Genomic DNA, 144,179 nt, shown 5'->3' on the forward strand with positions numbered 1-144,179 from the left:
TTAGCATTCCCTCAATGACAAATGTAGGTGACATGCCACAACAGCATCAGCAGCACCTGTGACTTTGTCACCAGTAATAATCACAGACATTATCATATCACATTACAGTTGCAGAACTCTAAAAATAGCATTTCTGCTTATCCCTGCATCCACGTTGTAGACAATATGAGTTGGCTGCCAGATCCTGTATTTAATGCATGAATTAAGAAGCTCACATATTACTGTTTCACACATCTGTTTATTAAAATATGTTTACAGTTGTATTTTGATGTCATAGGCTTCCTTTGTGATCCTATACACATTGTTTGGCGCATTGAAAAACATGACTCTGAGGAACCCGTGGAGGAGGAGAGATTCTGAACCTCTGCCCTGAATCGATGTTTTTCGAACTGCAGGAGTGATCCAAGTAGCCATGGGTCATCAAATCAATTTAGTGGGTTGTGACTGCCATTTTTCTTTAAGAAAAAATGAATGAAAGAAAATATCAGAGTACACTATGTGTACTAAATATGCAGCAGAATTTTACTATTGTGTGCCATGTGTGTACTGGTTGAAATGTTTGAAAGCCATGGGCCTGGACAGCTAGGCTGGTGAGGACAGGAATCGTGTCTATATTTCACTCAACATTGCTCATCTCTCTAGTACTTAGAAAAATGCTTGAAGTTAACATGTGTATTAGTCAGGCTTCTACAGAAAGACAGAACCAATAGAAGATATCTATATATAGATATATATATATAGATATCTCTCATAGATAGGTATATGAGAGAAGATTTATTAGGGGAATTGGCTAATGTCATTATGGAGGCTGAGAAGTAACACAACAGGCCATCTGCAAGCTGGAGACCCAGGGATGCCGGTAGCTTGGCTCCATCCAGGTCCAAAGGCTTCGGAACCAGGGAAGTTGACAGTGTAACTCTCAGTCTGAGCCCAAAGGCCTTAGAATCCAGGGAGCCATGGGTGCAAGTCCCAAAGCCCGAAAGCCCAAGAGCCTAGAGTTTTGATGTCCCAGAGCAAGAGAAGAAGGGTGCCCTAGCGCCAGGAGACAGAGTGATTTCACCTTTCCTATGTCTCTTTGCTCTACCTGGGGGTCCCCAGTGATTGGGTGGAGTCCAGGCACATTGAGGGTGGGTCTTCCCCACTCAGTCCACTGGCCCGCACTCCAATCTCCCCCAGAAACACCCTCACAGACACCCTAGAAACAATGCCTCACCAGTTTAGGCATTCCCTAATCCAATTAAAACGGACCGTTGTGATGATAGGTTCTCTTCAAATATCGATAGAATGGAGAAGTGCAAAGCCAAAGGGTAAGACCCATATGATTCACATCCCCATCAGAAATGGTTACAAAGCCGTTCAAAACCATTTATTGAGTACTTCCTATGGGCTGGTGGCTGCACCTGGCAGTGGAATCCTAACAGTGAACAGTCACAATTTATCCTCTTGAAGCTTTTAGTCTAGCAGAATGAACAACTTTGTTGTTTTGGCCAAAAAAAAAAAAAAATGTGAGCCTAAGATGTTATTTTCTGGGTATGTGCTGTTTACAAAGACACTGAGGAAGGCTTGAAGATGCAGCTCATGTGGCCTCCATGGAGAGCCCAGTGGGCCCCGGTGGAAGGGCAAACAAGTCCCCACGAGCCCAGGACGCCGCAGGGCAGCGTGTGCCAGGAGCCGCAAGGGAAGTCCCACAGGAAGTGGCATTCTATGGTCACTGGAGAAATTCCAACATTCACCTGCCTTACATGGGTCATAACCTTCTCAAACAACACAAGAATGGCTGACGCTTTAGCAGCGGTCATGCCCTGCCGAGCTCCATGTTGTCGTCATCTGGCCGTATAGCTCCAGCTTTGCTCACATGTTAAACATCTCTTAATTTTTATACATTTCATTAACTCATCATTTCTTTTTATATCTCAGATCTTCCTTCTGGGGGTTCCTTCCTTCTTCTTGAAAGATGTCTATTTGAAGTGGAGATCTTTTGGAGGTAACAGGGCCGGGACTAGAGTGAGGCACCCAGGAGGTAAAATGCAAGGGAATGTCCTAACCCTAAACTTCATGTCCCCAAGAGTGATGCCCCCTTGAATTTTATGTGCCAGGCACCTCACTCGCCTTACCTAACCCTAGCCCTGGGTGGTAAACTTTCTGTTTTTACTTATCTAAATGTGTTTATTTCATTCTTACTATTAAAAGGGAGTTTCACTGGCCATACAAGGCTAACAATTATTTTCTTTTATTTATCCAAAGGTATTATTGCACTGTCTTTGGTTTCCATTGTTACTGTTGAGAAATCTGCTCCTGACATAACCTTTTCTTCTTTTGTGAGTAACTCATCTCTCCCCTCAGGCTGCTTTCAGCCATTCCATTTGTCTTTGGTGTTGCTATTTAACCGCATGTATCCAGATGTGGATTCTTTTTAGCTGATGAGCTAGTCCCCCCCACCCTGCCCCAGAGATGGGGTCTCACTCTGTCACCCAGGCTGGAGTGCAGTGGTGCAATCAGCTCACTGCAGCCTCCAACCCCTGGGCTTAAGTGATTCTCCTGCACCAGCCTCCCGAGTATCCGGGACTACAGGTGCCACCATGCCCAGCTAGGACCAGCTTAGTGATAAACTGCTTACTGAATCTCAAGAGCTTTTCCTCCCATCATCTGAGAAAAATTCTTAGCAGTCATCTCACCGAGCGTCATCTTTTCCCCGACCTGTCCACTGTCTCCTGGAACCGGCCTTAATCTACCTCTGTACATCTCAATTCCCCTTCCTAGCTTTCATCTCTTTTTGTCTCTGTGATGGTTCCTGGGTAAATTCTTCAGCCCTATCTTCCAGTTCACCGTGATCTCTTCTGCTGTGTCAATCCTCATCTTAAAGTCTTCCATTATGATCCTAATTTCTGTTACTATATTTTCAATTTTCAAAACTTATTCTTGCTCTGGTCAGTTTGGACAGTCTCTTGCGCCTCACTCGTGCTGACAGCTCCCTCTGTACATGCCTACTGCGTGTTCTGGCATTGATCATCCCATTGTTCAAAGGTCTGTTCTTTCATTTGCTGTTTCGTCTGGCTCTAGCTCAGAGAGCTTGTTACCGTATGCATTTTGTCATTTTTTTTTTAACTGGGGGCCCATACTTATTGGCACTCTCTTTCTGGGCATTCTGAGCAACTGCAGTGTGTCCCTCCAGGGAGGATTTGTGTTTGCTTCTGCTAGGTTCCCAGGGGGCACGAAGGACCCCTTTAAAGGTCCATTTTAAAGGAAATATTCTTCCTTAGGTCTCTTGAATTACACCAGTGATATAATTTCTAGTTCCAAGGGTCAGCTTATGGTAACAATATTTTAGGGAAGGATTTTTTTTTTTTTCAAAATACTCCCTCTTTGAGCCAAGTATGAGGTAGAAAGATTTCCATAGTATCACTACTGTGGGGCAGGTTTTCTTCTAGTTCACAGTTTATCTCAGAGTGTGGCCATCCTGCACCCGGTCTTCATGCAGGCACATTTCGGTCTGAGCCCCTGCCCTGCACAGAGCTGGGAAGCGCTGGGCCACCGGGGGCAGTGGGTGGCCCCGGGGAAGTGGCCGCAGCGATGCTGTGCTCTTCCATCTGCCTGGTCTCCGGCTCCCGCCTCGTCCCTGGCCTCAGAAGCTTCCTTTTACTTTCTTGGGAACTGTCTAGTCATCTGGAAAGGATTTCCTGTGTGTGGCATACTTAGCAGTGTTGTAGCTGGAGGCTCTCAGGGCCCAAGCCCGTCGCACGCTGCCGGAATCTGAAGGTGAGGAGAGCACACCTGGCTGGCAGGAAACCCACTCCCTCAGCAGCGCCTCCTCCTGCTTCCACTGCTCTCTGCCACAACACGTTCAGGAACTTTGAAATTCAGTCGGGGACACAAATAAGACTAACATATCAGCCGTGCCTGCATCTTTGGGCACAATTTATTTCATAAAAATCTATTAAGTACCTGCAATATACAGTCACATGTTCTAGACACAAATGAACCTATCAGTGAGCAAACCTGAAAAAAACCCTGTTTTTTATAGGGCTCACTTTCCAGAAGGAAGAGAAAGACAAAATAAATAGAGAAAGTACATAGGAGGTTATAAGGCTAGAAATTCTTAGAAAAAAATAAAGCAGGGAAGGGGCTCGAGATTGCTGGGGGAAGGACACAGGTTTCAATAGGTGTCTAGGAAAGACCTCACTAAAAAGCTGTCATTTGAGCAAAATTGTGGTGAGGCACTGTGCCACGCTGATACCTGGGAAGCCGGAGCTGCAGGTGCAAAGGCCCTGGGGTGGAAGTGGGTTCAGCATCCTCCAGGTGGAGCACGGGAGGGAGGGAGCACGGTGTGAGGGCAGGAAGCTGGAGAGGTCAGAGGAGGCCAGACCATGATGTCCCTGAGGACCACAGCAAGACCCCTGGCTTTTACCCTGCATGAGATGGGATTCGCTAAAGGGTTTGGGGTAGAAGAATGACAAAGTGCGACTTAGATTTAAGAGGATTCCTCTGACTGTGGGGCTGAAATAGATTGAAGTAGGCTGGAAGCAGGGAGAGAGGTCAGGTGGCAGCCACAGTCCTGATTGGTGACGAGGGAGTCTCAGAGCAAGGTGGCATTTATCGGTCAGACTCTGTGTCTGTCTGGAGAGTAGCACCATGGGGGGAGCTGAAGAATTGGTTGGGGTATGAAAGGAAGAGGCGGAGCAAGTAGAACGGCGCCAGGGTTTTAGCCACAGCAGCCAGAGAGATGGAATTTCCACCCATGTGGGGAAACTGTAGGAGGAGCAGAGCGGGCGAGGGGAGATCAGGGCTCAGCTCGTGCAGTCTGAGGTTCCTGAAGGATGTCCAAGTGGGCGCGCCCAGTGGACAGCTGGATGGACAGGTCTGAGGTCAGAGCACAGGCACAAATTTTGGAGTGGTCACTGTGGTGGGATGGAGGACAGTTAGGGAGGAGAAGGCGTCTCAGACCTGACCCCTCCCCTCCCACTTGTAACATTAAGAGCTTGCCGTGCCTCATGCGGTCATGGTGCCTGGACGTTGGTTTACTCTTTTAAAATAATTCAAAGATCTTTCACATCTACTATCTTGGCAGACAGCAGATGGATACTTGCCATGTGGCTGATTATAAGAAGCTCCAGAATCCAGTTCTATCCTACTGGTCCCAGCCTAGCCAAGCCAACTTCTGGCGATTTGCTCAGGCCATGGCCACGTGTACCCCTTTCTCTCCTGCCTCTCTTGGAAGAGCTCTTCTCCCTGTCACCAATTGGCAAGTGCCACCTTTTTGAGGAACCAGGTCATAAGGTACCTCCTGGATTAGCTGAATTATAGGGGCTACAAGTAACAGGAAACAAACCCAACCTAGGCTAGGACACGGAGGTGTTATTATCTTAAGTAACCAAATCACAGGTGGGGAGGAGAGGTGCCAGGCCAGGTGACAGATCACACAGCCACCAACTCGGACCTGGGGGTGGGCTCTGTGGGAAAGTGGATGTCCCACACGCTGCATGGTTAGAAGGAGCCGGCCGTGGCAGAAAGGGAGCTAAGCAGGGCTTTCGAAACAGTGCAAGGCTTTCCTGAGCCCCTGGGGCACAGCGGTGGCTCTATTCTTTGCACTTTACAGCGCTCTGTGGCATTCAGTGCCTTGGGCTCCAATTCCTGGTCGACTTGGCCGCCTCCTTACATAAACTGTGAGCTTCTTACCAAAAAGGACTGCATCTTACTCAGCAGCGTGTGGACTAGTGCCCGGCAAGGAAGAGGTGCTCAGTATAGAGGTTTTCAGTGAAACAGCAGAAATAGATTCCTAGACAGCGAATGTATGCTGCAGACGTTCATGCTGGAACACACAGATACCTCCCGGTTTTGGCCTCTCCTCCTTCCAGCATCAGGAGACATGCCCTGCCCCTGTGACAGCACTAAGCCCGGCTCCAGGAGACCGAGGTCACAGCTCCCACCTTTGCCTCTGCAGCAGACCAAGCACTTGCACCCAGGCCATTCAGAGTCACATAACTGGAGCGGCGATGCGGTCCAGCCGCGGGGCTCACAGGTTAGCAAAGGCCAGCCACCAAGTCGCCCAGCCAGCCTTCAACAGCAAGGCCCATTCATAGGAGGATTTGTGTCCAGCAAGCCTGAACATTTCTCCTGTGTCATCCCAGGCACTTGTGATGGCTTTTCGCTGTGATTCCGGGAGTACACTGTCTCTCCTAGGAGAGGACCAATTGTGCATCTGTGTGTCTATGATGTCAGGCCTCTAACATACATGCCTGTACACATGCACTGTCACTGTAAACCACAGAAGAGGCCCTGTCTGTCCCCTGACTGCAAAAGGGAAGGCATCAGGCCTTGGAAGCTCAGTCTGTCTCCTTCCTAGTCTCCATGGAAACATTTAAAGCAGACAGGACTAGGCCAAGCTGAGTTATCTGTCTCCTAAATGAGGAGCTACAACAGAGTCCAGTCCCTGGGGCTACGAGTTAATAAGACAACAACTTTCAAATAGACACACACAGCACTTCTCCGCCTTTAAATGCTAGGGCCACCGAGACTGGGGACAGTCTCCTCTCATAGAAGCAAATGTACTCATCTGTAAATATAGCCAGTGCTGGACCAAATATGGGCTAAGGTCTGCTGAACATCTATTAATGTTATATAGCCACTCTTTGGTAATAACAATAAAAAATACAATAATAGCTATTGATAAGTGAACACTTACTGTGTGCCAGGCACTGGGTGAAAGACTTCACCAAAAATCCTGCCGTTTAATCTACACATACTAGTAACCTTTCTGCAGTTGTGTAAACATTCTCAGATTCCCACAAGTGCTCACTTCTTCTCTCTGCTGAGAGTCCCCTGTGGTCTGGTTGCACTGGGGCTGTTGCTCTGGTTTCTTCTCTGCTCTGCACCCATTTGCCCTTCTGGTAACTGCACATTGATTTTCCTCTGGAAACGGCTCTTCCCTACTCACTGTCAGGGCGGTGCTATTTGGGAGCTGACTCCATCTCGGCTCCAGGGCCGGATGTATGAGCAAGGCCTGTCTGACAGGTACCTTCCTTGATCATGGTCAGACTAGTTCCCAGAGGGACACTTGGCCCAAGTCAATCCTGTAAAGAGCGACCCCAGATGTTGGCAGGAAATACTTGTAAACAGGCTTTGTTTTACACCAGAGTCACTAAGCTCATAGAATGTAGGTTTGGAACTGCTAGGAACTTATTTGGCTATTAGTCTATAATAAGAAACCCCAAAACTTAGTGGCTTCAAGCAATAACTGTACTATTCTCTCTCATGATTTTGTGGCTTGGCTGAGATCAGTTGGAAGGTTCATCTGCTCCATGTGATGAAGGTCAGGCTGCAGCACGTGGGTGCTCACTGGGCTGGACCGTCCAGGTGGCAGGTGATGCGGGCTGTCGGCTGGGAGCTCAGGTGGGGCTGTTGACCAGAGGGTCTCTGTCCTCTGTGTGGTCTCTCCATGTGGGTTGGGCTTCACAGTGTGGCCACTGAGCCAAGACCAAAAGGACAAGCCCCAGTGTGTACGCACTTACCAAGCCTCTGCTTGCCAACTCATGAATGGCATATAAATGAAATCATACAGTGCGTGACTTTTTGAGCTTGGCTTTTTTCACTCACACAATGACCTTGAGGTCCACCCAGGCTGTTGTATGTATCAGTAGTTCATTCTCTTTCATTACTGAGCGGTATTCCATGGTATGGATGGACCACAGTTTTGTTTATCCATCCCCTTGTTGAGGAACCTTTGGGTTTTTTTCCAGCTTGGGGTTATTACAAACAAAGCCTCCAATGACCATTCATTCACGTAAACGTCTTTGTATGAACACGTGCTTTCCTTTCTCTCGGATAAATATCTATGAGTGGAATTGTTGGGTTACTTAGTAGGTCTGTGTTTAACTTCTGAGAAAGTTACCAAACTCCAAACTGTCTTCCAAAGTCATTATGCCATTTTACATTCCCACTAGCAGTTATGTGAGAATTCTCCACATCCTCCCCAATACTTGGTATGCTAAATTAAAAAAAATATATTAGTCATTCTCATAGATGTGTTGTAGCATCTCATTGTGATTTTAGTTTGCATTTTCCTAATGACTGGTCATGTTGGTTGTATTTTCACAGGGTTATTTGCCTGCATATGTCTTCTTTGGTCAAGCTTATTCAAATTGTTTGCCTATTCTTTAATTGGGCTGTTTGTTTTCTTCTGACTGAGTTCTGAGAGGTCTTTATACAGTCTGAATACAAGTTCTTTATCCCATATATCCTTTGCAAAGATTTTCTCCCAGGAATAGATCACAGGCCTAAATATAAAATCTAAAACCATAACACTTGTAGAAGTCGACAGAGGAGAAAATATTTGTGACCTCAGGTTAAGCAAATATTTCTTAGACATAAAACCAAAGGCGTGATCCATTAAACAACAGTTGATAAACTGGACTTCATCAAAATTAAAAACGGCTCTCCAGAGGATAGTTTTAAGAGAATAAAAGTTGAAACTGTTTTTATGTCATTTTATAGAGCATGTTGAATCTCACAGAGATGAAGCAATTTGCCTAACTTATCCAGGGAACTCGAACTCAGGCCTTGGGCGGGGTCTGGACCATCGAAATTCTCCTGCACAGTGGTCCGCTAGCGTCTCCCGAGACTGCACTAAGGCCTCCAATTCCCTTTAGAAAATGGGAACAGCCCTGGAAGCCCTTTCCAGTAACTCAGAGACAGTGAAACGCTCCGAAATATTCACAAAATCCAAAAAGAGAAACCAAGAGACACATTTTGAGGGGGAGGGGAACCCCCTCCACACACAACTTAAATACTCAGAAAAATTTCAATATACCCAAAATTCTATCATCAAAAGTCTGTGAAATGATAGCCTCTTCAGCCTCGTAGGAGGAAATGGTGAGGTCTCCTTTGGAAAAATGGGTCCCGGCCAAGCCCTCCAAAGCAGGGTGCGTCTCCCACAGACACCCAGGCCCCCACTGTGTTTGCTGGTGGAGACGCCACAGCTCCCAGGCTGGCCCAAGAGTAACTGTCGGGCAAGACTTGATGGGTAAAGTTTGCGACTCCCTGAGGGCACCGTAGCAGGGTCCCTGGGCATGTGTGCAAAGTCCACGCTGAAGGGGACTCCTGTGGGGTCCCACCTTCTAGGTCAGCCTAACCCGTGGGGATCAGGCCAGGATAAATAACACACCTGGTGCCCCCTGCAGCCCCTCCACTCCGCTCCTGCCCGGGGGAAATGAGGTTGAAATAAGCGCCAAAGGCAGGTCTGCCAGGAAAGGAGGGCGCAGGTGGGGGCGCCCCTGGAAGAGCTAGTGGAAGGGAAGGAGCGTAACAGTTTCTTAGCCAGGAAGCCTCGAGAGAGACCGGTGGACAAACACGAGCTCCAACAGTGGTGAAGTGGCGAAGGAGCCTTTGTGTGTACGCACCCCTGCCTTAACGGACACAGTGTTCTCATCAGTATTGCACTGGGGCTGACGGACTTTCTGCAGAGATTTTTCTCAGAAAAGAATTCATGTGGTTAATAAGTTTTGTGTCAAGCACTTTATAAGCATTGTTATTCTTAATCTTTTTTTCAGCCCTGAAATGCTGATGTTATTATCCCCATTTAAGAGATTAAAACGCTTAGGCCCATAGAGAGAGATTAGGGTCTCGGACTTACTAAGTATTAAATCCGGATTCAGATTCAACCACTCCATGGTACTCAGGGAGGTTTCTGCCACAAAGCGGGATCGCACAGACACAGCCCTAGGTGACACCGGGGGTCGCACAGACACAGCCCTGGGTGACACTGAAGGAGACGTAACTCAATGTGGGAGGCTGCACAGAGCAGAGGACGCAAGTGAGGGCCGGCTGAGAGTGGGGGAGGGTCAGGAAGCGGGAAGCAGAAATTCGGGGGTACATCAGAGGGTACCTAGGTCTCTGATCATGCTGCTGGCGTGCTGCTGCCCTGAAGGGCTGGCAATACCGCGCCTTAGCTGTGGGCTGACCCGCTCCTGTAGGCACAGCCCGCCAGCCTGGGGCACGGCGGTGTCCTCTGGGTGCTCGGCAAGAGCAGACTCTCCTGCTCAGGTCTGTTGGCTCCTGGGAAGTCTGGCCCAGCAAGCTGACACCTCTGGCATCCTCTGCCCGACCTCCCCGGCCTGGGCTCTTCGTTGAAAACAAACACCCAGTTTGGTGCCCAGACTGTCTTCTGTCACCAAAAACTGCCAGAGCCTCAGGCTCACTTGGGACCAGCAAAGGTAACAACAGAACAGCCCCAGGATCTCTGACTCCAGGCATTTCTGAACACGGCCGAGACATTCCCGTGGGGATCATGAAAACCCGTGTTCCTAGTGCCTGAGCCGGAGTCCAGCTTTGGTCGTGTTCAGGGTCAGGTGATAAGAAGAGACATCGGCAGGTGGACAGAGGAGGACAGAATGACCTGCTCCCCATTCATGACTTTGCTTTATCCCTCACTAGATCCTCAAGCGAAGGCCCCATTTAGACCCTCCAGCACCCCAACCCAGAGCTAGAGTCATCTTGACATTGCAAAGCACAGTTTTACACACAAATTCTTGATTAAAAAAGAAAACCCGCAGCCTAAATGCACCATTACATGGTCAAGGGTTTCTTCTCGTCCTCTCATCTCACACACCGGCTCAGAAAGGACACTCGACCAGCAATGAAAAGGCTCAGGAATAGATTGGCGGGATTTGGAAAATACAAGCAAACTAGGAGCATCTGTGAGCGGAAGTCATGAGCAAAACCAGAGAAATATGTCATCTGCACTCAGTCCCCTCACATCTGGCAGTCCCCAAGTTCCCGCTGCCCCCTCCCCCCAAAACAGCATTTCCTTTAGGGCCTTTCAGTGTCTAAGGAGAAAGGATCTTCCCAGGTCACAGGGGCCAGCACAGATATGCCCCCCACACACATGGGGTAAAGGCATGGGGGCTGCACCCATCAGGGAGGGAGACAAATTGCTCTGCGGGGCTGTAAAATTGCATTAATCAGACTCAAAGGCTTAGTGCTTAAAGGGAACACAGAGGCCCAGTTATGTAAGGTGGTTTTATCTGGATCTGTCACGAGAACTCGATGCAGCGAGGACCGGATCATGGTGTTCCTGCTCCCAGTCAAGTGCACTGTCAACAGAGCGCACACTCATTCGACCACGTGGTGCAGCGACACAGCAGTCAGCAAAACAGCAAGAATCCCTGTCTTCACCGGGCTTATCTGCTGCCTTTGCAGTCCAGCAATCATCTTTTTCTGGGACCAGCACCCCAATTTCCATTGGTAGAACCACTCTCATTCCCATTCTCCTCCATCCATATTCTTAGATGGGCATAAATTCCTTCTCCCAACCACAGAAGTGGACCCTGGCCTGGCTACTTAGAATACTGCAATCCCTATGCCAAAGAAACTGGGTCACAGATGGGCATGAGAATGGGTTTAAAGAATCCTGGTCAGCTCAAAGTCTTCCTTAGAATTACTGGGGAAGAGGTGCTCTCCTTTGCTGGTCTTGTTAAGATGGTGGGATAAAAGTCTGGGGCTACTAGGACTTACCTCTAACACGATGTTTGAGACCCACTATGAGGCAACTTCAGAGGAAACCCAAGACCAGGTATGGAGAGAGGTTCCCAATGATGTCATCTCTGCCCAGATCCAGCCATGCCTGATGTCCACACCCCCTGCAAGTTTCAGTCACATTAGTCAATGAATGCCCTTGTGGGGTGACCCTGTTTCAGTTGCTTTTCTGTCACTCGAAATTGAAAGAACTCTAACTTCTGTCATAAGGGTGACCCTTGTGTACCCTCTTCCAGTGGAGTCACTCTTGACAAGCACAGTCAAGGCACAAATCCCATCCCTCCCATCCACTGTGCCCGTCTTCCACTGACACTTAGCCCATCCCAGCTGTCAGCTCCCACGCCTTCCCCACCCCATGCCCAACTATTCTCCTCCCCCACCAGCACCTCACCTCAGCTCCCAATACCCCAGGTCTCTCTGCTGTGCCTCCCCCACTGGGGGTAGCTGTCCCCACCCCTGTCCCTTTCCATCAGAATCATTTTGGGGCAGATACCACAACTCTGGGAAGGGCCCCTCTCCTACTCCCCCCAGGACCCAGGGCCCTGCCCACCCAGCCTCCCTGGCAGGAGAGGAGAGTCAAGCAGAAGCTACACACAGCCTCTTCATAGCTTTTCTAGGACAGAAGTGTAAAACAAAACAAATCAAAACAACAACAACAAAAAAATCCCAAATCCCAAGAAATGCAGAATACAGCTTTTCCTACCGAGAATTGATAAACAAAAGAAGTTATAAAAAATTTGAGCACAAAAGATCCTTTATTTGAATTGCTTTGAGACAAATATGACTTGTTCCCTCAAAGATTAAGTTTAAAAAATCATCAGAAAGGTGATCTTCGTAATCTAATCTAAGAAAGCTCATATTTCCCAGTGACATTTTTGGGCCTGGCTTAAGCTATAATTGGGTTAAAATGCTTTGAAAAGATTGTATCACAAAAGTTTAAATAAAGATGCCCCTTGTTTTCCAGACTTATGGGCATGATTTTGGAGGTGAGGTTACATGCATTAGTTGTCTGGGGGTGGAGAGGAGAAAAGGAAAGAAAAGAAAACATTAAGAGTTTCTTCTAATCAGAGGTGATGAGCCCACGGCCACAAACCAAATCTGGCCTCAGAAATTATATTTATTTGAATTAGCGGCCAACCTATAACTCGCCCCAAAATCCCGATTTCTGGCTTTTCTTGAGAAGCCAACAGCCCTGGTAACCCTGGACTGCATTTTGTGTAACACTCGGTGACTCGGCAGTTCTGGAAATTTGCTCCTGTTCTCGCCAGGCACGCCTGTGTGCCCCGGTTTTATTGATTGGTTGTACTTCCTGGAGATCAGCATGGCGTTTTTCTATACATCGGAAATGGATTCAAAGCCGTGCCCTTTCCTGCGTCTCGGTTTGCATGAAAGCACCTGCCCTCATGAAGTCACCGCGTGGCCTGGGAAACCAGTCAGTTGGCTCAGATAGGTCCTACGAGGAGTGACCACAGCCTGGGTAAGAGAAGTGTGGCAGGGCGGAAAGGGAGCTGTCCCAGCAGGGCCGGCCTCCCCTGGAGGGACCCCCTGGCCTCCCCACAGACGCACAGACAACGGGAACTCTGCCCCGGGCCAGGGGGTCCACTGTTGCCTCCACCTCCTCCCCTCCGTGCATGGGGCCGGAGCTCCCGCACACTCAGGCCACCTGCGTGGGCTCATCCGACCACAGCCCTCAGGGAACAGAGTCCTGGGCTGTCTCAGCTACCACTTTGCCTGAAGAAAGATTTCCTTTAGAATATGGGGACTGGGAAGTCCTTATTCAAATCATTCCTACAAATCTTAAGGAAAGAAGTTCCATGACCCTCTGAAACAACCTACAAAGGAAGGTCTGAAGACAGCATTTCTGCCTGTTGCTAAGTAGCCCACCCCTTCCCTGCCTGGAAACCCCCCTGCACCTCTGCCCTGCAGGCTCAGCCTGAAGAAAAGCAAGATGGCGCCTCCTCTGACCACCCCCAGCCTGGCCTGGGAACCAGTAGGGCAGGCAGGTGACTCACCCTCCAGCCGTGCATAGCAGATGACAATCCCTGACCCGGCCTCCCACTAACACCTAGTCCTCTAGGGGCTTTGGGCTTCAGGACGGCAGCTCCTCAAGGTGTGGCGGCTGGGAACCGGGCCAGTGATGCCCACGGAAGGATGCCCCTAGAAAGAACCTCACATTGCTCTCGATTATTTTTCTATCGCCTGATAAATGTTAAATACAAAACTCGTGTGAGGAAGCAGAGAACAAATCAGCCTCTGGCATTCATGCTGAGTGGGATGATTGATAATCACTTAAACGTGTAATCTGGTCCTGTTAATTTTTCAGTGCATTGACGCTTCCCCGGGAGAACACAGGACACGGCCACCGTCAACAACTGTTTTCTTTCCCACAGAAGGTACATTTCTGTTCCAGAAGGGTATTAGTCCCTTTGTGTAGGAATCAATACATGACACACGGGATGTAGATATTTGAACAGGCAAGAACTATAACACTCACCTGTTCTCTGGGTGGTTATACCGCATAGGCCAAACTCGCTGTACTGCTGATCCTGAGAAGCATCGCTTGGAAAAACTGGCACACCTCTGAGTCCATTCCCAATGTACAGAAAAATACCACGCCTACCTCCAGGAAATAGAGCCAATTAGTAAAATGGGAGCACATGTTCCTTTTCTGAGCAAACAATGACTTATGTTCCCTTCCCATCAATACAAGGAGGTAGAGGGGTTGTTTTTTTGTTTGTTTGTTTGTTTGTTTTGCTGAAGACTTCTAGAGTAGAAGAGACCCCTGCCTAAAGATGGGTTTTTAGAATGTCATAACAGAGCCCTGGTTTGTTTGGGTAAAGCCAATGGATTTCATCAGCTCAGCTCAAAGAAATATGGCCCCGAATGTGGGTGGGATGGACAGAGAAGACCCCTGGCAGCCTGGCTGATTCCACGGTCTTCAAGAAGCATGGCCTGGACCTCAGTCCTACCTCATGAGGGGAACAGACCAGCAGGGACACACTAGAGGCCACATCTAGCTTCAACATTTTATCAGCACCAACTGGGTGAGTTACACATGTTAGACTTGAGACCTGAGATTGCCACTGGAACCTGCAGCATAGAACCCCTTCGATTAAGCCCTAGAATGGTATATTGCCATCCCCTGGGACTGCTGCTCTATTCTAGAACTTTCTCATCTCTCACCTGGTGTAGGAGCTTCCAAAGGGCTCCTCCCTCCCCAGTCTTTCCCTGCCGACTCCAACCTTCCTGCTGCTGCCAAAGCCTCCTTCCTAAAACACAGAACACATGAGTTGGAGAAAGACCACTCACCCTTGGCTCTGTAGCATCTCTTGGTGTTGCTAAACCACATACGCATGTTTGTAGAGGTGGATTTAGCCAGGAGTTAGGTGTGAACACATGAACAACAGATCCCAGCCTAGCCAGACCTCATGGGGCAGGTGTACTTTTCCCCCAGGACATCTCACTCCCTTGCAGTGAGAGGCCCCCCCATCTCCCAACCCCACCATCCTGGACCCATCGGGAAGGCCTGAGGTTTACCCCAGCCCCGTATCTCCGTCCAGGAAACCATTTTCTTGCGTGGAGATGTTTAAGTCCTGCGTATCTTTCTCCATGTATCCTTCCTGCATGACTTCCACCTGCAAAGTAGCAGAGCCCATCACTACCTTGACAAGGATAAGCCTCACCTGATTCTCTCCACCTGCAATCCCACTGTTCCCTCTCCTACACATCCACAGCAAGCCCACCAGGACAGAACAACCAGGAAAACTCTAAGAACTCGAAAATGCCATTTTGGTGAGGACAGAGACATTTCCTGTTTCCTTCTCTGTTCTATCTCCTGAGCCTAACACAACACCAGGTATACAGTAGGTGTTCTATAAACACTAGTTAAATGAATGAATCAAAGTGCTCACGTCAACCTTTAGTCCACTTCCTGCCCTCCCATTACCAGTGGTCCAGGATCCCTTATAACCAACCAACAGTGCACTGGGGAGAGATGGGGGGAGAAATTCCTGGGGTCTGCCCGGATCCTGGTGTTGAAATGGTGAATTCCTAACATCTCCTGCTCAGTTGTCCCATGCATGGGTCGTTTTCCAGGACCCACCTTTCACATATGCCTTGCTTGGTGCTGCAGATGCCTGTGGGGACCAGCACAGTGTCCCCAGGTCCACCTCAGGTCTCAGATCCACACCCACCTCCTGCCAGCAGCATCCACCCGAGCCCCCTGAGTTGCTCGCCTTCCACGGCAGGCCCTTCTTGGGCACCCAGGAGCCCACCAGGCCTCACACAAGTGTAGCCTGAAAGTGCAGGGGCTGAACAAGCTGGGGACAAGCCTTGACCACTGGGAAGGGAGCAGGGGACAAAGCAAGAGGCTCCTGCCCTGCACGTGGGCCGTAGTGGGAGGCCTTCCATGTGCTCCTCACTGCCCGCAGCAACGACCTTATCTTGGTTTCCCCTGCCCGGGTCACTTTCTCCGCTCCCTCACTCCTACTCCCTGGAACCACACCCCAAATTAACTCCCTGCACCCAAGTTCTTGTTTCAGACTTGACTTTTGGGGACCCCAAACCAATGCACACAGTCAACAAAATGTCCCAATGTAGATATCTTTCTGCTCCAAATTCCCATTCTGCAAACTTTTCCATCTCTATCCTTTCACAAGTGCTAGTCTCTCTCTCAAAACTTCTGCTTCTTGATAATCAGAAAAGAGCTTAGGCGAGTTCCTGGCCATCCCAGGCCTCGCTTCCCCAACAGTAAGGTGGAAATAATGACACGTCTCTCCGGTCTCAGTGCTTGGCTCCCTGGGCAAGCTAATGTGTGGGAAACGGTTACAAAGCTACCAGAGTTGCCAAATTTAGGTTTGCAATTAAATCCTGAGGCTTGTCCTGCAGTTGCTTGATTTTTTTTTTAAATAGCCCATTTCTCCTCCTTTCTTAAGAACTGAACAATTTTTCCACTCCATTTATTAAAAGAAAGCTCTTTAACATACATATTTTTAGACTGAAGTAACCGCTCTCTGAAATGGCCCATTACTTTCCAGCAAGAAGCTGCTCCCTGCTCCCTTTGTACTTCCTGGAACTGCACGTGGGGCCTTCGCTGAGTGCTCCGTGGGCCTGGGGCACCCACAGGGTGAGCTGGAAACCTACTCCAGCACCCGGGCCCTGCACAAGCTCGCCCTGCCTTCCTCTCTGGCATCTTCTGCCTTTCCCCTCTCGGCCACTGCACGGACTGTCCCCTCTCCCTGAAGAGGCCGGCCAGCTCTGTCCCCTCCCCGCCCCGCCCCAGTCTGCCAGGTGCACTCTGGTTATCTTTCACATCCAGGTGAAGGGTCACCTTTCCTGCCTGTGACCACTGACAGGGCCTGATCCCAGCTTCTGCTCCGTGCAGCTCCCCAAGTGCCCGTCGACGTAAGCGCAGGCAGCGTTAGAAAGGGCCGTGCCGCCACCCACCTGGGACTCACGTGGGACAGTAAAAGTCACAAATACGGGGCGGACTCTGCTAGAAGGAGCAGTATGGTGTTAGTTGATTTTATCCTATAGAAAAACATCCAAAACAAACAGTCTCTCCATCTTTTAGACATGTTTCCACTCAATCGAGTGTAAGAATTTACTAAGAAAAGTGAAGACACTTGCGGAGGTAAAGAGACATTAAATAAATTCAAATTACAGATTTTCATTTTCTGAAGTCACGTTTCTTAACTTGTAAAGGAATCTGAAAAACAAGGCACCCGTGGCAGGAGGCTGGTTCGGTTCGAATTGAATTGATCGAGTGTCCGCTGTGGGCGAGAAGCAGCCCTGCAGGAGGGAAACTAAGGCAGGCACTGCCCCTGCCCTCCGGGAGCGTCCACACCGACCGCAGGGAGAACCTGAGGTAAGGGCCCCCTTGAGAGGCCTTGGGGCTCTGCAGGTTGGTTCAAAGGCATGAGAAATCACCATGGCCCTGAGACATAGGAAGGCTTCCTGGAAGAGGTGGCATTTGAGGCACGTGGAGGGAGGAGCAGGAAGGTTTTCAGCCGTGGGGAGGGACAGTGTATGCAAGGCCCGAGCTGAGCCTCCAGAGAGACCCAGGAGGGAAACTGTGGCTAAGAATCAGGTAGGAGAGAGGTTCCAGCGGCTGTGACCAGGAAGGTGGCATGCACGGGCTGGAAGGTCCCAGGCAGAGCTGCTGTGGTGTGGAGGGGCCGAGAAGCAACTCCAACAGAACAGAGCTTTAGGAACACAGCACGTTGACTCTCTGCCAGAATCAGCGGCCACCACAGCCAGTCTGACCTTTACAGTCTACCGAGCCCAAGGGCTTCACTTTGCAGGAGCAGGTGAGAGATCAGAGAGGCTGCCTGACACGAGGCCAGACACCAAAGGGCCCTGGCCAGCCCTGGGGTGCAGAGTTCCTGCCTGCGAGCCCAAGGCACCGTTAATGGGCTCAGACTGTGGCAGGCTCTGCGGAGAGGGCCAAGGATCGCGTGAGTGTGGTAGACCGTATGACAGCCCGGCAAGCCAGGGACCTGACAAATCCACAATCCCCCAAGCATATGTGGAACCCTTCTGAACTACAGAGTGGTCTATACTTTTAAATGCTTTATCACATCATCTCCCCTATAGAATGCTGGGAGGGTGAGATTTCCCATGATGGGCTTAGTTGAGAGCTGCGGGGGTCCAATAGGTAGCCCCCAGCCACAACTGGCTATTGAAAGTTAAATTTAAATTGATTAAAATGATACAATACAAGCAATCCAGTGTCTAAGTTACACTAGCCACTGTTCAGGTACTCAACAGCCACATGTGAGATGGCACAGAATAGAACATTTCCATCATGATAGAAAGTTCTATCAGACAACACTGGCTTATAGCTGAGTCACCTATGTCCTAGCCTGCAGGCCAAGTCCAGCCGCCTCCTGTTTTGTAAATAGTTTTACTGGAATAGAGCCACGCCCATTCACGTAGGCATTGTGTCTGCTTTTGCACTGCAATAGCGGAGCTGAGTAGTTACCATAGGGACGGTACAGCTTGCAACGCCTAAGGCATTTACTGACCCTTTATAAGAAAAGTTTGCTGACCCTGGGTGTAGACTGCCAAAAAGTTGCATGAGGATCTTTTCTCTAAAGATGCTTATTGGCATCTCCAAGGGTCACTCTCGGGTCACAAGGACATGTCTCTCCTAGGCAGGAGGCAGGGGACACAGAGCTGTCAGCATCAGTGCTGAGCTCCTGGGGACCCAGCATGCCCACCCCCACACAGGCGCCTCCTCTAGGGCGACCGACCTCAGAGAGAGGTAATGGGGGTACGACATTTGGGCGGCTGCAAGTCTACCCCAAACCCCCACACACTAGAAGGATTTTACCATTTGCTTTCTTTATTTTTTTCATTCTTCCCAGGTCAATGAGGCAGCAACATTAATAAAATGTGAGACACAACTTTTTTTCTTGCATGATAATTCAATAACCCCTCTCAAACTGACGTTCCACAGAGAATCCTTAGAGTTTTTCATCAACTTTAGTCTAATTTGGAAAATCTGGCAGTCCACACATCACAAATAACCCCCATACTGATGTGAGGCCCACTCAGGAGCGCAATTCCATAAAGGGGCAATCCCTCAAGCACAGAGAGGGCTGCAGGCCAGCTCTCTTCTGGTTCATTCCAAGTTCTAGCAGGCCAGCGAGGAGATCCAGGCTAAATTCTCTGGTGCCTCAGGAAAGCTGGCAGCTCTGGCCCTCCCTGCCTAGGGTGCCCCACCCCAGGGATACCGGGTCTGCAGGGCATTTGCGGGATTCTTTGTGCACCCAGTGTGGGTACAGCAAGCCCCATGCCCGCTGCCCAACAATCTCTCTTGAGTGATCTCAACTTCTCTCCTTTTATGAACACAATCCTTTGTTGAAAAGGAAAACTGAACTGATACAAGAGGCTTACTGATGCTCCCTTGGTAATGTCTCTATTGTCAACACAATGCAGAATGTATCTGTAGCAGCTTGGAATGTCCCAGGGCCAGAGAGGGCGGATTCTCTTAGGATGCCCGTGAGCATCTCAAACGGCAACCTCTGAGACAGCCGGGCTCCAGGAATGCTGCAATGTTAGCTGTGCAAATCGCAAATGCACGTGGAACTCTTGCTGTCACACAGAGGGAAGCATCGGTGTCCCTCCCTATGCGTCCCAGGGGCCTGGAATGGGCAGCTCCCCGCTCTCTCAGACTCCCAGGCTGACCTGCCGACTTCTCTCACTCCCACCAGCCTTTCTCTGCTGCTCTGTCCAAGTTATTTGGATAAATGGGAACAAAAACAGGAAAACATCCTAAGCCTCAGCCCCCTGCTCTGGGACCAGCCTTGCAATGCACACACTCTCCCAGGTGCCTCTCGAATTACAGAGAAAACAACAATGAGCGAGGCAGCTATGGAGCTACTACTGGGTTGGTTTAATTTGTGCGGGTCTGGGATGTGTCTCAAGGGTCCTGGAGGGTCACCCGCGCTGTCGTCTCTTCCTCCCCCGCAGCTTCAGCCGCCTGGCGGGCAGGTTAACAGGCTGCTTCCCAAACTTCTCCATGATCTCTCTGATCCTGGCCAGGTTGGTTTTGCTGAGCGTGAAGTCACACCGAGTGGCCCCCATGTCGTAGCCAACCATACAGTTCTTGGTGGACGCGGTGAAGCCGTCTGCCTTTGCTGTGACCACGTACTCTCCAGGGTTCAGCAGGCGCCAGTAATCTCCATCGCTGGCTGTGAAAAGAAAACCGGGGAAAACTCAAGGCAGTTTTTTCCTAACGCAGATACCCCCAGCCCCCTTCCATGACCAGCCCCCAGGGCCAGAGCGAGACGCGGAGGCAGCATGCGTGGAGTTGGGGCTCCTGCGGATGCAAATTCTTAATGTCCTCTTTGGAAACTGCCTTAATGGTTTTAACAGGAAGGGTGCCTGGAGGTGGGCTCCCTGCAGTGTTAATACACATGAGCAGAGGGGCAGACACATCACGATCACTCACACTCCTTGCTTGGTGGCAACAGGAGCCATTCATTATGAACTTGAACTTCCAAATGCTATGCCCTCACCACAAAATGCCATCTTGAAAAGCCATCAGTGTATGGCCTCCTGGCTTCCCCTAGCATGGCTGCAACATAGAATAACAATTTCTACAAGGGGTGTGGCTCTCCACTCCTGACACGAGAAGGAAAGGACTGTACGGGCTGAGGCCAAATGACCCACGGAAGGCCTTGGCATCTGCACCTCATTCTATGGCCGGGGCCTAGAGAGCCCTGGAGCTGCAGGAGCGTCCCCACAGGGAAGCTGAAGGCACAGAGGGCCTTGCGACCTTCGAGACCCCAGCTAGGGCTGAGGCAGAACCCCCTGGCTCCCAGGTACACCACCGGCCAGCTACCCAGCAAGCACCCAATGTGACTCGGGTTCGTCCTTAGCCCTAGGATGGATCCCTGTTGCATAACGATGGGTTTAGGCCGAGGTCACTCCTCCCAGGGGGCCTACGGCCTGGTGCGAACACTCAGATCCATGACACGTTAGAGATATGAGACAGCAAAGGAGACACCAGAGACCCTTGGGGAACATAGCACACAGAAGGACAAGGCTAGCCCTGATTCACGGGACCCTCTGAGCAACTCCATGATGTGGGCTGCTCCCTTTTCTATGTGACTAATTGTATGCCCAGAGAGGTATACTACCCTGCACAAGGTCACAGCTAGTCATTAGCAAGTCTCTCAATGTCCTGCCCAGTCTAGAGCTTTGGTGCCAGGCAAAAAGAGAAAGGCTGGATTTGATCAAGTGCTAAGTAGGCCTTGGCTTAGGTTTACTTGTCTAAGCAAGTCCTGGAGTCTTCCAAGGGATGGACGAAAACTGTGTGTGTGTGTGTGTGTGTGTGTGTGTATGTGCAAACATACATCGCCCATGTATACAGATACAACACTTTGAAGCATCACGTTTAACTTCACATTATAGCCCTGATTCATTTGAGACACCCGTGCAATGCAGTGAGCTCCTAGGAGTGCAAGCAGCCACTGAAAAGGAATAAGGAGGCAGCTATTCGCCACGCGTGCACAGTCAGCTAATGCAGACAGGACTTCACCTGCGAGGCCAGGTGCACACACGCAGGTAGACGGCTCCCTGGTTTTTCTCAGCCCTGTGTCCTGTGTCTTCCTTTAGTGAAAGTGCAAGGTTTTCAACGAAATAAAATGCCACTCCATGCCATTTCAGAAGGCAAGAGGCACATCAAGTAGTCTTGGTCATGAAACCAGACGGTCTGAGCCCCACAATGCAGTCGGCCTTTCGAGACATCCCTGTGGGCTCCCGCATGGGTGGACCGGCCTGCACGAGTCGCCGCCTCCACGGGTCCTCCCTGTCCCCCTCCCTCCCTCCTACCAGACCCTGCATCCTCGAGCGGAACCTGCCTCCTTTTCCCATCTTGGTCCCTGAGTTAAGTTGTAGTTTACTTCTCAGCACTGAACAGTGTGTCACACGATACATCCTCAGCTCAATGCCGAGCGGTTCTCATTCTCTCTGCTTCCACGGCTGACCACCGGGAAATCCCAGGATCATCCACGTTATGAAAGGCAGGGGACACCATGTTGGGTTAGCATCCCACGGAGTGGCCAGATCTGTGCTCAGCAGTCAGCATTCCAGGGCACCGCAGTGGAGGCTGCCAGACAGCAGGACTCGCTCGGCACGGGTGGACAGAGGGGTAACCCAGGCCCAAAGAATGCCCATGCGTTAGCGGGTCAACTCAGTGCCCACCAAGCAAGGGACAGTCGGGTGGGATCTGGGCCAAGTGTATGGCCAGCATGTTTCCATGCATCTAAAGCTTCCCTCCCTGCGGAACTCCATTTAACACTTCTGTTTATTTTATGCAAAATCCTTCTAGAAATAAAACTTGTCAGGTCACATAAGCCTCAGACGGAAATCAAGGCAAATTCAGAGCTTTTCGGGAGCGCTGAAACAAAACAAAGCGCCGTGTGTGAAGTGCGGAGCATCTGCCGTGAGAATCACACTGGGAAATGATTTATGGGGGGATAAAGGGAGAGAGATGCGTTTCCCATTAGCTCATCAAAACCGTCTCCTTGATTGCAGGGGCTTGAAATTCAGAGCCCATTAGGCAAAGTATTCTCATCCCAGCTTAGGGGGCCCCAGGGCCTTTTTATCTCCCACTCAGTTTAAAACCCTCATGTTTTCACACATTGCATACGAGGCACCAAATAGTCCAAGGAATGTTCCAGGCTCTTTTATGAATTACTCTTTTAAAGGACCTCATAGGCAATGTTTCAGATCCATGCTTGCTCAATTAATGAATGTATAAATGAGTAAATGAGGGAAGAAATGTACACGGATGCCTACGAGGGGATACTGTGTACGAGATTCCATGCTATGCAGTCCGAGACCTCATGGTCCATGGCTATAAGATCAAGGTCAAATGGTAGGAATGTTCAGAAAATATTACTGAGTGAAGAAATCGGTAACTAGATGGAAAGAATGTGATGTATGGCATTACACAGCAGTTTGCTATTTTGTGGCATTTCAGACACATTTCATCTATTTGAATAATTGGCCTTCTATGCCAGGGACATCAGTAGGCAGCCTGGCATGAAAGAATACACGGGCCAGGTCTGAATCCCAGCCTCACTCGTCCTAACGCCCCGAAGTCTCGGCTTCCTGGAGGCTCGAATGGGATCATTTGCTGGTAGGAAATGCTCTGTTCACATGTGAACAGTCTGCAGGGAAGGGCCTCTTCCCGCACTCAGGAGAGACAGCCTGGGGCTAAAGGAAGGAGCACGGGACTTGGGACTTGGAGTCTCGAGCGCTTGGCTCTAATCAGCTCTGCCACTCGCTGTGCAATCCTGGAGACACACGTAACGTCTGTTCAGCCATTCGTTCAACAAGCAGTCATTGAGAACACCCACTAGCACGTGCAGTGTGCTTGGACCTCTGCCCTCGTAGTGGGGGCGGGGGGAGGCAGAAACAATTAATAAGCACAAAAAATAGTAGCTTATTTTATAATATGTTAGAAGTGAGTGCCACGGGAAAAGGACAAAGCTGGGACAGGCAAGAGGGACCAACAGGGCAGCGGGGCAGGGGTGCAGTGCTCAGCCGGGGGGGGGGGGGGGGTCAGGGGTGGCCGCATTGAGATGGTGACATCCGAGCAAAGTCCTGAAGGGGACAAGGATGGAACCAGGGGACTCCCTGGGGAAGAAGGCTCAGGTGGAAGGTGGAGCAACAGAGATGAGCCCACGTGTGGCTGTCAGGCCACAGGGAACAGTGAGGATCGGGCGGTGGGCAGCAAGCATCCCTGTTTGCCTGGGGCTGGGGGGCTTCCTGGGACACGGCATTTTCAGTTTAAACTGGGCCAGCCCAGGTGATGACAGCCCTGGGGCTCAAGGGAAAAGCTGGACTTGTCAAGCGCATTTGTTTTCTTATCCCTTTCTAATCAGCAAAGCATAGGGCAGCCTCTTGGTGCGGCTCCTGCAGAGCCTACACAGGGTATTTTCCAGCCCCCCTGGGAGTCAGGGACCTGGATTCAAGCCCAGTTACCTCTTAAACCTTCGGGGGGTCAACTAACCTCTTTGAGCTTGTTTTAACCCAAATAAGTGGGAGAGAAAGGCCCGTGTCCCTCAAAGGGCTCAAGGGAAGGAAGTGAGAGAAAACACGCACGGAAGCGCTTCGAGAACAGATCACTGAGAAACAGCACCGTGTTCCTGCTGTTGCTGAGTGACCCCTGGGCCTCGGGACCGCCTTTCGCTGTCCTGGGGCTGTGCGGCCACTTTATAAGTGCATTTAAAAATGTGAGATTATTATGGTATTTTAGGAACTGAAAACCGTGTTTGGTTTTTAAGACTCCAGGTCTTATAATTCCTTTTCTTCTATAGCAAAGAGAGTTGGAATAAGACTTCAGCACTGCCTTTTAGAGATCATCCTCTGACTCTCAGATTATCCAAGATTCTAGAATTTTCTACTCTCCATTGGAATGGAAATCACGTGTGCCAACTCTGACTCATTAACACCACTTGTGACTGATAGCAGGTGGGAGCTGGGTCTCCCTGGTGCAATTCTTCATGGGCCTCATTTCCTCACCTAATGACGGCATTGAGAAAACAGGACTGCTGTGAGGAGTAGCTGAGTTAACACATGTATAGCTATTAAGAGAGTGAGCTTATTGCTAATGTGATTAGTATTCTACTCTTTCTAGCACAGACACCTGAGTCTTCCTAAAACATCATGTTCAGTACTTTCCTGTGGTTTAATGGAAAAACTGCATCCTCCCCATCCTCTCCAGGTGGGCACCAAAGGCCGATCCTAATCTCCCAGGCACCAGCTGCTGCCGTCCTCGAGGGACTCTCCACGCCAGCCCTGCTGCGTCCACCCCAGCCTACAGCTTCTGCCCCTCGGGAGCAGCCTGCCCGCCCTCCCCGGCCCTACAGCGCTCACTGCACGGGCCACATCCCGCTGGTCTGGGAGCCAAGTTGCCCGTGTATGTCACAATCCCGCAGAGAAAGAGCTGCTTCCTCAACTTCTCAGAAACTTCCATGGAAGCTAGAAGGTGGCTGGCTGCTCCACGCCCATCCTGCGGGAGGGACAGCGATGAGCCAGACAGCACGGAGCACAAACCTTGCTTTTGAGGCCTCTTAAACAGTGGAGAAGCAGAGGAAGGAGCCTCTCATTCGGCTCTGAGTAGGAAGTTCCTGGCATTCAGCTCACGACTGTACCTCAAGTAAAACACTTCAGGACAATGGGTACTTCTTACCAAGAAATAGTGTGTACGCAGTTGCAGTTACCTGTTCGGATGTCATGGTTAACGCCTTCTACGGAGATAATGGCATTTGGAATTCCTTTTCCGTGTAAATCTCTCACCACACCTTTGATGCCGCGATGAATCTGCTCAGCAAACAGGATGAGACACAGGGTGAGGTCACCAACCAGCCCTGGACACAGTCAGCACAAGGGACTGGGCTGTACCCCTAAGGTCGGCCCCGTCCCCGCCAGGAGCTCACAGCGCCACGTCTTGCTCTAAAGCCTCGCCGGGCTGTGTGTGCATTTGCTGTGTAAATTCCTTCCGCTCTCCCTTTGGGCCCGTGCACCAGAAATCTTCCATTAGAATTAAAATATTCCACAGGCTTAGAAAATGTTAGTATTTGAGATGGTTCATAAAAATATACCCACTAAAAACTGGAATTTAATTTTTATAAGCACATTTATTTTGACTTTCCTGAACTATATGGACTTAATGACTTAACAGTCAGAGAGGACAGAAAAGAATCAAAGAGACCTTCTTACGAATGACAACTCTTGTAGGCCCCTTCCAGTGATTAGCTGTGTTACAGCACAGACATCAACTCTGAACCTTGTGCCTCAGTTTCCCTATTGGTAGAATGAGGTGACAATCCAAGGTGACCTACCGTCATTTCCAGCGGCTTTCTTTACACATATTACTGTGCCTGGGCATTTTACCCACGGGAGGCACCTTGGCTCAACTGCGTCATTACCTAAGAATGATCAGGTTGCTACAGTCAAGGCCTTCTCTCTACACAGACGCAAAAGAAAAAGAGCCTTCCCTCATGAAATTCCAGGGTGGGGACAGAAGCTCCTTGAGTGAGACATTTCCCTAAAAGAGAAGAAGTGGCCCACACCCTCCTGTGCAGGGAAGCTCACGGGGGGGGGGGGGGGGGGCGGCGCGGGGGGGTGCACTGAGCCTCCTGGGACCCCCCGAGGGGCAGACTTGGATGTTGCATCCTGGTGCCAGACTCTGCCACTTGTGCAGAGGTGCAGCCACAGGGACCAGGACGCTGGCAGTCCAAGCCCTCAGCTGAGTGCATCTTCTCACTCATCTCCGACAACCCTGGGGACAAGGGCGACCTCTGCGTAGCCACAGATCTCACTTCCTAACGGACGGTGGAGACGGTGGAGCCATGTGTCTGATACTTACCAATGGTAGGAGCCCTGACGCTCAACATTTGTTTTTGTTTATTCCTTTGGTTTCCATTTAGTCTGTTTCTTAGTGGGGCTACGTTAGTTGTAACACTAAACTAGAACTGGTTAACTCATTAATGCTACAAGATGGACGTGTCCTTGAGAGCGTGGGCTAGGGGAGGTGTCCGAGGTCCCTAATGAAGACAGCAGGGGCCCTCCCCAGCTGGACAGTAGAACTTCAGCTGGTACTTGTTGCACCTGCTCCCAGGTAACTCACTTCTGCCACCTGCAAGAGTGACTCTGAAGGCCTGGGGGCGGTGTTTGGGCTGCATTGTGTCTCCCACCAAATTCATATGTTGAAGCTTTAACCTCAGTATCTCAGAATATGACGGTATTTGGAGAGATAATCAAGTTAACATGAGGCTGTTAGGGTAGGTCCTAATCCAGTATGACAAGTGTCCTCATAAGAAGAGGACATTTGGGCACACAGAGAGAGGGGAGGGATGCCTAAGGAGGACCAGGTAAAGAGACAGCACGAAGGCAGCCACCTGCAAGCCAGGAGAGAAGCCTCGGAGGACACCAGCTCCGCCAGGACCTTGATCTTGGACTCTCAGCCTCCAGAACGGTGAGAGAATAAATGTCTGCTATTTAAGCCACCTGGTCTGCGGTATTTTGTGACGGCAACCCAAGCAGACTATGACAAGGGCCTGTTCGTGTTGACGCAAACATGTCTGGCCCGCTCCCCACAGAGCAGCATCATGAGCCCCTAGACTGGTGCCACCCACGCTGAGCCAGTGGCAGTGGTCACCGGGGGTTTAGAGCTCACTTCCTTGGGGTCCGAGCAAGTGTAAACAGACACTGGCTCCTTGCAACACTGTGGCCCTACGTGGCCACAGTCGACAGAGCTCACTCCATGCCACGCTTTCAGCCACCTCCTGGGCCGCGTTCTTAGCTAGTCTCCCTCAACACAGCCACGTGCCAACGCCATACCTGCTCCATGAACACGATCAAAGATTCGCGGTTGTTCTCCCACTCCTCGGGCAGCTGGCTCTCGTGCGGGTATTTGTCACAGCCCACGTAGATGGACAGCTCGAAGCAGTTTGTGTGAAGGTAGCTGAAATCATTCAGACCTGCCAAGCCAACGGGACAGCATTTCAATGGAGCAGTGCTCAACGTGGCACTGGGCAGGGCAGGGGCAGCAAGAACATTTAAGAACATTCAGAAGACTTCATTGAACAGGGAGGTGACAAGTATCTATTATGGAGAAAAATTTGCTTTCGAGCAAATGTGTGTGGGTTGGAGAGACTGGGGAGAGGGCATGAGGCTAGAACGGTGTATGGCGAGGACAGACACATGCAAAGGCGTCTCTGACAAGAGAAGGACTCAAATAAGTGCTTTTCAGATAAAATATCTATTTTATTAAACTCACTTTAACACACCATTTTTAGAGTAACAGTATCATCACTTGCCACTGTAGATCTTAAGTGTTTAATTAAATTTATCTCTACAGTTACACTGTCTCAGCTATAGCGCTGTGACAGTTTTTTATTCTTATTCAGTAAAACAGCTATCCATACCACCACTGGGGGAGTGCCTTATATGAGCCAGATCTGTCCTGAGCATCTGTATCCCTTAGGTCACTTAATCTTCACCCCAAACCCAGCAGAGGTAGATCGCAGAGCACAATTTCACAAATAAGAAAACTGAGATTGAGAATGGGGAGAAGCGTATCCAAGATCACGTGTCTGGAAAGGGCTAGACTTGGGGCTTGAGCCCAGGTCTGTGTAACAACAAGTCTTTGCTCTTGTCCCCACACAGAGCACTGCTGGTTGGGGACGGCAGGGCACACTCACTCCCCCAGGAAGCCCAGTCTGCAGCCCTGTGACACAGCAGGACAGGCAGCACCCAGCCTGACACGTGGTTGGTCTCTGTATTCATGTCCCAGGGCTGCCGTTACAAATGACCACAAACTGGGTGGCTTAAAACAGCAGAAACTTATTCTCTCCCAGTTCTAGAGACCAGAAGTCTGAAATCAAGGTGTCTGTGCTCCCTCCACAGCCCCCAGGGGAGAATCCTTCCTTGCCCTTCCAGCTGTTGGTGGCCCCGGGCTCTCCTTGCTTTGTGGCTGCATCACTCCGATCTCTGCCATCCTCACACGGTTTTCTCCTCTGCTTCCGTGTCTTCTCTTCTTCTGTCCCTTATAAGGACACCGCCCACTGATTTTAGGGCCTGTCCAGGTCTCCCAGGATAACCCCATCCGGAGACCCTTAACATAATCACACCCGAAAAGACCCATTTTCCAAATAAGGGAACATCCGCAGGTTCCGGGCTTTAGAAAGCAGACGTGCTCTGGGGCCGTGATTCCGCCCTCTGCGCTGCCCAGTGTCTGTGCAATGCATGAAGGCGTGTTGGACGGCATGAGGACTGGTGGCTTTCTTCCCAGCATTTTTGTTTTTGAACAGGATGATGAGCAAGCTGTGTTCTGTGTGAGTGTCTGGAGGCCGCTCTAACCAGCCCTCCCTGGGCTCGGAGGGTCTGCGTCACACAAAGCGGAAGCTGGGTGGGCTCCACAGGGACCGAGGGAACGAGAGGGGCTGCTGAGCACCCACCAGCCACGCTCGCGGACATCCTTTCTTCCTCCCTTGTCACTGAGATCACCGTAGGGACCCAATCCTGCAATGCTCCGTCTAAACGTCTGTTTCAAAAGCAGGGCTTTTGGGGCGTCAAGAGCAGCTCTATCAATCTGCTGAAGTCAGAGGCAAAGTGGTACCCAAGATACGGCCAATAGTACCTGCCAGACTCCAGATGGGAAGCACTCACGTGTCATCACAACAGGCCTCAGAGCACACTCGTGAGAAAACGAGGGACAGTAAGAACAGTGGCACGGGAGGGCCAGGCAGTGGCAGTTTAGTGGGAAATCCTCTGCACGGGGCCCGGCCAGGTTAAAGGAGGTTGATCAAAGTGCATACAGTCAGCTCCGCAGTGTGGCATCACAGAGGACACGAGGACGTCGCAAGACAACAAAGCCACCAGCGAGCACAGGTTTGACTTCCCGGGAGGGCTGGACTCCTCTCTGCACATAAAATTATCATTATTCCCACCCTTTCAGGCCTTGTTAGTACAGAAATAAATGTGATATTTAAAAATCCCAGAGTGCCTGCCCCTTTGCAATACGTGTTCAAAGCACTAGAAGCTCTAGAAGAGCTGGCAGCCTGACGAGGAACCAGCGGAGCTGTGGGAAGCCTGGGCCTCGTGTCCAGAGAGTGGCGCCTTGGCCAGGGAATGGCTTCGAAAGCCAAATGCCACTTCCTGTCTGAGGCACGTCGACAAGGGGCTGTGATGTTCCCAGACAGCTCCTTACAAGCCTTTAGTCCCAGTCGGAGACGGTGAGACGTCCCTCCATGTTCTCTCTCTGACTGGACTCCTTCTCTTGTCACCACTTCAACATGGAACACAGAGCCGTGTCCCTGCAGCCCTGTGCCCCTGGCGCTACCACACGCCCGCTTCTCCGCGCAGGAGAGGGTGGGGACAGCAACGAGGAACAGGGAGGACCGTGTCAATCTGGAACGCGAGCACACACCACGAACGGAGCGCATTTTGAAATCTGCGACCCTGCTCCCCGCCGGCCCACTGCCCCGACGCGGCGCCCAGCCGTGCCCTGTCCACGCGTGGGAAAGGGCTGAACAGAAAGGTGGGGCTGCGGGGGGAGGGAAGGAAGTGAGAAATCGCATTTCATCAATCTACAAAGACGGGAATCTGCAGACTTCATCACACTACCAGGAAGAAGAATGATTAACAAGGCTCGAGCCACCACATGGCTCTGCCACGAAGTCCCTGAAATAATGGAAAATATAACTGATAGAAAAAAAATCAAACCCTGTCAACGTGTTTATGCAGCAGCCACTTCCAGAACCTTACCGCTGACCCGACTCCGGGATCCAGCTGTGTCCGGACCCCCTTCAGTCACAGCAGCCACGAAAAATAAACAGACGTTGCACTTAAACAGTTTTGCAGGGAGGTTTTCAGGACGAAAATTGAAAAACAAGAATGCTTTTTGCCATCAGGAAATCTTCCTGATGGCAATTTGCATTTATTTTCTTATTTCATAAAAGGTAAAAGCATGACGGAGACAGACAAAGCGCCTCAGCTTGCTCTGTAACCGAGAAAACACCGCAAGCTTGCTGCACACGTTCTCATGTGGTCACAGAAGCAAATAGTTCTACTTTTTTTTTTTTCTATTCCCAAGGGTGGAAACATACCTGAAAAGTAGCAAAATAAAATAATATTAAAGCTAATGAGTGTGGTGAAACATAGAGCAAGGATAGCTCGTAATAGGGATTTCGTGCTACCGAAAGGAAGGAGTTGCAGGAGGCGGGAACTTGCCATAACTGAGCCTTCCTGGTAAGCCAGACGCTGGGCAGTCCCTGCACTAATGTGATCCTCACAGCATCGCAGAGGGAGATGTTACCATCATCATCATCATCATCATCACCATCATGCCCATTGTACAAATGGAAAGTTCGAGGGTTCAGAGAAGTAAAGTAACTTTCCCAGAGTCACAGAGCAACCAAATGATAGAGTGGGATTTAAACCCCCATCTATCTGACACGGAATATTTTTCAAATGCATCATGGGCTTGATGGACCCTCACAGAGTGAAGACAATAAGCAACAAGCATTATGCCTGGGGTCTTGCAATCCAATGCGGAGGGACCCCAGGGAATAGGACCTCCTCATCCCTCCTGGTTTAGGAGCCCTGGGCTGGGACCAGTCCTGACACATGGACCACGGGGTCCTCTGGCTGCTGCAAGGGGATTCCTGAAGTCTCTGCTAGAAGCCCCTGCAGTCCCGTGTGGATGCCAGGAGCAACACCTTCCGGTGCCCACACCGCTGGCTCTGACCACGCGCTGTGGGTGGGATCGGGGGCCCGGCACGCGGACCGCCAGTGGCGGCGGATATGTATAAAATGGTCTTCACCACATGTTGGGTCCCAGAACACCCGGAATCACTTCACCCCTGAGCTTGGGATCAATGCCAGGCCCCCACTGGGGGTTTCCAGCACGGGACGTCCCCCCGAATAAGACGGGCTCTGGGCGAGAAGCCCTGGCTTCTACGCCAGCACCAGCACGCTCTCTGCTCCTCCCTGGGTTTTCTGATTGTTTGGTTTGGTCCAATATTGCTGCTAAGTCCAACTAGACCCATCTCTAGCCCTATAAAATCTGAACAGCTCAGCGGCTAAGAGTAGGCCACGGTCAAACAGACGCCTCCTCACGTGATCAGATCCCTCTGGATCTCCAGCCGTGTCATTTAAGACCTGGGAGGAAGGCGCACCCCTTCAAAGCCCGCAGCAAGGATCACAGGCGGGCTTATGTGACCGCTTCGTCAAAGGCCGGCACCTCCTAAGTGCTCGACTATGGCATCCACCCTTTACCAACAATGCCACAGGTAACAGTGATGCCGCAGGGCTGGGAGGAGACCCCCACAGAGCCCTCCTGTCCCAGCAGCCCACTGTCACTGGGCCTGTGATGCCCCCCAGGCCCGGGCAGAGGCTTACTTCCCGCGACGGTGTGCCAGGACGCCCCGTTGACGGTGCCGTCCTCCTTCTGGAAGTCTTCCGTGTGGCACACTCTGCGCCGGGCGTCTGTCATGAGGCGGTGCGTGGAGGCGTAGGAGTAGGCCAGCCAGCGGAACACGTGGTCGTCGGGCGTGGGGGTGTGCTCCTGGGTCTTCCACGGAGACCGCACCATGTCGTAGGGGTAGGCCACCACCAGCTCGCCCCCCTGCAGGTTGCCGCCCAGCACAAAGGGGATTTTTTCCATCCAGGCTATGACTGCTCTGGTCTCCGCAGCCACCTGTGAGCATTCAAAACTGATAGATAAAGTAGGAAGGAAACTGCTTTGTTTCCCTAGCTTTTAAAATAGGGACATATTTGAAAAGCCATCATTTTATGCAATAATCTTAGGAAAATTTGGAATTTCAAAATCTGTCCTGGGAAAACTTAAAGAAAACTTGCAAAGGCTTATAAGCCAATCAGAATGAATGGGCTTTGTTTGGACCCTGATTTAAACACACTGGAGGGTGGGGGATGGTAATGGGGGAAACACGAACACTGACGAGATATTTTAGAATATTAAGAAATAATTTATTTTGATATAACAATGGTAATATTTAATGGTTTTAAAAGTGCATCCTGATTTTTTTAGAGATACCTACTGAAATATTTACAAATGAAATGATACAATGCCTGTGATTTGCTTCAGTAATCTGGGGGAGGAGGAGAAAGTGGGTAAAGGGGTAGATGAAATATAAATTGATAAAGTGTCAAAGCTGGGATGGGTCCACGAGTCCACGGTCCTTTATGACTTTCTAATTTTGTATGTTTGACATTTTTTTAGGATAAAAAGTTAAAAGAAAAAAGAAAACTATGTTAAAAGCTAAAATTGTAAAGTTTGATATGGTCAAATACTGATCAGTGACTCAAATGTCTGTCATAAATTACGAATCTCTATGAAGATAATTTCAGTAAGATAAAATCGATAATGACAAAGAAATAAACACTGGAAATCATTTCACTGTGCAGTATAGAAAATTGATTAAGGAGTGAAATGGACTTGATGGGATTCATTAAGTTTTGTTTTTGTTTTTTAAACATATCAGGGACCCTGGATCGGACTAATCATAGAACTTAGTTCATTTTGCAGTATTGTTGTTAGTCTGTGCTTGGTCCTTTTCTGTTATATATTTCAATACAATAAACACCTACAAACCCACCATCCAACCCCAGAACCAGATCTCAGGAAAACTGTGCCTCTGTGATTCCGTCTACCCACCCTCCTGCTTCCCACTCAGAGGTAACCACTATATCCTAAAAATGACATGATTCACATTCTCTCTCTTTTGTTTCATCCCATATGTGTGTGCCTAAAAATATACCATTGAGTTTTACTTGCTTTTGATCCAAAAGCGGGGGCAGGAGAAACCATACTGATGCTTGTCTTCTGCAATTTGGTTTTTCTTTTTTCCCCACTCAATTTTATGTGTCTAAGATTCATAGCTGTTGTTGAATAAGGCTATTGTTCAGGCTTTTTCAATTCAATATGAAGATCTCATTTAATTTATCTATTCTTACAGTGATGGGCATTAGATAATTTTAATCTTTTGCTGTGGTAAACAGTGTTGCTTTGAACTTTCTCGTACTGTCTTCTGCTACACATGTGCTCGAATTTACCTCACACACATCACCAGAGGTGGAATTGCAGAACCATAGGGTATATAAATATTCCTCTTTACAAGGTAATAAAATTATTTTCCAAAGTCTTTGTGCTAATTTACACTCACCCACAATGTGTAAGAGATCCATCATCCCACACCCCCTCCAACACCTGGGTATTGTTAGGCTTCTTAATTTTGCCAAACAATGGGTGTAAGATGTTCCCTCACCTGCATTGCATTAGTACCAGTGAGCGAGAACATCCTTTCATGTTTGTTAATTATCTGTCTCCTCCATGAATTGCCTCTTCATACCTTTTGTCCATTTTTCTACTGAGCTGTTTATATTGTTCCTATTTATTATTCTTTACATATTTTAAAATTCTAATTTTCTACATTACATAATTTGCAAATAACTTCTTCCAGTTTTTAGCTTGTCTTAGTAGAATAGAGGGAATGGCCTACAAAAAAAAAATGGCAAACGATGTTTTCTGTCTCTTTAAAAGTTCCCCCACTCTTTTTGGGAACTAAGACCTGCATCCCTGCCCCAGGCAGGTGGTCCATAGGGCAGGGGAGTGTCTTTTGTTCTTTGTGTTACAGAAAATAGCTCAGCTGAACTGGTGGCTCCAAACCAGCTAGGCCTCCCAGGTGGGCGGAGGTTACTGGCTTTGTCTTCAGGCAGAGATGGGACATTAGAATAGTTAACTGTAGTTAAATGACAATAGCCATCTGAGGGCCATCCCTTTAAAAGCTCTGTATTTCTGCTTATGTACAGGAATTTGGACTTTGAGCCGATAGTCTGCCATCTTCCTCCTTTGCAGGCAAAGTAATAAACTTCTCTTTCCTTCTTCTCAAACCAATTGTTCTTGTTCTTCTGATGTGGTCTAGAGGAAAAGTGCCCAGCTTTCAGTAACATAAGTTTTTTAAATCTCTTATTGCCATGTTGTTGGATTTATTCATTATGGATTAATGCACTTTGCATCTTGTCTAAAGCAGCCTTCCTCACATTGAAGAGTATATTCTAAAGTTTTACTGTGAGATTTTATTGTGAATGATTATTAAATTTTATCAAATGCTGCTTTCAGTAGACAAATTGCTTCATATTATTTCTTTGTTTTCTCTCATTTCATTGATTTCTGCTCTTTCTAATCAGTCTTCCTAGTTTCTTTGGGTTTCTTCTGTTACTCTTCTTTTGCTAACCTCTTAAGCTAGTTAATTTTCAGCCTCTCTTCTTTTGCAATATAATCACCTATAAGTATGAATTTACCTAACACACTAATTTTTGCTACACTCCAAAAATGCTGATATGTAATATTTTCATTATCATTCAGTTCTATTTATTTTTTTAGTTGTCGGTGTGAATTTTTCTTTGACCCATTCTTTTAAGTATTATGTAGGAATTCTAGGAATGTCACTTACAGGAAACTGAATTACCTAAGAGGAGTTTTTTTTTTTTTTAATTTTCTAAACACATGATTATGTTTTCAGTAATCTTATTACCGTCTTCTAGTTTAGATTTTCTGGAGCAAGGTCATGGTCTGCCTGAGTCCTACTCTCTCAAATTTGTTGAGATTTCCTTTATAGCCCAGTTAATCAACTTTTGAAAATGTTCTACAATTATTGAGAAGAATATTCTCTAATTATTGGTTGTAGAATTCTTATAGGCCCCTTATGTCAAGCCTGTTCATTTTGTTGTCCAAATCTTTATCTTTGCTGATATCTCATCTATTTAATTTATCCATAATTGAGAAAAGGTATTGGTGACGATAGATTGGTGTAATTCTCCCCATAATTCTAGAGAAGAACAATTCAAAAAACCAAATTCTAGTCTGAAAGCAAAGACTGAGATCCAGGGACTTTGTACAACTGTGCTACAATAATTACTTCTCTGTCATAGCCTCAGGGCTACAAAAGCTGGCATCCAAATTCCAATTTTGGTTCAAGTGCTCCCAAATTATAACATCACTTGAATTCTCAACTTTGCCAGGTGTCATTAGGATATTAGTTGGAAAAACAAAACAAAACAAAGCAGGGTTGTGAGGGTTGGAATTAGGAAACATGAGGAACGATCAGAAGACAGAAGACTCAGAGGGCCACCTCCCATCTCTTGCCTGCATCAGCACCCTTGGGCCCCTAACTAAGCCAAATGGCACTGCCACTGTCTGTCTCCATCACTGCACTGCTTGCTCTTGAGGGCCTGGGTGACACTGTACTGTGAGTCAGTAAATGAGACCACCGTGATGGCCTCCCCCAGTAAGTGGCAGCCCCACGTGCTGTTCTGGAGGTTGGAACTCGCAGGCCGAGCAGGAGAGCTGCTGTCCCGTATCCAGCTGCCAGGATTCCGTGGTGGAGACGTCCAGTCATTTCTGAGCTTGCAATGCGCTTGCCTCCCCTGCAGTGGCTGACACCACGTGCAACTGAATTCTGGCCAATGATCTCTAAGCAGGAGCACTACGCAGGAATTCTAGCAATGTCTCTTACAAGAAATTGAGTTATCTAAGAGGAGAACCTTTTTTTTTTTTTTTAAGCCCTTTCTCTCTTCTTCCTTGACAGACGTGACAGCTAGAACACCCACTGCCACCTTGGATTATGACCTTGAGGGTGAATGTCGCATGCTAACAAAGTCGAGCCAGAAAGATGGGTGAACCCCGGTCTCCCGATGGTCCTGGGGTTTCTATTCCACTGAACCATCTGCCTCCAGGGCACCTTTATGTGAAGAAAGAAAGAAACTTCTACCTTGCTAAGCCACTGTTATTTTGATTTTTCTATTGCTGCAGCTGAAGCGAACACTAACTTATGCACCTATCAAGCAGACCTCGTGAAGGACAAATACAACGAGAGAATAAGGGTAAGGAGGCCAATTACTGTGGTCAGAGAAGGCAATAAAAGGCACAGGAAATTCTGCAAGAATTATTTCTTCTACAACATACTCTTTGTGAAACAAGGCCTGAGAAATTTGGGGTACACATTTATCATCCAATTTCACTTTTCTTTCCAAAGAAACACCACACATAGTAATTCCATCGGGACTTACTAAAATAAAAATAAAATATACGAAGCAATCCGTGAAGGCTAAGGACCATTTAGCAGTGGCATATGACAGCGGTGAGGACAGCAATGGCAGTAACAGCGTGCACACTGCTGGAGAGGCTGTTTTGGTTTTGCAGCACCGTGTATTTGTTAAGAAATATAATTAAATGATTTCTCTTCTAAGAAGAATCTCCCCGAATATCAATTTAAAAGGTAGTTATTATCTAGCACATTTCTAGACTTTTTTAGAGAAAACATGAAAGAAAAAATGGTTTTGTCTCGTTGTTAAATGTCACATCCTCTGCAAATACCAGCGGGGTTACTCCTGGCCTTCCGCTGCTCTACAAATGAGGGGTATTTTCACTCACCGTGGCATTTTCCGACAGAAACCACTCAGGGATTGCAATGTAGTGATTGGGAGCTTTCCTCAGGCCATTCTGTCGGTCCTCTGCCTCCCAGAGCAGTGTGTTTAAGTCGGGGAAGTTGTTGTTGATGTCTATCCCATCATGGGTCCAGCGTCCCAGGGACCAGCCCCCCAGCTCCGAGCCCTGGGGACAAATCGGAGTGTGAAGAACCCACAGGCTGCACGGCAATCCTGACTGTCTGCCGTTCTAGATGCACCTGTGTCCACCTCTCCTTGGGGCATCTCTGGATGCCCTTTGACTCTAGGATGGCGTCCCAAGGAGGGCGTTGAAAAGCCTTCTATTAATATTCGGTGGGTGATGGGTGATATAGTCAACCTCTCCAAGGAGGGACTGCAGAGGCCACTCGCGCCACAGGGAAGTGCTCAAAGAGTATTGGTCCCTTCTTCCACCCTGCCCTCCTCTCTTCTACGCTGCTCAGCTGAACCTCGGAGCAGTGACGCATCCGTCATCGCAGGATCAGCAGCCGCCACAGCAGTGCATCCTCCCTGCCTTGCCCACGAGTCTGGCTCACTGTCTAACTAGGCAAATCCCTAACCAACTGTGTGCACCGATAAACACAACCCAAGTTCTGTACATCTGCACTCTGTAACATAAAGCTTGCATTTGGTAGGTACCATTGCTTTCAGTACAGTTTTCCATTTCATTCCCAGACGTTGTGATATGTCATTCTGGACACACAACACGATATAATACTAACTATGCTCTATATTCTCTATATACATAAGTCTATTAATATATATGCCTGCTCTATGCATACTTACCATCTATACAAATTCCATATCATAACTGGAACAGGAGACATAAACAATATGTCAGAACAACAAAAACAACTCTCCTCAGAGGACTGATGAAAGGATTAAAGGCAACAACCACGGTTAGCGCCATGATCAAGTGCTCAGGCAACACAGGGGTTCCTATTGTACACTCATCACTGTATGTGTGGCAATACTGTTATCTCGTTCACTTTCTCCATTTAGTTGGCAGGCCCAGCTCTCAGGGTCACCATAATTCTCAATTCCTGCTTTGCATCTTTTGTGGGCATTGTGGGCTCCCCTGTGTCAGCAGAGACACACTCAGACGTAAAGCTGGGGAGGTGGGCGGGCACGCTGTGGAGCGGGGCTTTGCTGCTGGCACTGGGGAGGGGACGCAGGGCCATTACCCCTTCGCAGGCCTTCTCATAGCCGTCGGGGTTGAGAGAGGGGAGGATGTGGATCCGGGTCTCCTCCACCAGGTGCACGACGCGCGCGTTGCGGGCCAGGTACTCCTGGCACAGGAACTGCAGCAGCAGCAGCAGCAGCTCGCGGCCCAGCACCTCGTTGCCGTGGGCGCCCGCGATGTAGTGGAACTCGGGCTCACCTTCACTCAGAGACGGAGGGAAACAGGCGCGTGTTGAAATGCCACAGCCAAACAGTGCTCGTCACACTGTGTTGGGGGGAAAATCTCTGAATAATACTAGTATAAATTTATAATTTTAGCCCTATTTGTTCTTTTGAATAAACCTCTACAATTATATCAGGACAATTTCCTTATTCCCAGTCAGGTATGTAAGAAAATGTCTAGAAAAATCGTACGTGATACCAGTCACACAGTGATAATGTTCATTCTCACTTACCAAGAACAGATAAAATAGTGTAGTGTTTAGGGTTTACAATTTACAAGTTGAACACAAGCCATAGCAATTATTTTTATCATCTGGGAGGCAATTATTTTTCTTAAAAGAATTTTCTATTAAGTTTTACAAAGACACAAAGATGAATGAATATAAGCAGAAAATACTCTATCAGGACAAATCAACAGTGACACCATTTCGTAAGGGGGACAGTCTTGGAGTTTTTCCTCCTTCAAAGCTCAGCTTTTGAAATGTTGCGGGTGCTATGGTTTAATGTATGTGTCCCCCCAAATTTCTATGTTGTAACCTAAGACTCAATGTGATTAGTGCCCTTATACGAAGGCTCCAGGGAACTAGCCGGGCACTTTTGCCCTTCCCCCTCTGCCACGTGACCACACAGCAAGAAGGTGCCCCAAGTGGGGCAGGCCCTCCCCAGACACTGAGGCCGCTGGCACCTTGGTCTCGGATTTCCCGGCCTCCAGAACGGAGAGCAGTAAATCCCTGTTGTTTACAAATCCCCCCAGGGCAGGTATTTAGCTACACAGCCCATGCAGCCTCCAGCCTGGACTTTGTCAGAGCCCAACGACACAGCCCCTTCCCTCACCGGCAAAGCTATTACTGTCGGGAAACGTGATCTCACCAGCAGATAAAGCTTTCACCATTTGAAAGAAACCTGAGATATTGATGAATGAATCAGACAAATCTTTGCACCTAATTATCAGCAAATATCTAAAGATCTCCCAGATTTACTGAAAAAAAAAAAAAAAGAAAAGAAACAGAGAAGCCCACCCGACCTGTAGGAACACAGGCTAGGAACAGTTGGATGGGAAATGGCTGAGAAACAGGAAACATCTAAAAACAGAATTGAAATATTTTTAAAAAGGGAGGGAAAGCTTTCTAATTTGAGCCATTATTGATCACGGAGTCCCAGAAGAGAAGGAAATTCTGTCCTAACTGTTCCAGCCACTCTCTTCTCTGGCTGTTGTGATTGGAGGTGGAGAACATAGAATTAAATATGGTCCACGTGGAGAAAAGGAGGGTATTTCTAGTTCCAATAATTCTACAGACCTTATCATAAGATCAGACATCAACAAGAGCAGACTGTATCTATGGAGAGGGTTGCTGCATGGACTGCTGGCGCCCTGTTTCATGAACGTTCTCCTGGGGTTACCGGTCTCCGGCCCCCCAGAGGGGCCCTGCTCACCGACTTCGTGCTCCCCAGGATGGTCAGAGATCTCCACAGCATACAGCTTCAGGCCCTGGTGGCTTTTGCCAATGTTGTAGATTCTGGTGATATTGGGGCACATTTCATTCACGACCTTCATCAACTGAAATGCAAAAGGAGTTGAGGGTTCTGAGCCATGCTGGCTACCCACAAAATGGGCAGAGCCCAAGAAGACAGCCACCTCCTGCTCTGCTCCACAGCCCCCAAACGCTCCACCCTCCCACATCCCAGCTAGTGTCACCTCTGCCCAGAACGCTTCCCTTGTGTCCCTTTCCCCAGGATGGTCCCCACCCTTTCTCCCAGCACCTGCTCTATCCTTGTCCCCTCTAGGAAGGAGCTCCTGGCCATCGCCCCCACCCCAGCCCTGTACTTACCATGCCCTGCTGTGGTCTGAATGTGTATGTCCCCAAAAATTCATATGTGGAAACCTAATCCCCAAGGCAATAGTATTAAGAGGCAGAAGCTTTAGGAGGTGACTAGGTCATGAGGGCAGAGTCCTCATGAGTGGGATTTGTGCCCTTATAGAAGAGGCCGAGGGAGCTCGTGTGCCCCTTCCGCCACATGAGGACGCCGCACCATCTATGAACTAGAGCAAGCCCTGGCCCGGCACCCAATCTGCCAGCGCCTTGACATTGGACTTCCCAGCCTCCAGAACCGTGAGCATTACATTCCTGTTGTTTCTAAGCCACCTGGTTTATGGTGTTTTTGCTACGGCAGGCCAAAGGGACCAAGACCCCTTCTTGGGTGTGGTTACACTTCCCTGGTTGACCCTATCACCTCTATTGGTTGTGTTCGTTACTTTTTCACTGCTATTTCCTGTTTTCTTACTGCCCCTCACTAGACTGCAGATGCCTGAGGGGACAGACTGTGCCTTTTATATTTCTATCCCTGACCAAATAAATATTTCTCACCGAATATCACTTTTTTCTTAATTTAGTGAGCATCTACATTGTCAGGCTGAGGACTCAGACTCTGCCCCTGCCCTCCCGGAGCTTGTGCGGCAGCACTGGAGGGGACAGGCAGTGGCCCGATTCACGGGTGCTAAGTAGGGAAGAGCGCAGGGTTGCCATGACAACGGGAATAATGGGGTTAAACGGCAGGAAAAGCAGGTTTCAGCAAGGAAGTGAAATAAATACATGCTATTTTCTGAATTTTGTCTTTAAACTTAGCTAGTCGGACTGACAGCTTCAGTCTGCGAGAATGAGACAAGCTGCCGAATGAGGTGAGGACGGCCCTGCCAGTCACAGGAGAACAAGCTGCCCGGGGAGGAGGGCCAGGGACGCCTCTCCCCGGGGGTTGACTTGCCTCATGTGCGGAACAACTACCTGTGAGTGAGCTGCCAAGTGGCTTTGACTGGCTGGGTAGGCGTGTTCAGCAAGCCCCAAGTGAAAGAAGATGTTTATCCACTCGGTGTTCGCTGAGGAGCCTGCTCCGTGCCAGGCACCGGCTCGTGGTGGGGCCGGCGTGTTCCTGGGACAACTTCATGACTGTGTGTTAAAGAGCAGGAGGGAAGCTCGGGTGCTGCAGAAGCAGAGAGCGAGAACATTCCAGCAGGGTGGCCGGAGGGTGGCTGCCTACCAGGGAGGGCGCCATCCCTTTGAAGGACACGCTGCCGCTGAGCTGGTGGGGCCAGGAAGGGCATGGCCCACGCGGCACAGTGTGGACCCCAATGTGTTCTAACCGAGCTTCCAAAAACTTCCTCATGTAGCGAATTACCCATAAAGTGGCCTTGTAAAGTGTAAATAAACAAATCTGTTGCAAATTTTATGAGGGGTTAAAATCTATTAGAACTGGAAAATCGGTATGATGTAGAATTTATGATCCAGGGGAGTTCTACCGCCGTACGCTTCATTTGCCTTTTGCAACACGGCTCTCCGTAATGGCGGGCAGAGCGGGTTTAGCAGGCATCGAGGAGCATTTCTGAAAGGGCGGGAAGATTTATTGCTACCATAGCTTGGCTTTTATGACGCACCTACAAGGGGGTGAACGGGCAGCCTTGGTTGGGAATTCAGGGTCTAATTCTCTCGCTCCTTCTGGGGGAAATGTGCTTCCCTTTATGATAACTCACTTAGTGTCACAATATTTAGGGGAGAGAAAGCTGGCTACACAGGACTCTGGTTCACATCACAAGAGGCCCAAAGAGAAACCCACCATAAATGGAGAAAGAACATGTAAGACAAACGTTGCTTCTGTAGCCATCACCACGAGGATAAACACTGCAGGGCTGGCGTGGGGCCCCGTATGAGTGGCACCACATTTTAACAACAGACTCACAGTAACAATGTCACTAATAATGTTAACAAGAGCAGTAAGAAGACGTTCTGTTTCTCTACTGACTCTCACCACCATGACAGCCAGGAAGGAGATAAGGCAGCTGGCTGTCTCCATTCTACAGGTATGGAGACTGAGGCTCAGGGAGGCGCTGAATAATTTGCCATGGGTCACCCAGCTGGTAGCAGGTGGAGCCTTTGGATTCTTAGGGCTCTTCCCACTCCCCTACCTGTCTATGAAGGTGCACTCAGGCAATGAGAACTGGCACGTCTCTGCTGCCCATTTTGTCTGCCACTCACCGTGACCACTGTGAAAGATGGCCACAGCACACTCGCCATCTCCTCCAAGGCCCCGTGCGCTAGTCCCTGCTGGTGCACAGTCATTCTCAGCCACCAGCACTGACCTCAGCAAACCCTGATCGGCAGGTGATCCGCTGTCTTGCGTTCAGATCAATGACTAGCTCTGCAAACACCGAGCCAGGCGGTTCATCACTGCCTAGCCAATGAATGCAACCCTTTCTATTGTTTCTTCTCGCTTCCTGCTCCTATTTCTTTCTTTGGTTTGTTATCAATGTCTCTTTCCATAGTGGGAAAAACGAACCATTTTTTCCTAGGTGGAAAGATTTCTACAGTAACCAAGCAGACTCCATATGGGCAAATTACTAAAAATGCTGTCTTCCTTCCCATCCGTAGGAGACAGGAATCCAAATGGCAAACCATTTCTGGCTCGAACACTCTTCAGGATTGATGGGTGCTCCCCTGGACAGCTTCCAGCTGAGTGCTGCTGAGCTGTGGGACCTCAGAGGTGTCCCCCAGTGTCACCCGAGGGGGCTGCATTGACAATCCAAAAGTTCCTCTTAGCCCTGATAGGGATCAGAGTTGCCTAGTGAAATGAAGCACTGCCCACCAGCTCTGCTTGTGAGAAAAGAGCCCCAACTCTCCACACAGGACAACTTTGCAAAGTTACCCTTTACCCAGACTCTCTTTGTGCAGTTTGCTCATTTTAAATGCATTCAGATTTATTGCTTTTGACATTAATTGCACCGAGTTGATGTTGGTTTTGTTTCTGGGCTCTAAAAGATATCCTGAGACGTCCAGTGAGCAAAGCAGTTAATCCACCATGTAAGGTGGAACAGCGAGCGGAGCCACACAAACGCCGAGACTGTGGAGCGGCAAGGATGACTCACAGGCCCCAAGTCCAAACACGTCATCTTGATTTCTGAAGAGCAAGACAGCGAGAAGATTTCTTTAGCACATCCCACCTCTAAGTCTGTGCTGACAGGTGTCTGGAAGCTGTGTGTGAGTATCTCAAGTTAAATTTCACCAAGATGAACAGGCTTGTTCATTCCGTGGGCTTGAGGCTCAGCCTGGCTGTGCCGACCTCAGAACCCTCTCTCACATTTGTCCTGGACGGCGGGTTCCTGCCCTCGGCACCTGCGAGCCCTCCCCGTGCGCCGTGTTCACTGCCCTTGGCGAGTGTTCGCTCTGTGAGTGGATTCACGAGGACGTCTCTGCTGGTTCTGCCTCTTCAGAGTCTCAGCTGAGGGTTCCTCGTTGGCCAGCACCTCCGCACGCTGTCTAGTACCTGCTGGGGTGGACGCGGAGCAGGATTTCATAGACGACGCACTCGGCATAGGGACTGCCTTTTAGCTTGTCCTATAGACATGTGATGTCTTCCCCTTTCTGCATCCAGTAAGCAAATGCTGTTAAAAGCTCAGAATTGCCATGTTTCTGTGATGAAATCTGGGAAAACTCTCATGTGGGAGTGCCTTTTCTTTCTAACAGTACTAAGAGCTACTAAAGGTATCAACAGGAGTTCTGAAGCCGGGCTAGACCGCGGCAATGCCAAGAGAGTGCTTTGAAATGTGGGTCCCGGGCCCTTTTCTCTGAAGGATTCTGCTTTAGTTGGCCTGAGCCAGGGCTCAGTGACAGGGAGGCCTGCAAATTCACCCAGGTGATTCTAATATGCAGCCAAGATTGAAACTCTGAGCATCTGAATAACAAGGGGTAGTGTTATAGTCACTTGGTGACTCAGTTTCCCCATCCGTAAGTAACTAACAACAGTCCCAACCATCCTAGGGTTGTTAGAGGGTTAAACACGTTCATGTATGTAAACTGCTGAGCACAGCATTTGATCCTACGCAAACACTTCCCGCTATTAATACTATTATTATTCTCCATCCTTTTTCATCTTTGACTCCACCTATGACCAACATCCTTAAATCAGTGCTAGCACTCAAACATGCTGTCATTCCTAAGAACTAGAGTCAGTGAGAAGACCCTGGATTCAAATTGTGTTTTAATCATTTGCCAGTGAGGAAACCTTGCTCTGGCAACCCGAACCCCGACCTTGAAAGGACAAGCATTGAGTGTGTTTTCAGCAAACCAAACAATCATTCAGTTCCCTGTCTCTGACACATCATCCTAATTTCTGGAAAAATTAAATGTTACGGGCACATGGTATGTTGCTCTTTTGAAAAATTCCTGGCATGAGACTTTGTGGTCTGGGTCTTACCTGGCGCATTTCCTTATAGTTGTGGTGCTTAAAATCCAGGTCATCGGTGGTGGTCATTTCATTCCGTCGGTGATAGTAGTTGTTAGGATCTAGGGACAGAAATACGGGTTTGAATTCACGCTCATTATTCTATTACTTGCGGCGTCTCTGTTAGGGGCCTGATTCGTGTGGGAAAGGCAGGGACAGCACAGCTCAATCTCTAGCTTCTAACATTGCCTCTGAGAAACAAAAATAAAATCCTAAGCCCCCCAACCAACTGAACAGATCCCTGTGGGCCAAGGCAATTCCAGAGAAGTCTTACAAACTGAGTTCCCAGCCATGACTGGACAGGAGGTCAGATGTGGCCTTTTATACCCCCTCCCTCACTAATCACCATTAGGATCTTTCCTAAGAGTTAAGCAGCAACTGGCCCTTTCAAAAGACTCGTTCCACTGCTGATGCACACGGCTGACCAGCGTTCCTTCCTGATAAGAGACCACTGACCACGGACTGGTTCTGCGCACAGGATGCCTCAGCCTCCACCATCTCACCTCTTGACAAATACAGCCTAATTTTAATGCATTTAAATGTTAAGTCTCCACCCCAAAGTGAACATGGGACCTGTGTAACATGCATGTTTGCTCACTACACATGCACGCTCCCCCTTTGTGAATATTCACAGTGAGATATAAAAATAAAATCCCGAGCCCCCCAACCGACTGAACGGACGGACCCTTTCTTGGCCAAGGGGATCCCAGAGAAACTTTATAAACTGAAATTCCAGCCATAACAGGAAAGGAGGTCAGACACACCTTCTTATACCCCCTCCCCTGCTAAGAGCCATTCAGCTTTCTTCCCTAAAGATTAAGCAGAAACCAGCCCTTTGGAAAGGGCTCCGCCGCTGATTTCTCCTGGCCACCTAAAGCTGCGCTTCCCTCTTGTGGTTTCAACACAACTAACCGGCATTCCTTCCTGATAAGAGACCACCAACCACAGAGTGGCTTGGGCCTCAGAGGCTGCGCAGAGGGAATTCATGGCCTCTGCTTTACTTTTGATGTCACAGGGCTGGAGACTCCCCACTGAGATCCTGCTATCATGGCCATTTATTGAATATGGGTCCTATGAAGCGACATGAAACTCAGTTGCACATGCATATGTTTCTCCTTTCATAAATATTCATGACTCCTCCTATAGCTTATTAAATATGCATATTCAGCCACCCACTTGGCATAAATTCCTGTTCCCTTTACCCCTCCCCTGAAGAAGTGCTTGCTCTTGGTTTCTGCCCGAGGCTATGCTACCCAGCCTATAAGAAGTCACCTGCAGGCTGCAACCCTTTATGAGAAATAAAGCTCTCCTTTCCAAATTACAAATCTTAAACCACAATAGTTCTTCCTGTAACCTGTTGAATATGTATACTTAGCCAGCCCATGCGGTCTAAATTCCTGTCTCACCTTTCCTCCCTGGAAATGCATGCTTTAGTTCCTGCTGGAGGCCAGCTCAGCGCAAGCTCCAACGTAGTGAAAACACGGTGCTTTAGAAGGCCAACCTACTACCCTACGGACCATGTGGGAAATGAGGGGCCACCCAGCCGTCTGTTTGACCCCAGTGGCTCTGAGGGCCATTCCAGAGGCAGTGGCAGCGTGGTAGACGGCAATGGAGGGTGAGCACTTGCTTATTGAGGAATAGGACCAGCAAGGCCTGCTCCAGGCCACCAAATGTGGTCCCCCGACCAGCATCACTAGCAGCTTGCTAGATACACTGTATCTGCAGAACCAGAGTCCACACTCATCATGACCCAGCTGACTCCGCAGGCCCAGAAGTTTAAGAAGCACTGGGTAATAGTACCGCACTCACATGGCACACGCCATCAACTGACCCAAACTGGCCGGGGCTCACTTAAAGACAGGCCTCGCCCTTGAGAATGGAGTCCACTTGCACAAGTTAAAAATCACATTTATCCCCAAACACCGAAAATGCAATTTTTAATATTCACAAAAGTTCTTCCAGTCATGCTATTAGAAACAAAATACTGTCATGGAAAAGGAAATGATGTGGGAGGGAGACCTGGCCTTCTGTCCAGACCACAAAGGAAAAGCCACTGGCCCAGCTAAACGCCTCCAATTATTTCTCAATCACTTTTCTCTGGGAGTGGGGCAAAATCCCCGAATACCAAGGCCCTGATCGTGAAGTCAGCTGGCATAAGTCTCAACCTGAATTCTTCATTATTAACACTTCACCTTCAGAAGCTCTCCTTGGGTTCTGAGAAGCATATATATTTAGTCCAAAATGGACAAGTCCATTCAAACTTGGGGAAAAGGACTTGAATTTATTTTTTTACTTTTTTAAATTAATAGCAATAAAGTTATTTTCATTTTTAATTGTGGTAAAATACACCCACATAAAATTTACCATCTTAGCCATTTTTAAGTGCCTAGATCAGTAGTGCTACGCACAGTCACGGTGCCAAGTGACCGTCACCAACACCCATCTCCAGAACTCTTTAATCCTGTAAAACTCAAACTCTGTGCCCACTCAACAACAAATGCCCATTTTCTTTTATTTATGAGCTTTAAAAGTCCTATTACTAGATCACGGTATATGGTAATTCACTTTCCAGCTAAAAAACTTTTGGAAACACTATTTGTGAAGTCTAAAAAAGCACCAGCACCCTCCTCGCCCCCACGAGAGAGTTCCCAGGAAAGGATAGGGGTGGAGGGGCCGAGACGCGGAAAGGGAAATGGATTTTTCGTAAAGAAGAGTTCCAGGAAGAGCTCTCTGGGTGGCTGCATTCAGACCACAACGACAATGGCTTTGGGCAGCTGAGCCGGCTGGGCCATCCCTGGCTGTGGCCTCATTTCCTTTTACAAAGGAATCTCACTGGCACCAGGACAATGAGGAAGGCTCATTTGGGGCCCCTGTGCCACCCTGGTCCTTGGACATGACCCCCACCAGGTGGCACGCGCGAACAGCCAGCTCCCCTCAGAGCAGACTGCTAAGTCACTTGTAGAAGAAAAATGGCCCTAAATATCTGGGGGTGGAAAATAGAACCATTGTGAGTCCATACTTGAATTCAGATTGCACAGTGTAACTCTGCCTTTGTGAGAGTTTAAAGGACCTCCAGGACCTATCTTCAAACACACGCCCACCCAGAATAACTTCACAGGGAAATATTTATTTCATGAGACTCTCCCAGGCTGCCCTTTGCCCTTTACCAACAACAGATGAATTCCTGCCCGCAGAGAAAAACCATGACCTTACTTTTTAAAGCCAGCAGACCCAGGCTGTGCTGAGCAGAACGGGAGAGCAAGACTCTTGGCCTGTCACAAAGACGGCCAGAGCCGCGAGCCCTCCCTGCCCACAGACGCCTTGTGCTGGGAGAGCCCAGCCGGCCCAGGGGAACAGGGGCTGGGCCTGTGTCTGCAGTTCCAGCACTAACCAGCCACAGAAAGAGGCAAATCCCAAACCAGGCAGGGCTTCGACACTCTCTAAATCAGCCTTGAAATTGTGCACATTCTTCGCACCAGCAACCCTACCTGTCATCAGCTAATTTCAGGAAATAACCGTGGACACACACACGAACAATGACAGAGAGATAAGGATGTTCATTGTGAGGTTGTTTCCAGAATCAAAATATTGCAAACAACTGAATTTCCAACTGTATGAGGCAGATTGAAATCGTGAGATTTTGTCCACGGACTAGGCTAGAAGGCATCCATGGGACAGATGGTCTCTAATGGTTTTAATGACATGAAAAAAAATTCACAATCTACTAAGTACAAACAGATAAAAAACAAAAATCCATCTGGAGTGAAGGCAGGCAGGTAGGGAGATAGGGCCGTCTTTCTCACCAATACAAGGTTTGTATTCTAAAAAGCCATGCTTGGCAAAGCAAGATCATGAATAGCACAGGATTGAGAAAAAAACAATAAAAAGACTTTTAATATGATTCAAAAACACAGTGGAGGGGGAGTAACTACAGAAATAGCAGCAGAGCTGGTCCCCTGCCCCCAGGAGGTGCTGGGAGGCCCAGGGGGCCAGGCCACACTGCACCCTGGGCATAGCAGAAGGGCCACACTGGAGGTGAGAGTGTGCGAGGCAAGAGCCACAGCTGTGCTCCGTGTCCCCATGGCCTCGCTCTGGGTGGACAGGAGTGTGAAAGTCCCTGCGGGCCCCAGTGAGCTGCTGCAGGGGTGGTTTCGGGGCCAGAGACGTCTGGTCAGGATGAAGAGCTGTGCCTACAGGCTCCGTATGGCCACGAGCCCATGACTCCTGACAGGCCACACGGACCCAGCCACGAGCCCGACCAGGTCAGCCTGCCCTGAGCAGACAGTGCCAAGGACCCGGATGGCACACGTGGATTCAAGCCCCTTTCCGTAAGCCCCCTTGAGGTTACACCCAAATGCCATCACGTGAAAACAGGGCACGAGAATGCAATCTAATAGAGCGAGCATTTACCCAAAGGCAAAGGCATCCAAGCAGAGCTATTTAAATTTGAAAAAAGACCATGTAAAACGGTCAACTTTAAAATGAACTTCTATCTCCTCCTGCCCCACTGCGGCTGCCCAGTGTAATGGGATCTGCCAGCAACAAATAAATGTGTCCCCTGGGTATTTGCACAATTCTTCTTTGCTCACTTCTGAGTGGTCTGCACCACCTCGAAATTGCAGTAGGCAGCACTGCACCTGGCGAGGGACTTCAATACCCCAAACGTCACAGCGCTTTCGAGTGGGAGTAGGAGAAATGTGTTTCTTTATTTTCTCTTTGGCTCACCTATGTTTTCTAAATATTCTACAATAGACACGTATTTTTTTTTACATGAGAAAACTACGGCTCGGTTTGCTTTCACTCGCCGTGGCTGGGCCCCTGCCTCCTGCCCTGCAGGGAACACAGGAGGACAGACTCACCTGGCAGCGGGCAGCCGAGGATCTCCATCCTCATACAGATGCTCCCGTTGTCAAACCAGGACCGCGGGTTGATGCGGATGTAGCGGGCCACCATGGGGACCGGCAGCTCGTTGAGGACGGGGATCTCCTTCTCGGTGTTTCCTTCAAATATCTATTTATGCCCAAGGAGGGAAAAGGAGAGTTTCAGAGCTTGATCAAGGGATCAAAGAGGCAGTGGTCCACTTCAACAAGACCGTATTGAGGGAACCTACCCTGTGTTGGGCACTGAGGAGAAAAGAAGAATGGATCAGCCTGGCCCTGCCCGCAGGAAGCCTCTGTCTAGCTGGTGCATGCGGTAGGGGAAGGAGCCTGTGGTAATTCTATGTTGCAGGAGAAATCTGTTCATGTCGTGGCAAAGGGACAGCCAGAGAGCTCTGACATTCCAGGAGGAGGGGACCAGGCTAAGCGCTGGGGAAGAGGTGCTGTTTGAACTGGCATTGAGAGAAAACTATTCGGATCTGTCGGGATGACAGGGATTCTAGGGGAAAGTGACAGCAATGGTTGCAGGAGCCCAGAGACAGGATTCACAGGCAGAGGGGCAGCTGGCTCGCTTTGGCCCCCAGGACTGTGCACGCAGGGTAAGAATGAGGATGAAGGGTGACAAGGCAGGCTGTACATATAGTCAGATGTGTAAGACATTGGATGCCACACTAGGAACATGCATTTGAGCATCTGAGGAAGAAAGTGACAGGATCAGAACTGATTAAGCTGGAGCCAATCATGCAGCTAAAAGATCAAGGTCATTAAAGCAAGTTAGGAAACTATTAAGCATAGCTGCAGGGGCCGCACTGGCCCGATGCACGTATCTCCCAGGGCCAGCTTGCGAATGATGTAAGGGGCTGCATCCCAGCAGCTCTGTGATTGGAGTAAGTACAGGCTGAATTTTACATTAGCTCTAAATGTGAGCCACTTGCCACTGAGCTCCAGGGGATGGGAAGGGGGTGGCCATCCATCAGACTCTCATGGGAGGTTTGAGTCCACACGGAATCAGCAAACCTCCAAGGGACAGGTCACACATCGCCTCCCTTTGCAGAGTCTCGCACAGCCAGGCACCAAGGGCACGGTCAGAGGGAAGAAGAGACTCACCATGTCTCCAGATCCATTCTTAACAGTGACCCAGGTATGGCTGTCATTGCTCACCATGACCTTGTAGGATGTCACCCAGTCACTCCTACGAGAAAATAAAACATCATTGGGACTACACGCTTTAACATGTTTACCTTTTCCATGTAGAGGTACAGCGTCGAGGAGAGCAGGCAGCAAACACCGACAGCACTGGGTGAGACCCTGGCTCTGGGACACGCACCCACTGTGTGACCTTGGCCGAGTAACTGACCCATCCACTCCACTAGTCATTCATCCATAAGATGGGAATCACAGAAGAACCAGACTGACAGAACTGATGTGAGCCTCAAGTGGTTTAATGCCTCTTAAGCACTTAGGACAATACCTAGCCCCTAGGAAGCACACACACAAAGGTACACAAATACTTATTTATGTGTTCAGAAGTCACATCGCACCATTAGCTGCTTAATGGAGTCCCCTGTGGAAAAATAGTCTGAGTGAAGGTTGAAAATTGGTCTAGAAATTTCAGCTAGGAAACTTATTTGGGAATGCAACAGACTAGATCTCCCCAACCACAAAAATAACATCTTGCGTCACTAAGAGACATTGGTTTTCTGCTTGTCTGTCACAGCCACGAAGACACTCCCCACCCCAGGAAGAAGCCAGTGACGGCTGGACCCGAAGCCAAGCCCGGCCATCATGTCCACGGCACAGAAGCTGTGGGGGTAAAACAGCCCTGATGCGACTTCCCACAGTGGCGATCAATCGGATAAGCCTGGCAAAGAAAAAACAGCCTTCGTGGGGAAAATACATTTTTCTCTCTGCCTTGATTTTTTATAATACTAATTGTTAAGCCACATAGAAAAGTCTTCCTGAGTTACCCTCTCCCACCTTTCAATTTTTTAAATATTGGAACTAAGCACCAATTTACTAGTCTTTTAGAAAAGTCTGCCCGTTGAAACATTTGGAATCCTCTTCCTGCTGTGGAGTCTGCTCGGCCTCAGGAGGGGGATCTACCCCAACCAGGTTTCGGCTTTTCAGCTGGAATCAGCACCGCCCAGTAAAGTCTACTCAGAAAGAGCAGCTGGATCTACTCATTCTGGTTCATCTCACTGCCTTGTCAAGAAAATTATTCTTAGGTGCTTTTATACATGCTTGGAGACAAACCCTCATCTCACACCTCCTCCCCAAGGGCTTCGTCCGAACACCTGCTGGAGGCCAGACTCTCTCAAACACCACACTCCTCTGAGAGTCACCGGTGTGAGCCTACGACTGCAGACGTAGGTGCACTGAAGCACGACTTCTGAACAGCACCTCAGTGACAGCGCACGCCCTTTGCGCTGGAAAATTACCCTCTCCCAGAACTGCAGCCTATTTCCCACATTGCAATCATTTGCGAATGACTTGTAGCTGCGCTTTCCTTTGCTGTCCGCTTTTCAGCTGATGCCGTCCCACCGGGATCCGACAAAGCGGACTGCAGAGGTGGATACCGAATCGAGAGAGGCGGGATAAACTTAGGAAACTCCTCTGTCAAAAGGAGCGCACAGACAGTAACAGAGGGGTAGAAAGAAAAATTAAAATAAGTTCTCCAAAGAAAAGGAGAGGGAGAGAAAAAAGGAAACTATTTTAACCCCTCGCTGGGCTAAAGCCAAGGTGCCAGCAGGGCTGGTTCCCTTCTGGAGGCTCCAGGGGAGCATCCATTTCTCTGCCTTTTCCAGCTTCTAGAGGCTGCCCGCAATCCTTGGCTGGCGGCCACCTTCATCTACCTTCAAAGCCAGCAACGTTGCATCTCTCTGATGGTGCTGGAGCAGTCTCAGTTTCCTCTGACCACAGGCAGAAAAAGGTGTGCCCTTTCAACCCACGTGATTAATTTAGCTCACCCGGATAATCCAGGACCCCCTCTCCAGCAAGGTCCTTAATCAAATCTGCAAAGGTCCCTTTTGCCACATAAGGTGACATATGCACAGGTTCCAGGCATTAGGATGTGGATGCCTTATGGGAGGACATCTGCCTACCACAAGACCCGACTCTGACTCTGGCTTTACGACTCATTCCAGAGCCCTTTCTCTCCTGACCCAGGCTCAAGGGTCCAGTCCTGTCCTGCCACCTCAGTCCCAACAGGATGAAACATTAGTTCCCTAATTCCATTCCATAAATGTGAAACTTAGGGCTTAGCCAGGATGCCACAACCACAGAAAATAAGTCACCCCACCCCCCGCCAAACGCCACTCTCTCTCCCAAAGTGGATATAGAATTTAAATAAACATTAAGGAAATCCCTTCCCACCTGACAAGCCGATGTTTGACTTCGTGGTCCACTTACCGTAACTAGAGTTTCCCGGTATTTCTCAAAACACCTGGCTCCTTCTACATAATGTTAGAAGCCACATTCCTAGAAGAGGCACATTCTATTTTTTATCCTAGTGAGCCCGACTAATGAGAACCGACAGTGTATACTATTGGCCGCTGGAGACTTCTGGAAACTCTTCCGATTCCAGCCCAAGGCTCCGTATGCTCTTCTGACCATCCCACCAACCACAGGAGTAGGTCCCCACAGCACTGTGGAATGTCAGTTTCCCCACATATCAGCAAGGCCCTGGGCAAGTACTATATTGCATTTGACTGAGAAGAGACACCATGTCTGTATGCACAGCAATGGGTCTCAACTGGGGGTGACTTTGTCCCCCAGGGGGCATTTGGCAATGTCTGAAGACAATGTGTAGGGTGCTTCAACTGGAGGCAGAGGCCAAGGATGCTGCTAAACATCCTAAAATTCACAGGACAGACTCCCATAGTGAAGAATTATCCACCCAAATGCCAAGAGAGCTGAGGTTGAGAAACACCATTCTAAATAATTCATATAATAAGGTGGTAATTCTCCATTTGATTTGCTCAAATGTCACTGTCAATTTATCAGTGAAAAAACTAAGGCACAGAATGTTCAGGTCTTATGACATTTTAAATCCCACAATGGATATCAGACAATACAGGCTTCTTCAACATATTCCTACTGATTTTTCTAAAAGAACGGGAAGGATTCAGAACAAATATGTGACCAACAAAAAAGGTGGCAGCTAAAGTAGTGTTCCAAAATGAGGCTCAGTTACCTGACAGACACATATCACAAATAGCTGTTCAATGAACAGAAATTGGTTTTTCCAATGTATTTGAAGGCAATTTATTTTCAAATGTTTTGGATAGCTCCTGGACAAGGCTAACCTGTTCCCTTGCTTACCAAAACTTTTCTTTAGAGACGGTGCAAACTTTTGCTCAAATCTTGCTCATGCTAGCATAGACACTGCACTTGTCTACTCATGTACTACATAACTGTCATTACCAGGTAGAGGGAGGGCGCTAGGCACTGGCGTACAGTGAAGCTCAAAGCAAACCCAGCCCCTACACACAAGGAGTGTATAGTCTAGCGGGGAAGACAGAGATTGCCTAGTTAACTACACAATTAATTATTGAACTGCAATTGCGATGTTATTCAACAGAAAAATACAGTGCTTGGAAATGGAAGGTGGGAGCTGGTTTGGTACAGGGCTAGTTGGGAGAGACATTTCTGGAGGGGTGGTATTTAAGGTGAGATGTGAAGAATAAACAGGAAGTAACTAGGTGAGGATTGGCTAGCATTTCAAGTCAGAAAGAAAAAATTAATACAAGAGATTCAATATGCAAATAACAAAAAAGTAGGCAGGAAAAAAAATGGAACTGAGATTAATAATGATAATATAAATAGAATTTCCCAGAGCTGAGACATACGAGTTTCCAAATTCCAAGGTCACATGAAGTGCCAGCTACAGCAAGGCATAACATCGTTCAGCTTTTAGCACAAGGGATGTAGAGTAATTCTAAAACCTTATTGAGGAATAATGATTCAAAGGTTTGGAAGTATGAATACCCCCCAGAAATTTATATTGCAACACTGAAAGTAAAGAGGCAATGAAAAAGTACTTCAAAATTTTGAGGGCTCACAGGTATGGGGTTTCTTTTTTGGCATAACAAAAATGTTTTAAAATTGACTGTAGTAATGATTGCACTACAGTATATATTTAGGAATATACTAAAAACCACTGAGTTGTACACTTCGAGTGAATTGTATGGTATGGGAATTATATCTCAATAAAGCTGTTAAAAATTCTTAGGGAAAATTATTTCCAAACTCCCAATCAAGAATGAGGTCAATAAAATACATTTTCATACATTGAAGGAATCCAAAATTGTACCTCCCAAGCTCCATTTCCAAAAGATATGTACCACCAAAATAAAGGGGAAAATAGAGCAATGTGGGGGCTAAGAAACACAGAATATAACTCAGGAGGGAGGTGAGAATTCCCAGGGGAATGGTCAAGAGACAAGAGCCATGCCATAGGCCTGCGGACCAAACCCAATTCAGAGCCAGCGGAGGGCAGCAAGCTCCAGGAGTGATATAGACAGGAAGAAAATGAAAGAGTGAATTGCTGATGTGTACAGATATATTCAGAAGAGCTTTTTAGGTCTATCAGAAAGCATTAGAATTAATGAGAGGTACCCAGAAAACCATTAAAAAGAAGTGATTGTTACCTCCAGTAAAAGCAAAAACAGTTGCCCAGGAAAGGAAATGTACGTATAGTACACTATTTGATCCAGCTATAAATAATAGTTCAACAATAACCATGATGTGAAAACTGAACACTAACAACAAAAAATTGGTAATATAACCCCTTTGTGGGGAGAAAGAGGAGAGAGAGAGAGAGCAATGAAGAGAGGGAGAGAGAGAGAGATGTGTATATGTTGAAATTAGGTCAAGTAGAACCTTAAATTCTCATCTTTCACAGTAGAAAGTCAGTGAATCATAACTAATTTTAAAGGATCAAGAAAGAGTACTAAAAGCATTTTATTCAGAAACAGGGGTTACGAAAAATAAAACAGAAGAAATAACTAAAGGGTTTGCAGTTGTTGTCTTGGGAGACCAGGAATTAGGACCAAGGGGTATGAGATAGGGGCTACTATTTTTTAATTATAAGTAGTGTCATTTGGGTTTTTAAACATAAAATGGTTTGTTGATTAAAAAGTAAACCCCTATTCTGCTTCACTCCTCTGGCACTTTTTCAATTTTTCCACCCATTTCAGGGTCATTTTCTTCTGACACATGCAAGAATTGAGGCCAATTTATATCTCAGTTATAATTTCAAAGCCAGACTAAAAAGAAGAATTTCTTTTTTTTCTTTTAAGAGTTCACATTTTACTGTGCTATTCTGGAGGGAAAGTCAGTGGAAGTTTATATGAATAAAATTGGAAAGCATTTTGGTTTTTCCTTGACCGTGCCTGCCTTGTGTTCTAAACGTATTGCCAAGTGACCACTCTGTTGGCTGCACTAATGTTATTTTTTAGATGGACTTTAAAAGAAAAACTAGAGATTAGAAGGTTATTTTAAAAAAAGAAAGAAAAATATTGACTTCTGTGAAACTCAGCAAAGATTTTAGCTTTCAAAAATGCTTAAAGAAATCATGGGCTCAACCATTCCTTTACCCTGGGTTGAAGCTAACAAAGCATGAAAAACCTCCCCCAGAAGAGAGAGATCATAGAAGAACCAGGCATGAAAGACGGCATCAAGTAAGCAAAATCCACATCATGGACTGTACGTTCTCCAGCCCAGCTTGAGCGCTGAGATGGGGCAGATCAACTTGCTCAGACAACTCGTGGTGTTGGGTGGAATCCTGGAATGATCAGGGACTTTCAGGTCTAGCAGAATTGGGCTCAAAGACCCGCTTTGCCATGTACTAACTACGCCATCTTTGGCAGTTGCAGTTCTTGTAACAATAAGTTAAGTCCTAACTTCCAGGTGTTGCAAGGAACAGAGTTAACAGTACTTAACTATTATAGTAGCTCAACACATGGTAGTTATTTTTATCATGACTATTTTGTAATAAAATGTGACATCTTCCAGCCCTGAATGACAGGAGGCAACAAGGACTCAGTCATCGAAGTGCTTGCCAATTTGCCAGTGCCAGTGGGAGCGGCCAGGCCACTGCAGATAAACGTGCACCTGGAGGAATCACGTCTTCTCGTATTTGAAAGTCACCTTTTCTCTCCAATCAAAATTACCAGACATGATTTGGAAATTTCTGCTGAGATAGCTGGACTCTTACCAGAAATTCCAAAAAGACCAGAAGCTTCTGGGTAGAGGATTATGAGGAGTGAAGACATTTCTCTTCCGGACCTAAAGTGTGCCTTGACCGCAGGTCAGCATGGACTTCACAACATGGAGAATCCACTGGCCAGGTTTCATGTAGGCCTCTCGTACCACGCACTCTACCCAGAAACACAGTGTGCATATATGTACTCATTACAGGGTTCGGGGGGAGAGAGAACAATGCCAGTTTAAGGCCAAAGCCATCTTGGTTCATAAACATGCTTCCCAGCATGTGAATGTCTGCACCACCAAGGACCAGCACCCAACTGGAAAGTGTGCTGACTCCGCTGAACGCAGTGGGCCCTGGAGAAGACAGGACAAGCGTGGTACAGCATGCCCATGCTCTCCACTTCTTCCTCTCTGCTCAGTTTGGCCACGTGTTCTGCCTTGGAAATGTTTACTACACACCTATTTACCAAGTTGAGGCTTCCTCTCCGGCATCACAATATTTCACCAAAGTTTGCAGGTGCAAACTCCTACCTTGCCTTGCGATGATGCTGTCCATCTTCCCTCGTCTCCAAAAGCATAACACAGCAGCCTCAACTCTTCCAAACTACCTTCACCTTTCGTGAAAAGTAGGGTTGTTTATGAATTTCGATACAGAAGGTAGCATATCTTTAGCTATGCTGGTATTTTTATAAGGATTATGGTCAGTTCTAGTAGCATTCTGGTTCCAAGTTGCTTGCTTTTGTGAAGTCTGCCCAAATAAGCTCCTGAACTTTCAGTGCACAATTTTGCAGAATGCAGGTTTTTTAAGATTGGTGTATTACCCCAGAAACGGCTCCTCCAGGGGAGAGGAGCTCCACAGTTTTCCTTGTATCTCTTGGTTGCATCTAGCGTGAACATTTTCTGTGATCACTTTCCACCACACAGCTCGAGTAACCAGGATCATCAGAGTGTGACTATGAACATCTACCAGACACTATGTGCCAGACACGGTTCTAACTACTTGTTTTATTTTATCTAATCAACACTACAAGTACTATCACTACTCCCATTTTACAGATAAGGAAACTGAAGCATGTGAAGTCAAATCATTTGCTCTGGGTCATACAGAAAGTGGTGAAGTTTTCACTGCTAAGCTCTACTGCCCCTCCAGTGGCAGAGAAGACACCACCTGGCAAGGTTATTGTCCCCTCTGCAAGATGATGCCACTGAGCACAGAAGTTTAAGGGAACTTCCCAATTCACTCAGAGGTGGAAAGCGACCCCAACCAGGTGTCCTGGTTGTTATAATGTGCTACTAATAGCAAAGAGGAAATGCAGATATTAAAGCTAATAAATTAAATAGTGAAGGTATAGGAACATTTAACAATGCAAAGGTAAACACTGAGAAAGGTAATTAACAAGCTAAAATTAGAAGGAGGTGTAGAAAGAGAGGATGCAGGATGAAGGAGAATTACACAAATTTAATCATTATTCATAATAGGGTGTTAATAGTGTCTGAAGAAATATTGTATTAGGAGCATTATATAAAATTATAGTCATAATTTTGACTCTAAAATTAGACAGAGACACCAGAACTAAATTATAGACCTTCTTGGCTACCAGAAGAGACACAATCCTACGGTGATGCACAGGAAACACACAAGAGGTATGGACACATGACTATCAGCAAATGCAAACAGAAAAAAAGCCAAGATTGCAATAGTAAAATCTGAAGGTTGAATTCAGGGCAAAAAGCAATAAACCAGATGAAGAATAGCACTACATGATTCCGAAAGACAGAGCCCATAATAAGGCATTAAACAGTTATAAACATCTATGTACTAAAAGATAGCGTCAACATTAATGAAAAATAATACGCAATACAGGGAGGGATAAAGACAGTCTCTCTAGACCATAATGATCATTAGTATGAAGGAGACTAAATATCATAATTCATAAGGTAAATATGATTAATATACATGAAGTTCTACAGTCTGAAAACAAAAATAATCTTTCTTTTCAAGGATTCATGGAACATTCACAAAAACTGTCCCTATTTTAGGCCTCAAAAGAAACTTCCAAAACATCAACAAATTAAAAAGTAGAGACAACATTCTCTGATACAATAAGAAATGTATAAAATTAAAAATCCAAAAACTTCCGGCCCTGGGAAATGTAAATCAGTTTCTCAAATAATCTTTGCCTAACAGGAAAATCAAAACTGAAATTACAGAGTATTTAAAAGTCAGTGAGAGAAAACATTACATATCAGAACTGATGGCACAGAGGTAAAGCAGTTCTCAGACATTATATAGCTACAATACTCAAGACTGTGTGGTATTGGTGGAGGGTTTGGAGGAACAGAATAGAAAATCCAGAAACAAATCCACATAAATATGGTCAACAGATTAATAAAAGTGCAAAAGCAATTCAGTGATGAAAGATAGCCTTTTCAACAAGTGGTACTGAAGCAATTAAGTATCTATTAATACAGGCGGAAAAAATTAATCTTGACATAAGTCTCATGCTTTACATAAAAATTAACTCAAAACAGATCATAGAGTTAAATGTAAAACATAAAACTATAAAACTTTTAGAAGATAACATAAGGGAAAAATCTTTGAGAGCTAAAACTTGTTTAAAAAAATTCTTAGACGTGAAACCAAAGTACAATCCATAAAAGAAAAAAAAAAATAAATCAGACTTGATTGAAATTAAAAACTTTTGCTCTGCAAAGTTGATGTGAAGCCAACCTGAAGAGGACAAAAATACGAACTATGGATTGTGAGAAGATATTTACAAACCACATATCTGACAAAAGACATATTAAGAATATATTATATAAGAACTCTCAAGAGTGAAAACACAAACGATGCAGTTAGAACCTGGACAAAAGACATGAAGAAACATTTCATTAAAAAGGATATGCGGATGGCAAATAAGCACATGGAAGGATGTTCAATATTAATAGCTATTAAAGTAATGCAAATAATAAAGACCAAGATAAGGTATCACTTCACTCCTATTAAAACAGCTAAAATAAAAAATAGTGACAAGACCAAATGCTGGTGAGGATGCAGAGAAACTGGGTCATTCATACATTGCTGGTAGGGCTGTAAAATGGTACAGCCACTCAGAAAAATTGTTTGGCAGTTTCTTACAAAACTAAACATACAATGAACACAGAAATGCATGATCTACCTGGGAAAATTCCATTAAAAAAAAACCACAAACACAAAAAAAGGAATATGTGAACAAATGGAACAGCCAACCCCATGTTCTTAGAGAGGAAGACACTAATCTAGGAAGGCCAGTTCTCTCTCAAATTCTCAAGTTAAGGCAATCTCCAAACAGATCAACAGAAATTCTTTTCATAGATAATTTGGACCTTATCAAAAAGTTCATATGAAAAGAATACAGCAAGAATAGCCAGAAAACTGAAAAGATTAACAAGGAGGAAGAATTAAGTCTATGAGATAGTAGCACAATGTGCTCTATGATAACTACAGCAGTGGGTTCTGGAAAATAAAGGCAGAGCAATGGGACAGAATAAAAAATCCAGAAGTAAACCCCACAATAGACAAGAATTTAGAGTATCATGTGGGTGGCACTTCAATTGGAGAAAATATGGAAAATACATAATGTTGGGACATCCTGGTGGCCATTTGAGAAACAGAGTTTGATATATTACATATACCCTACACAAAATAAATTCCGGATGGTTTGAAGATTTCAAGGTAAAAATTGAAATAATAAAAGCACTAGAAGAAAATATAGAAAAAAATTATTCATATATTTAGAAGAAATAGGCCTTTCTAAGTATGATGTAAACCTTATGAGACTAATTATGTTAATGATATAGAAATTCAAAACTTTTGTATAACACAAGGTATCCTAAACAAAATGACAAGACAGGGAATAATTGGAGAAAATATGAGTACCTCAAATCTCAGTCAAAGAGCTAATTTTGGGTGGACACAAGGTAAGATCGGAGGTGCCCCCTGGAGGTCTACCACACTGGAGTTTCACAGCGACTGGCCTTGCTGGTTAGGTCCTTCTCTCCCTGCACCTCACAGCAGAGAATCTCCCTTTCCTTGCAGGCAGCCACCATCAGCTACAGCAAATACCAGGAGACGTGGCAAATGGGCAAAGTCAGTCCAGTAAAAAGACCACGAATACTCCCAGCCCTCATTTGTGAATAGTGCTGGGTGTTGCCGACCTCCACACACCAGCGAGGAACGCACTGTTAAATCCCTTTCAGTCAGGAAAATGAAGAATCCAAAAAGCTCTCCTCGTTTCTAGGCCAATTCTCTGCTGGAACCGTGAGGAAGCTGGCAGCTTCCTCTTCCTGTCCCTCACCTCCCCACAGCTGCATTCCAGCAGCCTAGCAGGCTTGACTCCTGCCTAAGGCCGAATTGTAACTTTGGGCAGGACTGCGGATCCCAAGAGGTCCAGGCTTGCCTTTAACAGCTTCTGGAAACACTATGTTAAAAAAGAAAGCTTTCTCTTTAGTCTACAACAAGCACAGGCATGCACAACACTCCAGAACGTGAGTGCACACTCATTTTCTTTCTTTCTTCCACCCACCCCCAGCCCTGCTGGAACTACAATCACAGGTAAATGGTTCTGCCACGTCCTCCGTACAGCCAAATGCTGGACACTGCGAGAAACATCAGCCTCTTGATTTATTGGATTTTTCACTGTGGACTGGTAACCATGGCTTTTCAAGAATTCAGACCATAGGAGGGAATGTTATAAACTTAGAAATATTATCTATTTTCCATTACCTCCAGTAAAAACATCTACCAGCAAAAGAGGGGGGGAAATGCCACTTTGGGGGCAAAGTCACAATAAATGTGGGTAAAGGGTGAAGCAGTTCCTCATTAGGAAGCCCCAGCACAGAGAACTAAAAGCACAAAGAAGGTATTTAAAGTTTCCCAAATCTGGAATAGTCACTTGGGGGACCAGGAAAACAGGAACGGAAGACATGGCTCAGATGAATTCTGAGGAGTGGAGCGGAGTGAGTGAGCCCCCCCATCTAGCCAGGGCCCAGCTGGCTATGCTCACAGCTGGCGGCCCCAACACAGGGACCTGGCGTCGGAGAGCGAGGCTGTCGGGCAGGCTGGCCAGGCCACTCGAGGACTTTTGTGGGCCCCAGGCACCTTTGCCTTTGTGGACACTATTGGTTTTCTGTTGCTGCTGAAAACATAGCAGTTTAAATAACACAAATTTATTCTTTTACAGGACTGGAGGTCTGAAGTCCCAACAGGAAGGTGTTGCAGGACTGTGTTCCTTCCAGGACTCTAGGGACAATCTGTCCCCTGCCTTTCCAGCTTCTAGAACTGCCCCATCCCTGGCTCGTGGCCCCTTCCTCCATCTTCAGAGCCAGCAACAGAAAATCCTTCTCCAGCTGCCGTGTCTCAGGTTTGTTCTCCTCCTCCCTCTTCCACATGGAAGGACCCCTGTGATGACAACGGGCCCACCCAACCCAGGAAAATCTCCCGCTTCAAGGTCAGACAATGAGCAGCCTTAATTCCACCTGTAACCGACCGTATTCACAGGTCCCAGGGATTACGATGCTGACATCTTTTGAGGGGGCAGATTATTCTGCTGACCACAGGCCCCTTCTTCCAAAAAATGTTTTAATCATATTTTATGTTCATGTTGGTATAAGGATGAATATATTAACATTATATATTAAAATGTTTTCTTCAACCTAAATGTTCATTTCTTTCTTCTGATTTTAAAAGAAATTAAACACTTTCACAGGCCCTTAAAGGTCACGAGGCCCCAGACACTGTGTGCCCTGTCTCTGAGGGGTAAGTTGGTCCTGGGGCAGCCAGGCAACAGCCCCGGCCCCAGCCTCAGAAGTGCTCAGACGGAGCCCACACACGTCCATTCACAGGGCCAGTGGAGGTGTCTACACTCGCAGAAGCATCACAGCACAGGAGAAATCCTTGAGCAGCATTGGGGGTTGGGGGAGCGTGCATCAGGGAGGGACGAGGGAGCTGAAAGCACAGCATCTCACTAAGAGGCAAAGAGGGTGCGTTGCGGTTTGAATGTGTGTCCCTCCGAAATTTGTATGTTGGAACTTAAACCCTGATGTGACAGTATTAAGAGGTGGGGCACGGGGAAGTGATTAAGTCATGAGGGCTCTACCCTCATAAATGGATTAGTGCCCTTACAAAAGAGGTGGAAGGGAGCACCTGGGTGCCTTTTGCCCTGTGGTCCTTTCTGCCATGTGAGGACACAGCGTCATCCCCTACGGAGGACACAGCAAGAAGGCGCCATCTTGGAAGCCCAGAGCCACCCTCAATAGACACCCAATCTGCCAGCACCTGGATCTTGGACTTCTCAGCCTCCAGATCTGTGATAAATAAATTTCTATTATTTATAAATTGCCCAGTCTAAGATAATTTTTGTTATAGCAGCAAGAATGGACTAAGACAGAGGGTTAAACCATGTTACTAGGGCTTTCTGAACCTCAGTTTCCTCATCCATACAATGGGTCAAGAAAAGGACCCGCCTGGCCTGGGCAGGGTTACTGTGAGCACCGCATGAGCTCACACAGGCAAAGTACTGTGCAGCCCTGGCATAGGGAAGCAACGTGTTTTTATTTAAAGAAATTTCCTGCCAGCCAAATTTATTCCAACAAAATACAGATGTGCCATGGGAGTATTTTCACAAAATGTCAGACTCTACTTCTTGGCCCAACATGAATCAGTTGCAAAGTCCTTCCTGGGTGCCCTGGAGGCACTGGGGACACTGGAGGCCCCAGCTCTGATTGAATGGGGATATGGGGTAGAGGGCGGGGTGCAGAGGTGAGGTGAGTCCACCTGTAAATCGGAGCAGCTACAGCCCATTGAGTCTCTGCTACGTGTCCAGGATGTGCTCAGGGCTTCCCCTGGGCATCGCCCTGAACACTCGCCCCCAGCTGAGAGAGCGAGGCTTCTCCTCTTCTTACAGACGGAGGAATGGAGGCTTGGAAGGGTGGTATGACCACCTGGACCACCCACCTGCTCAAGGCTGGTGGCAGCTGCCTCCTGGTTAATGACTCTGAGACCACCCAGAGTGAACAAGGGCCGTGAGAGGACCCAGAATGTGGTCTGAGCACTCCAAGAGGCAGAGCACACTCGGGTTTCGGGTTGGCTGGAGAGAAGAAAGAGGGACGGGTGGGGTTCTGGCATGTGAACAGGACCCTCCACAAAAGGGAAGGAGTCCTAAGAAAGCAGGCAGACACTCACAGGGCTCCCACTGCGTGCCAAGGACTGTCTTAACTGCTTGGTGTGCATTAACTCACTTAACCCCCACAATAACCCGACGTGGTAGCTACTATTATTATCTCCATTTTATAGCTGGAGAAACTGAGGCACAGAAAGGCTCAGATACATGTCCAAGGACTTGCAGCTAGGTAGGTCTGGAATCCCCATCTCACTCTGGAATCTGCACTTTTATCTGCTCTCTGACACCAGGTTGAGGACTGTGTCCCCACAGGGAATACTGTAATATGCTTCCTCCCGGCGGTTCATGCACCAAAGAGCCCCCTCGCTGGGTGGACTCTGGGCTGGCAGGGGCTGTCCAGCCTCCAGAGGAGAGAAGGTCAGGAGGGGCTGGTCACAGAGACCCACCCTGTGCAGGGCTCTAACCTAGCACTGGAGATTCAGGGGCAAACAAACCTTCCTTTCCCCGGGAGCAACATCAGTGCAAGTAACAAACAGATAATAGGTGGTTGGACAAAGCCAAGGGAGGACACCGAGCAACCGAGGATGAATTTTATGGGGTGGTCAGAGAAAGCCTGTGAATGCAAGGAGGAATAAGCCCTCAGGAGAGAGAATGGCAAGTGCAAAGGCCCTGAGGCAGAAGCACGCTTGGTATGCTGAAAAAGGAAAAGGGGGCTCCTGGGCTGGAGTGCAATGAGCAAAGGGAATGAGGCAGGACAGGTGGTGGCCGGTCCCCACAGGGCCTGTGGGTCGAGGGGTGGGGGCATTAGTGAGCCAAACAGGGAGGGGGCCTGCAGCAGGGAGGCCTCCCCACCAGGAAGCAGAGGAAAGAAAAGGCAGGGTATGCCCAGTGACCATCTGGAGGGTTTCCTGGGGAGTCACAGCTGGGGGACCCCTGAATAAAGCAGGTAGGAAGCAGAAGTTTCCTACCCAAGAACAAGCTGAAAATTGTTCCCATTTCAGAGATTTTACCGACTGAGAGCGCATTCCTTAGTCATCCGCACCCAGAAAGCCAAGTATGAGCCGTATGGCCACTTGTGAGAGCTTTATTTAATTCTAAATAATGATCCTTGCATTATTGAAATTTAACATAAAATGCCTAACGACTGCACGCCTGGCCTTCTCCTTGAACTTGGAAATGTTTTCATTAAAACCTTTCTATGTCATGCCAAACTCTGCTGTTCAGAAACTGACAGTCTTCAAAGAGTTTAGAAAGGAGTTCGGAAACTGGCTCTCCCCAGCCCCCCACAGGTGCCAAACATACCATTTCACTGTTAAGTGAGGAGACACAGCACAACACGTTCTGAAAACACACACCCTCTCTCCCAAGAAGACGAGCAAATGATTTATGCTGCATGAAGTGCCAGGCGGCCTCCCCTTGTGCTCTGGCTCCCGAGCTCCTGGCCTGGCCCCGCGACCCTTCCCTCTGCGCCTTGGCCCAGACCCGCCCAGGGACAGGAGAGGACGGCAGAGGCCAGGACAGGTCCTCAGGGAGCAGAGAGCCAGATGCAGTGGAGGAGAAAGGGTGGCACCCGTTGAACACTCCCTGCCGCGAGGATGGGAACCTCGGCCAGGGAAGGCGTTTGGGAAGGTTCCCTCCCCTGTCCTGGCCCGGCATCCTCCAGCTGTGTCTTTACTCTCCTTCATTTCTCCTTCTGCTGCAGACCCCTCTGTCTCCTCAGCTGCCTCCTCGTCCCTCCCTCCTTTGAACCATACTCCAGCCTGCCTGGGAGGGGCTCCCACCAGGGGTGCCGGAAGATTCCGGGGCATCTTCCCCTGGCACCACCTCAGCGCCTCACCCCCTGACCCCAGTCGTCAGCCCCACTGCCCCGTGGAGCCCTCAGACAGGCCACCGCCCTCCCGGCCAAGCCTCCATCGCTTCCGAAACCTCTTCTCCCCCAGGGGCTCCGGAACCAGCCCTGCCCCTCCAGGGGATCAGCCCCGAGCCCGGCCTCACAGCCCTGCACCCCTAACGCAGTCCGCATCCTACCAGCACCGAGATGCCCTGGTCCCTGGCCTCCTCCCTCTGCAACCGCCACCAACTCAGCCACCCCATGGTGGACACATCGCCAAGAGTGCCTGAGGGGACAATGACAGTTGCACGTGCTGAGCCCTCTCTGCAGCTGGAGGAAGAGCCTCCCTGTCCCTTTGCTAAGCCCGGATCTCACACTCTGTAAGCGTCCACTGCCTGAACCTGCCACACTCACGCTCTGCAGAGGGCCCTGCCTGCTCCGCGGAGACGCGTGCTCCCCGCCCTGACTACCTCGGGGAACCAGGACACCCTCCTTTCCAGGGTGGGCCCCCGCACCGGCGCCAGCCGCTCAGGGACCTGCCCCTGCTGCACCCCCACCCCGACGCACTGTCCTCTCAACTGGGTCCTCGCTCCAGGCTAGGGACACACTGTCTTGTGAGAAGCAAGGAGGGCAATCTGCCGCTCCTGTCCCTCTGACTTTGGAACCTTGCCCACTCCTTTCCTTCACACCAGCATTCTCAGAAGAGAAGGTGACACTCGAAATCCCCGAGACTTTCCACCGTCAAACAGAAAGCGAGCGACTGAGGGCTCGGGGGAGCCTGTCAGCCTGGTGTCCTCGGCACAGAGCCCGGCGCGGGGCAGAAGCCCCGTTCATCTTCCTCTAATCAGCCTAACTCCCTCCTACAGACTCGGCCAACGGGTCAGCCTCCCTCAGCACCCCCCTTGCAAACCCGGCGATCCAGCTGCTGCCTCACTTTAACCACAAATTTACAGACTCTCAAGAGATAAGGAGAATCATTCTGTCTATTAAACAGTAAATATTAAAAACATTTGGTTATTTTAAATTGCCCGTATTACTTCCAAGTCATTAGAAGCATCTCTTCACCACAAGCAAAATAATTAACTTTTCAATCATCACGTTGGCTATAATTGTAACAACCATATATCTAATATACTTTCTGCCATTAGGGAAATAAAAAATTGGTTTTTATTAGTATACTAACGTGTCAGTAAATTACAATGCAGTGGGGAAGGATATTTATAATTCTGAAAAACATAAATTATTCAATATCATTAAAACAATTACATTTTATTATTTTCAAATGGCATGAATTATTTGGGAAATCATGAAGACTGGAATTGTAGACTTTATCATCCACTTGGTTACGAACTCAGCAGCCTGTGACCTGGCGGCACCACCGTGCCCCCGCGTCACAGGTCCAACGGCAGGTCCCCGTCTCCATCTCACGTAGACATGTCCTCCGCTGGTTCTCACAGACCCAGGAAAGTATCGGATTCCTGCACCAGACTGAAAAGCTCCCTGCGGGCAGGTCTGTTTCTTGCTCCCTTTTAATCCCCAGTGCTCAGTACAGAGTGCTCAATAAATGTCAAATAAACGAATGAATAAACATATGGAGAACGTCAGGAACAAATAACATTATGGATGTTCATTGCAAAATATCGACTACAAAGTTCCCATGAATTAAAAGCATTAATAGTATTCTTAACTACATATTGCAACTCCAACTATTAGTAAAGTCCCGTATTTCAACAACCGCACAGAAGCCCTTCCAAACAGCAACATCCACTTGGCAAACTCTAGGGGGCCGGAAACCCCTCCTCTTTCCATTTCTAATGCATTAACCAACCAAAGTGCAACACTCATTGAGATTAGGGTTCGCTCTACACACTTAACTGGAAAAATCAAACTCAAATTCCAGCTCTGCCATTGCTTGTCGTGGTTTGACTTCCACCTGTGCCTGCGACCCTGCAGGTTTTGGGGAGCCGCAGAGGGGCTGTGGGTAGTGGGCAGGATTGGAACCTGCACAGACGCACCCTCAGGCTGTGCATGAAGCTTCTACACAGAGACACTTCCATGAATCTGTCCTTCAGGAGTGTTCAATGGGAGAGGCCCAAGCAGGCGACCCCCCCCACCCCCGGACTCACGGGGAGCAGTCTCACCTGCCTACATTTCTAAATGTTTCCAAGAAAGGTTTTGAGAGAAGAGTCTGTAGCTAAAAATAAAGCTTGGAAACCACTGTTCTAGATAAACCTAAAGAGGTATGGAGGGAACCATTTGCTGAGCATTTATTAGGTGCTGGCTAATTTTAAAACATTATAATATAATTTCATTGAACCCTCACCACATCTTTATGAGATAGAGAACAGTTATTCCAGTTTAGAGAACATAAAACTGAGGTTCAGAGCAGGGAAATCCCGTAACCATCTAGAGCCAAGAGCCCCGTCGTGATTCCAAAGCCACAACTGTTCTCTGAGCCATCGTCCAGCTCTAGAAGTCTCTGTGACCTCCCAACCTTCCCACCTCCTGCCCCTCCACGCTCCTCCCTTACATTTTAAGCCCACTCTCGGTAATTTAGTCATAGATTAGTTAACTCATTACCATTCAGTGTGAAGGAACTTTCGTCACCTTTTTGCTTCACAGTGATGTCCATTCACTAGAGAGTCAGTCCTCGAGCATCTAAAGACGCCCGGAACTGGGCGAGGTCCCAGGGACACACTGTCAGGACACGGCCTCTACCATCGAGGCACTCACTGACTAGTGGGAAGAAACACAGCGCCAATAAATGGAAATATTAAAGATGGAACCACCTCCGTCTGTGCTGGGAACAGTGCGAGGACGGAGTCGTGGGACAGGGAAAGGGGACAATTGCTATCGCCTTTACCATCAGTGGTCAGTGACATCTGTGGCTGGCATGTTTCCTGGTCGTGGTGGAATAGAACCCCACCGCCTGCAGCATTACCCAGGCCTCGGAGAAGACGGTCAGATACCAACATGTGCCCTCGGCCCGTTTCCTCTTCGGTCCTGGGGGCGAAGGTACTATTCAGATTTCTCTTCATTGTCCCTGAAGAATAATTTGACTTGAAATACATTTAGACATTTAAAAAAAATCGATTCTCTAAAAGTAATTCCATCCCTTGCCTTCCCACTCAGATGTTCCTGTCCTAGCCAAGCCAAGGAAAGATACTGTTCCGCTGCAGTTTCTGACTCCCTTGTGTTTCTAGGGGAAATGCAATATGAGCGTCATACCTACCTTGCTCTTATTTTCTAATCCAATAACAACCGACTACTGGATCTCGGATGACAGCGGTCAGACAGGTTAATGTCCACGCATTAAGGCAAAATCCCTGTGTCTCATCCCTATAGGCAATCTCAAACCACTTAAGTTTCCATTTTTCTTGAGCAATCCAACATTTTCCCCCAAAATTCTTGCCTTTCAGAAAATAAACAGTGAAAATATCGTCATGGTAATGAAGCACTGACGAAAGCAAAATGCACACCACAGAGCGAAACTCAGCAGCTGTGAACACAAACATAAATGCCACCGAAAAGCAAAGTGGATGAAATGCGATATACGAAACAGCACAAATACATATCCAAATGTTGTCAAAATGCACAAATTACCTAGCTCTGGAAATTTAGTTGAAGAAAATAATTCAAATGAAGAAAAAAGTATAAAAATTCTTTCTTATAATATGACATGTGACAACAGAAAATTCGGATGGTGATAGAGCCGTGGCTGAGTGAATTATAGGCTATTAAAAATGAGCATTAGGAAGCCCGAGTAAGAGCCTGAAACACATTGCTGATATGTCTTTAAGTTTAAAACAACATAACTGAATACGTAATATGACTGCAATATGGGAAATTAATTCTGTTTGCATAAGGACCATGAAATCATGGGATATGTTTTAAAATGTTGCTAGATGTTATAATGTTGTCTTTACAATAAAAAAATTCAGAGGAAAACAGGTAATGAGTCACTGCCTGACAATTGTCACTACGTAAGACACAGTGTCCCTTTGCAGGGACAATGACAGACAGGTGAGCAGATTCAATGCGAACACACATGCCAGGTTCATCTCTCTTAACCCAGTTTATTTATTGATGTTGACCTTTCCAGAAATTAAAGTCAATCTAGTCAGCAAATTACTGTCTGATTTTACGTGATTGCCAAGAGGTAATTAGTAAATATTGAAAGATGCCAGAAACGGGGTTCAGGAGTGCAGTGCGGATGTGAGGGGAGCGGCTGCCAGCGGGAGGCTCTTAGCTGACAGGGACCAAGACTGGTTTCCTAACGTTCAAGTGTGGGGCATCGGGGATCTTAGCTTCTCACTGTAAAATTCAGAAAGCACCTGAGGTCCCGCTGGCCCTGGCCCACCCCGCCCTCTGCCCCCACCCCGTGCACCCCAGTCTCTGGCACCCACTGTCCACACGGCTGGAGCCACAGGACCATCCCCACGGATGCAGCCCCATCTCTGTCTCCAGAACCTTCCCCGAGCTGAGGTCAACAGGGTGTTTTCCATATTTTTTATATCATATGTGTTTATTGAATTTTTTGTTTACTGTTGTAAAATATACATAACGTAAAATGTACCATTTTAACCATTTTTCGGTGTACAGCTTTGTGGCCTTAGGTACGTTCTCACGGTTGTGTAACCAACACCAGCATCCATCTCTAGAACTTTGCATCATGTCATACGGAACCTCTGTCCTCATCAAACAGTAACTCCCCCTCCCCCTCCCCCGGCCCCTGCAACCACCATTCTACTTCCGTCTATGAATCTGACTACTCTAGGTCCCCACGCAGGTGGAATCGTCCTTGTCCTTTTGTGACCGGCTTACTGCACAAGGTTCAGCCACGTGTAGCATATGTCAGCGTTTCCTGCCTCTTTAAGGTTGAATGATCTATTCCGCCACATCCATATGCCACAAGATGGGGGGTCTTCAGGGGCCACAGCCCTCTGGGAATTACCATGAGGGCACACCTGCCACTGACCCAGCCCTGACCCCAAGCGTAATTCTGAGGAACGGGCTCCTTCTCGCTCTCAGCCCCACACTGTGTCATCCTTCACCTCTACTTCTCTGGCGCTCCCTCGCCGGGAACCTGCCCAGGCCTGCAGCCTTTCTTCCCGGAGACTAGACGGTGGGTACGTGCCCTCCACCCCAGGGCCGTGTGCTCACGCGTGTCCAGAGGTCCCACCTCAGCCGTGTTCTGTCCACTAGTTGGCATGTCAACACCTCACCAGGCATCCAAGGTGGCAGCCACCTGCCTAAACTGCACAGCTCTGACTGTGCTTTTGTCTACTCCGCCTTCCTGCCCGGCGGTCCCTCTCTCCATTCCTGTACAGGAGAAGGTGTGGTCCTAAGAGACTCACCTTCCCAGGGGACCTGTGTCCACAGCCCACCCAGCCCCCGGCCCCCCGCTGCAATGTTTTTCTCTTCTACTGCCCGTCACCAGCCACCTCTCCGAGACTCCCGTCTGTCCAGACCCTCGAACGCTAGACCCGAGACACAGAGCCCAGACGACACAGGTCTGGGCACACTCACAGCCAGAGCGAGTTCCTTCCTTGGGTGATGACGCCCGTGAACCTGGTCAGGCGCCTGGCGTCCACCTCGATCCACTGGTGGAGGTCGTTCCTCCCCGCGCACCACGCCCCGTCGTAGAAATCGTTCTCGTTAATCCCCGCCTGCAAAGAAAGGGGAGTTCTTCAGAAGGACTCTGAACCGAAGAAAATGAAGACACATCTTTTCCTGAGACTGAGAGGAAAGGAGGGGTGATAGGGGAAGAAAATGAGGAAGGTGGTAAAGAAAAACTAATTGTGCCCCAAAGTCCTTATTCTCAATCATAAAAGGGAGCTGCTTAGTATTAACAAGTTGGAAATATTTCCATATGTTATGTCCTCTTTTTGCCCATGTGAAAGATGAAATTTAATGAGTTCTCCTATTACTCATGCACCTAACGCACACGAAGCATCTCCCACGTACCAGCCCACACACGCCAGGTGCTGGGGCTGCGAAGGTGAGCGGCTCCTTCCCAGAACCTCGCCATCCGGGCAGGAAGACAGACAGGAAAACAAGGGAATTAGAACACGGTACGGCACGTGCTGTGCTGGGTCTATGAGCACGCTGCTGAGGGAGCATTTAAGGATAGCACAACCGACTCAGTCTCAGCGAGACCAGACTACACCACTGTGGCTGTTAACAGATGCAATCACAGCTCACTACAGCCTGGAACTCCTGGGTTCAAGCGATCCTCCACCTCAAGTCTCCCAAGTATCTGGGACTAAAGGCACACACCACTGTGCCCGTCCCCAAAATTCTTCCGATATAAATTTCCAAGGTAGTTTCTGCTCTGGAATTTTCCCTCTATTATCACCATTTCAAGAGAGAATTGCCTGACTGTCCCTCGTCCTTGCCAAAAAAAAAAAGGACATTTGAACCAAGTGAAGCATCCTGGTTTACTAAGACCCTTTCTGCACTTACCCTATTTTTCCATGGCTATTTCACAAGGACATAGTCAGATGAGAAAAAGTCTGAATGTTAAAAATGAAGCCAGCCCATTTTTCCTACCTCTAAGCACTTTTCAGCCCAAATTCTGGGAACAACATTACTTTTAACGGGCAAGGGAAACGTGAATTTAAGAGTCCAGCTATAACAGACAAATGACCTGGCCAAGGGTTCCACTAGCAAAACTCTATCCCCGACTGCACCAGCTAACATGAGCCTCGCATCAGGACCAAACCCTCGTCTGTGCCCTCCCAACCCACTCCTCAAATAATCTTGAAGGAACTTAGAGGGCAAATGCTAGAATGCTAACGTATCACAGGCTTATAGAAGTGCTATCATCTCAAATGAAGGTGAATTTAAAAAACCTATTAGTCAACACCTCCGGAAACCCAAGCTCTTGATTAACCAGCGCATCAGTGTCTCAAGGCACAAGTGTCTGTAATGAGGACCTGGAGGTGCTGCCCGGCTCTGCCTTCCAGAATCATCAAAGAAAGGCTCAGCTTTGCAGGCATGTGTTACCAGTGCTTTGGTGCGTTCAGTTACAGTCTAATTCTAAAGCAGTGATGGTGTCTCTCTGTTAAGCGTAACGTCTCAGTTTCCCACTCTGCAGTCAAGGAGGTCACGGTAGCAGCTTGAAGGCTGTAGTTACCCAATCACTCCCTTTCTGTATTTCTTGGCAGTTATCCTCCTAATAACAGACATTTACAACACATTAGTGACCTACAATATCACAACTCATCTTTTCAAGAAATCATAACATGCATTTATTTTTTGTAGCAGTTCCCCTTTTCTTGTAAACAGCCCAGAGACTGGGGTTTAGAACAGTCTGATGCATTCGGCACAGTGAACTTTCACTGTACTTTGACTGTATGTCAAATACTGGCCTAGACAATAGGAAGACAGCTGTGGAAACATCTGCAGCCTCGTCCCCTTGGAGCTCAGGGGGGGCAGGAGGACTGAGGCCTACACGTGGCACCTGTGTCTTGGTCTTGTCATCTTAAAATCAACCACCATACAGAGTGTTGGTTAAGAGTGTGTGATTTGATGTCCCACTGCCAGGGCGAGACATCAGGGCCACTTACACACCATAAACTCCAGCAATTTGCCTAAGTGCTCTGTGCCTCAGTTTCCCCATCTGTTAACATGGGGACAAGGATAATTTATCCCTCAGAGTGTTCACAGTGCTCACAACACGGCCTGGCACATAAAAACAAGCACTCCATAAATGTTAGTTATCAGAATATTTAAAACGATGAATATTTGATTAGCACTGGCAAAATGTGGAAATAGGGGTGCTTTATGAATTATTTATTTTTTTTACAAAACGATAGAGAATTATGGGACTATTCCAGTTCATGGCTGTCACATTTTCTCCCCCATCACATATCCAGAACGGAGTTATAAAATCTGAAGAAAGTGGAGGCCCACAATCTAAAGTTCTCAAGAGTCCATGCTGCCCCTCCAGGGCACACGTGGCAATGTCTGAAGCCGTTTTGGACTGCCGCAACTAGGGGAGGGGTGTGCTCCCAGTCTCCAGCGGGCAGAGGCCAGGGATCCTGCTAGACACCCTACAGTGCACAAGACAGCCCTGCAACAAAGAAGTGCCCAACCCAAACGTCAGTAGTGCCAAGGTCTACGGCTAAGCAGACAAGAAGACAGCGGCCCCATAGCCCGAGATGTTTGCCTAACAGAATCATGGAAACCTGAAGGAAACTCTCCACCGAAGTCTACTGACCAGGATTTGGAATTACATTTAAGGCTCCTGGGTTAGCCAGCCTGGATATTTTGCTTCTGCTGCCAATCTCAGCTCTTTTTGAGCACACTAGACAATTAAAGGTAGGACAGTGTCAGGGGAATGGACAGCCCTTCCCGAAGATGACTCACAGGGAAATGACAGCCATCTCTGCAAAATCAATTGTGAACTTAAAAAGCAAGTGCCTGGAAGAATTCAGTGAAAGAGGAGGTACCAGCCCCACAGATGTCACCAAATCACACCCCAGTGCAATAAATGATATTCGTATATGCCTCTGAGAGACCAAGAAAAGAGTACATTCATCTCTTTCGGTTTAATAATGTAGGGAAATACTTGATAAATTCTGGAGAAATTTCAATTAAAAGTTGGTGAAATAAAGTTTGACTCCTGAAAGCATAACCTAGTCTTGAAAATATCACTAACATAGAATAATTCTTTCTACTACAGCACCAAATAAATTGAGAATTAATGCAATTTTCTCAAGGCAATTAGATTTTATGCATCACTTTTTACCTTAAGAAAACACACCAATGCACCTAACAGACTCAATTTTGCTTCAGATAAGTGTGGGAATTATTAAATCCATAACAAAGAAAAAACCTGGCACTAAGATCAATCTAACAGGATTTTTCTCTTTCAAGGTGATGACATAAACATATTAGTTTTTCTGTGTTCTTCACTCAAAAATCCCCCACCCAAACAAATAAAACAAGATGCAGAAATACAACTTCAACCTCTGATAAAACTATAAGACATTTATAATCCCCAACATACAATATGTGAAGACAGAAATCAGATGGAGGAACCCTGAATGAGAAAAGGAAGTGCAAACCTCAAAACAGCACAGCAATGAGAAGCAAGCCACCAGGAACTTCAGCAAAGCTCTGAACCTAGTTCTGAGACCTCGTGGAAGGGAAGGGGTAGGCAGGACTGAAACAGAGAATTGCTTCAGAGTGCGTATTTAAAAAAAAAAAAAATTAGATCCCCACATCCCCACCCTGACTCCACAGAGGACCTGAAATTTTTCTATTAAAAAACAGCAAACTGTAGAGGCTCTGGGTTGGGGGACACCAGGCACAGAGTAGGGCAGGTGTGCTGTGATGCATAGAAACAGGGACCTCAGCAGGTGGCAGCACGCTGCAGGGGGAGCTGCCTCAGCTCCCTTCCCCCACAGCTGGGGAACACCATGCAGCCAAGCTTGCAACAAACACGAGAAGATAAACATAAAATATAACAGAGAGTAGAAAAAACTCAAAAAACTATAATTAATATCCCTAGAAAGAAGACTTGCTTTCATGAAACAAGAACAGGATATTCCGTAAAAGGAAAAAGCATTAAACAAGAAAGAGCTCTTAGAAACCAGGAATGTCAAAGCTGAAAATTTTTAAAAGTCAATAGAAAGGCTAGAAAGACAAAATGAAGAAATCTCACAGGAAGTAAAACAATATATTATAAAATAGGCAATAGAAGAAAAATAAGAAAAGCAGAGGAAGAAATCCAAAAGAATTTTAGGGGGAAATAAATAAACAAATAAAAGCTATAAGAGAACCTCCCAGATCTGAAAGGCTTATGTCTCCAAAACACCAAGAATCTAGTTCTTAGGGAATAAACTAAGACCCACATCAAGGCATATCATTGTGAAACTTCCAGACAAACATTAGAAATAAGGAGAAGCTCTAAAAGCTTCCAAAGAGGAAACAAATCATAAAACAAATACACAAAAACAAAGAAAGAAGAATGAAAATGGAACCAGAATTCTCAGTAGCAGTATCTGAAGCCAGAGGAAAGCCAGGAGAGTGCCTTCAAAATTCCAAAGGAAAAGATTTTCATCCTAGAATGTTACCCTCAAACAAACTACCAATCATTATGGTAAAATAAAGATATTTTTAGGTTGATAGATCTTCAAAAAATTTATTTCTTATGCACCATTTCCACGAAGCTACTAGAGGATGCACTCCACAAAAATGAGGCAGAACAACAAAAAAAGGGAATATATTGAATCCAGAAATCAAGGGTTCCAACCAAGGAGAGGATTCTCAGAATGCGGGTGAAGAAGTCCCGAGACAAGAGACATGCAAGAGACCAGGGAGCAGCCCAGTCAGAACTCGCAGGTCAATGGGCTCCGGAAGGGACATCCAACAGAAACATAAAAAACAAAAGTGGACTAGAAATCACCAAACAGGCTTGGCCTCATAACAATTATATGAAAGGATTTTTTACAGACCCAGAACTATTATAGGAAAAGATGTTTTTAAAAATCTAAGCAGGTCTAGGAAAACCAAACGTTGTCATATAATGATATAAAATGAATATTTCTTGGCTCAGTAGGAAGCAACACTTACATAGATGAAAACTTGAATATAGATTTACCCAAAAATTGAAATATAATTTTATTGGAAAGACTGAAGAGGGGAAACGGGGTGAAAGAAACGAGCTGATAGCTTCATCTTCCATAATAAGAATCTAAAAAATAAAGTCAAAAATCTATAAAACAGGCCGGGCGCGGTGGCTCACGCCTGTAATCCTAGCACTCTGGGAGGCCGAGGCGGGTGGATTGCTCAAGGTCAGGAGTTCGAGACCAGCCTGAGCGAGACCCCGTCTCTACTAAAAATAGAAAGACATTATATGGACACCTAAAAATCTATATAGAAAAAAATTAGCCGGGCATAGTGGCACATGCCTGTAGTCCCAGCTACTCGGGAGGCTGAGGCAGTAGGATCGCTTAAGCCCAGGAGTTTGAGGTTGCTGTGAGCTAAGCTGACGCCACGGCACTCACTCTAGCCTGGGCAACAAAGTGAGACTCTGTCTCAACAAAAAAAAAAAAAAAAAAAAAAAAAAAAAAAAAAAAAAAAAAAAAAATCTATAAAACAATACATGTCAATATGTGCATATTATTAGAAATAAAGATTTAAATTATCAAAAAGAGGTTAAAGTAGCTGCCCAATCCACATAGTATTTGAGGGCAGTCAGGGGTGGAACATATTTGACAGGAGATCACTGCTTTTTTGTTATAATCTTTTTAATATTTTTACTTGCTTTTAATACAGACTACATTTTAATTTTTAAAAACAGAAGGAAAGGGATGCATAGATATAGAGGGTGACTGATGGAAAGCCTACTTTTTATTCTTTCATTTTCCAGGTATCTATAGAGCATTCACTGTGAGCCAGGCACAATCATGCAAAGTGCTTTATGGTAGATGGAAATACAGTGAATCTCAAAATCATTCTGCCGTAGTGAAGTCATTGATCTGCATTGAACATATTTCATGATCATGGGCTGCCTCTATACAGAAACATCTGGAAGCAAATTAAAAAGTCATATCCAAGTGAAAACGTAATTATTTAGCGATTCCAGGATACCTGACTTACAGCTGCTACTCTGCAGACATAGCCCAGGGCTACTTGGACAGAAGCAGAATAAAGTGATCGTCATTTTAAAATATTTTGGAGAAAAAAAATCTCAGAAGCCATGGCTGAAACTTTATAGGTTACCAACAAATTACCACCTTTTGGGAGGGGTGACTTACCTAAAAATGTTAGATGTGACATCTGATTAGTACAGTTAAGTAATCTGCCACAAAATGGCCAAAATGTGGTCTGAATGTCTACTCCCAATAAACTTGTGTGATAAATCTCTGAGAAACGCATAAAACTTCCCAGGTGCAAATCAGCTGATCCTTCGACAAATTAGCAAAGCACTTTGTCTCAATTCAGACCTTAATCATCAGTAAAGTTGGTTACGAAGAAATATTCCTTGTTTGGAGGAGCCATTTTAGAAACCCAAAACCAATTTCTTAACTACTTCCTTGTATTGGTCAAGGAAACCAGTAAGTATCTAAAGTTTGAAATTGAAAACATTTAAAAGTAAAATCTATTCAGTGCACCATAAGCCATTTATTAATTATTTAAAAGATGAGGAAAGAAATATAGTAATTGAAAAAGAAAACTAAAGAATGTTTTCACATCAACATTCTAATTCAATTCAACCAAACTCTGGGAAAGGCTTTGGCTGTTAAAATTGGGTGTCTATGGGATAAGTTTAATTATGAAAATAAACAACTATTGATCCCCGTATCGGCAGCCCACGGAAAGACAGCGAGTGGGCCCCTCCCACGGCAGGGCGGTCGCGCAGCACGCACAGCGCCCTGGAGCCCTGTGCAGTCTGATTTCAAGCCCTGGCTCTGCAGCTCATTATTTATACATCTCCAAATAGGTCGGTCAGTCTGTAAAATGGGGATAGAAATGAGTCCTCGTGGCAGGACCGTTGCCATGGCTACACAGATCATGCGTGTTTTCTACAGAGCCTGGCACAGAATAAGCACTCAGTACACGGGAGCCAGTGCGGGCACAAGCACCACTCACTCTGTTTGCTGGGTACCTGCTACGACTTAGGGATTAATTCCATTTACGACACGATCTAAGTTTTCTTCTATTAATAGGTGAGTTTGGTCCATTTAGCCAGTGACAGATGTTCTTTGTCTGAATGAGTCACCAACTTTTCTTAGCTAGTCTATTATTATTGCCGCTTTGGCTTTTGTTTTATCTTTATCTATTGACCTGTTTTCTTTGCTTTAGGGGCATAATTGCTCTGAAAATTTTAAATGTCTCTATCTTTGTGTTCACAGTTGATTTAGTAACTCTGTCTTTACGTAACATACTTAATTCTGTATTTTCTTAGAAGGTACCTGTCCCCTCCCTACCATGGAAGTGATGACATCGTTATTTCTGCTTCCTGCTACTTCTCCTCCTTCCCCTTCATCACCGAATTTCAATTATTCTCTTATTCTTTTTTAAAACTCTAAATCAAATATACCTCTCTGACTTACCAGCTTTTTCATAAACTTTTCACTGAATTTTAAAATACAGAGAAAAGCTCACCAATCCTCAGTGTGCAGTTCAATAGATTTTTACGAAGTGCACGACCCACGTAACCACACCCAGACCAAGGTGCAGAACACTCCCAGAAGGCCAGAAGCCTCCCCAGCTCTGGCAGACACAGCCTTCCCCCAGCAACAGCCATTGCTCTGACTTCCATCTCCCTAGACTGGTTTTCCTGTTTTTAAATTTCACATAAATGAAACTTACCGTAAATACTCTTTTGTGTCTGGCTTCTTCAGCTCAATACCATACCTGGGAGGTTCATCCACGTGATCGCATGGATGGGAATTACTCCTTTTCACTGCTGTATAGTATTTCATCATTTGCACATGCGGTGACTTGTCAATCGTCCTGTCTATGGACATGTGGATTGTTTCCACTTGGGGGCTATAAATAATGCTGCTATGAACATACATGTACAAGTGTTCTCACGTACATGTGAACACATCTCTCTGTAGGCAGAAGAGTGAATCTGTTAGGTCACTGCATACGAGAATGCTCAGCTTTAGTAGATACAGTGGCCCCTGTTATCTCAAGTTTCACTTTCCACAGTTTCAGTCACCTGCGGTCAACCAAGGTCTGAAAATAATAAATGGGAAATTCTAGAAATAAATAATTCATGACTTTTCAATGCCATGTCCTTATGAGTTAGGGTGAGGAACTCTCTCCCGCCATGCTGCCCCCTTGCTGGGACGGGAATCTTCCCTCTGTCCAGAAGATCCGTGCTGTCTCCCCTCACCCGTTAGTCACTTAGCGCTGGACAGGCAACCAGAAGGTCCACGGCCACGAGGCATCACTCCAGAAGGCACAAGGCGTGACGACCACGGCGTGGACACACAGGCTCCAGGGTGCAGCTGCTGACGTCCCTCAGACTTCTCTGGGCCTGCCCAGATGTGGGCCCGGGAGGTCCCAGGGGCGGCGCGAGCCAGTGGTCAGAGGGATAAGCCACGAGCTGGGAGGCAGGGGAGGCCACGAGCCGCTGACCAAGCGGAGCCATCGTGTGGGTGCAGAGCGGCAGGAAGGAGCCCCGTGTTCATCTGTGGCCAGAAAACTGGGATTTGAGTCTCGGGTCTGCACTCACTCACTGCGGGGTCAGGGCAGGTCACTTTGCCTCTGACGTCAGTCCCCTTATCTCCCAAACAGAGCTATTCCTCTGAGTATACTGATGATTACATGCAATAATAATTTTATGAAATTCAATAGCATGTTAAATTCGCAGAGCAAGTGGAACAGAATCTACATCTGTGGTTCACTAACAATCTGTGATTCATGGGCCAAGGAGGTTTCAGGGACTTCGGGGCTCCCTTTCGCTGTGGCTGCGTTGTTCTTCTACCTGCCCGTGTGTCTATGATGTAAGCCTCTCGAGAAATGAACACGATACATTCTCTTCATTACGGTAAATACTTTGATTTTTCCAAGAGAGCCATAATTTAAAATATTTGGTCCTGTTATTCCCATAAAAGTGCAAATACCCAAAATTCCAGCATCTTGGCCTCCAAACACTGTCTCCCAGACTGGCGTTTGAAGCCAGATGCAGAACAAAATCCCTTTATCAGAACAAACATGACATTCCTTGCCTTGGAAACTATTTCTACTGTGATTATTTCTGTCTTCACAGCACCTAGTACATATATAGCCCCCAAGAAGGACTTCTTGAGTCACAACAAGCTTTTGTGCAACCAGAAAAAAACAAAAAAACAAAACTGAAGGCTGAGCACCCAGAGAATGGGGAAGGTGCGAAGGAACAGATGGGCTGTCGGGTCAAAGACTCGGGTCAGAGTCCGGCAACAGGCAGGTGTGGGCTGAGCACAGGGCGAAGCTGAGAAAGGGAGCTGCCGAGGTGGTCCACGTCCTTCCTGCTGGGAGAAATGTGGGCTCCGCGTTTGGGCAAGGGGAGGCCCCAGGAGCACCAGGGCCAAAAGACAGAAGGCGACTGGGTGTGGGACGTGCCCAGGCACAGGAGCTGCGACATCGGGGTACCTATTAGTAGTCAGTTCAGCGTTCTGTGGGGCACGTACGAAGCCACGGGCAGCGGCCGCCGCCAAGGGTCACAGCCCGTTTCAGGTAAAAAGGTGATGAGAACGCTGGAACTAGATCCTAATGTCGGCATCTGGCGCTCCGCAGAGTTCCTTTCAAGAAATGACTGAAGAGCCAAGTTGCGCTTCCTGCCAGTGGCGCGGGGGCAATGGCTCTGACAGACACCAAGACCATGACCAGACATTTCCGCGTGAAAGAGCCACAGGAGTCGAGCTCCTCCGAGGGGCCAAACTCTGAGTCATTTCTAACACTCCCGGCGCAAGACGTGGGCCACAGGCTGTCAAATGACCGTGACAGATCGTCACAAAGACATGCAGACGTGTGAAGACAGTGTACCACGTTTTCTCTGGTGACCTCAAAATGTCAACTCTCTCTTCCAAGCTCTGATCTGAGCATAAACTTTCTTACATCCCCAATTACTGGCAGAAATCGTGGTGCTGCCCTGAGTCCCAGCCACACAATCTCAATATTTCATTTCTTCTGCTCACCCGTCGGGCCCTGACTTACCCTCATTTTAAAGTCTCAAGAACAAGATTGAAACCCAGCCCTGCGAAGCGGCGTTTGCTGCTGCCATCTTCTCAAGGCTTTCCCGCTAAGGAAGCATCCAACATAATGGCAGTGGTGGGATAAGTCCCTTAGGGGGCGGTGCTGCCCCTGAACCCCCTTCCTCAGTTTATGAGCCACAGAAAATGGCCTAGGGTCCTCAAAGGATTCTTCAGGATGGGATAGGACAGGACCTACAACGAGCTGTGTGAGATGACCCCCTGGATACAGGATCACCGCCCGAGACTAACCACAGGGAAAAGATCCGAGGTGGTTTCAGAGGCCATTGTCAACATGTTGTTTTTGAGACCCAGAATGTTAATTTCCAGCCTGTCTGCGGCTGCTCCCGGAGCTCAAGAAAGCAACGACTGTTTCTCAATGAGACCACAGGTGAGTGAGCGTAACGGGATCCTGGTGCACAAGAAGAAAAGTCGTAGGTGAGAGGCCAGATCTGTGCTGTCCTGCTGAACTGGATTTCTTCCTGGAATTCTCAGAAAATCTATCCTGTCCCAATGAACTAATGAAACATAAACATTGGTTTCTTCTTGATCTAACCTTATATTATTAAATTAACGTAAGTAAAATTCTACTTGGGGAAAAAGGGGAAGTTATGGGTTATAAGGATTCTTTCAAAGTCATCTGCTTAAAATGAGGAAAAAAGAGACAGGTGTTTCTGCCATAACGTCGCAAATACATTCCAGTAAAAGCTCACAGTCTGCAAAATCTTGCACTACAAAAACCGAATTCACAAGGAAAACAGGGTTCCAGCCAGACCATTCAAAATCTAAGCAGCTCTGTGATCAGAAGACTAAAAAAAAAAAAAAAAAAAAAAATCCTAAAGAAAAGACATTAGCATGGTTAAAACATGTTGAATTGCTAAAAAAAAAAAAAAAAAAAAAATTAAAATACAGCTGTAATTATAGGATTTGACTTAAAAGGAAAAAACAGTGAAGGCACATAATGGAAGGGGATGGAAGGTCAAGTTGTGGGGGCCGAGGCACAACAGGAAAGGAACTTGGCAATGAAACAGCCTGTGGCCATGCGGAGCCCGGAGGGACGGGAGGGAGGAGGGCCACATAGCTTCTGTGTTCGCTGTGCCAGAGCCCTGTGCGGCCAGGTGCTGGTACCTGGTCCCACACACCGTCAATGGACTGGCAACAGCCGCAAAGGAACCGAAGCTGTTTCTGTGTCATGATGATACGATCCTGTACTTGCCAACCACGGATGGGCGAACGCGCAACAGCAAAACACATGTGACACAGACCAGCCTTTTAGACGTCTCCACGGCAGCTGTGGTTCCCTGCAGCACTGCAGCACTTCCCGGAACGGGTGATTAAGCACTTACATATGTGGAGAGGCCGTGCTGACACGGCGCAGGGAATACCCAGGAAAACAAGAGTCACGTTCCCCGCAAGCTGGGCACTCGGCGAGGGCGCCGGATGAGTAAATCAACGTGAGAGCATCGCCAGAAGAGAGAGACGCGTGTGGCTTCATCACGCCAGCTGCTGTACCTACAACTTCCATCCGGTGACTTGGGAGGTGGTTTTATGGCATCGTTAGGAGCAACAATTTGAGGATTAAAGCCGCTTGGATTCCTAATCCGCCTCTCCTGGGAAATCTTAGCTGAGTTAGTCCACGCTCCATGTGTCTGTTTTCTATAAAACAGAGGTAATAATAATAGCATTTGCCTCTCGTGTTGAGGAATAACTGAAACAACGCACGTAGAGCACTCAGCACGATGCCAGTACTGCACGGAGCCCATTCCCGCGGCCCCTCTGCCGCAGACCGAAGCACCTTGCGGGCCGGGAATCAACGGAGCTTTTCACCTTTGCCCTTTGGTGCCGCGCACACAGCAGGCACTTCCAAGCAGCACAAGCCAGTGGTCGGAGGGATAAGCCACGAGCTGGGAGGCAGGGGGAGGCCACGAGCCGCTGACCAAGCGGAGACGTCGAGTGGGTGCAGAGCAGCAGGAAGGAGCCCTGTGTTCATCTGCGGCCAGAAAACTGGGATTTGAGTCTCGGGTCTGCACTCACTCACTGCGGGGTCAGGGCAGGTCACTTCGCCTCTGACGTCGGTTTCCACATCTCCAAAACAGAGCTATTCCTCGGAGTATACTGATGGTTACAGGCAACAATAATTCCATGAAATTGAATAACATGTTAAACAAGAATTCACACAGTAAGTGGAACAGAGTCTACATGTACCGTTCCCTAACAATCTGTGACTCTCGGGCTGCTGAAAGAACGAATTCTGACGGCACAGACACAGCCTTTGAGAATTGCCAAGGACAATTCTTTGTTTATGCCTTTTGCTCTTCACAGTCCCGTAAGGGTAGCAGAGCCTGCAGCGGGACCTGCAGTTCCCTTACAGGGACACAGAGCCTCAGAGGCGGCAGGCATCGCGCCTGAGGCCACGCAGCTGGGTAGCAGGACCACCGGGACGAGCGTGCCAGCCTGCAAGCCCTGTGCCCCTGGCCTTGACCATGGCTGCATCAGTGGCCTCAAAACCCTGGGCCGGCGACGGGCCGGACGAACCCACTCCCATCCTGCTCCAAGATATTAAACACAGCCTCTAATTCTGACACTTTGTGTTTCTTGATCACAAAACCCCATTAACTCAAAATACTCATATGTGAGACAGATGTGGTTATTTTTAAGCTGCGTTTTAAACCACTATGTGTAGGGAGATGTATTTTTAGACACTGACTTTAATTGTGCACCTGTGAATCACGCTGCACATGGCGCTGCTGCTGGAAGGTACGAACCACAAAACGGGGGTCCTGACCTGGTCGTGACTTCCCTGTGGGGGGTTGTGTATCAAAGCCCACTCACGCATGCTGCAAGCAAACTTCCATTCGCTGGGTGGACACCTGGCAGCCCAAGATGGGTGGGAGTCCAGCGGCCGGGCACGGCAGGCCCAGATTTCACTATTAAAGCAGTAGCTTCACACTCTACAAACAGGTATGGAGATTGCCTTGTGAGAGGACATCAGAGTAAATATTTAACACCACCGAAGGAAAAAATGTCCCCATCAACACAAATAGCACCGATCTGACTCCCAAGTGCACCCTATTTTCACCCTGACCAAAGGCAGGAAGGCACGTTCCCAAGGGAAGCTTGGTTTCTCCCTGGGGCAAGCCTCCCACAGGGGAAGGATACAGGAGGCCGGAAAGATGGCCAGGGGTGAGGACGACCCAGCGGCTTCTCCCTGCGGGATGACTCACCTGTCCACCCAGGGGTCTCCTGCGTGGCCCAGCAAAGGCAGGTTGGTGATGCCATCTGCACTTCGGCCAGGCTCTGTGCACGTCCCCTGTGCGCCTGCCCTGTTGCAGGTGCTGTTCTGGCACCAGGAGACGGTCACGCAGGAGAGACAAGGCCCATCTAACACAGGGCTCACCTTTCAGGAGGGGGCAGGTAATACCCAAGGAAATAAGCAGAGGAGCATCCAAAGAGGGCCAGCTCCATGCAGGGATTAAGAGATCCCTATTACCCAGGGCCAAGCCAGGATTGTATTCAAAGAGCAACAGGAAGCTATGAGAGGCTTTCCACAGAGGACCGAGATGATCCAGCGAATGTTCTAAAATCATAAACCACCTAAGCCCACCACTCAGCGAACCTGTGAGCACTTAGGACTCTCAGTTTTCTGCTGAGGCAACTGAGCCTCAGAGATGTGAGATAACGGTTCCAAAGGCCCCAAATCTACAAATGTCCAGGCCAAGGGTTGAACTCGGCATGGCTGGCTATGACGTCTCACGGACACACTCTGCCTGTCACTCTGCCTGAGGAATTCCCAACTGGAGGGACACAAACACCACCCAGGCCTCACCTCCACGGGGCCTTAACACAAACACGTCCTCTTTTTAAAGGATAACTTGAGGTCTAGAGAAGGTATCCAAGGTGTCAGATGACAGCCACCCTACTTAACGCACAAAACGGTCCACACAGGCCAGTTTGCTCCCAGCCCTGCTCGAGCCTGACGGTTACTGACTCAGAGGACTGGAGCCCATTTCAGGGTGCTGGAGGCAGCTCCTGTTCAGACTTGGAGAGTTCAGTGTGCTCATCCTCTCATAACACACAAGAGATTTTTTGCATTTTCTAGTTGTACACACCGAAATGTTTCTTTTTTTTTTTTTTTTTTTTGAGACAGAGTGTTGCTTTGTTGCCCAGGCTAGAGTGAGTGCCGTGGCGTCAGCCTAGCTCACAGCAACCTCAAACGCCTGGGCTTCAGCAATCCTACTGCCTCAGCCTCCCGAGTAGCTGGGACTACAGGCATGCGCCACCATGCCCGGCTAATTTTTTTTTCTATATATATTTTAGTTGGCCAGATCATTTCTTTCTATTTTTAGTAGAGACGAGGTCTCGCTCATTGCTCAGGCTGGTCTCGAACTCCTGACCTTGAGCGATCCACCCACCTCGGGCTCCCAGAGTGCTAGGATTACAGGCGTGAGCCACCGCGCCCGGCCCGAAATGTTTCTTAATAGTTTTTTTTTTAAGTACTATTTCTAAACCAACCTGTGGATTTCATTATAGCTCTGAAAATGTTCTACCTGAATTCCCCTGGACTGAAAAGTGGTGAAGGTTGAGCAGTTGCAAAGTCTATTGGATGTGGTCAATTCTGAAGGGGCGGGGGATGGTGAGCAGAGCATGGGGTCAGAGCTTGGCCCAGATGCCCCCTGTGCCCCTGAACTCCCTGGGAAGGGGCCTCGTCCACTCTCGTCGGCTCCCAGCACAGCGGCTGCCCCATCACGTCTGCAGCAACCGCTGGGCAAGGAGGGTCCCCTCGGCCACTCAGGAGCGTTGAGTGCAGCCTGGACGGCCCCCGGCTGGGACGGAAGGGCCACCTCCCTGCCTAGACTGAGACAGTGCATGTGCCACACAGTTCCGGAGCAGCTGGGGAGAAAACTAAAACACAGCACCATTAGAGAACCACCCAGGACAGGACAGATGAAACGCTACGTGGAGCAGGGCTGGGTCAGCAGGAGGAAAAGGAGGTGGGGACGGGGCAGAATAACGCCCCTCCCCAAAGACGGCCACTTCTTCGTCCTCGGAACCTAAACATACATTATGTTACTCGACAGAGGAATGAACGTTGCAGATGGAATTACACTTGCTCCAAGTAGGGAGATGGTCCCAGGTTACCCGATGTGACCTCAAGGACCCTCAAAAGTGGGAGAGGGAAGTGAAAGAACCACAGAGCTGGTGACATGGGGGGGACTCGACCTGCCATTGCTGGCTCCAAAGAAGGAAAGAACCACAAGCGAGGAGTGGGGTGGCCTCTAGAAGCTGGCAAGGGGCGGAAACAGATTCTCCCTGGAGCGTCCAGAAAGGAGCACAGCCCCGCTGACTCCTCCATTAGCCCACGGAGACTTCTATCCCCCAGAACCGTAAGAGAATAAATCTGTGCTTGAAAAGGCCGAGTGTATGACAAGTTGTCACAGTGGCAGTGGGAAACTCACACATGGATCACACGGGGTTGACACTGCTTAGGCACGATGGGCGGAAGGGGGCTGCAGGCCGGGTCGGGGGGGAGGGAGTCTGGACTTGGGACTTGCCTGGTGTGTCGTGTGCAGGGAGGAGCTCACCTTCCTGGAGCAAGACCTTGGGTTGGGGACTGACAGAAGAGAGGCCTGACAGCAGCAAGGGCCAAAGTCATGGTGGCCCTGGAGCCCCAGGGACAGAGGCCAGGCATTATGGCCCCAAGAGCCACTAAGGGTCTGACCTGGGGGACCCAATAGAAGGAGCCTCAGGACAGCCTAGAGGAGGTGTGTGTGGCAGAGAGGAGACACACTGGCAGGGAGGCAAGGAACACAGAGGCCACTGTGCCATGCCTGTACCCCACCCATGCCCACAGGCGTTCCTGGTTCTGCTCCTGCCTTTCCAGACTGAGGGTATGTGGAGGGGACATGCTCAAGAAGCAGAGGTGGCAGACCCACCATGGTACAGGTACAGGCGGGCTCACTTTTACCATGACCTTTGAAGAGGACACTTCCTCGCTGAGTCTCAGCGCTCTCTCTGTAAAGCCAGGATTGCTCAGCAACGCCCTTCCTTGCTATGAGAGTCAGGGCTAATGCATCTAAAATCCTGCGCATGGAGCTTGGCCCACGCTTGAGGAACCACGGCCACGTCCGAGCAATGGGCAACACAGCCAGAACCCTCCGGGTGGTACCTGGATGTTGAGTCTCCCCCGATGCGCTCCCAGGCCGTAGCGCTTCGCCGTGGAGGCGTGGAGCTGGAAGTCTGTGATTTTTAGGGTTTCCAGACCAAGCGGTGGGCAACCTGGAAAGGACAATGCTCGTTAGAAACAAGGACAGATGATGAAAGAAATGAGTTTCTGATTTTCTAAGTCTGGCCACATGCCTCTCCGTTCTGCCCGGAACTGCACGCACCCCCGAGGCCCCACCCTGCAGGATCCAGCTGTTAACGTTAGGCCGATTTTCTTTCTCATCGGCGTTTGCTTATGGGTGTTTCTGCGCTGACATTCCATCTCCGTTGCTGCCCATGCTACTGTCTGAGGCTGTTTCCAATTAAGGATCCCTCCACAACGTGACTCAGTCAGGGAGCGTCATTGGTTAGAAATTTCCAAACAATCCCATGGTTGACCTCTGCAAATTAATCAGAACTTGTTGATTTTGCTTCAGCAACTCTGGCCTTTGTGTTGTGTATGCTAATGAGCAGAGCAATATGAATAGAAAAAATCTATCGTCTTCTGTTTTCGGCAAAACTGATAACGCTGAGAACAGCTCTAAACGCCGTTTGCCCGTGACCTGAAACGCCAGCGCTCGGCAGGCCCTTGATGGTCCTGGCCCGGCCCCTCGTCCCCTCCCCGCAGATGACAGCGCTCACAGCAGCAGGCCAGGACCCCTGGGCTGCCGCTCTCACCCCCCACCCTGCCGCGGGGCTGGACCATCTCAAAGGGATGCTACCTCCTCAACACCCGACCTTGGAGAAGGAAACAAAAACTCCGAGTAGAAGAGAACAGAATCTATTTCTACCGGAAATATCAGAATCCCTCAACATAACGGAGGCAAACTGACACAGTCGTGTGGGTCACTGCTGACCCCCAGAGACCCCAAGGACACCCCAGGGGATGTGGGGTATCTCTCCACCCAAGACAAACCCTCTCCCCCAAGGGCAAAGGCTCTGCTGGTCTCGGGCGGCAGGAGGAGCCTGGGTGAGAAGGTCTGCCCGGGTGCTACAGTCACAGGGATTCAGACCTCCCAGGGCCGAGTCGCCACCTAGTTCTTCCCTAGTTCTCCTAAGAGGAGACTGAGGCCCAGGCCCCAGGCGAGCCGCCCGAGGTGCCCCTGCCGCTGCAGAGCTGGACGTGGGATCCGGCCTCAAAGTCTCAGCTCCAGGCTGGCAGATGCTGCCATGCTGCCCCCTTGGCCCTGCGGACATCTGCCGGGAGGCACTTGGGCTGGGAAATGTGTATCAGCCACACATGCTGTGCACGGTGAGGCAGAGGAACACGCACAGGGAGGTGACGGTGCCACTGTCACAACTGACACTGCAGGAGAGCAGCCTGCTGCAGATGGTGCCGTGAGCAGTGGTGTTCCAGCCCGCTCTGCAAGAGGGGCCCTGCGGAGAGGGGCGGACACCCAGCAAAGGGGGGCTGTGCAGCAAGTCGGGGGGCCACGTGAGCAGAGGCCATGCAGTGAAGGGGGTGCAGGGAGTGGGGGATCCAGCGAATGGGGGACTATGCAGCAAAGGGGTCTGTGCAGCAGTAGCCACTCAAGGCTGACCCCACAGAGGGTGACCCGGTTACCACACCCCCTTCCCTCCCTAGGGTTTGCCCTTGCACCTTCCAGGCCTGGAGGACACGTGAGTCTGACCCACATGGTGGCAATTCCTGAGTCCCAAATGTTAACTAACTCTCCATCCTGCTTACCACAAAGTGACTTCAAGCGTCTGACAGCTAAGCAGGTTATTTACTCAGAAATCCTGCTGCCTGCCCCCAACAGCCATGCCTCGTCACTGAACCTTCTTGTGCCATGGCAGCAGCAGCCCCACCCAGCCCCTCTCACAGTCCAGCAGCCCCCAAAGCCCGGCCCTGGTCCAGGTTCCAAGCTGACCCTCATAGCCCTCCGAGAAGGCTGGGCACCTGGGCCCACGCACCTGCTCCCCGACCCCGGGATGAAGGGCACCTTTCCCGGGTGCAGCTTACCCCTCCGGACACTCAGACCAGTGGTCAGGGGCATCCACCAGAGACCCCGGTAGGGATCCAGGGCAAGATCTGAAGGTCAAGGTCAGACTTAGCATCCTTTCTGGGGGACTGGACTCCAGGATGCTCTACAGCCTGTCCCTGGGAGCCTGGGCTTCAACTCTGGGCTCTGGGGCTCCCTGAGCTGCAGCTGCTGCCCGGCTGCCCCCGTCCTCACACACCTCTCCCCCTCCATCCTTGCTCTTCTCCTTGTCACCTCGTCTCAGCCTGTCCTGCCTGAGACACCATCAGCATCTTCAGGAATCACCAGCCTGTGCTGGGAGCTCCCACCGACTGGCCCGGCCCCATGCCTGCTGGGTAGCGAGTTCTGCGGGACAAGTCCTCCAGTCCTGGGGACAGGTGTCCTTCACCTCTGTTCTGCCAGCTTTGGCCTCAGGCCCCAAGAGACCAGGAGTTTCAGACTCTGGCAGGGAACGAGGCACTGGTCCTGTTCCTCCACACCCGGGTGCTCAGCAGAGATCCACAATATTCCCAGGTGACCAAGCGTCAGAAACCCAGAAGGCAGCTGCTGCCACTTTGATGAGCCGATATCACAGCCATGTAGAAAGTGTCCCTGTCCACCAGGTCCTTCCTTCTCCGCAGATGACACGGCAGGGGGTGTGTTCCCTGTATTCACCCAACTAAGCGACCTCCATGTACGTCACTTATATGGTCAGATAGGGAGATACGGACAAATGCACAGCTGGCCTGCCAGACAGACCGGCAGACACATATATATTATTTTCTAGCTCAATAAAGCAACAGTAATTGCTATTCAAAGTATTTCTTCCAGGAAAAGAAAACACCTCATATGTATATGAATATTTTAATTCAAAAAGGGATCTACCTGAATAAAATTACAGTCATCAAATTTGCTTTTCAGTTGTTATACGGAAGCTCTGCTGCATCCTCTCACAGGACACACAAGAAGTGAAAAGAAAGTGCCCATAAGCGAGGTGTCTCCTGGGCACACGCCCAACAGAAACTCACAAGTCCAGTGCCTGCCCCTCCAGGGACTCGATCGTCACATGCACGTGGCGAGGGTGGAGGTTCCCCCAGCTGCTGCGCTGGCAGCCAGTCTGGGCCGCTCCTGCGATGACGTCATAGCAAAGCCAGAAGGCCCACCCCCTCCACCGCCCAGACCAGGCCTTTGGTGGGGGCCCAGATAAACACACGGGGCTCAGCCCGCACATGTGGGCAGTGAACCGACACTCTGACACTGGGATTTTTCCCCCATTAGAAGATGCTATCTTTAGAGTTTTATTTTGTTTGGATGCCTTCTTCATAGTCCACGCCATTTACAGAGAAGCTAGACACGCAGCCACGCAGAGAAAACACAATGTCCTTGAAAGGCAAAGACCAAGTTAGTGACCCACGTGGGTTAGTGACGGCCCTTTGGTGGTGAGACACCAACTGAGGCCAGTTCAGGCAGGAAGGGGACTCCTTGGAGGGCAGGCAGGAAGCTCACAGGAGGCCCAGGGGCCAGGACACAGGACAGGTGCAGGCAGACAGGCCCACAGAGCCCCACCACACCCTGAGAGGAACCTTCCAGCCCACACCAGCTTCTCAGAGCCCCCACTCAACCTCTCGTTTGCCTCCAGAGAGGGCCTGACTCGCCTGTCACCTGTCTGCCCACTGGAAACCGGGGTGTCCTTAGCAAAGCAAGGCGAATAGATGCAGGGACACCAAGTTCACAACCACCGCGATGCCTGGGGCGGGCAGCTGCAGTGGCGTGTCCCATGCTGAGGGCAGATGTGGCCGAGTGCAGGCCGTGCCCAGCTGTGGGGACATCGGCTCTCCAGCCACTCCCAGGAGGTCAGCACCTCCATCTCCACCTCCTCTCCGCCCATCCTCTCCTTGCATTTTGCATTCTGTGCGCCGGCTTCTGTCTCTGTTCACGTGGTCCTGGTTACTCGGGGGCCATTTCAGACCCCTCGGCTTCTTCCCGGTCCCTGTATACGGGCCCCGAGTTTGCTCCCCCGCTACTCCCTGCCCCCGCACCGCCCCCGGCCTGGCGTCCACAACACGGTGTTTTCCTGTTTCTTCTCAGACCAGACCGTCCCTCCTGGTTTGGACTTTTCTTCCTGCCACCCTGAGGGGAGGACTGTCATCCACACACTTGCTCCCTAAGAGAAACCCCCTCCCATCCCCTTTAACAATCCACCCTGTGCATCCCTGCCCGTGAGGTGTCACGGGCACCATCTGTGCTAGCGGGAGTCCAATCACGTGTATAAAGTTTAAACTTGGGCCCCCACTTGTGAGCTGGTTTAGAGACCGACCTGTTGGTGCCACGCAGGCTCCAGAAGCCTCGGTGCTCGTATCAGCTGTTACGTGAACACTGCGGCTGATCAGCCCGTGACCTGCAGTGGAGCAAACAGCCCAACCTCCCACCCTCTGCTGCTGAAGAATCTGTCCAAGGTTGCAGCTACTTCCCCTTCCTCGGCACTCTGTCCCCCTACTCAGGTGGCAAAAGCCCCAGGAGGGGTCACAGAGACACGGCACTAGTGTCAGCTTCACTCCAGTGGTTTCCCTCTCTTCCGTCAACCTTCCGTTCTTTAGTTTTCCCTCTGACGGCCTCCACTCCTCCCCTCCCAGCACACAGCTGCCCCGCGCTGGCTTCACTCTGTTTCCGTGACCAGCAACCCGTCTCAGCAAACGCGTACCGCATCCCAGCCTGGATGCCAGGACGCAACTACCCGCTGAACCAGCTGGGAGTTACCCATCTTCCCCAAATCACATTTTAAAACTTTTTTTTAATTAAAAAAATTTAAACATAAAGTTGCTTAAGCACAAACTCTCCATCCCACATCCCTTTGTGCGAAGATCCACACGGCAAAAATCCCATGTCGGCACCACGGTGCTCCAGGAGCAGCTCCCAGGCCCACCTGCACGGTGTGTACTGAACGTTTGACACAAGGCTCTCCACGTTTAGAATAAGGAAGGATTTTCCTACACAGAAGAACAGGAAGGTAAGGGACAGGAAAATAAAGGACAAAAAAATTATCTTTTGATTTAAAGATTCTAAATTAACTCAAAATACAGAGTCCTGAAATGTTCTCTGGATTGAATACTTAATGCTGATGAATTTCAGTATATTTCAACCTGCATCATTTTTCTCCTCTTTCTTTTACCCTGAGATCATCATCCTAAAGAGGTCTGCGCAATGTCCAAAATGAGCAAAAGGACCTGCTCCTCCCTGTCGGTTCACCTGCAAAGGGGAGCAATACTGCACTAGAGAGAAAATTACTCAGGACAATCAGGAAACCACTGGAAAGTGAGCTCGGCCACTCAGGGGCAGGGTGGGGGCAAAATCTTAAACATACAGAACCATGTGGAGGCCTCAGAGTCATGTGGGCAGGGAGGGTCACCCTGTGCCAGCAAAGCCCTTTAATTGGAGCCTCTCTGGCTGCGCCCTGGGACACCCGGAAAAGGACAGCAGGAACCACCAGCTCCCACTCCCTTGGGCCAGTGTGCCTGGTCCCTGAAGTCTGAGCCATGCTCTGGCCTTTGGACTCCAGCCACTATGGGGGACCTCAGGTAACACTATAGTCCCAAAGGCAGTTTTTCTGAGGCAATAAGCAGCCAGACGAAATCTACAGCACAAATGAACCAGCTTCAGGGAACCTCCACATCTTCAAAACCAGACATCTGGAAGGGCAGAGACAGCAGAAAGGAGACAAACGCTTTCTCCCCGTGACAGTCCTGGGCTCGTCCGTGACTGCCAGGAGATTCCCACTGGCGTGACAACGAGACCAGCACGAGACTTCACATCGGCCACTTGTGCATCCCAAGGGCTCAGGGAAAAGAAAGTGGAATCTGGAACCCACTACTGGCTAAACCAGCTGTCAGCAGCCGAGGTAGTTAAGGGCATTTTCAGACACAGGAGGACTCAGAAAATCTACCCCTCCCACCCTAACCGAAGGCCCTTGCTGAAAGAGCTGCGGGAATGATGTCCCTGGGACTCACAGACACAAAGGCACATAAACACCGGGCACCGCAAGAGCCTCAGACTCTGCACAGTTCTTCCCCCAAAATAAGCCCGAAGACTTCGTGCACCAAAGAACCCCAAAAGCAACGCAAAGTGAGGACGAGAAGTTAGAATTCCTTCGGTTTTAAGTTCTCAAAGAAACATCTGGTCCCAGTCCCGGGACCTGCGATCACAATACCACCTCCCATGGCTGGGGCTTTTCTCTGCCCTTCGGACAGCACCACTGAGGACGACAGGAGTGCCGCTTTGGTGACCAAGCAATGGAGGAGAAACATGTGCTTCCGAGCTTAACTTAAATATCTGTAATCACAGAGTAAAAGAAAAAAATCTCTGTTGGAACTGTATATTTCTATCACAGCGTCAATCAATGAGATAATGACTAGGTTTACAGAGTGCCTGAAATAATGCGGAACGTGCTGCAGCCCCTCACCCCCGCCCCCCCCAGCGTTCTGCGAGGTCCGCGGTCCGCGGGCCGCGGGGCAGCGGCTCTGGCAAGAATTGCTCCGAAAGGACTGGACGCTGCAGCCGCAGCTTCGGGACCAGGATGAGCTCCCCACACCTCCGACAAACACAAATGACAAATCCTTTACCGTCAAATCAAATTTCTGTTGCTTCTAGGAAGAAAAAGGCTCTAATCCCAAGAAGCACGTGGGTGAGGAGAACACAGAAAAAGCGTGAAAAGAACACTTCAGGAAAATATTAATTAGAGATCAGAGATGTGTCACAATCTGGAGGAAAGGAGAGTGACAGTCATTAGAGATGAACCTGCTTTTCTCCTGGAGAGCGCGCGGCTCTCTAAGAACACGTAAGAACATGCCGTGCCGAGCGGAGCAGCATCCCCCAGCCCCGGGCTCTGTTCCCCCGGTGAAGATGAGACCCCCTGCCTGGTTCTACCTCCATCCCCCCGACACACACCTCATTAGCTCTGTCCCGTGCTAGAGGTCTCTGCATTGCAGCCACTTTACAAAACAGTCATTAGCCCACTGGCGTAGATTCATCATTCCTCCTCCTCCTCATCATCACCACCATGGATTATCATATACGCACGTCAACTCTCAAACAAACTGCAAGCGCCCATTGCCTTTAACATCATGGAGTTCTTTGCCACCCGGAAGTTGCATGGCACAGTGAGGGCACAGCATGTACGTTAGGATTCTGAATCTGGGGCATCTCTCCCAATACCCTGCCCCCATTATCCCAAATCTGTCCTGGGTGGGGTAAGGGGGAGAAAGCTGTGAGAGTCATGTCAGGACAATTGCTTTAAAAGCGTAGTGGCTTGGGGAGTGATAGGGCTGACCTGCAAGCAACCACCATGAGCCAGACCCTCTGGAGACATCCTGTCATTTAACCTTCACAATGACCATGAGAGATGGGCATTTTCATCCCCAATTTACACACGAACAAACTGAGACGCAGGCAGGCTGGACAGGGTTAAACAGCTACTAAGTGTCCGTGTTAGAATCTGAAAATCAAGTGTGACATAAAATCCCAAGCACGGTCTTTATGCCATCTCACTCAACAGCTCAAGAGTACAGCACAAATGCCAAGTGGCTTGGCGGTGTTTGGGGTCACACTGGGAAAGAGCTGGAGCCGGAACAGGCGTCACCCGCTGGCGGAGCACAGCTCAGCGTCCGGGGCCCTGTGGCCTGCTGTGATCCACTCAAGACACCACGGGCACTGCCAGGAACAGGCTCACAGGCCTCCTGAACTTTGCTTTCATTGTCGCCTATAAAAGAAATAGCTTTGACGTGCGGAATTCTTTCCTTCCCCTTTCTGAACTTGACATTCCCTTGGTCAATGAAGTGTGGAGGCAGCTTCCTGGAGTGCTGAGAATGTGTTTGCAGGGGGCTCTGCCTGCCCCAGACGCCTCCGGCTCCCCAGAAGGGCAGGGCCTCTCCCTGGGAGATTTCTCTCTTGGGAAATCTCTGCACTGGTCCTAGCCTCATCTGGTCACCTTTGGAAAGCTCTTTAACACCAGCCACATCAGAGATGACCCTTCAGTCCCTCACCACGGGGCTCCTCCAGGCAGCAGCCTGCACCCTGAGCATCAGAATCTCCCAGGCAGCTTAAAGACAAGCATGTCCTGACCCCTCCCCAGAGACACTGATCAACAGGACAAAAAGGGGCCCTGGCACTGCTCTGAGGCTCCCAGAAGATTCTTCTGAGACCACCAGTGCTTCAGAGAGTCCCTCACAACCTGGCTGGGTCTCTTCCCTGTGAGGCTACATGACCTCAGGGATTTCCTTTCCCAGGCCCCAGTGGAAACTCTCCGTGAATTGGGTCTCAGCCCAGGGCGGCTCATGTCTGGAGTCAGAGCCTCCTTCGGCCTCAAAATCTCTGACCACTTATTTCCTTAAACATCCAGATCGGTGTCCCCTTCATCTGAAACGCCTCCCGAGCCTCCCCTCGGCACCACCACCCCTGGACTCCACCCTCCCCACCCTGCCTGGAGTCCAGCCTCCCAGAAAGAGTTCACACCGTCAACGCCGCAGTTAAACTGTCTCCCTGCGGAGATTGTGAGCCTCAAGGGCAGTGATGAGTTTTCGGCCTTGAATTCCCAACGCCCACCAATGTTTCCCAAAATAGTGGATGGATGTGCACTGTGACCCAACATAGCTGATAACCCCATGTCTGCGTCATCACGGAAAACTGATGTTTTGTTCTTTATACATTGCTTATAAAGCCCCCAAAGGAAGTATTGGTTCAAAAGGGCAATTCTCAAACCTCAATCACTTGCTATTTTCATCTTCATGAATTTTTCTACATCCATGTACCTACCACCTGCACTAGTATTTACTTCATATTTTTGTTTAAATCAGATTATTTTAATGAAACTTTTGTTAGTGTAAAAGGAAAATTTATCGCTAGAAGATAACAAAGGAAAATACCTTTGGAAACTTGGGGTAGGAAAAAAAATTTAACATGAAACGAAAAGTACTAACCACGACATAAAATACTGATGATCGGTTGATATTAAACTTAAGAGCATATTATTCAAAAGACAGCATTGCTAGAGTGAAAGGTGAGCCAAGGAGAGGGAGAAGAGATTTGCTGTGCATATATCCAGCACAGGACCAAGTCCAGAGCATTTTTAAGAAAAGCAAACAAACAGAAAACCCTCCTATAAACCAATAGGAGAAACAATGGCAAAAGACCTAAGCAGGTATTCACAAAAGAAGTTATCCCAATGGCAAGCAAGCATTGGTCATTATTATCAGGAAAATGCAAATTAAGAACACAATGAGATATCAGTGTACATCCACCAGTCTGAATAAAATTAAAGACTGACGATATCAAATGCTGATGAGGAAGTGAAGCAACTGAAATTCTCATTCGCTGCTAGTATGAGTGTTACTTGGTACAATCAATTTGGAAAAATCTCTAGCAGCACTTATTAAATACTCATACCCTACGATCCAGCAATTCTTCTGGGTCTACACCCAACAGAAACGCATTCATGCATACACCAAAAGACACATACAAGAATGATCCTAACAACACTACTTGCAATAGCCAAAAACTGAAAACAACCCAAATGCTCACCGATATGAGAATGAATAAATAGCTTGTGGTATAGTTAGGCAATAACATATTATAAATCAATATAGGACACTATAGTATACCACCCTATGTACAACAATGTGCATGAATTTCATAAATATGATATTGAGCAAAAGAGGCCAGACACAAAAAAGTATACAAAGTATGATCCCATGAATTTTATTACGTTCAAAAACAGGCAAAAGTAGTCTCTGACGGTGTTTATCTTTGAGAAGGAGCAGGGGTAGCAGTTGCTGGCTGGGAATAGGAGGGAGGCTCGAAATGGACACCTTAGAAGAGCAAAAATATGTAAAAGACAAAAGACTGCTAGAAACCGGGCACTGGACTGTACTAGGGGATCCGCGTGTCGACCTGGCCAACATTTATAGATCTGAGAAAAGGCTAGACTGCCCCTCCCGGAGAAAATCTGGCTGGATCTTGCCTCATTCAAAGAAGAGGAGAGAACACACACTAATGTGTAGTCTCTAAGGAACAAAAATGCCACAAAAAGAACATAAAAAGAGGTACACCATCCAAAAGACTCAGAGAAATGATGTAACTTTAAAAGAGATTTAATGTAAATGTCAGGAAAATATTTTATTCAGAAATTGTTCATCCTAAATATATATAATCCAAGCAACATGGCTTCCACAGCCATAAAAAACAATGCTGAAGTAAAAAATATATATATATATTAAATACAAAAATATGTAAAATAAGCCCAAATATCAAGAAAACTAAAACTACAAAGACAGAATTAAAACCCACAAGGGAAGATCTATTGTTTTTGAACTGGGGTCTTTGTTGATGGAGTATAGAAAAATAAATAAAAAATTCTAGCACTTGGGGAGGCCGAGGCAGGAGGATAGCTTGAGCCCAGAAGTTCGAAGCATTCACAGCCTCTCAGAACCAAAGCGCTATGCAGAGGAATCAGTATGACATGAAAGAGGAGGGGACGGGGGTCAGGAAAGCAAAAGAGAGGCAATCAGGGAAGGCTTCCTGGAAGCAGCATTTGCAGAACACTTAAGTTCTAAGGCAGGGATGGCAAGCTATAGCCCCTGTGAGGGCCAAAGCCATCCCACCACCTGCTTCTGGATGGTCCATGACATAAAAGTCAATTTTATATATTTTAAGGATTACACTTTAAATGGTTATGTAAATACTTACATAATATCCTTGATTTCGCCTCTTAACCAATAAAGCATAAAATATTTACAATCTGATCCTTTAAAGAAGTTTGCCAATCCCTGTTCTAAAGCACAAAAAAAATCACAAGATAGCAAGTCAAAGTCATAGCTGACATTTGCTGAGAGTTTACTCTGTACTGTGTGTGCTACACTCTGCAGACATTATTTAATCTCCACAATATGCCTATAAAGAGGATATTATCCCTACATTACAGAGGAGGAAACTGAGTCACAGAGAAGTGAGTAACTTATCCAGAGTCTCGGCAGCCAGTGAGTGTAGAATCTGATGCCACACCTGCCCTCTCAGTCACTAACTTAGAAGCCCGTCCAATTCCCTGCAGAGAGAACGTGTGAGCAGAGATTAAGGCACAGGACACATGTGAAAAAAAAGCCCCCACCTGGCAGAGAAAAAAGGGAAGCCGAGGCCAGAAATGGGCCAAATCATGGTGGGAATTGCTAAGTAGGAAATATTCTGCAACCAATGCATGGTAAATAACATGGCCATATGGTAATTTCACTGCAAGGCTGTTATAGCAACAAAAAATTAGAAACAACCTAAATGTGGATCATTGGGTGGTTAAATTATAAAACGTCATAGAATCTTTTGAAAAAACAAGGCTATTCTTTATCTTCATTGTATTGGTCAGCTATTGCCGTGTAACAAACAGCCCCAGGCTCTTAATAGCACACAATCAGCATTTACTTCTCAGGTGTCTGTAGATCAGCTGGGCTCAGCTGGGTGGCCCTGGGCTGCAGGTTGGGCCCTATCTGTTCCACTCATCGCTCAGCCTCCTTGGACCAGTGGTCTAGGGGTGCACATTCTTCTCATGGAGATGGCAGAGGCCCACAAAGCAAATGAAACAAGCAAAGCCTTGGCTCAGAACGAGCACATGGTCCCTTCACCTTAGTCTGTTGGCCTAAACAAGGCACATGGACCAGCCCAAAGCCAAGTGACTTCACTTTTTAAAAAGGGAACTGAAAAGTTATTAATACATGGCAAAGGGTGTGGACATGGGGAAAGGTGAAGAATTAGAGCAATGACTCAACCAACTTCATAAACTGTTATAGAACAACATCCAGAATGTATTTTGGATACTTGCCACAGCTGACACTGTTCCTTAATCACAATGGCAGCCACAGACATATTCTCTTCCTTAAAGTGGATGTTCCCCAAGGGTGACTTCCACATTAGAGACGAGTTTTATAATGCCATCCACTCACACAACACGATGTGGTTAACATCTGCACTGGCCACCACCTTGACCGTGACGCAGCTGGCATCTCAGCACCCCAACATTCTTCCACATGTCCCTCGAGGCCCCCGAGTGCAACCCCAAGAGGTGCTAAGAGGCGGCTGGACTCAGGGTCCTGAAAATGCCCCAGTGCACATCTGAGGCCCCACTTGCTCAGCCCTGACCGCAGGCCTCTGTCCCTCACTGCTACACCACCCTGCCACCACGCGCATCGCCGCCACGGCCACCATCCACACATCAGAGATCCGCCAGTTGCTTCTGTCCTTAATTGTCCTCAACCCCTCCTTTTTTTTTGTTAATAGAAGAAGTTTCACAGGCTAAAAATGACATCTAGAGCATTCAGTGAATCAGAGCCATGTTGGCTGCCTTTGAGAACAGCGACCCTCACCTGACAGAGCTGCAAGGCCAAGGTCAGGGGACAGCCCCGAGTGGGCCAGTGCAGGGTGGGGTGTGTGGAGGGGGCATATCTGTGGCAGAAAAGGAGTCAAGTTCAGATGTCAGTGTGTGTGTGTATAGAAATGGCCCTTCCAAAATCCTTCTGAAATTGCCTCCCAGAATTTCAATAACATCCAATTCTGGTAATGCAGAACCAAGATAATTCAAACCAATCCTCTGTGGAAGCTACTAAAAAAATCTGGACAAAATATGTTTTCAGATATGTGTGAAAGCATTTAAGAATGAACAAGACAATGGAGAACTACCAGGCCCAGAGCTGATGGCAGCAAGAACCCAGAGAGGCGAGGCCAACACTCAAAGCAGCCTTAGCCAAGTGGCATTTGTGATCCTAAGGAAACAGCTGGTGCCGTGTCAGCCTGCTAAGGCAAGAGCACAAAAAATCAACGTCCAAGGCCGCTCCAGGCGGGCAGTCCCATTGCCCCCATTCAGGTGAGCCGCCAAAGCACCACACCGTCAGGGCGAACCAGCAGCAACACAGCCTGGCACCGCGCTGGGCATACACTCTCCCTAATATACGGAATCCTCTCGATGGGCACGGCACACGCCTGCCCACTCTGAGATGGAATGTACTTTACACTGAGCGAGTGACGGCAGAAGTTCACTGTTGTTGACTCTGCTTGTGTTTTAGCGGTACTTTAGTCATCTCTGTGATTCCTCTGATGGCGAGCTCTTGGTTAGAAGCACGGCCTCATCCGTTACCTTGTGCCTAAGGAAACATGCAGTGCCTTCTGTGACAACCAGCTCTGTTACACGGCTTACGGGCTCGCATGTCAGCAGGAAATGAGTCCTGCCTCTGCAAATGCAAATTTGTGAAATGCACTGTTTATTTTGATCAGGCCATATTGCAAAGCAAAAAGTCTAGAATGAGAAAATCTTGGGTTCAAATCCCTGTTGTGCCACCTACAAGCTGCATAATCCTAGGCAAATTACCCCCTTACCAAGTCATTTTCCTCATCTGTAAGATATGGATGATAATAATAATAATACCTACTATACCACAATAATAATACCCACTCAGAGGGGCCCTGGGAGATGTCAAACATTGGGCCAAGTGCCTGGAAACTACACAAATGCTCAATAAGTGGCTGCTATTACTAATATTAGCAGAAATGTGATCCTGGACACCACAGTTTAGAATAATAAAGATACAATAATAGTAATAGCCATAGCTAGTGGGCTCAGAGCTTACTCATGAGTCTAGAACTAATACCTTTGAACTTTCTAAGGCAGGTAGGTAAAGGCCCAATATGTTCATGTGACTGTAAGACGCCAGGCCTAGCACTGCATATTTTGGAAGCAGACTTGATCTCTGAGCTCCGAGGCTTTGGGGCCGGGATGGGAAATAAGTAAATGCACACCCAAGGCTGTGGGCAGCTAAGAGGCCCTACAAGAAAGGAAACGATGTTGTCTTCGAGGAGGGAGAGGTGGGGAAAGCAACCCAGAGCTCCAGGAAATTCGGAAATGACTTTAGTCGAATCAATCGGGAAAACCTGGCTGTGAGGTCTGATGTGCTACAGACGCTGCCAGGAAGTTCTCAGCCCGCACGATGGGTAAGAATAGACAGCAGCCCCCGGGCAGCCCCACGCCAGGGAACCTGTAGTCCTGCTGCTGCACCAGGGCCTGCGCCCTCCCGCCCTCCCTGGCCAGGTGAGAGGACCCGGGCGGGGGCTCTCTGGGAGCTTCACTTACTCTCTCTGACATCTTCATGGGCCACAGGGACATTGTGATCATCGTTGGCAGCCTTCTCAGAGCTCTTGGTTCTCATGCCTTTTCTGTTGTTTTTTTTACCTAAAAAGGGAGAGAGAGAAAGAGATGTCTTTACTTCCACATAAGTCAGGGAAGACTCAGGTTGCCGAGAACTCAACCATCCTCTCCTGCACAGCAGCCATCTCCCCCTCTGCTCCCCTGACCTCAAAGATGATGCCTTGGACTTTAAGGGGTCTCTGGTTAAAGGAAAGGAAGCACATTATTATAGACACCTAGGAAAATACACACGCCTAATAAAAACAATGTACACCTGTGCAAGCTGTCACCACTGTAAGACTGCAGAATGCTGTGCACAGTGCATTTGACCCTGACTGAGGCCCAGGCATAGCATATATAATTGCTGGGACAGGAAGTGGAAGTCCAGAGCTAGCATTTCGCACCATACTGGGCTTCTCCCACCCCACTCTCCCAGGCCCTGGCTTGGTCCCCGTGTGTGATGATGCTGCCCCTAGTGGGAAAGCCTCCTTGCTGTGGCCTGGGAGGCCTGCCTGCCACACTCCTGCTGACCTCCCAGCTGCTTCTCACCCCAAGCCCCGCTCTCTCCGCTCCGGCAGCACTGGCCTCCTCTCAGCCTTCAGTCATGCTTCCTCCCCACCACAGCGTTGCACCTGCTGCTCCTCTTCCTGGAGTGCCCGTCCCTTCACTCCTGAGCTAAGTAGCTCCTGCAGATCTTGTAAATCTGAGCTCTGGCATCACCTCCTTAAACTGGTCTTCCTGACCTCCCCACCAGAACCAAATCCTCCTTTGATGGGCTCTAATAGCACCTGTCTTGGGCCAAGTTGCCTCTAAGCAGAGCCTGATGCAGGGGTTTGGGTGCACATGACGCATCGAGGGAAGGAGGGAGAGGGGGAGGTGAGGAGCATGGGGTCGGGGATGGAGCTCAGCAAGGCTGCGGTCTTGGCGCGAGTCTGGCTCTGCAGATCCCGGGGGACCTCTGGAGCAGCAACTGCACACAGAGCTGCCCCCACTTGAAACGAAGGGCTGCCATCTCTACTGCACTTGGCCTCTGGCTACAAACTGACCACCTGGGGAATGGGAGATGCAGCCTCCCCAGGGCACTTTTGCAGAGGTGGGAGCAGCTGTGAGCCACCCATGGCTGAGACTCCCCGCAGCTGGAAGACAGGTGCCTGCGGGAAGGAACACCTGGGCAGGGCGCCGGCAGCCCCACCGCAGCTCTGCACGCCTGTCCTGGGAGGCAGCAGCACAGTGGCAATGGGAACTGTCTGTTCATGAGGGCAGGGACTGGCTTTGCTCACGGCTCTGTCTCCAGAGCCTGGGACCTCAGAGGTGGGATGAAGGAATGAACAAACAGACCAGCAAGGCAGGGGATGACCAAACAGACAAAAACGAGGTGAGCAGGTCTGTGGAGAAAAACACTTAGTTTGGATTTTAAAAAGCAAGTTGAAATACCAAAAACAGCTAGTGGATTGTGCCAATTAACAAATAATTTCAGATTAATCTATAGTCACCCCCCCCAAAAAAAAGTATACTTATTAAGAAAACCTTAAATCTTCAAGAAATTCAGAGGTTATATTGGGCTCAGCCAAGAGAAATCCTCTTTTTGTTATGTTCTGAGGTGATGCCTGCTGGAAATATCTTTCATTTTTCATGTAAGCTGAAAAAAAACCCACAAAATTAAGTGCCCTGATTAGGGTCTACAAGCCGATAAAGCAAAACTTTCATAAAAGCCAGAGGAGAAAGGCTGACCCAGAGACCTGGACACGCCACATCTGCCTTGATGCCATGTCGGGGTGTGGCCCATTCCGGTGGGCGGGAACATCACGCCTGTCAGGAAAACCATCAGAGAAGGCCACCTCCAAAAGAGCCTGACGGACCGTCTGTTAAGACCACGGTTGTTTGGCAAAATAGGTGGCATAACTTTTGATAATGCTGAGTCTATTTGGCAAAAAGATAAGATGTTTTACAAAAAAAAAAAATTTATAGAATACATGAGGAAAAAGCCAAAGTTCTGGGAAAGAATGTTGCATTCCAGCCTTCCACAGCAGTCAGCATTCACGGCAAGCCTTCCCTCTGTCAGGGCAGCCTCTCTGGAGCCTCCAGGGGGACAAGCAGGGGGAGTGAGAGCCAGAGAGCATGGCCCAGGGAGCACCCCAACACCACGGCCCAGGTAGCACCCCAACACCACGGCCCAGGTAGCACCCCAACACCACGTCCCAAGTAGCACCCCAACACTGCACCCCAGGTAGCACCCCAACACCACGGCCCAGGGAGCACCCCAACACTGCACCCCAGGTAGCACCCCAACACCACGGCCCAGGTAGCACCCCAACACCACGGCCCAGGGAGCACCCCAACACCACGCCCCAGGGAGCACCCCAACACCACGCCCCAGGGAGCACCCCAACACCACGGCCCAGGTAACACCCCAACACCACGGCCCAGGGAGCACCCCAACACCACGCCCCAGGGAGCACCCCAACACCACGCCCCAGGGAGCACCCCAACACCACACCCCAGGGAGCACCCCAACACCATGCCCCAGGGAGCACCCCAACACCACACCATATGCAGATCCAGGCTGTGAGAAAACCCAGCCCCGCTCAGCTCTCCGACCCCAGTAAAGGTCCAGATGTCGGGCAAATGTCCTGCTACCCAGGAGAGTTTGATCTCCCCGGGGGCCAACATGTGGAGAACAGACTTCCCCAAGGATGGGACAAATGGCACCTGACCTGTAGTGCCACTGAACAAAGACGGCTTCTATCGTCTCCCCGTGAACACTGCCATCAAGCCCACATGCCACAAAGCACTACTCCAGCTGCTGGAAGAGGGACAGCTGACGTGTGCAGCGTGATTCACAACTTACAAGGCATTTTCACATCGGTTCTAACACCCAGTCTTGGCAAGGACCCACTGAGGGCAGGAAGTTCCTCTTGAGGATCATTTACAGGTACACGGGGGCTCAGAGAGGAGAAGAGAGCTGCCCCAGGTCACCGACAGAGCCAGGAGGCGACAGAGCTGGAGACTGCCTCCAAATCTGGGCCCTTCCCAGACAGCACATAGCGCCCCCCTTCGCAGCCCCTTCCTCTCTTCCGACAAGAAAGGCGGCATATGGTCGCACAGATGAAAGGAGAAAGTCAAGCGGCAGGAGCGCCGGAGGAGCCGGAACCAAATCAACGTCTCCGTCTGGGCCGCGTGACAAAACAGAATTCCTTAAAAGTGGCAAACTGAATGCAGGCCACATGTTCTATTCTGGTCCCCAGTGGTAAATATAATTCTTGGTTAATAGAAAACTATTTTTTCCCTTCTCTATACAAAGACCTTACAGTAGCACCCTCCAGAAGCTGGAAAACATGGTTTGCTGCATTTTTGCATTTTCCCCAGGAAATTCCAGTCAAGCAGGCCGTGCATTCCCACTTTTGAAGGATCTGCCCAGGGCTCTGAGGTCCTTGCCTGCTTCTGGTTAAGGAACTCACATCAGGAGGAAGAAAAAACCAAACGTGTTCTCGGGAGCTCCCCAGAAATGCAGCCTCACGGCCTCAGGACAAACGATAACCACAGCTTCCTACTCACCGCAAACACGTGAGGATCTCCTGGGACCCTCACGCAGGGAGAGCCAGGGGAACTCCGCAGGTGAAAGCCCAAACAAAATCAGTTAGAAATGCCTGCTCCATGCGACGTTAGCACGGAAAGGGCCACCACGTGGGCAGGAACCACCTGTGCCCTCATCCAATTCTGAGGACAGTCATCTCCCTGAGGAGCAAGGATCCCGGGCGACCGGGTGGATCAATTAAGCAATCAATCAATCAAGATCCCCCCCCACCGGCCCTCTCCACTGTGTCTTCTCTGGGCAGGCAGCCTGGCCAGCCCTCGCCTGCTCTGCGCCAGACGTTGCTGCGGAGGACACAGCCTCCATCAGACCTGGGGCCTGAGGGACGAGCAGGGTCAGCTAGTGCCACAGTGCCTTAGTGGCCCCCACTCCCACTCTCAGTGCAGCCAGCAGCCGCTTTCCTGTTTTGCACCCAAATAGAGTCCTTTGCCTGGAACAGACACCTGGTAGCGAGGCAGGTGGGCATGTGCCTGCACCGTGCCGGGCCCCGTTTGTATCTGCCGGTCCCAGCTGGGGTTCCACTTGGAAACAGAGCCCGAGACAAGAAGGCCTTGGGCACACACTGTATCTGAGAGAGGATTTCACATAGCAGCAGTGAAAAGGCAAAGGGAGTGAGAAAGGGGAAAGAAAACACCAATAACGCAGGCTGCGGTGTCTGGCAGGACCCACGGGGACTTGACCAGGCTGTGGCGTCCGAGGAACTGGGAGGAAGGTGCCTGTGAGCTGCTCCTCCAGAGGGTGGGAGGCTGGGCACTGACCCATCCCACCGCACACCTGCCTGGGACACTTGGGTTACTGTTGTTCCCATGCCACAGTGAGGAAGTGAGGCCTGGAGAAGTCACACGTGCTTGTGAATGGCAGAGCCAGACTTTGACCCCAGCTCTCTCTGAATCCTGAGCAAACTTCATGTGGATCATCTACACATGCCTTGCAAAGATCAGGTATTCCACACAAATCTCTGACATCAGAGCCTTAAATTAACATTTGAAGGTGTTTTGTGCCATGCCAACCATCCTGTGATGCCCAATGAGTAGCCAGCTGGCTGCCAGCCAGATGTGGACCCAGCCCTTCCACGTGGCCATCCAAAGAAGCCCTAATTTCATGAGTCTTGTGATCCCAGACCAGCAGCTTCCATAGCTGGGGCCTGAGAGGGCCACAGAGGGTGAAGCCATTGCTGGTAGCACCAAGCCTGAGAGCTCAGGCTCCCTGGCCCCCAGGGACATCCAGAGGAGACCCCCCACCTCAAAAATCCAAGCTCCAGAGGCCAGGCTGCCGTCAACCCCCGTGAGACCGGCAGGCACAGGCACTTGGGGCACAGAGGAAACACAGTGGCTATTTTTAAGAACCACAGCGTCCAAGCCAGCTTCCCCACATGTGGGTGTGTCCTCCTTTATTATCCATGCACGAGCCCTGGTTTCTAGAGCCGTGGGCACAGTCAGGAGGGAACGTGCCAGAATTAGTAGTTGACTTTGGAAAGCATTCTGGAAAGGAAGGTGGCGTCTTAGAAAGCCGCTTGCTAATGTACAGGAAACGACGTCCTTTCCCTTGGAATTTTGTAGGGAGTCTACCTGGATAAAACACTTCGGATTTAACTCTTAAAGTGACCATATAATCTGGCATTAAGGATTTCGTGTTAACTGTTTAGGTGTGCTAATAGCATTGTGATTGTTTTTAAAAATATATATTGAAATATTTACAAACACATTGTCCTAATCCTCACACTCCAGCTTTGCCCAAGAGAAGACATTTCCATCCAAAAGCCAAACACTGCAAAACACTCTGAAAAGAGATGAAGCAAAGCTTAAATGTGAAGCCCTTTCCACCAACTGGTTTGCAGCACACACAACAGAAAGGACTTTGTTTACAACCAAATATGCTCAAATAACAACTCTTTGGTGATTTTCCCCCACCACTGGAGCAGAACACTGTAAAAATGCAAACTCAATGATTCTGGGCACAGACATACAAACAAACATGGCTTGATGCCAACCCTGCAAATTCCGTGGGCTCAGGACTCTGGCCGGGATGCGGGTTTGGGCACATTCTAACAGTGGTGCATTCTTGCCATGCTTGAAGAAAGCAATGAACAAAGCACCAAGAGGAACCCAAATTTAAAGGCCACATATCCAAGCCTACTTCTAACCCAATGTGCAATGAAGTCAGAAGGAACAAAAAATCCTCAAATCACTTATTCAAACCAATAATTCAGTTTATTATTTTGTTTGTTTGTTACTGTCAAGAGGGAGGGAAAAGGTGAGTTATAAAGCTATAGTTTATTTCTCAGTTCTATTTTCTTCTCCAAAAAGAGCACGGCTACAAACCAAGGTCATAAATGTGGAGATGGTACGCAAAGTAAGCACACCCCAAATCTACCAGCATGCCCAAAATGTGGCCCCTTACCTGATCCTTAACCCTGGCAATAATAAAAACTGAAGACCTGAGACTCACTCCTGGGCCCCAGTCACTCCAACTGCAGGGATCTAGAAACTGTGGAATTCGACTAGAAACAGCTGAAAAAATGGAATTAGAGAGAAACACGTTGTCAGGTCCATATGAGGCAGAGCATTCTAGCAATCAGCACTGTTCATCCAATGAATGGTGAGAGCCCCTCCACGGAAGTGTGTGAACAGAGGTCAGACAGCTCACCGTCAGAAGCTGCCGTGAACAAGAACTTGCCCTCAGATTAAGCCACCACTTAACATGGGAAAAACTAATTTTCTCCTAGTGCAGTTTCACTGCACAAAACTATCACTGACTTCTCTAATGAAGGTCATTCTTAAGCGTCTCCCCTACTTCTCCACTTGGGGTCCAGAGTGGTGGGTTCCTCTGACCAAACACACACACACACAAAAAAAAAAAAGACAGTTAAAAGTATAAGAAAAATATCACACTTGGCTTGTCGCAATTCATTAGAAAGGCTGCTGAACAGCAGCAGGCCTGGAGGCAGAGGCAGCTCCCCCAAGAGGCCTCTGATCTGAGTCTCTAGAATTTCCAAGGGCCTGTTATCCCTTTGGGGCTCCGCGATCCATGCGAATGCCAGAGGCTGGCAGGGCTGGGCAGCCCATTTCCTGCAGGGGAAGTGGCTATTCACCGGGAATCAATAGGCTTCCTCCCTCGCAGCCCGTTTCTACCTGCAAGATGATGTTCCAAAAGCAAACAACCTTCTTCTTGCAAATGAGGTTGCACCCTGCTTTCTCCTTCAGAGACCCCAGTCCAAGGCTGGCAAGTGCTGATGCCCAAAGGACTAAGGAGAGTCACCTCCCTCCCCATTGTACCGTCTGAGTCTGCAGACACATCAGCCTGTGGACACTGCTGAGGCCAGGCCGTGACTTTCTGAGCTGTTTTCTGTAGGGAAAGAAAGCTATCTTGGGAATGATGGCTGGCCACCAGTCAGAGTTCCCAGAACAATAGAGCCCCGGGAAGCATGGCCCAAGCCCCAAGACCAACTGAGCTCCCCTCCGTATTCATCTCATTAACACCCCACACTTCTGTGCAACCCTAACTGCTGTGAGTTCCATGAGGGCGGGCGCCAGGGCCCTCTTGCGCTCTCTATCCTAGGACCTCACCGAGACACTGGTGCTAAGCAGGCTCTTGGTAACCACCTATGGAACGAATGAAGGTCCACAGGACCAGCACAACCATAAGCTGGCAGGCACCCCGGAAGCTGCTGGTGAAAGGCCTTTATAGCAATTGACAAAGTGAGGCTTTAATCTTCCTATTCGCAGATGCCACAGCTGCAGTTCAGGAAGCTGAGGCATGAGCCCTCATCCTGGGTGTTAGGCATGGTCTTCACACCCCAATCTGGGGCTTCTCCCCCTTTTCCTCCTGCCACCACCCCAGTGACTACCAGAACCCAACACATGCATCTACTACCCACCCCACCCTGTCATGCCCAGTGCTGGGCTAAACCAGACCCTACAAAACAGATTTGGTTCAAACGACCTAGCCAAAAAGGCCTCGAGGTGAAAAACACAGGAGAAAGGCTTTCAAATCTCCCGAGTCAGCAAGTGACACCCCACAAGTTACTTAAGCTTTCTGAGCCTCAGGTTCCTCATCAGAAAAACAAGAACACCCACCCTCCAGAGCCACTGAAAGGAGTAAATGAGATGATTGAACATAGAGCTCCTAACAGTCACAGCGACATCCTACAAATACGAGTGTCTCTTCCCACTCCCACTCCTGTGGCTGAACCACTGTGGCCTTTATACACCTTAATCCCCATAGCTCCTCCTGAAACACTGGAAATTCTGGCTGGTTCTGTTCAGGGCTGTTTACAACTCACAGAAATGCCTGCAGATTCCAAGTTGCCCACAGATTGAAACACGACAAGGCCTCCGCTCATGTACAAAGCGGGGTGTGCAGATGGGCCCACCCTTTCAAGAGTTCTGGGTCCCCAGCCCCACCACCTTCCTGCCTGCTGACTGTCACGAGCGGTTTACCCAAACAAAGACGATGCCTTCTGTGCCCGGAGCTCTGTCATGGTGGTACATAAAAAAAATCTCCTTTCCGGAAAGCCACTGCAAGGCAGGAGAATTTGGCCACAATCCTGCTCGCTCCCCTCAATTGCAATACTAGACCTGCAGCCCCCTGCAATTGGAGCAGAGAACACTTGGAACAACTAATAGAAAGGCACACACTTCCCAAGGTGTGTAACAAACCCAGCAGAAGTAGTTTCCCCACGACAGGCCTGGCAGAGACTGAGGATGGATTTGAGAAGGGTGTGAGGATGGATAGAAGTCAGCCCTTTCTGCAGCTCTGGAGTCCGGGCTGCAGCAGAGACCAGGCATGGGCTCCCCAGGCTGCGCCATCCAGCCCAGCAGGGCAGAGGATTCAAGGGACTCGCTGAAAGGGAGGGGGAGCTGCGGGGACACAGGTTGGGTAAAGGCCCACTCAGAGCTCTCCCCAGAAAGGTTATCTGCCAAAACAGGCCAGTCATTCACATCACCAAGTTGAAATTTCACTCTCAAGAAAGCGCCGCAAGAAGACTGAAGAAGTGTGTAGAAAAGGAAAAAGTTTTCTGCAGAGAGCTCCTTCCCCCAAGGGATTTCAAGCTGGGGCAGAGAGACCCGGCTCCCTTGGCAGCTGCCCAACCGCACAGCTCTGTCTCTACCAGGCAGATAGAGCCAGAGCTGGGAAGCGGGTCAAGGTCAAGTTCTGCGGAGCTGGGAGGGGCCGGCGGGAAGCGCAGGTGCTGTCTCTGCGGAGGCCGTGGCAGTGACGGTCGGTTCTCGGGCTCACTAGTCCCAGACACTCAGGAAGGGAAGTCAGCTGTCCCCTTGAGGCACGAAACCACGGGCGTCGCCTCGGGCCGCCCTGCGCAGAAAGTTACCTGGTGGAGGCATCTCCAGAGCCAGTTTTTCTCTCTTGGGAGCTTTCTTGGGCTTGGTGGCCCTCTTGGGCGGTTTGGGCTCCGGAGGGCGCGGCTCCCGCTCCTCCGCCCCGGCCCCGGCTGGCAGCGGCGGTGAGAAGGGCTCAGGCTCGGGCTCGCGGCTCCAGATCTCCTGCACGTAGTAGTCGGGGTCCTCGAGGGCTGCGCCCTGGGCTCCGACCCCAGACAGGGCCACCGCCAGGAGCACCAGGGCCAGCGCGGGCGCGGCGGCCCCCCGGCGGGCCATGCCTGCTCCGCCCCGCGCCCCGGGCAGGGTCACCGGCACCAGGAGCGCCGGGCGGACGGCGGCGCGGGACAGGGGCGCGGGACACAGCAGCGCGGCTCGCCGGGCGCGGGAGGCGGCCGGCCAGCGGCGCGTGTGACCGGCCCGCGGGCTGGGCTGGGCTGGGCAGGGCCGGGCCGGGCCGGGGCGGGGAGGGGCGCGCAGAGGCGCGGGGCGGGCGCAGGGGGGCCGGCCCCGCCCTTCCTCGTCCCTCCCTTTCGCTCAGACCCCGCCGGCGCAGCCCTGGAGGCAGGTGTTGGGGGCCCCTCCACCACCGAGGGACTGTCTCCAGCCCTCCTCTGCCTTCTGCCCCTCAAGACTGGCCATCCTGCTGCCCTGCTGGGCGCGGCTTCCCCAGAGACTTTAAGGAGTTTCAGTCTTAGAAGGAAACTTTGAGGCCTGCTGTGCATTTCTTCGTTTTACAGGTGTAGAAACACGACCCCCAGGTCCTAAGGCAAGTTAGAGTCCGAAACCGGCCCAGACAGCACCGCAGATGCACGTTCCCCGCTGGCCACGATCCCCTTTCAGGAACTGTGGATGAGGAATTCCTGAGGTCCCCAGGGCTCCTTGGAGTAAAATTTCCGGGGGCCGGGCCTCATGCCCCTGGAAGACCCCTGCTCCCATCTGGGGCTGTGATTCTCTTGCACCGTGGGAGAGAGTGGATTTACCCCAAGGGTTGCCATCCCAGGACGCGCAAGAGGGCTGGTGGTTCATCAAAGAGCAGGTTCTCTGCCAGAGACGGTCCAGCTCACTACCTTTTGAGAAAGTACCTCTCGCCCTTGGTCACCTTTGTGTGGGTCCTTTATGTGGTGCCCAAGCCCTGTGGCTTCTGCTCTCCATGCTGGGATGTTGGGGAACCAGGGACTGCACTGGTTTCTATTGCTGCTGTAACAAATTATGACAAACTTAGTGGCTTCAAATACCTATTTATCATCCCACGGCTCTGCAGGTTAGAAGATGCAGGTGTCACTGGGCTGAAATCAGTTCCTTGCAGCTGTAGGAGTGGGCTGCAGTTTACTTACTAAAGATCAGCCGAGGCCAGTATTTCCTCCTGTTGGCCACCTGCATCCTTCCAGAGCTTTCCCCGGGCTCCTCGAGGCCCCCTCTGCCCCTTGCATGTGGGCCTTAGGCCTCAGAGCCAGTACTGGCATTCAGAGTCCCTCTCACAGCTTCAAATCTGTTCCCCTCCTGCCACGTCTTTCCTCCATTCAGCTCAAGAACGTTCTCTACTTCTAAGGCCTCGTTTGATTAGATGGGCCCACCCAGATAATCCAGAAGAATCACCCCCTGTTAAGGTGATGACTTTAATCACATCTACAAAGTCCATGTTGCCACCTAACCTAATTTATTCACAGGTTCTAGGGATTTGGGTATAGACAATTTCGTGGGGCTGCTATGCCTACCCCAGGGACAGACTGACACTCAAACCCTGGGTTGGCCTGTCCCCTTCCCAGTCCCTTTGGGCCTGTGGTGTGATCCCAGGATGCCACTGAGCTTAATCCGAGCACCAGGGTAAGGACTCCCCATTTCCCTGGGAGTGAGGGAGTCACACTTCTGAGCCCCACCGTGGGCAGGGCTTGGTCCAGGACAGCTGCCATTCTTGGCCTCATTTTTGTCTCTCTGTTCTCGTGCAGACCATCCTTTAGAACCAGTCTTCTAGGCTCCCAGTGACCACAGTGAGAGGAGGAGGCTGCAGGCTGAGGCGGGTTCCATCTGGGAGGACTAGGAGGCCTTCCACCTGCCTGTCAAATCCCCAGGACATCCCAGATCCCAGAGCCAGCAGAGGTCTCCGGAGAGAGAGGAGAGAAGGGCCCCTTTCCCGGCCCCCCACTCTGCAAGCAAGTCTGAGCTGGGCTGCTCCCCGACCCCTCTGAATCCCCGCCCACCATCCTCCATGATCTGTCCCCAGGGCTCACTGGCAGGGGCTGTTTCATCTGAAACCAGGCACTCCAGACAGCAGCACAGGCTCCACTGGCAAGACAGAAAGCGGCTCCAGCAGCGAGCTGCACACCAGTGTTCAGCCAGCTGCGTGACGCACCAACAAGAGGCTCGCCTGAGGTCCAGGACAGCAGGGGCTGCAAAGATTGTCCAGGACAGGGCTGTGCCCTGCACCACCTCCATCAGATCCCACAGAGCTTGCCAAACCTGCAGTCAGCCAGGCCCCACCCAGACCTACAGAATCTCCTGAGGTGTGGGTTCAATCATTCGCTCGTCTGAGAAACTTCTCAAGTAATTCTGACAGTTAATATTTAAGACTAATCTTCTCCCTCCCATGTTATAGAGGAGCCTGAGGCCCAGCCTCACCCCAGGACACACAGCAAACCAGTGATGGGCAGGACTAAACCCTGCTCTTCGGCCTTTATCCAGTATTTAAAGTCAGGCAGCATCAATCTTGGTAGCCCCAAACCCATTAGTTCTGAAAATACTTCCTCCTTTCCAGGCACCTCTTAGGCAAACAACATAACATACAGGTGCACTGAGTGTCTGGTAAGTATCCAGGATGTCCCACCCAAACGTGGTTCTCAGCACATCCCGGGAATCAGGAAATGAGCCCCACTCCTTACTGTTCTCCCTATTAATGCTTGTTTGTTTTCCCGGGAGAGACACATAATTAAAGCAAGCAGAACAAATAGAACAAGAATTGATTGCACTGACGCCAATTCCCCCAAAACAGCAGCCCATGGCACGGTTCCTGGAGTCTCCTTTGTCTACCTCAGACTCCCTCTCTCTGGGGCTGCTCTCCTGGAAATGCGCACAGTCCGAGTTGATGAGGTTTAGGAAGATGGGGTGGTAAAGCTGGCCTCATTCTCTTGGTCCGCAAGCCTCGTCCTGCTTCCCAACTCCTGCTATCTGCCCTGGAGGGTCCCAAGTTCCTTAGCTTCTAGGTGCAGACTTGCCCTGTGACCTTTGCCTGCTCCTTCACCTTCTAATATATCTAACAGATCAATGAGTCCTGTGGCTCTTGTAGTGCATATTCTTGAATTTGCTTCTTCCTGGGTTCCGAGCCTCGCCCGTCGCTCAGAGCCCTGTGGCAGATTATTGGAACACTTGCTTAGCAGTTCTCCCTGCCTCTGGCCTCTGACTTGCAGTCCACCCTGACTCAAGGCTACCACCTGTTCTCCCTGAAACACCCATTTGCAGTGTTACTGCCCTCCTGAAGAATCCGCAGTGCTCACACTCCCCCGTAAGTCCATCCCTCTGGGTGAGAGTCCAGGCTCACCTACTCACCCAGACAGTTCTCTTCATGCACCAATGGGCAGCAGCCATAAGGTGTAGTCTCTTGCACAGCATTTATAAGCCCTTTATAAACAAGTGATTATTATAATCCTCTAATTTTGCATCCTCCACAGAAACCAGTAGAGTATAAGAAAGGCAGAAACTTCTCAATAACTCCTTTTACATGACTAATCTTGGCTAAGGTTTTTCCTGGCATCAGCCAAAGAGTATTGCTTTCTGGGTCCCTTTTGTTCTCAACCTAATAATTTGTCTATTTAACTCATGTCTGGAACCCTAAGGAAGGACTGTTAGTGTCTCCCCAGAGTGAGACACTGTGGGGAGAATGGGAATGTGCTGACTCTGCTTGGATGTTAGGAGAGTGATGTGGAACCAGACGCTCCAGCTGGTGAGACGCTGGAGCCAACTGGGCAACCAAAATGGCGGCTCGGAATCCCTCCTTCGGTCTGAGTTCTCCAAACAGCGTTCCTTAAAGTCAGCCCATTGTTTGCTTCCGCTGACAACCTGCTAAGTGCACTTCTACTGAGCGGGGTATGCCAATGTTTGTCCATTCACTCAGCCCTTAGACTGAGGATTCTGTTAAGCCAACTTCTGTTATACAACATAAATCTGTGCTTGTCAAATAATCCTCAAACACCTTACACGGCCAATAATTTTTCAAATATTTATGAGCCCCACAGAGGAGATTTATGTTAAGCTGTCTGACAAGGAACAATAGAGTGTACAGGTCCAGAGAACGTTCTTTGGAAGCAAATATTGTCAAGACATCAATATTTTCATAGCATTTTTCATAAGGGACTTTCACACCTGCTCATTTCCCTAATTATCCCCGAGACTTTTACAATTCCAGAGAGAATAAAAATGGGAATTTTTTTGAAAGATCATTAATTTGAAAAATTAGCTGCTATATAAAGAGAAATACATACTCAGACACAGCCATTACTAAAAATACAGTCTGGAGATGGATGCACAGGGAGAGAGAGATACTAAGTTGTTATGGCAACTGCGATTATAATTACAAAGCTGGAGGGTTTTTCCCGTTCGTTACTACGTTGAGATGTGATGGTTTAAATGGCAGTGTCCTTTGTAATGTCCTCAACCTCATTACTACATAATTACCCATTCCATATTTAATTTTCAGCATGTTTGTTCTTACTCTCATGCCCTGTAGATTCGGCATGTTTTGATAAGCCGTATGCTCAGTTCACGGGTTCCTCTTACAACTTAATTCCTCTGCTCACTGTTGCCTCTACTCTGTGATTTCGTTTTCAATGTGACCTTTGGGACACTTGCTTTGGTGCGAGATGTTCCATTTGTAAACAGTAAGATGCTGCCGTGAAAGCTGTTAAGGACCCACAAACAGATGCGCGGGAGACACTGAACCCAGCTCAGCCAGAGCCTGCAGAGTGGCCTGGGGACCCAGCACTTTTTGGCCACCGACGGTGTGCAGGGTTATTTACAGAAGTGATCACGGCTGCCCTTCGTGCTGGTTTCTCTGTTCGCACCCCCTCCAATCTCCAGCCCCCTCGGCTCTCCTCTGTACCCTAAAGGCTGACCCTCGTGGATTGGGTTTCCTTGTCCTCTGGTTTCTGATGGGATTGGCCAATGGGAGGTGCCAGCAGGAGATGGGAAGGTGAGCGGAGAGGGATGTCTGGGTGTTTATTCCCCTGCCCCCCAATCCTTCCATGCCCCCACCCATTTTGGCCCCAGGGGTCATGGTGGTGGCTGCTCTCTGTGCTGCCCTGAAACCTTCAACTCCAGCTCTGCAGGCCAGGGGAGCAATGACTTCCTGCCCGCCTGCGCCTGCAGTCACTACTCTGGTGCCTCAATATCACCTGTTTGCCCCCTCGTCCTTGCCCATACCTCTGCACCTCACTTAATTCACGTGTCATCTGAGTGTGCCTCTGTTTCCTGCTGGGTCCCTGACTGATACAACCGTCCCAAAGCCCTGTGAGGGAGGAAGCATTCCTCCATCTTACAGCAGAGGAAAGGAGAAGCAGCGAAGTCACTTGCCGCAGGTCATCCAATTAACAAGTGATTGAGCCGGTTGAACCTCCAACTGTTTGGCTCCAAAACTTCTGCCTCCAGCATGGTCATCAAAGCCAAAGGGAGTGATGGTCCAGGGTACAGCCCAAGACACACTTCGCAGAGTGGCAGTCAGTGCATAGCGGGGACACCTGGTGATGGTCACGGTGGGTGGCTTCAGCCCCCAGCAAATATCAAGCCCCTCCTTCTAGCAAGATTGCCTAGGACCTAGATCCTCCAAATTTAGAAATTCTGGAGCTTCTCCTGTGGTCATTTAATGCATGAAGTCTAAAAAAGAAGCAATAATGTGTGTGGAGTTGCCGTGTGCATGACGAGGAACTCAATGTGAGAAGCCAAGCGGCAGAGCCTGGGCCCCGCCACCCCCACCACACGCGTGGGGCTGCCACACTCTGGCCAGAATCAGAGGACAGGGTTTGGAAGGCCTGGGCTCAAGGATAACCTTTCTAAGTTTTTCTGTTGGGGTACAGGGTGCTCTGAAACAGCAATGCACCCTGCGGTTGGTCCACACGCTCCGGGTGGCCCCAAGGCTGGAAAACACCTCACGCACCTGTAGTCCATTGCCAGGCAACCAGACTCCAGAGCAGGGGTCCCACTGACGTTTCTGCAAGAGATCGTCTCTGCCTTCTCCCCACCTCACAAAGGCACTGAACTTGAGAAGATAGAAACTAAAAATATAATAAAGTATTATGAACCTGATGACTTTAAAATATAATAAATTCCTAGAAAAAATAATCTTCCCTGACAAATTAATCTATAAACAAATTAATTATAGCTACAAATAAATTATGTGCAATAAAAATTCCAGTTGCATTTTTTGAGGAACTTAATAAACTTACTGAAAATTTATATGGAAGGAAAATGTCCTCAAATAGCTATAATAGTCTACTTACCCAGCTAGGGATTAAGGCACATTACAAAGCCATATTAGAGAAAGAAAGGAAAAAGAAAGAAAGGGAAGAGGAAGGAAGAGAGAGCAGGGGGTAGGTAGAAAGAGTGGAAGGAAGGAAGGAGGGAGGAAGGAAAGAAGAAAGAAAGATCTTAGGCACAAAAATAGATGATCGTCCAATGTAACAAGAGAGAGAACTCAGGCAAAGACTTCCGTGCCGTAATTCAGGAACAGAACACAACAGGAGAATGTTATAAAGCAAAACGGATTCTTTCCTATACGGCCTCGAGAAACAGGGCTCTCCATATGGAAAAACCTGCAACTGGCCTCTTACCTCACACACAGGTGGACTCCAAATGGATTAAAGAACTAAATGTGAAAAGTGAAACCTTAGCAATAATAGAAGATAGAGGAAAATATCGTTGTAGCCTAGAGATGAGGAAAACTTCTTAAATAAAACCTCAGAAGCACAAACCATAAGCCAAAAATGAGAAGAATTAGTGAAGTTACTTGTATCAAGATAAAGGATTTATGTTGCACACAGGACTCACTGGACAAAATGAACAGGCAAGTAACATATTGGTAGATGACACCAGCAATGTCTAAATCCAACAAAGAATTAATACCCATGATACGGAAGGAAGAGAAAGAAGAGCCCTAATAAAAAATGAGCAAAAGATGTGAACAGGCTATTTACAGAATAGAAAACTCAAAAGGCTAATCATGTATAAAGAGATGCTCAAAGTCAGGTAATCAGAGAAATACAAATTTAAACGAAAAGGTGTCATCTGACAACTATTATCTGAGCAAAAATCAGAAAGTTGTTGGTGACGATGTGGAGTCATAGGGACCCCCGCACGGCTGGTGAGAAGTCAGACAGGTACTGCCCACCTGGCGAGCACACACACCCCTTGATGCGTTTCCCAAACACGCGTCTGCCATCCCTGATGGCTCATTATTTGTATGAAAAGATGTTAAAGATTATGAACCCAATGAAAAAGAAAAGTTTAGCTGAGAAGCATTTTTTTCTATTAAAATGCTTTTGCCAATAGAAAAAATTATTTTAACTCAGGACACAAGTCACTGAAACAATTTCTACCTGCTGTCACTTGAATATGTGAGACTTTGATCAACCAGTTGAACTGATTTTTTTTTTCCACTGAACTGATTAAACCAGTCTATTTTATGGCATCACTTTCTAGAGTTAACCCAAATTAATTATCTGTTAAAGCTGATTAACCTTTTATTCTTCCAGAACTTTACTTTTAGGGAGTAAGAGGCATAAAGCATAAGTAAACAAATGCAGTATATTAAAAGCCATTTGTAATGTCTTTTTGCCCTCCAGGGACTATGTTATATAAATACCCCTAGCAGTAAGAAAAATAGATTCCTAATTCTCAAGCTATAATTACCTAAGATCATAACACTGAACACATACCAAAAGGTGAGGCACAGTAGTTTATTAAATCCAGTTGAATTACATCTACCCTTAGGGGCACACTCAGGAAACACAATATATAAAAAAAAAAAAATTCCTGGCATCATTCTTTCACACCTGGGCTCCCTGACGACTCCCTCCAAGTTGTAAATCATGTGCTGAGACCCAGCGTGCCCTAGTGAGGCTGAGGCATTGAAGATGAGGAGCTCCCGGGAACAGCAAACACCTCCACCCACGCACGTTTTCCTTCTGTGTGCAAATGAAGGTAAGTTGTCACATCAGCTGATCAATTCAGTAGCTAAGAAATGGTTCTACTCCTAAGCAGATTAACTTTCAAGGTCAAAGACCTGATGCTTTTGTGTATCCAACCAAAGTAACCACTGTCACAACCTGGAAAAAATTCTTAAATCTTTTTCAAACCTAAGCTTTCAAACTTCAGTGGGTAAAATAGAAAGTGTTTTTGTCCTTATTTGGGGTGAAGGCTGCTAAACATGAAAGTGAATATTTGAATATACAAACAGCCTCCAAACCCAGTTATCTGAACCTGGAGTGGCCCAAGTGGGGACATGCCGTGAGCAGGCTTGTTGCCCGGGGCAGTCAGACCAACGTGGTCCTGAGGGCCTCGCCCCCTGGCAAGACCCTCACTGTCGATGGAGCCTGGAGCAGGGACTGACGACACCACCCTAGCCTCAGTGTACACAGCTGGAAAGTGAGGGAATCATGTCCTGACCTAAGACAGAATCATGGTGAGAATGTAATAAAATAATGCACAAAACAGCTTAGAATAAACCTTGGTACGTAGTGTCTTAGCCCATTTGGGCTGCTCTAACAGAATACCATGGACTGGGTGGCCTATACAAAAAAATAGGAATTTATGTCTCACAGGCTGGAAGTCCAAGATCAAGAGACTGGCAGATTCAGAGTCTGGCGAGGGCCTGTTTCATAGACGGCACCTTCTCGCTGTGTCCTCACCTGGTGGACACACCTGGTGGAAGGGGCAAACAAGCTCCCTTGGGCCTCTCTGTAAGGGGACTAATCCCATTCATGAGGGCTCCTCCCTCATGACCTAGTCACCTCCCAAAAGGCCTCACCTCCTAATACCATCACCTTGGGGGGTGAGGATTGCAACTTACGAATTTTGGGGGAACACAAACATTCTGACCATAACACATAGTAAGTACTCAGTAAATGTTCTCAGCTACTATTATTAGTTATTATTATTGTCCCGTGGTGTGAGGTGCAAGCTCATTACTGCCTAAAGGAGAGAGCCCACCTCCCCACCATGCCCTTTCATTCTTTCCTTGTCACCCCTGCTTTTGCAGACCTAGTTGCCACTACATGGGGTGCTCTCCTGCCCCTCTTCTCACAGCCAACCCCCACTTGCCTGCCAAGGCCGAGCTCTAATTCCTTTTCCTGGGAAAGCCCTCCCAGACTGCAGGGGGTGAGGACCTGTGTCCCTGACCTCCGGGCTCCCACAGCTCCCCAAATGGCTCCCACAGCCCTCAGGACCTGTGTGTAGGTGTGGGACCTGGGAGTGATTCCTGCTACCAGATGACCTCCTCCAGGGTCCCTCTTCTGGCACAATTCTTGGCATGGGGCAAGTGTTCAGAGCCAGCACAGGACATCTCTCTTGCATGCAGGAGGTGCTCAGTAAGTCCAGCTGGCTGGATAGCTGGATGAAGAGACCGTAAGAGCAGGATCCAAAGCCTAATTCCTCTCTGCACCCTCCTCAAGGCCTCTCCCAGTGCTCTGCACAGAGTACATGCTCAATAAACAGCCGTGCTGCGAACCTGACTTTCAAAGTCGCATGCTCGCCTAGACTCACGTCCTCCACGTGCCCGTCTCCTGGCTCAGCTGAAATCTGGGGACCCCGCCTGTCCTGTCCCAGCACCTTTGTCATCACCACCCAGTCCTCAGGTTCCTCCTTCACATCGGGGAGGTCCTCCCAGGGGTGGGGGAAGAGGACCCGCTATTCCCGTGGGACCAGGCCACGGCTTCCCTGTCTGGCGCTCAGGGAACCTAAGGCTGGGGCGCCGAGGGGCTTTGTGACCTGCAGAGGGCCTGCCCCGCTTGGCACAGCCCCTTGAAATTTTACAGCAGGTCTCGTTCTCGTTCTCAAAGGAGGAAAAGCTGGAGCCAAACCAATTAATGTTTTAAACAGCTGGGAGATGGAAATGAAGCCAGGTTTGCCAGGCAAAGCTGTAGTCTGGCAGAAACGGATTTACTGGGGGGAGCTCCCAGCCCCTGGCATGGGGCTGCCCGGCCAGGCGTGAGGCCTCCCGCCAGCGCCCACACGGGCCCGCCGTGTGAGTTCACCCCGCCGCAGCCCAGGCAGCTCTTGGCCCCCTCTTTGGAGAAAAAAGGAGATGAGCCTTAGGAAATAAAACGAAAATAGCATAACGATGGAAATCAGTACACAATATTTTCACTTTCAAATGAAACCTTCCCAGTTAATGCTTACATACATAAAATCACTTTCATCCTTCCGATCTCAGCTTAAATGTCACTTCTTCGGAGAGCCCTTTCTGGAAAATTCTATCTCAAAAAGGACTTACCCTTTTTCCCTCATTTCCTGGCTCTGCATCCTGTTCTCACCATCAGAAAGGCTAAATTATTACCATCCCACTCTCAGCTTCCTGTGTGTTTTATTCACGAAGGTGTGACCATGTCTGGCACAACCCTCGGCAGGGACAAGTGTTCAGTAAAGGCCAACACAGGGCTTTCTCAAACTCTGCCCTTAACCTTCGTTTCCAAACTCACTCCCACTTCTTTTATTCATGAACTCCTTCTCTGGCCAAGCTGAGCACCCCCCACCCCAAATTCCCACGTCCAGCTGTCCTGCCTTCCCGGCCGTGCTGTCCCCTCTACTGCCACCTGTCCCACCCTGCCTCCTAGGTGCTCAGCCTCCCCCCTCCCCCAGCCTCTGTGACTGCCCCACCCCGACTACCCCCTGGAGGGCCACTGCATCCCAATGAGGGATCAGCCTCCCATGCACTGCGAAGATGGGTCCCCAAGGGTCATCCTGTGGCAGGCACTGGGCCAGGCAGGTGGCAGGTGGCAGGTGTGCAGGGAAGTGAGCAAAGACCAGGGCAGAGCAGGGCTCTGCGGCCTCCTTATTAGGCACTGGCACTGCAAACACACAGAGCTCCGCTCAGCAAGGCCATTTCCGGCGTGGGCCTTTCGGCAAAGGGCAAGAGGGAAGGAAGAGGAAAGAACGAACACCGGATGCAGCCCAGGAGCTGGGCCATTTGCAGGTACCTGCTTGCAGATGTAGAGACCTTTCCAGAGCAGATTGACAGCCCGGCTTGAATTCTGTGCTGGGATAGTGCTACCTTGTGACAAAGCCGTGGTCCCAGAGGGTGCAGCAGGGGGACGGAGCCCTGGGCAGGGAGCCTCTTCGTTCTGGGGATGCCACTCCCTGTGCCTGAGTCTTTCAGGGCCTCAATTGCCCATTCTGCCAACTCGGGGGCAGCAGGTGGCCCTGAGCCTCCTCTTCCCATTGCGGCCCCTGACTTTCTGGTGCTCCGTGACTGTGCCCTGATGCTGTCGGTCCAGGGCAGAGGATGCTGGTGATCGAGGGGTCCCCTAACCAACACACAAAGTTCCAGGCTTCCCTATAGCCCCCTGGGCCCACCCTGGCTGCACATTCCCGGCTCCTTCTTCTTCCCACCCAATCGCTGCCTCCTCAAATTGCCTCAGACGGCCATGAGCACCCCCAGCGCTCCCGCCAGCAGAGTCCTCCCTTTCCCCAGCTTCCTGCCTCCCACCCCAGCCTCACCCCAGACCTCCTCCGTCCTGCATCCAGGCCACTCACCCAGAAGTGGGGCCTCCTCTATCCCCCTTAGTGGACGAACCCAAGCCCTAGGCTGCTTCCCCAGTGCAGTGAGGGTGACGTTCCGTGGCCCAGGACCGACTCTGGGGGTCGGCATGGCCGGGCTGAGCTCACGTCCTCCACCTGGACCCCAGTCCAGACTGCAGGTCTCCTCCTCTCATTGCAGAGGTCTTCAGAAATGCGACAGAAGGACAACACGGGCAGACACGTGCTAACCTCGTATGTAACCTCAGTTTCCTGATCTATAAAACGGGACACTAATGCCTACCTAGAAGAAAGATGGAACAAAGAAGCGTCACAGAAAGGAAATACTATGCCAAGGTCAGGGCAGACGCTGAGTCCAGCGAGCGATTCCTCCCCACCCACAGCAGCCTCCTTGAGCTGTTGGATGTGGCACCTTCCTTCTTCCAGACAGCGCCGGGGCCTGGATGGGCCTGCCAAGTCCCTGCTCCCCAAACACCCCTGCTATAAATCATGTCAGCCTCACTTAGCTGCCTCTGAGCTTCTGGGCATGTGTGCATGATATTGGAATAAAGTTGAAATTAAATCCAGAAGCTGCAACGCTTCATAAAAATCAAACTGCAAATTCCTCACAGTGGAATGCCAAGCCAAGAAAGTAATCAGAAATACATATATTTTGCCCCATGTGCACTGAACACCCCCAAACTTGGCCCCAGAAGATCTGGGGACCTTCCAAAGGTAAGAAATCTCTGCAGGAAACCTCCCACGTGGCCTCAGGGATTTTCTAGGAGAGAGAAGCAGGGTCCCAGCCCATAGAGGACCAGAGGACAGAAAGCCACCCCAACTGGGGCCGGGGCGAGAGATGAGGGAGGACATCTCTGCTGCTTCCCACACGCTGCCTCCCTGCGATCCCTGGCTCTTGTCTTCTCCAGGTGCAACTTCCAGCTGCCCAGCGGCTGCGTGTTGGACGCCTGCCAGCCGTCTGCAGTTCACCTAAAGGATTTATGAGTTTCTGCCCCTGCAAGTTCCGTGCAATGAAGTCCAGGCTGAGAAGCACCTGCAGGAAACACCAGGCAAGGTGTGTGAGTGTGTTTTCTAAATAGCCCAGTTTCCAGCAGGGCTCCCGTCAGCGTGGCGTGTTTACGAGAGGCCGCCTGGGCAGCGGTGGGCGTACCTGCTCCTGCCGCCAGGATGACTTGCTCACGCAATTAACATTCAGGCCGAAACCGGAGAGGGCGTTTCAAATCACAATGACTATTTTTAGAGACCTCTTAATGGAAAACTCTCTTCCTTTCAAACCACACAGCTTTCTGTAATTAGAAGAGAGACTATTATTCAAGTCAGATTTTACTTTCTCTCAAATTTCTGTGCTCTATTCGATGTTATCAGGAAGACGCATTTGCGTGCAGACAACACGCAGGGAAGCAGCACTGCCGGGGGCCTGAGCAGGGTACGCACAGCATCCTCACCTGCCCTCATGCATCGGGGGAGGATGGGGTCACCCCCACAAGCCCCCCACCCCATCCCCGAGGCCCACCCTCACTCTGCTGGGGACCACTGGAGTGAGGTGGACCAGCCTATGCACTTTTCGCTTAGAAACTGGCTACAGGGTCCCCAAGAGTGCTGACATTTTTGGAGGATGATTTAAAAATGTGTCTTCCATTGTCCCCATCCTACAATCACAGATACTTCCCATAGGTGCATTCGTGTGCCCAGCAAGTGGTGAGCATCTCCTTGGTGCCAAGAGAGGGACTGGACCCCACAAAGGGACACACCTCCCTGTACCCCAGAGGCATCGCCTCTGCCTTCATGGAGCTTGTATTCTAGTGTGGGGGGTGAAGGGGTGGTACCAAATAAATAAAGCAATACATCAACAAAACATGCATGGCTCTTGAGAAATACTTAAGAAAGAAAAGGGAAGGGGGGAAACAGGAGGAAGGGACGGAGGGAGAGAGGGAGGACGGGCTCTGTGGAGACATTAAACAGTGGAGGGACGTGACAAGGGCCATCTCTAGGATCAGGGTGGAGAGTGTGGATGCGGGTAGACCAGGCTGGGGCCCCTCTGCCATCCAGCCAGGGATGGTGGTGACTTGGGGTGCAGCAGGGATCACGGGGAAGGGAAGAAGGGGCAGATTGCAGATTCCAGCCAGCCATCAGGGGAGAACCAGGAGGACTTGCTGGAGGGACAGCAGGGAGGGAAGGAGGCAGGAGGACAGGATGGGGCTGGGGAGTTGAGGAGGGGGGTGGAGAGGATCCTTCTGTTGGAGAAAGACTAGGGAGGGAGAGGCTTAAATTCCAAAGGCCGCAGCTTGAGCAGCAGCTTTTAACAAGACACTCTCCTCTAAGGCCAAGTGCAGAGACCATCCTGTTTGCAGATGAGTCGGGTCACCTGTGGTCCTGTGGTGTCTTCACTGTGTCACTCACTCGATCAGCAAACACCGGCAGAACAAATACAACAGCCAGACCCTGGGCAGGTCTAGGGGAGCCCAGCAGGCTTAAGGACTCAACCTGCAGCCTCACAGGGGAGAGACATGCAAATGAGGACCACACTCCCAGAAGGTCAAGGCCAGGAAGGCCACATGGAGGATGGGGGAAAGGCAGCAGGGGAGGGGCCACCGGTCCATCTGCCTGGGGCGCTGACGACTGCACAGGGACCAGACAACTGAGTGGAACCTTTCGGATCAGCTGGCGCTGGGCAGAACCCGCCTACACGTTGGATTTGATGGAGGGTGTGGACGGCCGTGAGGTTATCACCTGCCCGAGGGCAGTGGGAAACTTCCGCAGTGATGCACATGTTCCACACCACGGTTTGGGTGGGCTTATACATTTGTTCAAACTCAGCAAACTGAACACATCTAATTTGCTGTATGTAAATGTTACTACACGTACAGTACACCTTTGATTTTAAAAAAGATTTAAAATGCTAAACACAAAAAAAGCCAGGATAGTCATAGTTAATGCTCCCTGCGTTTAAGTGAACGTTTTATAATAACCTAACGTATTGGCTTTACCTTTCAAGAGGCAACGCTGCCGTTTCGAAGCTGCGGTTTCAAGCTTTCGGCTGGGCTCGGGCCCGTCCTGCCATCAACCTTGGTTAGGCACGGTGGTTCCCACACAAGAGAACGCAAGGGCAGGATCTGTGCATCGCAGGCACACGGGACGCTGGCCTCCTCCACCCTGAGGCTCCACGTCCAGGAAAGGTTTCGGGGAGCCGCCTACTGCCACATCCCACCTGTAACAGGCCTTCTGGGCCCACAGGTAGGACCTGCCCTTGGCAAGATCCTTCTGCCTCCTGAATTCTATGTTTCTGTGAATTCAGATTGCAGTCCACACTAGGCTTTTTTTTTTTTTTTAAAAAAAAAAAAAAAAGAATATCTTTTGCCAAAATCTGTGTTGAGTAAAGTAATTAGCTGGTGCCATGCCCAGAAAGGCAGAGCAACTCTGTAATTCATGTTCCGCGCGGTGATGCCTGACGCGTGGAGGCCCATGTACCAGCCCCGAGTTCCTCTCCTCTGCCCTTCATTCCGTCCTAAATGCCTCGATCCAGCCCGCTCGAATCCGATGATGCTTAATTGCTGGAACAGCCAAAGCCTCCAGAATATTTCTCTTCCCGCTGTATAGCACTAAATTTCTGTTGACACATCCCCAAATGCAGAGGTTGATAGTCAGCCTTCGGAGTCTAAAATATGACTCAAACAGAAAGCTACTGAAAGCTCCCTAAGGGAGATCTTTCAACAAGTCTTTCTAGTTTCATAAAATAAACCAAGACGGCAGGCAGGAGTGAGTGACTACAACTGTGCTTCTCTTCCCGCCACATCCTTTGAAAGAAGACACAATGGAGGGACGATTTGGAGCTTTCCCAACATCCAGGGATGGTATCAGGCATGTGGTCACCCATGAGGGTCACCATGAGGGCCCTCACCTCAATCTCACACACAAAACTTTGTCCCTCCGGGCCAGTGCACATGGGAACAAAGGTGCCTCCAAGAGAGGTGCCCCCAGCTTCCGTATCTCAGGCCGGCCGGGGTCACAGTGAGCTCCCCACATCTGTAGGTGCAGCCAGTGCGAAGAGCAGGCACAGAGCTTCAGCCCGTCGCTGGTGGGACCACCACGGGCCCACTGCTGCAGACAGGCCTAGAATGCCTGGGTGAGCCTCCGACAGCCACGTCCCCACCGAGCCCAGCCCCACACGTCAGCACCCTGCCTCCTCTCCCAGTTCAGCCTGTGTTCACTCTTCTGGGCCAGACAGGTCCTTGCCCTGAGCACCTCCACTCCTGGCCGGGCTCATTTCATCCTCGCCCCTCTGGAGGCTGGGAATAAATTCTGTGCATTCATGGCCTTGGATGTAGGAGTCTCCTTCTAATCAATGACCAAGACCATGACCTCTACCCTGACAGAGCCCTTTGATGTACTATCAACATTAATCGCATCTAACATCACTCCCCCATTGCATAGATTCTGGAAGCTGCCCCATTGGCCTCTGCTTCCAGGGCCAGCCCACAGGTCCCACCTTTCTCCCTCCCACCGCCCAGGGCTCAGCAGGCCTCCCAGCAGTGCCCCCCGGACACCAGCCCAGTGTGGTGCAGAATCCTCAGTCACTAGCATTTGTGAAAATGAGTTAGACCGTAACAGATGTGGAAAACAGGTATTAACACAGTTTCCCATCCGACTGCACCCAGCTCTCTGACTCATTGCTGACTCTGTGTCCAGTTCCTGAAGCTGCTGCAACAAAGTGTCACAAACTGGGTGGCAAGACAAATCTATTCCCTCACAGTCCTGGAAGCCAGAGTCTGAAACCCCGAGGTCAGCAGAGCCACGCTCCCTCCAAAGCTCTAGAGCAGGATCCATTCTTGTCTCTTCCAGTCTCGTAGCCCCAGGTATTCCTTGGCTCGTGGGAGCATCCCTCCAAACTGCCACTGCTTGGCAGGGCCATCCTGCCTCTGTGTCTAGGTCTCTGCGTCTCCACATGGTGCTCTCCCCATGTGTCTGTGTCTGTGTCCAAATTTCCCTCTTCTCATAAGGAGAGCGGTCACATTGGATTAAGGCCAACCCTAATGACCTTGTCTTATCTGGATTAAATCTGCAAAGATCCCATTTCCAAATAAGGTCACATTCACAGAGTTAGAACACATCATTTTTGGGGGGACACAATTTGACCGATATTTCCCTGGATAGATCTACTTTGGTGACTCTTTCGTTCACTAATTCATGCAACAAGTATTTCTTAAGCACCATCGTGTTCCATGAGCCATGCTAGATGCTAGGGACTTCTGCCCTCCAGGACTCACAGTCCAGGGGACAAGTCAGCAGGCAGCTGCTACAAAGTGTAACACAAACACACTCAGGGTCACGGCAGCACTTAGTGTGGCTCTTATCGCAGTCTGTGGGCACCAGTGAAGCTTCTCAGAGGAATCAATGACGGAGATGAGAACGGGGCTGAATACTACTTAGTCAGGCAGAGACCAGGAACAGGAAGAGTTCCAGGAACCCAGAGATGAGAGAAGCTGAGAGCCTTTAGGAAACCTCAGATGATTCAGCAAGGTTGAAACAGACAAGTACTGAGAGATGAGGCTGGAAAGATACACGGGTAGCAACTCCAGAAAGTCACATCAGGCACTCACATGTCACCATGAAGTCAAGGCTCCATTCAGCTCTGATAACAGGTGCCATTTACTGAACAGCCACAGTGAGCAAGTGGCTCTGCCTGCGCCGTCTCCTGTGTCCCCAACCCCACCTTGCCAATCCTGCATGGGAGCGGGGCTCATGTCCACTGCACAGTTGAGGAAATTGGCACTTGTGGCATTTACATTTCTTGCCCCAGGTCACATGAGGGGCAGCAGAGGCTGGACTCTGAGATTCTGCTCCAAAGCCAAGCCACAGTCCGGCATCTGCAGCCTGGCCCTTCCAAGACATTGCCCCATGGGAAAAGAAGGGCAGGTGCAGGTGTCCACAATGGGATAGTGGCCAGGGCTTCTTTTCATCTGTGACACCCTCTTGGGTACCCACCCCAAAGCCCACCAATTTAGGAAGCACTGCCAGGCGTAGGAGCAGGAACTCAAACACACCCACCCCCGTGCACCCCAGCCAGAGAAAACCTCTGCAAGGCAGTCAACCAACTTCACACTGGGCCCTCAGCAGCAATCCACTTCTATCACGTAGACTCCCACGACCTATTAATGTATTTTACAAAAACAACCCCAGTCCCATCAACCATCTAGTTATTTTTATCTCTCTGCACTCAAACAGCAGATTCAGCTGTTTTGTTGTTTCCATTTGCCACCTGGTTATCCAGGGTCACCAAGGAGCCACCAGGCCTTGTCGGTTCATCTCTAGCCACGGCCGCACCCGAGACACTGCAGGGCCAGTCCACACGGACGGACGGTCTCTGCCAGAAGAGTATTTGGTGACGGAACGCACCCCTGGGCCCTACCCTAGAGGGCTGAAGGGCTCTGAACCGGCACAGTTCTTACTCTAGTAGGCTGTCGGGCTCTCTGCCTCGATTTGATTAATGAGCATGGAGTTTGGCAGAGGCACTCTTGGAAGATTCCGGATTGCTTGTGTGTATACATAAAATAAAAGATGCACTGGGGGTATTTTTAGCTAAACATGGCTGATAGCTATGTTTATTAAGATAGGAGCAATCAAACCTTGGCTGTTTTAAGTTATACACAGATATGCCAGAGAAGTGCTGCCTTATCCAAATTCGGAGTCTCAGGATAAACTAAAAAAAAAAAAACCCTTACACTCCAATTAGCGTGTGCTGAATGGCAAGGCTAGAAGACCTTTCCCCTCACCCCTCACCCCGTCATCTTTCCCTAAGGATCATCTGGGGAGCATCGGCACCGGGGCGACGGCGTTATAAACGTGTCTGTGCGCGGAGCTGGGCGTTTGCGCACTTGCCCCCTTATCCCCACGAAGGGAATTAAAGGTGGCGAACGAAGCTACATACTTGAATAAATAGATGGGAAATCAGGGCAACTGAGATAGAAAATGAGGAATAAAAATAGAGAACAGAAAACAGAGAGCAGAGAGCAAGTGGGAGTGAGGAAGGAAAGACGGGGAGGAGGAGGAGCGAGAAAGAGAGAAGAGGAAGCGGGGACCAGGTGTTTCCATGGTGACCAGCAGCTCCCGGTCGTGGAGATAAGGCTCAGGAAGAGGCCTGGCCTGACTGTTTAGCCGGCTGGGCTGCCGTGGGCGTCTGTCCTTCCAAGCCCAGCGCAGGAGGTGCCCGCTCCAGTGCTCTGGCGGCTGGAAGCTGCCCCCAGCCCATGTACCCACCAGGAACCATGCCCGATGGGCCAGGGCAAGCCCCAAGTCAGGCGGGGCCTGTCGCATTCCCTCCTCTGGGGATTCGGGTCCACCCTGAGCGGCAGGCAGCCAGGGTCCGCTGGCAGCTGGGCCTGTGGGATGGAGCCTACGAGCTGGGGGAGGGGGAGATCCCACCCGCCCTGTGCTGAGGGCTGGGACAGTGAGGGTGATCAAATTAAAGGTCAAGACAGCTCTTGCCATGGACATCTGTGGATGCATGAGGCCAGTCATGGCTGCCCACGTCTTAGTCAATGTCTAAGTGGCGTTGGGCACTTTGACTACGACGCCCTCCCGTCCTGGGTTCTGGAATGCCTCACCTCCTCGTGCCCCTCCAACTGCCCTGCCCAGACCCTCTCTGCCTTTTCCTCCCTTACAGAGACTGAGTCTAGCCCCTTTCTCTCCTGTCTTCCCCTTTGCCCCCTCTAGGGGACCTGCCCATTCCCCTGGCTTTAAATGCCATTCATGCAGAGGAGCTCCCCCCCCCCCCCACTGTGGCCCAGGGCCCAGCAGCCCCAGGTCTGTGTGTCCAGTGGCCTCCTTGATGCCTCCACTTGGATGTTATATAAGCGTCCCCAGCTTAAGTCCAGAAGTGAAGTCTTCATTTTCTCCGTCAAGGACACCGACTTACCCCTGATGGTCACTTAAGCCAGAAATCCGCACTCGGCCTTCATGGCCCCAGCGCAGCATCCATCAGCTCATCTTGTCGACTCAGCTTCCAAGGTGCACCACGAATCCGTTCCTTCCTCATTCTCTAAGGCCACTACCCTCCTTCGGGCCCCCTCTGAATCCAACCTGAATTTGCCCAACAGACTCCTGACGAGGCCCCCTTCCCCCTCTTGCTCCCTGACAATTTGTTCTCCACACGGCAGCCAGAGACCAGTTCGCAGCAGCTGAACCTGCTTTAACCTTTCTGTGGTTCCCCTCTCACTAGGAAGAAAAGGCAAACTCCTCACCGAGAGATTTGAGGCGGGATCTGCTCTGGCCCTGTGTCCTCCAGAAGCTCCTCTGGTCCCTTCCCCGCCCCCCACAAGCTTCTTCCAGTTTCTCAAACATGCAGAACATTTAGTCTTTTCTGCCCCAGGGCCTTTGCACTCACCGCTCCTCTGCCTGAATGTCCTTGGCCCTGGCCTTCATCCACTTGCTTCTTGCTCATCCATCTCTGCGTGCCGTCCCTGCAGGCATCCCCCACCCCCACCCAAGATGAGCCCCAGCTGCTGTTCTCCATCTGCGCTACCTGCTGCTTCCCTCCTGCCCCTTAGCACAACTGGTAGTTTTTTTATTAGTTTGTTGCCTTGTAGTGTGTCTACTTTCCCTGCTGGCCTGTAGCTCCCTGAGGACAGGACTGTGTCTGATTTACCCACACACTATCCTCAGAGTCTGTCCATACTGCGCATTCACTAAGTATTGTTTTGAAAGCTAAGCAGCAGGAAGACAATGGGAGACCAAGAAAATGTCCCACAGACATTCCAGTTCCTGGTCCTGGCGTCTGGGAAGCCAGCGTCACCTGCTGGCCTTGCACAGGTTTCTGCTCTTGACAACAGCACCTGTTCCCTGGACCTGACTCTGGGTTCCCTCTGGGAAACAAGCCGCCAGCTTCGGAAGCTTGTGGACTCCAGGGCACTTGGCATCAGGCTTGCTCTCTTCTCAGGCTTGGGGTTTGACGCTGTACTTTATGCTCTGGGAGAGGACGGGTAGGGAAATACTTGTACAAACCCAAATTACTACAGGAGGGGAGACCATCTCAGCCACCCATCACTCCCAGACCTAGGAGCATCGTGTTGCCTGCTGTTGAGCTTGAATTGCACCCCAGGGGTGAGGGACAAAATGCTACTATGTGTGTGACCAGAGGTGGCTGGTGATGGGGGAGCAAGGGGGTGGGATCTGTGGAGTCGGGGCCAGGGGTCCTTGGGGAGAGAAGCGGCACTGGATAAGGCTCTGGATTGTTCTGGGCTTCTGTGTCCAGGTCTGCAAGATCAAGACAGCCGGCGCCATCAAGTCACTCACCTCGATGTCCCTACCCCGCCCCCATACACACACACCGCCCGAGTGTGGCAGCGACGGCTCCTTCCCTGGGAGGCCCGCGGGCGTTTCTGCTCGCTGCAGTTGGCTGTCTGTCTTGGCTGCTTCAAGCTCTCTCTTGTAGGTGGCGACTGAAAGCCTCGTCCAACTTTCCGTGTGTGCCTGATCTCACGTAACTCAGAAGCTCCTCCGGGGCAGACCCTGGGCCCTCTGCCCTCCCTCAGCTCAGAGGCTGGCAAACAGCAGGTGTCAAATTAATGTTGGTTGGTTTGATCTGGCTAAATCATCTCAAGGGTCTCTTCCAGCCCTCTGGCTCCAGCTGCCTCCGCCATTTGATCCTCATCCTGTGCCAGGTGGTCGCTGGGTGGAGTGGGCAGGGGGACAAGGACAGGTGGGGAGATGAAGGCAGGGGGAGGCCTGGACGGGGACAGGGGTGGGGGGCTGGGCCTGGTGCCCTTGGAATCGAGTGAGGCTGGGCGGAGGCACAGACAGTCAGAAGCTTGAGGCGGACAGGGAGAGAGTAGGAGATGAAAATAGACGTATACAATCAGCAGATGCCAAAATATGCAGAATGTTCCTGAGCCTCCCTGGAACATCTCTCTAGAGAAGCCCATAGAAAAAAATCCTTTCTTCCACTTCTAATTAAGGATCCGCTTTGATGTGCTCAGGCACAGGAAGGAAAGTTACAATGACTAACATTTTTAATGTCATTAAAAATAATTAAATTACATAGTCACTTCTTACACCCAGCCTGGAATTTTTTCAACACTCTCTTTCAAAATGAAACATTGCAAAGACATCAGGGAGCTGGAGGGAGCCTGTGGACAGAACCCTCATTTCAACTGCCGCTCTTGACAGAGGATTGTAATGGGCTTCACAATCCATTTGAAGTTTCTTGCCATTTCGTACGCATAACAGACATAATGCCTCAGACTTTAATGGCACCTTCCTACCTAACGGCCACACGTGCTCTCACAAACAGTCTCTTTTTGTGTGTTGAAGAGGGGAGAAGTATCACTAGCGCCATTACAGAAGTAGCAATCTGATGGCGGTGCACAAGCACTGATAGTCACCGAACGCTGCCACACTCTGGGCGCTGAGCTCTTCATGCAGCCTCACTTACACCCTCGGCCAGCTTTTCAGGTCTGAGCAAGGATTCAAACCCAGGCCGTCAGACGAAGGCACATGTGCTTCAACGCTCTGCCATATGACTTGTTCCACAAAGATTTATTGAGCATCTACTATGTGCCAGGCACGATTCTAGCTGCCGGGGACACAGTAGCGAATGAGAGAGACAGACCTCTGTATTGGAGGGGATGACATTATAACAGGGACACATAATAAATGGGCCACGAAGAAAATAAAACAAGATGATGGGGTCAAGACAGTAGGGCAGGTGATAAAAGAGTCTATGCCTCCGAAGGGGTTGATGGCAAGAGGGACCTGTTCACAAAAGAAATATGGAACAGAGCATTCCAGGCAGAAGGAAACACGGTGATCTAAACATGCTCATGTTATTTAGCTCACAAATTTTACTCCTGAATAGCTGTTATAAGACAACAATTGCTAATATAACAACAAATATGCACCGTATATTTATAATAATGAAAACAAATAGAAATGACCTAAAATCCAATAGGAGAAAATGTCAAGGAATTACGACACATGTGCTTGATGAAATATTATGCAGCTATGAAAAATAGTTTGGCAGGCTTTGATTCTGGCCAGGAGGTATTCCCTGCTCTGTCTCTCCCACTGATCACAACTCAAAACCCGGGACAAATATATAAAACTGTCAGAGTACTGTGAAAAATAAATAATAAGAGGTGGAGAGGGACGAGAAACCAAAACTTGAAGCAATACAGATATGGGAGTGCATACCCTGGGCTTCCTCCACCCCGCGCTTTCTGGTTTAGACAGCTAATCCTAGAACTGCATGGCAGACATGCCGGCTGGGAAGCCAAAAGGGCAGCCCCTGCAGCACAGAATGGGGGGGCTGTCACCCCCATTTTGTTTCCTGGGCAAGCCCCCATCAGGAATTTGGGATCCTTTAGCGATAGTGGTCATGGTAGCCACATAAGCATGTACAATCCTGAGAAAGTTCTTTCCTGTGCATAGAGGAACTTGGAAAATGGGTCGCTGTGGTCCAAAGAGTGAGGTGGGAGGATGTCTGTGATTCTCTCTCTCTCTCTCTCTCTCACTCTCTCTCGTGCTAAAATGGACCCAGTCACGGGGAAGTTAAAACCCCCAGATTTCCAGCTGGAGCAGCAGGAAAGAGGCCCTGGGAGCTGGGAAGTGTGGAGGAAATCTGGGCAAGGAGGAGACTGGAGACAGAGTCTCTAGCTCATTCTGCATCGGAAGCCCCAGGCTCTTCCCTCTGCTGTGTGTGTGTGTGTGTGTGTGCGCGTGACTGACACAAAGCAGCAGACACAGGCTTTGAGAACTTGCCTACACTAGGACCGAGTCCCAGCCGGGACCCTGGGTGGTGCCCACGCAGGACATAGCCAAATAGCACTGCAGAGGCTTTGAAAACTGAACTAGCGTTGAAACTGCGTAGGGGCTTCCGATCTAACGCTAAGCAGGGTGACTGCTGCTGACACAAAATAATCAACATGTGTCGGAGGATTTTACCAGCACCCACAGCCTCACAACATGGTATTCAGCACAGCCAGGATGTAACCCACAATTACTCGGCACACAAGGAATCAGATAAAGCCTGACAACTCCCAAGGGAATAGGTGATCAACACCCCCCAACCAGAAGATGACCCAGGTGTCAGAATTATCAAAGACTTTAAAGCAGATGCCACAACTATTAATATATGCCATAGAGTAAGAGTGAACCTTCTTGAAACTAACAGAAAGTTAAAAGTCCTCAGTAATGAAACATAAGAGAAATGATAAAAAAGAACCAAGTGGAAATTTTCAAACTGAAAAATGCAAATAGCACAATGATTTTAATCACTAGAGGGGCGCAATAACAGAATGGAAACGACAAAGGAAAGAATTAGTTAATTTGAAGCTAGAGCAATAGAAATTATCCAATGACAAAGAGAAAAAGGTTGAAAATAAATGAACAGAGCCCCAGAGTTCTGTGGAACAATCCCAAAGGCCTAACATTCATGCCACTAGAGACCCAGAAAGAGTGTGATGCAAAACACATTTAACTAAATAATGTCTTAAAACTTCCCAAATTCTGTGAAAGATATAAATTTACAGAATCAAGATACTCAACAAACCTCAAGCAAATAAACTCAAAGAAAACCGTGCCAGGAGACACCATCATCCAACTGCTAAAGGCCAAAGATAAAGAAAAAAACTTACAATCTGTCACAGAATAATACTGCATCACATACAAAGGAAACACATTGGAATGATGGCAAATTTCTCATCCGAAACCATGGAGACCAGAAGACAGTTGAAAATTATTTTTACCAAAGACAAGATTCCTCGATCCAGCAAAAATACCCCTCACCCCAGGAAGGGAGGTGAAATGAAGACATCCTCAGATGAAGGGAAGCCAGGAGAATGTATCACCAGTAGTACATACATTTAAAAATAAATTTTTAAAATAAGAACAATACAAAATTATTTTACAAAGGGCTTGTGATAACTCTGAAAAATTCCTATGACCTAATGTTTGAAAAATCATGAGACAAAATTTTAAAAACAGTATGATCGCAGCTATGCACAAAAATACTATTCACAGAGAAAGAGCTAGAGGGAAGTAAAATAGTGTTATGAGTGACCTCTTTTGGTAAAAACACTGTTGGTGTTTTTTCCTTCGTTTTATTTTTCTGTATTTCCAAAATTTCAGTGGCTGATTGTTAGGGTTTGAATGTGTCCCCAAGCTCATGCGTTGGGAACTTAACCCCCGATGCCACAGCGGTGAGAGTGGGACCTGTAAGAGGTAGCTCAGTGCCGGGGGCTCTGCCCCTGCAGGGGTTAATGCCCTTTCTCAGGTAGGCCAGTTACCGTGGGCTGGCACTCCCGTAAAAGGACGTGTTCAGCCCCTTCCCCGCTTCCCCTCTCCCCTGCGCTCCTTTGCCCTATTTCTGCCGTGGGATGATCCAGCAAGAAGGCCTCGCCCGATGCCGCCACCTTGACATTGAACTTCCCAGTCCCCAGAACTGTGAGAAATTACTTTCCTGTCTTTATAAATTACCCAGTCTGTGACATTCGGTCATAGCAACACAAAACAGAGTAATCAACCATTTTTATAATATGGAAAGGTTACTTCTAAAGGCACTGGTAAGTTGTGAAAAGGGTAAAATAAATCTCTCCGTTTTAGTACAAGAAAAAGAACATGTTTAACCTTGAAGATTTCTTTCTAGAAAGAAGAGGTGTGAGAGTGCCCACCAGATAAAGAAAGTGGCCAACTATTTCAGCTTTCCCTCATGTTCATGAGTTTCCAATTCTTTAAAATAATTGAGAGTTAAAAAAAAAAAAAACCACCTAAAGGCCAGGCACAGTGGCTTATGCCCATAATCCCAGCACTTTGGGAGGCTGAGGAGGGAGGATCGCTTGAGCCCAGGAGCCCAGCCTGAGCAACATAAGCAAGACCCCATCTCTAAAACAAAAGTAAAATCTAGCCAGGTGTGGTGGCACACACCTGTAGTCCCAGCTACTCAGGAGGCTGAGGTAGGAGAATGGCTTAAGCCCAGGAGTTCAAGGCTTCAGTGAACCATGATGACATCACTGCACTCCTGTCTGGGCAATAGTGTGAGACTGTATCTCAAAAAAAAAAACCAACAACAACAAAAAAACCACTTAAATCTCAAGATTAGATTTTGCCTGTCTGACAGTTCTTAATGTTGTTTGCATAGAGAGAAACGGCAGAAGCAGATTTAAAAGCTTAAGGGCTGCTCTGCACAGAAGACAGGATCAGGCCGCCCGCCCATCCCGTGAGGCAAGGTGTGAAGACCACGTCCAAGGAGCAGGAGCTCAGGCAGCAGACTGTGGACTCAATAACAGATGCTGAGACGCAGGCGCCCCGTGTGCTGAGTAATTCAGGGGACCTATAGGCTGGTGAGGGAGACAGCCATGGGAGCCACCGTCAGCCTGAGTGAAGAAGGGAATGACAGATATTTAGGAAGGTAAAAAGAATCCCAAGAGATGTGACAGTTTAAAATTAAGCTTGGCAGTTCCCCGGTGGCTTCCCACTGTAAAGAGGAAAGCAATTTCCTGGCTTACACTTCCCGCAGCCGCGCGAGGGGAGAACCGAGATCTGAAAACTGTAGTGTGTGATGCCCGAAGCCTTCCCCATTTGCTCAGCAATTTTCTGCCAAGAACAGGTGGCATCTCCACCCCTCCCCGCCGTCCCTGCACAGCCCCTGGAGCCTTTTCCCTGTAAATAGGAATGTCTCTTGTGCCACTCCAGGGTCTCTCCCCCTGAGCACCGCTGACATTTGGGGGCAGGTAGATCTGAAGAGGTAGGAGGGAGGTCCAGTTGTTTTAACCATAGGTATGGCTGCTGAGCCCAGCAGAGCCTAAGGGAATAGGGAAAAAATAATAATAGTAAGGTTCAAGAATTTTTTAAAATTTGAAAAGGGTAAAAATTTTTTCTGGATATAATGCAGTTTTGCCCTTTTAAAAACTGTATAGCTGTCGCTGGTGGAGAGCTGTGTTTTAGGTGCTCATTCATTCATTCAGGCAGCACTCAGGCACTGGGTCTGCACTCGCTCTGTGGTAGCAGCGCGTCCCCCGGGTCGCGTAAGCAAACGCAGAACTTCATTGCACTTTGTCTCACTGAGTCTCACAGCGTTTCTGGGAGCTGACATTAAACTCCCCAAAGAAAGGGGGTATCAGAAAGGTGAGAGAACTTTCCCAAGTGGGTGGGAGCGAGACTGGGGGAAGTTCTTTGTGGAGTAGCGCCAGCTGCCCAATGCGGAAGGAACAAGAGAGCTCCATTTTGCAGCCCCAGCAAATAATTGATTCCGGCCAGTGTCACCATTGGGTGAAACGCTACTGGGAGACAGGATATTTACACAATGCCAGTGTATCGCCCTTAGATAACTAATTGCATAGGGAAAAATGGCCTTGACCTGAAGACATCTCGCTGTCAACGCTTTCACCAAGGGATCAGATCACCCACGGTGGCACCGCTTGATGCCTGCGAAAGTCCCCACCCTCACCTAGGAAATGTTTCACCAAAGAAATCTAATCCTAACCAAGCCTCTAAACCTCCCTCCCAGTTCAGAGGAAATAAAGGGGTAGCAAACCATACAAAACAGCCACAAGGGCACAATAGGACAAATCAAGAAAGGGAGGATTCTAAAGGCCAAGTGGCCCACACACTTCACAAAGTCAATGTCATGGAAAAGAAAAAGAAAACGTGGAGGGAACATTCTAGACTTAAAAAGTTTTAGAGACGTAACTATCAAATGCAATGTGTGTGTCTGAATTAGATTCTGGCTCTTAAAACATAGATATGAAACACAGCCTTAGGACAGATGAGGAAATTTGAAAACAAACTGGATATTGTATAGGTCAAGTGACTGTTATTGTTTTAAGTGTAATAATCGTTTTGTGGTTATAGAAGTGAAAAGGAGAAAAACTGTTTTTCTCCCTCTACTTTCATGCACACTTCACTTCTGACGCCAAATGTGCAGGTCTCCAAACCTCCAGGTGCCAACTGGGTGTCCTACAACTCAGTATGACGCTGACCTCCTGGAGCTGGTGCGGAACCCCCGGTGAAGGGCTCCGTCCCACGGGACCGCCTCCTCGTCAGGCGCCAGTTGGGGACAGGGTGCCTGGGTTTCGCACGATTCTGTCCAACAAGGCTGCAAATCAGAGGTCCCCATGACTCTCTCCTGAGGTTCAACATTTTACCGCGACAGCTCACAGAACTCCGGGGAACACTCACTGGTTTGTTGGTTTATTATACGGGATATGACAAAGGACAAACACCAACAGCCAGGTGAAGAGGTAGACAGGGTGAGGACAGGAAGGGCCCCGAGTGTGGATGCTTCTGCCCCATGGAGTTGGGGCGCACTACCCTCCCGGCACACGGATGTGCTCAACAACCTGGAAGCTTCCTCACTCTGGCACAATCGATTATAAACTCCATCCCCAGCCCCTTCCCCTCCCCGCAGGATGGTGAGGGAAGGTTGGGCTGAAAGTTCTAACCACAACTTGGTCTTTCTGGCGACCAGCCCCTGTCCAGAAGCCCAGCAAGAGTTGCCCCATTAGAACCAAAGATGCTCCTGTCACCCAGGAGACGTCATGGAATTTAGGATCTCTGTGTCAGGAACCAGGGTCAAAGACCAAATGTTAGAACAAAAGACACTCCTAGCACAACCTATTCCTCAGGAAATTCCAAGGGTTTTAGGAGCTCTGTACCAGAAACTGGGGACAAAGACTAAATATATATATATATTTTATTATGTCACAATAAGAAAAGGTCTTTGTTCTCAGGAGGTAAGTGCTAAGGGATTATGATTTAGGGGAGAAGCGTCATAATAACTGTTACTTATTTTCAAGTGATTTTTATATAAGTATGTATACATATGTCCTCAGGAAGCCCACCACCCACAGAGCGGTGAGAGAAAGATGTGGCCCTGGACCCAATTTAAGCCTACATCTGATGCTTTTTCCGCTGTTCCTTACATAAGCTTCTAGCAGAGAGAAGTTCAAGAAATGATCCACTGGTTATTTTTTTCAATTAAAAACCAGAGAAGTCAGGCTTGAATGCTTGCCTAGTTCTTCGGCAAGTTTCCAGACCTCATTAAGTAGTGGAGATTATTAGAAAGAATCTCACACTCTTATTAATTTTGTTTTCCAGTGTATCAAAGATCCTCCTTGTCAGCCTTTGCTAAATCTGCAAAACACGTCCACATCTAGATCGCTAATTAGTGTACAGAGAGAGCTGGTGGCTTCAACAACAATTTCACATAATAGAGTGAATTTAATTGAAATCCATAAATTTTAAAACACCCTAATTTGTAAACATCCTCTTGGAAATCTTATGCCTATGCCAAAATATTTGTGAGCTGCACACATCCAGCAAAATTGGCATCTCCTGTCTGTCCCATGTGTGTTACGAGGTGGAGCTTGATGTTCCTGCGACACTGTGGGCTTCCCCACCCCACCCCACGCACCGCCTCATGTTTTTATGTTCTGTTTACCTGTCTAGTTTTCCCTCTAGGCTATAGGAGTCATTCATTCATTCAACAAACATTTATTAACAACGTACTGAGTGTCAAGGCTCTGTTCTAGAAACTAGAGATACAGCAGTGAACAAACGCATGGAGCTGCCAGATGCAACCATAACAAACTGTAGTAACTTAGTAAAAATCAGGCTCCAAGAGCTATACATTAAGCAAAAATGCCCTATTTCATTGATTCCTGATGAAATCTCATTAATATATATATGCATGTAATGCTTAAAAAGTATAGCAGGACCTCAGAGCTGGAAGGGCCCCCAGAGATCTATCTCCCATGCCCACCCTCTTTTAGAGAAGCTACCCAAGCCGTCTCATGGGAGACAAGAGAGTGCCAGAGGGCAAGGCCAGCAGTGCCTGTGCTGTGTCTGGAACATTCCACTGGCCAAAAGGAGTCATCAGCCAACCCCAAACCAAGGGGCAGTGAAGAACTGGAAACAGTAACCCAATCTTCTTGCCCTGAGGATGCTGTTTCCTCCACCTTCCACGGTCTTCCTCGGCCAGCTCTATTGTCCTTAAGCTTTGACTTGGACATGGCCTCCTAGGAGCTGTCCTCTACTGCTCAGCTTCCCCTCCCAGGCTGCCCCCGTGCCCACACCTCTACCATGGCACCTGGCACAGTTTATTGGAATCATCTATTCATGTGTCTGTCTCTCTCCCTTCACCTGAACTCCTGTGACAGACATCACTAGTTGCCTCCCAAACCTCTTCTCTCCCCTTCTTTAGAAGTCAGAGAACGCCTGTTTTGTCCAAGGCAGGGGACAAAATGGCAGCGTGTCCTGTTAAAACTATTCATCTTCCTAAATTGTCCTTTAATTAAGCTGTAAAGCTTTCTTAAAGGGGGTGGACCCACTACCCTGGCTGCCTTTTGTTTTTGCCCTTTACTCTTTCTCTTTTTTCCTCCCTGGAACATGAATGTGATATCTGGAGATGCAACAGCCATATTGCAACCATGAGGACCAAAGTCATAAGTTAAAAATGGCACAGAAGAAAGGGAAAAAAAGACAGATGGAATCCCCACTGGGTTCTGAACTGCTGTATCAGCCCTCTACTGCCTGGCTCCAAACTTAATGTTATATGAAGAAAACCCCTTCACCTCCTTAAGTCACTGCTATTCAGGTTTCCTGGGAGTCCCATGCAAAGGCACTCTAATGGCGCCTCACAGACCTTCTCATTCTTGCATCTCACACCAAGGACAAGTCCCAGCACATAAACAGGAACACAGTTAACACTTATCTGCAGATGGGCAGCTCTTCCAGCCTTCTCACTTCAGTCTCACCGCTACTCCCTTTCCATTTCCAGGCTCCAGCCACACTCCACAGGTACCTCCTCAAGTCCCCGAGCTCCAGCTCACCTCCAGGCCTCCAGGTTGCTCCCTTTACAGGGAGGACTGTTTCTCCTTTCTCCTTACCTCTTTTGTGAGCACCTTGAGGCTCCTCCTCAGGCAGTCTCCTGTGGCCCAGCCTCCAATGATATGGGACCAGCAAAATGCCCCTGTGCCTCAATGTTCTCATCCATAAAATGGGCATGATAACAGCATCTGCCTCATAGGGTTATTGTGAGAATTGAATTGGTCATTCTTACAATCAGAAGAACAAAAACTTACACTGGGCTTACCATGTGCCAGGCACTATTCTAAATGCCTCACTCACCATTAACATTTCATCTTCCCCCTGACTGAGGGTACTAATGTCATCCTCACTTTGCATACAAGGAGATCGAAGCAACTTGCCCAAGGCCACACAGCCGATGAGTGGCAGAGCAGGGCCGATGCTGAGCAGGCCGGCTCTGGCGTCCACGCACTTACCTGTTGCTCTGCGTGGCCTTGGGGCTCCAGCAGCACCTGGTTCGTTAGCTCCTAGTAACTGTCAAGGACCACTCTCATCATCTCGGCACTTGCCACTCTCGATGTGTTTGCTCCTGTTCTCACTAAGCACCGGGATTTACCTGCAGGGGAGTACAAATGGTCACATTCATAACCCCACCCAACATTGTCGTGGTTTTAGTTCCCACCTACGTTCAGCAAGATATCAAATCTTGTTTCCCTGGATCTCCCCTCTTGGGACTTTTCTCTAGAAATCCCCCAGGATGGGAGAAGGTACCAGCCACTTCCATTCTTTTTGCGTACCCAAGATCCACACCCCCTGCGGAGGCTGCCCCAGCCTGCCAGCCTGCCCGTGAACATCCGATGTTGCGTCGGCACATAGCACAGAGCGTCTGCCAGGCGGCGGTCAGGGCGTGGCGTGGTGCATCTGCCAACCCCCCTGGCCACGGCACAGACGACCCCACACTTACGCACCTGCCATCCTGCCTCCTACATGGGCTGCACGGACCACGGATTCATGCCTGGGAATTGGTTTCTTGAGTGCTGAGCAAGGGGGGACATCAGAGAGCTTTGATTCATCACACAGATTGTCCGTGGACACCTGGCCTGGCCAGCCCAGCCCAGCCTGCTGGTTCCAAACTTGACTAGGAACTCTGTGAAGAGAGCCAGAGTGGATGAACCCTGGTGTAGCAGACAACCTACATTTTAAAATGCAGATTTTAAATGACTGCAATTTAAAATTCGTGGATTTTATTCTATGTAAATTCTATTTCAGCTGAATAAATAAATACATATGGTCACAACATGCTTGTCTTAAAACATGGCCCTTAGCCAGGCATGGTGGCACTTGCCTGTAGTCCCAGCTACTCGGGAGGCTGAGGTGGGAGGATCACTTGAGTCCAGGAGTTCAAGGCTTCAGTGGGCTATGATTGTGCCACTGCACTCCAGCCTGGGTGACAGACTCTGTCTCAAAACAAAAATAAAAACAAAAACAAAATCAATAAACCAAAACATGCCTTGACACTGCTCCATCACATGGTGGTTTCTCTGTCCCCTCCCCGTGATCCTGTGACTGTGTTGACCAACAGGAGATGGTGGAAATGTCCCTGTGTGACTTCTGAGGCAAGGTCAGAAGTTCTGTTCTCTTGGGACACTCACACTTGGAGGCCAGCGCCATGCTGTGAGGAAGCCCACGCAGCCACGTGGAGAGGCTATGCCTGGCTATTCCTGCTGCCAGCCCAGCTGAGGTCCCAGGCAATGCCAGACACAAGTGAACGAGCCTTCGGATGACTCCGACTCATGGCCATTTAGCCCCCAGTCTCTGAGTCTTCCCAGTCATCAGAAAATAGGAATAAGCCATTCCCACTGGCTTCTGTCTAGATCCTTGTCCACAAAATCCATGAGCATAAAGAAAATAGTTGTTTTATACCACTAAGTTTGGGGTGGTTTCCTACATATCAGTAGTGACTGGAACCTGGGGCTGCCCCAGAGGCACCGAGAAGCCACCTGTGAAGCGGGGACACTCCTACAGGTGGCCTATAGCTGGTCCCTCTGCTGGACAGGAGGCGGGGCCAGGGAATCCTGGAGAGGTCAGCAGGTTTGAAGGCAGATGACATCTGTGTCCTTGACAGAAGGTGAGAGACAGGTGCTGTCACAGGGGACCAGGTGGGGCAGGCAGTGCCAGGACAGGTTATGGCTCAGAATGCAGGCTGGACTGGCTTTGGGTGACCACAGTGAAGGATCTGAGACGCCAATGGGCTGGGGTGCTGGTGGAGTACAGGGAGGGTGTGTTCTGGGGGTTCACGAGGCCAGAGCCCCAGGCCCATGAGGGGAGGGTGCTGTTGCCCCGGCAAGTCGTCCCCTGGAGTGAAGGAGGCTGACTCAGCTTCTGGGAGCTGGGGGCTTCCTGGTCAGCACAGTGATGGTTTTGTGGGTCAGAGTCGCTAACAAAAGGGAAGTTGCAGAACAGCAACAGAGTTTGAACAGAGACAAGGTAAACCGAGGACCTGGAGAATAGCAGGGCTGGGAGGAAGAAAACTGAGAAGGCTTCCTGGAAGAGGCCCCATTTGCTCCAGCGTTGAGTGGGTGCTCTGGCCGGAGTCCTCCTTGTTGCTTCTCCCGCCTTCCCCCCCACACACTACCACTATTCCTGCTGGGAAGGTTCCTCTGCCTTCTCCAAGCTTGTTTTCAAATGGTTTCTTGCAAGTGACCTGCTACTCCACATCTGCTTTGGTGACGGCAGCCCTGCCTGAGGGGAGTGTGTGCATCCATGCACACACACAGCCTGTCCCCTGCCATCCCTGGGTCACAGCCAAGGACCCCAGAGAGAGGTGAGAAGTCTGGGAACACACAGCCCCGACTGGGTCAGGCCC

General features: G+C 49.2%; 1 protein-coding gene across 1 annotated transcript; it reads right to left on the reverse strand.

The window, feature by feature from the left end:
* Window positions 1–18,855: 18,855 nt before the first annotated feature.
* CPXM2 (carboxypeptidase X, M14 family member 2) lies at window positions 18,856–111,195 on the reverse strand. Its single transcript, XM_069460256.1, has 14 exons — window positions 110,776–111,195; window positions 101,801–101,899; window positions 87,654–87,763; window positions 71,316–71,455; window positions 50,694–50,778; window positions 49,569–49,719; window positions 44,683–44,771; window positions 39,877–40,000; window positions 38,223–38,419; window positions 37,007–37,186; window positions 31,954–32,251; window positions 27,391–27,530; window positions 25,269–25,368; window positions 18,856–20,222 (listed from the first exon to the last, which is right to left on the reverse strand). The coding sequence occupies exons 1-14, from the start codon at window positions 111,059–111,061 to the stop codon at window positions 19,969–19,971; spliced, it is 2,253 nt and encodes a 750-aa protein (XP_069316357.1). The 5' UTR covers window positions 111,062–111,195; the 3' UTR covers window positions 18,856–19,968.
* Window positions 111,196–144,179: the final 32,984 nt, after the last annotated feature.

The sequence above is a fragment of the Eulemur rufifrons genome, chromosome 28 (genome assembly GCF_041146395.1).
Source record: "Eulemur rufifrons isolate Redbay chromosome 28, OSU_ERuf_1, whole genome shotgun sequence".
NCBI lineage: Eukaryota > Metazoa > Chordata > Mammalia > Primates > Lemuridae > Eulemur > Eulemur rufifrons.

Bases quoted from the DNA above. Each gene is read 5' to 3' on its own strand.
- CPXM2 (XM_069460256.1), bottom strand. From the start codon at position 111,061: ATGGCCCGCCGGGGGGCCGCCGCGCCCGCGCTGGCCCTGGTGCTCCTG. The intron at 71,456-87,653 runs GTACCACCCGGA...CTTTCTTTGCAG, and splicing joins GGGGGAGACTCAACATCCAG to GCGGGGATTAACGAGAACGA. The intron at 20,223-25,268 runs GTAACTGCAACT...TTCTTTTCACAG, and splicing joins TAACCATGACATCCGAACAG to CCAGCGATGGAGATTACTGG.